The 144179-nt window shown below is 35.3% G+C and overlaps 7 protein-coding genes, 6 long non-coding RNA genes and 2 pseudogenes across 36 annotated transcripts in view; 9 read left to right on the forward strand and 6 right to left on the reverse strand.

The window, feature by feature from the left end:
* Positions 1 to 2489: 2489 nt before the first annotated feature.
* On the forward strand, positions 2490 to 53275 carry LOC147519278 (uncharacterized). Its single transcript, XM_086590929.1, has 18 exons — positions 2490 to 3632; positions 4381 to 4478; positions 4735 to 4914; positions 5168 to 5253; positions 5346 to 5699; positions 6677 to 6732; positions 6832 to 6892; positions 19914 to 20009; positions 26224 to 26274; positions 26369 to 26443; positions 26568 to 26654; positions 27004 to 27095; positions 27185 to 27317; positions 50231 to 50257; positions 50365 to 50712; positions 50787 to 50909; positions 51955 to 52051; positions 53086 to 53275. Exons 7-18 carry the CDS (start codon positions 6866 to 6868, stop codon positions 53121 to 53123), a joined length of 1194 nt encoding a protein of 397 aa, XP_086447055.1. The 5' UTR covers positions 2490 to 3632; positions 4381 to 4478; positions 4735 to 4914; positions 5168 to 5253; positions 5346 to 5699; positions 6677 to 6732; positions 6832 to 6865; the 3' UTR covers positions 53124 to 53275.
* On the forward strand, positions 7133 to 12622 carry LOC147519279 (uncharacterized). Its single transcript, XM_086595022.1, has 4 exons — positions 7133 to 7205; positions 10687 to 11277; positions 11499 to 11568; positions 12580 to 12622. The coding sequence occupies exons 2-4, from the start codon at positions 10689 to 10691 to the stop codon at positions 12620 to 12622; spliced, it is 702 nt and encodes a 233-aa protein (XP_086451148.1). The 5' UTR covers positions 7133 to 7205; positions 10687 to 10688.
* Positions 13901 to 15754, forward strand: LOC147519280 (uncharacterized). Its single transcript, XR_015214200.1, has 3 exons — positions 13901 to 15073; positions 15155 to 15322; positions 15418 to 15754. It is a non-coding gene; the product is annotated as an uncharacterized LOC147519280 (long non-coding RNA).
* On the reverse strand, positions 46028 to 48349 carry LOC147519281 (uncharacterized). The gene has a single exon (XM_086595023.1). The coding sequence runs from the start codon at positions 47411 to 47413 to the stop codon at positions 46028 to 46030; it is 1386 nt and encodes a 461-aa protein (XP_086451149.1). The 5' UTR covers positions 47414 to 48349.
* A 1698-nt stretch (positions 53276 to 54973) lies between the features above and the next one.
* On the forward strand, positions 54974 to 56047 carry LOC147519282 (uncharacterized). The gene is made up of 2 exons (XR_015214201.1): positions 54974 to 55027; positions 55790 to 56047. It is a non-coding gene; the product is annotated as an uncharacterized LOC147519282 (long non-coding RNA).
* A 5064-nt stretch (positions 56048 to 61111) lies between these two features.
* LOC147519283 (glutamate receptor 2.7-like) lies at positions 61112 to 65929 on the forward strand (annotated as a pseudogene). The gene is made up of 5 exons (XR_015212135.1): positions 61112 to 61404; positions 62020 to 63299; positions 63661 to 63991; positions 64434 to 64831; positions 65222 to 65929. The product of XR_015212135.1 is annotated as a glutamate receptor 2.7-like (transcript).
* A 4276-nt stretch (positions 65930 to 70205) lies between these two features.
* LOC147519284 (uncharacterized) lies at positions 70206 to 71342 on the reverse strand. Its single transcript, XM_086594100.1, has 2 exons — positions 70977 to 71342; positions 70206 to 70844 (listed from the first exon to the last, which is right to left on the reverse strand). Exons 1-2 carry the CDS (start codon positions 71340 to 71342, stop codon positions 70206 to 70208), a joined length of 1005 nt encoding a protein of 334 aa, XP_086450226.1.
* A 776-nt stretch (positions 71343 to 72118) lies between these two features.
* On the reverse strand, positions 72119 to 74679 carry LOC147519285 (uncharacterized). Its single transcript, XM_086594102.1, has 4 exons — positions 74388 to 74679; positions 74062 to 74295; positions 72953 to 73812; positions 72119 to 72862 (listed from the first exon to the last, which is right to left on the reverse strand). The coding sequence occupies exons 1-4, from the start codon at positions 74677 to 74679 to the stop codon at positions 72119 to 72121; spliced, it is 2130 nt and encodes a 709-aa protein (XP_086450228.1).
* A 5874-nt stretch (positions 74680 to 80553) lies between these two features.
* Positions 80554 to 83056, forward strand: LOC147519286 (uncharacterized). Its single transcript, XR_015214202.1, has 3 exons — positions 80554 to 81308; positions 81401 to 81440; positions 82597 to 83056. It is a non-coding gene; the product is annotated as an uncharacterized LOC147519286 (long non-coding RNA).
* Positions 83057 to 107281: 24225 nt separating this feature from the next.
* LOC147519287 (uncharacterized) lies at positions 107282 to 114260 on the reverse strand. Of its 21 annotated transcripts, XR_015212139.1 has the most exons (9): positions 114137 to 114260; positions 113701 to 113795; positions 113514 to 113622; positions 113103 to 113433; positions 111760 to 111859; positions 111200 to 111243; positions 109280 to 110984; positions 108058 to 108314; positions 107282 to 107897 (listed from the first exon to the last, which is right to left on the reverse strand). It is a non-coding gene; the product is annotated as an uncharacterized LOC147519287 (long non-coding RNA). The 21 variants fall into 21 exon arrangements; XR_015212138.1 differs by lacking the exon at positions 114137 to 114260 and having other exon boundaries at positions 113701 to 113850; XR_015212154.1 differs by lacking the exons at positions 113701 to 113795; positions 114137 to 114260 and having other exon boundaries at positions 109280 to 109375; positions 110037 to 110984; positions 113514 to 113673.
* Positions 114261 to 114872: 612 nt separating this feature from the next.
* Positions 114873 to 116568, forward strand: LOC147519288 (uncharacterized). The gene is made up of 2 exons (XR_015212157.1): positions 114873 to 116130; positions 116247 to 116568. It is a non-coding gene; the product is annotated as an uncharacterized LOC147519288 (long non-coding RNA).
* Positions 116569 to 117037: 469 nt separating this feature from the next.
* Positions 117038 to 121307, reverse strand: LOC147519289 (protein FAR-RED IMPAIRED RESPONSE 1-like). Its single transcript, XM_086594847.1, has 6 exons — positions 121163 to 121307; positions 118835 to 119855; positions 118478 to 118765; positions 117572 to 118123; positions 117398 to 117486; positions 117038 to 117318 (listed from the first exon to the last, which is right to left on the reverse strand). The coding sequence occupies exons 2-6, from the start codon at positions 119230 to 119232 to the stop codon at positions 117299 to 117301; spliced, it is 1347 nt and encodes a 448-aa protein (XP_086450973.1). The 5' UTR covers positions 119233 to 119855; positions 121163 to 121307; the 3' UTR covers positions 117038 to 117298.
* A 12792-nt stretch (positions 121308 to 134099) lies between these two features.
* LOC147519290 (glutamate receptor 2.7-like) lies at positions 134100 to 138080 on the forward strand. The gene is made up of 6 exons (XM_086590934.1): positions 134100 to 134416; positions 134820 to 135052; positions 135111 to 135266; positions 135604 to 135910; positions 136434 to 136828; positions 137219 to 138080. Exons 1-6 carry the CDS (start codon positions 134146 to 134148, stop codon positions 137840 to 137842), a joined length of 1986 nt encoding a protein of 661 aa, XP_086447060.1. The 5' UTR covers positions 134100 to 134145; the 3' UTR covers positions 137843 to 138080.
* Positions 138081 to 142798: 4718 nt separating this feature from the next.
* Positions 142799 to 143452, forward strand: LOC147519291 (uncharacterized; annotated as a pseudogene).
* A 433-nt stretch (positions 143453 to 143885) lies between these two features.
* Positions 143886 to 144179, reverse strand: part of LOC147519292 (uncharacterized) — a 2995-nt gene continuing 2701 nt past the window's right edge. For 2 of the 3 annotated variants that reach the window (XR_015214204.1, XR_015214203.1), the window contains one exon: positions 143886 to 144179. This exon is cut by the window's right edge. This is a non-coding gene — a long non-coding RNA (uncharacterized LOC147519292). The other variant, XR_015214205.1, reaches the window with a different exon arrangement.

Below are 144179 nucleotides of genomic sequence, written 5' to 3' on the forward strand. Positions count from 1 at the left end.
AAAATGTAACTTTTAGACCGGGACTTTAGTCTCGGGCATGAATGGTTTTAATTTAAGCCCGACCTTGTCCTCAAATTTTATTATTTCAAGCCCAACTGATGTTATACCACTGGGCCATTTTGTATGAAGGTTTGGGCCGGTCCTCGAGTCTCGACGCTATTTCCAATTGTTCAACCACATTTAAGTTATTTTATTTTATTATTTTCCAACTTCTTGTTTTTACAAATTTAATTGTTTAACAACATTTGCAGCCCTATTATGTGTTTCTATATAGGAAGTAAACAGGGTAAAATCTGTATTGACACGGACGTGGAAGTGGTCAAAGAAATATACCAACTCACAAGTGGTTTATTTCATTTCTATATATTTTATACCATAATAATTTTTAAGTAATTTTCTTTTGAAGTTGAATTATGCATGAAAAGTAATGTGTTATATCAACAATAGTTGTATGATATAAAGTAATTTTCTTTTGAAGTTGAATTATGCATGAAAAGTAATTTTCTTTTGGAGTATTTGAAGTTGTATGATAACAGGTAAAAACAATAGTTTCACCTACGAATACAATTACGACAAGGTAAGTAAAACTAAAGTTTATTCGTGCTTATATATCAAAGTTATCTACTCTCGATGCTATTGCAATAAGTGGAGTAGAGAATTCGTTCTACTCCTAATTCTTTAGAATTCAATGTCAACTACGATAATCAGTCTATCAAAGTCAATGAGAGTAACGATGAAAATAATACTACAATGGTAATTCAACTAATCAAGATACGATAATTCAACTACGGAAATACTAAATTGACAATATGATAATGAATTAGGGGAATTTGATTCCACTTTGATTCGACTTAATAAACTAACAAAGAAATGTCGTAATCCGAATTGCAATGCTTTCGTATAACAATTGGGTGTTTATAATCCCTAATTGTTCATGATAATCTTTACCAACTAACAACTAGTATGTGAAACAATCAACCCCATTCTCATGGTGAACTAATTACTTTCTATAATGGAATTGAATATTACGAACTATTTTATGCTAACAACAATTAAGTTTCATCAAGGCTTCTTCAAACCCCTCTAATGGAGGTTTTAGCCTTGAATCATTATACTATCATTTTTAAAACAAGAACAATCAAAACAAGTCATTATTGAATAACTAATTAACTTTATAAATCTAATTTAACATTAGTCTAAGATTTAAAATGGATTAAAACTGAATTTAAAACTAATTTAGAACTAAGATTATGAATACTAATTATCACTTTAAAACAACTAAATCTATGAATGAAAGATTGAATTCGAAATTCAATATTGAAATATAACTAAGTATTTTATTATAAAATTCAAAACTTGTTCTAACAACTAATAAAAATGACAACCAACTAGATTAATCTATAAAACTAATTTAATGAATTAAAACTAAGTATTTTTATCATTCACTAATTCAAAACTAACTAGAAACTAAGTTGATAAGTAAAAAACTAACTTCTAAACTTCTTTCTCTGATCTACATCTAGGTAGCTTAAGAGCTAAGTCTTTCTGTCTTCATATGGAGGCGACAAGATCCACAAATTCATGCATGAGCTGAGGAGCCATGTTTTGGGCCAGAAATCGAGCCCAAAACCTCATTATTTCAGTCCACAAAGGGTTTTTCAGTTGGAAATGAATTCAACAGCCCTTTTCATCTACTTCTGCTCCTTTGATTGGATCAAGGCTTGGACCATTGAAAAGCTCTTTCCAAGCCGGTCGTTTTGATATAAGGTAAGCCCAATTCCGAGGTTTGAGTCCGAAGATCACGACCTTCTAAGTTATCTTCGACTTTTGTCTTGTTGTTTTTCCAAATTGACTTTGACTTTTCAGCTTTGATCGGGCTTTAAAAAGGTTTTTTTTTTTTTTTTTTTTTTTTCTTGTCCTTTTATCATAGAACTTCTTAGCAACCAACCCTTGCTCCTTTATCTCGCAAAAGGAGCGCATTTCTCCACATATTCGACTCTAATACCTGAAATACATAAGAACACGATAACAGTACTAACTCTTACTTATTAATCACATAATTGGCTTAAAAGTAATATTGTTAAGGGGTTAAAACTACAGTTTTGGACTTTTATCACTGTACGCCTGTACATCTTCTTTAATTTTCTATTGGGAACTCATTTTCTATTTTATCTGCAATCCTACTATACTGCACGTATTATAAAATGGGTTAGCTAATTAACTATATAACTTAGTTATCTCTACTAGTAGTATCTCCTATAACTAACCTAGACCCTTAAATTCATCGGGGTATTTTTCTTACACATAATATCCCTAAATGAATAATTAACTCAAAACAACCAAATAATAATTAGAAGGACTACTTTGTCTTTTTTGCTTCTGTGAATTTCTGATACCAATAGTGCCCTTAAATTAAAGTAGTGCTTAGGACACTTTAAAGAGAAATAATTGGTCATTTCATGATGTGTTGGTTAATAAAAATACAAACTCCATACATCATTTGACTTGTACGTCACCATAAATACCAACTTTAATTACCCATTAATACCGAGTTTATTAATTAGGAAATCCCTTCCTCTTCCCAACCCCTAGTTTTGCATCGTTTCCATTTCGAATTGTGCTTCTTTCTATCTCCATTCTCTCTCCCTCATTGCTCTTCAAATTCTCGCTGGGGTTTTATACCCATCTTCTCACCTGCAACCAATCATCGGTCATCACCCCTACATCTCTGAATACCATAAAATTTATCAACTTAAGATTCCTCAATCAGTTTCTCTAACACACACAAATCCAACTGCAATAACACCAACACCAACAACTTCATTTCTCTTACTTTCTTCAAATTTTGAAGCGATCACACAAAATTTTTATACGGTGATGAGATTTTTTATACTATATAATTCTCTCTATTTTGTAATCTGAACGGAAGTGGCTATATTGTTTAGTATTTTGGAGATTCAAGTCTTCTGTATCCGCCAAATGATGACTATTATAAATTGCTTGAACAGGAATAAGGTGCGTGCCTTCCAAACGCTCATGTACCACAATCTTGATTTTCAGAATTCTAACTTATTAGCATTTGTTTCTGGTTCTCTTTAGCATTATTCAATATATATTGCACCTGTTTTAGTTATGGGGGTTTAAGGGCTTTGGCAATCATTTCGTCAGTGAAAGTGTTGTGTATTACGATTGATAATATACCATTACTTTCATTCTGCCTGAGTTTTATACCATCTCCTCGCTGGGTTTTATACTCATCGTCGAGCCTTCGAACTATCTGCTCGATTCCATATTTTTCCCTTTTTTTTCTCCATTTTTGTTTGATTAGGTTGCAATTTTTAATTTTGTTTTAAGTCTGGTTCAGACTCTTCAGCTGGAAGGCAACTGGAGGTCTAATCAAAGGTTTAAGCTTAGTGCCAAATAATTAGTTTATCTTTAGCCATTTTATAGCCAAATAAATTTGCTACTAATCAAACTTTTATAGTGCACGTCTTCTATAGCTTTGTCTGGAAACTAGATATGATGATCAAGGATTTTTTTTTTTTTTTTTTTTTTTTTTTTTGGGTTGGATGAAGTTTGTCGTTTGTGTGCTCAGCTTATGGAGGCTTATTTGCGTAACGGTAAATACGAAGGTATGTAGTCAATCTTTTATTCATTTTTGTATTTGATGTTTATTATTCGAATGGTATACGTACTGTTTGTGTTTCTCGCAAAGAAATTGTATTGTCAAGTGTTGGTTTGTTTTTGAGAGTTTTAGCAGACGGAGGTACATGTCTTAATATTGCTACTTTCCATACTATTTTTAGGGCATGTTAGTGGCACAAATTTGATTGAATAATAACTAAAATTGAATATGTTGCGATGGTGTTGATAAGATTATATCTGATCTAATATTCAGTAACCCTTTGTTTGATTTAATTTGTATGCAAAGAGTGGGGATGTTCTGTCAGACGGAGGCAAGTTCCATCTGAATTGCCAACCGCACCATTAGAGCATTTGATAAAATATTATGTTGATCATTTAATGATTTCATATCAGACTTTACTGGAAGCCCACTAGAATCCTCAAACTACTTCTGTACAGAACATCTCACAGACTTTTTTACTTGACCTTTTCGGGTTAGACAAGATTTTGTTGCTCAAAAATGAGATTGACAGATCTGAACTTTAGCAACATATAAATACTACATACAAGAAGCGTGAGTTCTGGTTTGTACGCCCTATGCCATGTGTTACACTTTCTATGTAAATGGCATGCTTCATGCAAAGAGGTTTATCTCTGAGAATTAAGAGTTTTTAATCAGAATATGGTTTGTGTATTTTGACGTGTTAAATTGGTTGTTTCTGACTTTCTGTAACCAATATATGAATCCAAATGCAGTAGTGATACTAAGACTTTATCCGGCCAGCAACAGTTGTCTCCAAGTTATCATTGTTATAATCTCATGATTGTCCTTGCTTTCGTCACATATATATGAGGTTAGTAATGTCAGTTTCTTTGTTTTTTTCCAATCTTTTCTATCACAAGCCGTTTCACCTATTATGCTAATCTTCTAATTATTTCAACATATGTATCTAACTATCTAAGTGCATGGAGAAAAAAATCCTTATTACTAAAATAGAAGCTTTTAACCAAAGGAATATCATGGGATTTGGCTGTGGATATGAAGTAAACAAAATTTTCTTTCACCGGGCTACATTCAATATGTTAATATCCTGAATGTAAAATCTTTAGGCAACTGCAGTGTACAAGGTTTCATCCATTGCTTCAACAAAAGGCGTACTTGTGATTGATGATGGGGGTATTGCAAACTCAGGTCACATTGTTAAAGCTTTAGTACTAGGGGCATCTACCGTAATGATGGGAAGCCTCTTAGCTAGTAGCAATGAGGCACCTGGAGTTGATCAAAGCTAGGTACGTGATCATTTTGACAATTTAATTCTATATGCTAAGGATATGTTTTGGGCGATGCATCATATCAATGGCGATGCATCATATCAATTTTACTGGTGTACCTTTTGCTCTACACTTATGTGGTTGAATGGGTAGCAATTATCACTACATATACTTGATACATCAAAACTTCCATTGCGATGATTCCTACTTGCTCAAAATAATTTCCAAATTAGTGAAATGTGCTTGACATTTTTATTTCCGGTTTTGTTAGCCAAGAAATACTCTAATGATGTGAATCAGCAATGTTGGTTTGAAACCTCACTAGTGTGGTTTATCTGGTATTCTGGTGAAAGACGGGTATGATCTTACATTCTCAGTATTCCATTCAACAGTTTTGGTAAATTGTTATTTGAACTTTTCAGTCTGAACTCTGAACATTATTTAAGCAGCCAGCTATAAAAACCCAGTCATAAACAAATTACTCCAACCGAAGCAAAACGTGAACAAGGAGTCCCTGTTTTGCTCTTATATACAATGGCTTGAGAGTAGGAACTCTTGAGTTTCTTGAAACACATGATTTGCAATGCATGTAAGATTCCAACTTGGATTAGTGAGCAGTTCACTTTCCCTAGAGACTGTTGAAGTGTTGCATGCGTTTCATGGAGAAACTCTACCTGCCAATCGCTGTGTTGAAATTTATTCCATACTCAATGCAAGCTATCAAACAAGGATTCCAGGATCTTGGTGCACCCTCTGCTGGATCAACTCAAAAGTTTTTACAGTCAAGTGTCCTACGGCTGGATGTATGTTCCATTAATTGTTTATTATTTTCTTACCTTTTTTTTGGTGGTGTCAAAATTGGTTTTATACTTTTATTTCGCATCCTACAATCTCATCGACATGGTATACCTTGATGTACTAGGTAAAATAACCTTAAATCTACTTGTATCCACAGGTCCAGTTCCTTTCCTTTTAATTGATAAGCTATTGAGAATTGATACAACAATATGCCCCTTTTTTTTGACAAACTATCTATATTAACTCTTTACGTACTTTTTAAAAAGCATCTAAAATGAATAGGCCATTCGTTTGGAATACACGGTAGGATAGAGCATAGAATATGAGACTATGGAGCACCCTTACCCTTTCTCTATATCCTACCAAGGAATATTATCTTTCTTCTTTGCAGTACTTTTTGTGGGCATGCTAGGCCGTTTGTTTGTAGAATAAATTCTATACAGGGTTAGGGAGTTTATATTAAATTGTCCTACTAGGGAAAAAAAAAAAAAAAAAAAAATGGTTGCCAATGTCTGTAATGCTGTTTCACCCCATATGAAATGAAGATTTAGTTAAGTAGTAGGATTAGGCATTTGGAGGATGGTGCATGTAGTTCACCTTCATTTTGTTGCTGACTGCATGAATCATATTACTATTGTAATAAAGCAAGGTACGGTGTGTAGCACATTTCCAGACCTTGCTGTTCCAAGTTGAACCGTTGAGAGGTATGTGGCTTGAGATAATGATCACTCCTTTCCCAGTGTAAATAGTCCGTGGTAAAAATTCGGTGTTCAAGTGTGATTTCTTCTCATTTCACAGCACACAAGAATAACATTTAGGCACAATTAAAAGCCACGAAAATGTTACATCATTTTTAATTTCTTTGTTCATGCATTCATTTGAATAATTACTGTGACATCACTTTCTTACATATATTGCACTTGCCACCCAAAAGATTTCTTTCTTCAAGGATTGATGACAATTTTACCACCACTTCCCGCAGAAGAGGAAGAGAAACCACTGCCTTATTGCTTTGGCCGCAGAAGAGGAAGAACAAGAGTCTGGTTTCATCAATGCTTTATTCAATTTGATACATATGTATACCTTTAACTGAGTGACTCTTATTTCGGATACTATTTTCGCTCTGGTTTTCTCCAGGATCTTTTGTCAATAGCCACTTTTGCCGAACAACATGAAGTATAAGAGTGCTTCATCAAATGTGAGTATCTTAGTTATGTTATATATATATATATACGGTTTGTCTAGAGTGCCACTCTTATAGTGACACTCTTATCTCACACTCCTCTTGAACCGTCGGATCCACCTCAAGATCTCATGATCTAACACTCCAAATTCTAACCAATCAAGTGGGGGTAAAAACGTCTTTTCGTTCTCATCTTCTCAAAAAAAGAAAAAAAAAACAGATCTACAAAAAAAAGAGAAGGATCGAACTATTGTTAAAACCCAATTCCATCGCCATTAACGACCACCTGAGCTCTTTTGACTTCACTCTCTCTCGAGTTCCAATTAAGGTATGCTTCCATTAACACATTCCGGTCTCCTACATTTTCGGTCTTCTTGTCTGAAATATATAACACATTTTATTCTCACTCACTTCACTCACTACTGCAAACTTGAATGCTCAAAACTCAAAATGGCAGTCTCGTAAAACTAACAACCTCATTTCCTCTCTAATTTTCAAACATCATTTTGTTTATTGATAATGTAAATGCAATAAACAACTCATTGATTTTGATTCCTTTCTTGTTAAAGTTTTTATCTGAAGAAAAACAAATGAGTTTGCACCAGTTTTTTTTATTCCTTTCTCAAGATTTACTCTTAAGTGTAAGTTACACCTTCGTTTTTATTTAATTAATGTCTTTCAATTTGATGCCATTGTAGTTGTGCGAACTGGAAACTAGATCCGGGTATTGTGATTCTGGTATATATATATATATATTAGTTTATTAACATTGTGTTATTTAATTATGCAGTTTTTTCAATTAGTCATTTGAAAGCTACTATTTAATATTATTTTTCATTTATCGATTAGAGTTCTTGTCGGTTGGCGAAAGAGGTTTCCTTCTGTGTCAAAATGTTCTGTATGTGCCTAGAAATGCTTTACTTATTGGCCTTATGTTATTATAGTCATCTAATAACTTTCTTTATCTCACATACACACACAGACATAGAAAGTATACATGCAAAGAGGTTTATGCTTAATTGTAACTATATTTTGTTTTTTTTAATCGTTTATAATATTGAATTTTGATTTAATATAGGTTGCTATGATTATAGTTATGATTGATATCCTCGTTTAAAGTCGACGACAATTTCGGTGAACTCTGTCAGAGTTTTGAATTCTGTCAAGAGTTCGGTGAACTCTGTCAGAGTTCAGTGAAGTAGCATATTCGGTGAACTCTGTCAGAGTTTTGAATTCTGTCAGAGTTCAGTGAAGTAACATATTTGGTGAACTCTGTCAGAGTTTTAACTAGCATATTCGGTGAACTCTGTCAGAGTTTTGAACTCGGTCAGAGTTCGGTGAACTCTGTCAGAGTTTGGTGAAGTAGCATATTCGGTGAACTCTGTAAGAGTTTTAAACTCTGTCAGAGTTTTAACTAGCATATTCGATGAACTCTGTCAGAGTTTTGAATTCTGTCAGAGTTCGGTGAAGTAACATATTCGGTGAACTCTGTCAGAGTTCGGTGAACTAGCATATTCGGTGAACTCTGTCAGAGTTTCGAATTCTGTCAGAGTTCGGTGAAGTAGCATATTTGGTGAACTCTGTCAGAGTTCGGTGAAGTAGCATATTCGGTGAACTCTGTCAGAGTTCGGTGAACTCTATCAGAGTTTTGAACTCTTTCAGAGTTTTGAAATCTGTCAGAGTTTGGTGAAGTAGCATATTCGGTGAACTCTGTTAGAGTTTTAACTAGCACATTCGATGAACTCTGTCAGAGTTTTGAATTCTGTCAGAGTTCGGTGAAGTAGCATATTCGGTGAACTCTGTCAGAGTTTTAACTAGCATATTCGGTGAACTCTGTCAGAGTTTCAAATTCTGTCAGAGTTTGGTGAACTAGCTAGCATATTCGGTGAACTCTGTCAGAGTTTCGAATTCTGTCAGAGTTCGGTGAAGTAGCATATTCGGTGAACTCTGTCAGAGTTTGGTGAAGTAGCATATTTGGTGAACTCTGTCAGAGTTCGGTGAACTCTATCAGAGTTTTGAACTCTTTCAGAGTTTTGAACTCTGTTAGAGTTCGGTGAAGTAGCATATTCGGTGAACTCTGTCAGAGTTCGGTGAAGTAGCATATTCAGTGAACTCTGTCAGAGTTCGGTGAAGTAGCATATTCGGTGAACTCTGTTAGAGTTTTGAATTCTATCAGAGTTCGGTAAACTCTATCAGAGTTTTGAACTCTGTCAGAGTTTTGAACTCTGTCAGAGTTCGGTGAACTCTATCAGAGTTTTGTGAACTCTATCAGAGTTTTGAACTCTTTCAGAGTTTTGAACTCTTTCAGAGTTTTGAACTCTGTCAGAGTTCGGTGAACTCTTTCAGAGTTTTGAACTCTGTCAGAGTTCGGTGACAAACACATATTCGGTGAACTCTGTCAGAGTTCGGTGAACTCTATCAGAGTTTTGAACTCTGTCAGAGTTCGGTGAAGTAGCATATTCGGTGAACTCTGTCAGAGTTCGGTGAACTCTATCAGAGTTTTGAACTCTGTCAGAGTTTTGATGTTTAAGTTATTTACACTGTTTATGTACATTGGGATTTTTGACTGTTTAAGTTATTTATATTTTTAATTTTTTCGATTTATAGAAATGGAGACAGAGACATCAATGTTATGTTTATCCAAGTTCAAAATAAATAAATCATTAAATCAAGCAATGAAGTTATGAACTCATTGTCTCTCCTGTTGATATCACTAGATTTTTATTTGAGGCCATATCGACTGGAGTACTGCTTGCTTGATTCAAAATAAATATATAGCTCTGTTTCAAGTAACTGTTCTATCTTTCTATTATTATTTTTTTTTTTTTTTTTATATAATGTTATGTTTGATTAAATTCTTTTGAATTCTAGACACCCATTTTGTACATGCAAATCATAGTAGGAGTGTGACACTTAACTAAACTAATTAAGGTCCCGACTACCTACCGTCCTACCCTGGTACTCTCGTGCATGGTCGTAAGGCTTCTTTCCAGCTAAGAATTTGCCATGAAGATCATGCAAGTACAGAAGATTAAAAGTTTTTGACATTTTAGTTTATGTTGGACATCCCAAACTAGCAAGAGAGACGCCAAAATTCATTAATGTGTATCGCCGACACTTACTTGCCTCAAACTCAATACCATGTGGCTGCATTTAACTTGCATCTATGCCGTATGCTCGAATCCAACTTAATAACTGATAGTAATTTTTCTATAATGCCTCCTACTATATATATATGTGCAAAGTAGATGCATTTGACTCTACAGTTTTCTCTGACTTCTTGATCTTGATGTGCTATGTATACAACTGTGACTTTAATAGCTTCTACACTCAGTTCATATTTATTAGTTTTTGAGTTAGAGACTTAAGATCGAGTATCGACAGTTGTTCCCCTTTGATGTTGGTCTTTCTTCGTTCCTCCACTCGTGAGATTATGGCCCTTTCATTTTCCCCATCGAGTTTCAGCTCTTATATTGTCTTTCTCTTATGCCGCGTCGACTATTTTCGTTTTACAAATGTGCTTCTTTTTTCGATGTTCATTATCTCCATGGCGGCTTTAAAGTTTTACATGAGTCGTTCTCACAAAGTTTTCCTAGTCGATTTCGCATGCTTGAATTAGATTGGGTTTTTTTTGTTAGTGTGTGGAGGGGGGATTTAATAGAGGAGTATAGTTTGCCTAGATAGCATGCACACCTTAGATATAGATTGGCATGCACACCGCCTTATTTTGTTATTTGTTTTTTCACGTTGGTATTGCAACAATTTGAATTAGTTGAATGTCTTATTTTTAACTCCTATTTATTTTGTAGCAATGCCTCGAACAAAGAATGTGAATGTGAAGAATGCAGCAAAAAGTGTTTTCACGGGTGCTAAGAAGTTGTTAGGTGGGGGGAGTAGTAGTTCGGGTCGCGATGAGGAGCTTGAGAAAAAGAGAGGAAGGAGAACAACCACTTCGGCATCAGTTCGTAGAGTGGATCGGAAAGCGGATGATCCCAGTAATGTTGTAAGTGGTGTAGAGTTAGGAAATCAAAAGAGAAGAAAGGGGACAGTTCTGAGTGATGTAGATATAGTTGTAGATGTAGATTTAGATTTAGATTTAGATGTAGATGACGATGACGTAAATATGGATCGTGGGAAGAGTGTATTTCTAAGTCATGCTGATAGTGAAGAAGAGGGTGTTGATGATGCAGAAGAGGAGACTGACGAGGAGGAAGAGGACGCGGAGGAGGAGGAGGATGACGAGGAAGTCCATGTACCTGTACCTCCAGTGAATATTGTGAGAAAGTCTAACAATGACTTGGAGTTCAAGAGAGGTGTTTATGGAGGTGGCCCTTGTGTGTCACATCCGTATGACTATGACTATGCAAAGGCACGCGGCTCGCGATGTTTGGGAGGGGCAGGTAATATTATCATATAGTGTCTATTAGTATTTAAATTTTGTATTACGAAACTTGTGCATACATTAATACTAAGTTTTTGTTGTTTTAGGCGGAGCGAGGGGTGTTGAAGTGCCATGGGCACCTAAACAAGTTGGTACAATGGGATATCATCGGAGAGTGTTCAGACTGTTCTACTTTTCACGTGGAGCTTCAAATGACCGTCTTATGTGCTATGGTCTTAGGTGTATACAGGCATCAGGATCCTGTGTTGGTCTCTGCATTTGTGGAGATGTGGCATCCAGAGACCAACACGTTTCATATGCCGTGGGGCGAGATGACAATCACGTTGGACGATGTTTCCCAACTCTTAGGAGTTTTCGATCGAGGCAAAAGCAAAGGATCGGGGACACTGATTTGACCTTAGAACAGACAAAAAGACTCCTCCACAAAGATCTTGGCATACCCATGGATAAGATAGATGCGGAGATGAAATCCAATAAATTCACTTCCAAAGTTAGGATGGATTTCTTGATGAAGCAGTTTGCTGGGAAGGTAACAGATGAAGATTTATGTGATGAACATGGGGTTGTTGTGAAGAAGGCATCAACCCAAAAAGAGGTGCAGTTTGCTGTGAGAGCTTATCTGTTATTTTTCTTTGGATGTACCGTATAACACCCCGTCTTTTAATTGCTTTTCCTATAATAATAATAATAATAATAATAATAATAAATAATGTAAATAAATAAAACAAAGATAGGATATCCAGTAGTTTTGGATAAAAGCCCGTAAGTAAGTAGATAAGTCTAAAACCCTTGTTTTCGGGGAGGTTTTAAAAAACTAGAAAAAATAGAGTTTTCTCACGAGAGTTTCTGGGGGAAAAACACAGTGAGGGTTTAAAAAAAAAAGGAGAGTTTTACTGAAAAGTTTTGAACGAGGAAGATTATCTTTTCGCGACGAGATGACGCGTCGGGCTTTCGGGGTTTAAACTTTCGAAGTTTGCTCGGTTTTAAAACGGTGAGTAGTCATAATATGTTATATTTCTTTTATTGGTTTCGATTAATCATATCAGTAATGCCGTTTTCTCTAATTGCAATATTGCCGACTCTGTTAATGGTTAGATACCATTTTGAACCACTGCAGTAGATAAACTAGGACGACTTTTGGCATTTAAACTGTCGAAGTCTGGACACCGGTGGCTAATGGCGTTGCCATCAGCAGCACCAAACCGTTCTTTGTTTTTTTTAAGTATGGTTTTTTATTTGATTTGTGGAAATGTTGAATTGTTAACTTTGAATGTTTATTGATGATGTTTGGTTGTGGTAGTGAAGAGTTGGGTATGGAATTGGTGTTTGGGTTGATTGGGTGAGGGGAAGCCTTGAAACAGCCATTAATGGCGTTCGACCAAGACCCCAAACCGTTCCGATTTTTATGTGTTGTTTGAATGTTTTGTTGTTTGGATTTTGTTGGGACATTGTTGTTGGGTTGAGGTGAATGTGTTGCGGTGGATTGGGTGCTGGAGAGGAGCTGTTGAAGCTCCAAAGGTTTGTTAATGGCGTGGGATGCGATTTCTGCAGTATGATGAAATCATGAATTGTTAGGATAGGTGTGTAGTTGTGGGGATGAAAACCGCTGGGTTTGTTTTAGATATGGATGACCGGTGGTGGCTGTAAAGCGGTGGAGGCGCTGGTGGAAGTTTTGGTGAGGAAGGAGATGAACAGTGTATCACGATTTGGGCTTGGGCCAAATCGTGATGGGCTCGTATGTTATAACCTTTAGATTTTATTTTTGGGCCTTAGACTTTGGGCCTTTGGGTTAGAAGAGTTTGTGGACTCTGACTTTGACTGTTGACCAGTGGACTCGACTTTGGATTGACCGTGAGTGGACTTTGACTTTGACTTTGACCAGGGTTGACTTTGACCAGTTGACCCGAAAATTTGACTTTTTCCTAAAATTATGATTCGGTCTATTAGGATAAGTCTAGGATTATTAGCATGTTTGACTTAGGCTAGGACCATTATAAATATACTTGTGTACGTGTATTTACTGCTTTGTGATTTTTCAGTCTTTTACGATACACAACGTTATGATACTTATACATCCATGAAATTAATAACACATAAACCAAAAATACTTGAATCAAGATATTCCTTCGTTCTCTGAAATAATATATACAATAAAGTTCAATAATGCGTAAACAAAATTTACCGCACTCTTTTAGAACTCTCCACGTCTCAAGTTTTGGAATTGAGTTTTATGACTGATGAAGTCATATGTTAGGTGGGCATTTATTGAATGTGCCATAAATGGCCCGTTAGCGTTATATAAGGGTATTCATTGAATGTGCCATGAATGACCCGGGTATTCATTGAATGTGCTATGAATGACCAGATGGTTTGGACTGCCCTAAAGAGGAACTAAGGTATTCGCCTTGCGGGTTAGTTGTATTCCTTGAGTGTACGAGAATGTAGGATTGGGTATTCCTTGAATGTGGCAGGAATGACCCAGGGCATTCATTGAATGTGCCATGAATGGCCCGTTAGTGATATGATAGGTATTCCTTGAATGTGGCGGGAATGACCTAAGGTATTCATTGAATGTGCCATGAATGACTGACGAGTTTTTGTGCCCAAAAGAGGTCGTGAAATATGTGTATGAAAGCCCAGAGATGGCTATGATATTGTGGTATTCGGTGGGAGAGAGGCACACAGGAATGTGTGATTTGGCAAATGTGTGGAGTGCAAATCGTGGAGTAGGTACTAAAGGGTGGGTGTATAAGAAAAGTAATTGATTAATTGATAAGAGAAATTGATGTGTTTATGCGAGCATGCTTGGGTTTACCTTTGAATACATATAGGATATCTACATATGTTATATATACAAGTTTTAACTTTCTTTTGCAGGAGGGTAGGACTTAATAATATTTTGTGCAGGGACGCGGTCCTACCCTAATACAGCAATGGATATTGGTAAGTATTAATCAAGTATTTAGATATTAAAACGAGTTATTAAAATGAGTTAATATAATGGAAGTTTTGCTTGGGAAGAAACTATGCCGGTTGAGATGACGGAACTACCTTTCTTCCCAGCTGAGAATGATTAGGTTATGATAGAGTTAAAGTGTTAGTTGGATAAGAAAATCTTTGAATGTTTATATGTGGTTAGTCTACTCATACCAGCAAATTCCATTTTGCTGACCCATGTTAGCTTTGTTTTGGCAACGTGGGTGTGTTCTTGGGAACATAGGTGGAAGGCAGTGGAACCGCGGCGTGTGATTGGGATTCTTGCTTGGAGCAGTCCGTTAGTTTTCTTTTAGGTCTGATTCCTATTGGAAGGATGTAATAACGTAGTTTACCTTTTTCATGGCATGAGAACATGGTAGTGAGTAAGTTTATTTATGAGAGTTTGGTTGATGTTTTATTTGGACGGATGATATCTTAATAAAGCAATGGCGGATAATTATTGGGATTAATTTTTATTTAAGTTGGTTCTTTTATGACATGGCTGTTAGGGTTTTGTATGCGTAGTATCCCCGTTATAGTCTGTTTTTTTAAACAAGTGAACCTAGTGATGTTTGAGATATTTATATTTCAAATATTCACTTTGTTATTGTTTAGAAATTCGGGCTGTGACATACCGCCTTCACCGACACGTCTGGAACTACAGTTCCCGTTTGTTATCTGAGACTGCTTTCGAAATTTGCCGAGATCAGAGACTACGCGTGGGGTGCAGCCTTACTGGCTTACTTGTACAGGGGTCTTGGGACTGCCACAAGTGCCGCGGGGTGAAGGGTGTTTCAGGCTATTTCACTCTCCTACAGGTATTAGTTTTTTTGTTTTTCTTTTCAATGTCAATTTTATCTATCTATTACAATATTAACTGGGTGTCTATATTAATGTAGGCATGGATTTATGAGTACTTCCTAGTGTTCAGGCCATACCCAAATGAGGACTATCATTTGAGCATGTCCCGTGCTCATAGGTACTCAGTTACTCAGTCTTTTTATGCTAGCACAACAGCTGCATTGAAGCATACCCGAGCCACCATTGATAATATGACTTGTACCGATGTAAACATTTTTGTATGTAAATAGTTTTATTTATTAATTGATATTATTAGTATGTGGTTATTGATTAATTTCCTCGATCATATGCTATTTGACAGGTTGAATGGTATCCCTATGTTGAAGTCCGAGCTACACGGCCGGTGGATGAAATAACATTTTTCGAGGGATTTATATGCTTTCTTGATAATGTCAAGCAGTTTGTACCCTCAGATCCCCCAAGACCAAAGACCTCGACGCGAACTACTTCCGGACGCGGGTATGATGTGAAATTTAATATTGCGTCTTCCTACTGGAGTAAATGGCAGAATCACTTGATTCAACTTGAACAACGAGGACCCATTCCGTCTTATCCATGGGAGTGTGTTAGTAGATACATGAGTTGGTACGAAAACAATGGTCATATTCGAATGATAAGCCCTGATCATCTTAGTCACTACTCCCTACAGAGTCTTCCATATCATAATCTGGTGAGTTAATATCTCACAACGTTAATTTTTGTCTTGTTTTGTTTTGGTATTTTATAAATGTAAATGTATATACTAATGTAGTTTTTCGTTTTAATTTTGACAAAGACTCGTCGTCGATGAAATTTCTCGCTTGCTCAATCAAGGCCTGCAATTGGGTGGGACTGCGATTCCAGACGATGCACAGAACGAGTTCATGGAGGCATATAATTTGACCCGGTGCAAGTTCATTGGCAGACGATATCGTGAAGGAGCATAGAATTTAGGTATGTTGAGTTTGGTTAGTTTAGGGTTTAGTGGTTAGTTTGGTTAGTTTACCTCCTTTTATCTTGTGTTGGGATAAGTGTTGGAAATGGAAATGGTTTGTTTGTCAGTTCTTAATGGTTTATCAGTTCTCAATAGTGTTTATCAGTTCTTGTATTATTTTTTTAGAGTTTTAAGTGGGGAAGTGGGAAGTGAGGGTGGTTTTGTTTTTTTGTCTGGTAGATAAAAATGCTCATGCATTATTACAATCTTCTGAGTTATTGTCAGCGACCGGAAATGAGGGGTATTGATTCCAAGATTCTTTCTTTCTTAACTCTGATTCTTCTGTCTTCTTAGTCTCGAACGGTGTGGCCACACCGTTTGGGACTAAGTCCAAACAGACACGTCATTTTTTTGATCCAAGTTCAAATCCAAACGATATGGCCGCACCGTTTGGACTTAGTCCCAAACACGTTTGGGACTAAGTCCAAATGGTGCGGCCATATCGTTTGGATTTGAACTTGCATAAAAAAATGATGTGTCTGTTTTTTTGCCCCTTGGCCACACCGGTCAAGAGGCAAAAAAACAGAAGTTTCGTGTTTTGGCAATTTATCAGTTGAGCTAAATTTTGTTGATGTTGATTGATGATCATATGAGTTGAGGTAAATTTGTTGTTGACAAACGTTGGCATTATACTGGTGGTATAGTATCTACATCAATGCATCATATCAACTTACGGAACAAAATTGCAAGTGGGCGCGCTTGTGTAACAACAATAACATTTATAATAAGCACATCAAAATGCTTTATGCAAAATATTATTGTTCTGTATTACAACATTTAAGCACATCAGAATGAATTAGCAACAAGTATAGCCCGCAAGACCTAGCTTTGGCTTGTTCAAGCCTTTCACTCCAAGTTTTAGCTCTCTTCAACTTCTCCACCTTCTTTCAACACTTCGCTTCTTCTCTCGCTCTTTTCCGACACAATTTCTCCCGTTGTAGAGCTAATAACTCAATTTTGACGACTTTCTTGAATGGTGCATAGTCAAGGTGGCGGTGATCTTGTGGCATCTTGTGGAACTGTAGAATAAATGAAACATAACCGCAGAGAATGATGAAAAGATCAAGATCGACTGATGCAAAGTCGAGGGGCTGGAAACGAATAGATGAGTAGGCAGTATTCTTCAGCGGGTCTCTCCATTTCACCATGTAGCTTCCGGTTCCATACCTGTCAATCTGTTCCCCATCAATTTTGTACTCCATCTTTGCCTTTTCTAGTTGCTCTTTAAATTAATTGAATATTGAGATCGTATAGACCTTCACGGCATGCATAAGGAGGAAAGCATCGTTAGGCACAACCCGTGAACTATGCTCGGTGCGGTAATCAGAATCTCTTTCTTTCCTAGCAAGCAAAGCCAAAGACTTCTCATTACCATGTACGAACTACATAAGAGTAGTCGTCGAATTGACAAACTGGTCATAATGAGCATTCATCGATTCACTTCGACCAGTCGTGTGCATACCAGCAAAAAAGGTGCCACTGAGATAACAAGGAACCCATTTCTCCCGCATTGAATATATCTCTGTCAACCAAGGATTTTCAGACAACTCATACTTCTCAATGATTGTACACCATCTTCTCTCAAAATCAACAATCCTATACGAAAAAAAAAATAGTGTTCTTCAACTCAGTTACTAATGTCTCAAATTTGGTAAATGACATCTCCTCTTGGAATTTCTGCATAATATGCCAAAGACAGTAACAATGACGAGTACTAGGAAACACTTTGGTAATGGTTGCAGTCATCGCTCTATCCTGGTCAGTGATGATTGCAGTTGGCGCACGACCACCCATGGCTGCAAGCCAGGCCTTAAATAGCCATATGAATGTATCTTCTGTCTCATCAAGCAACAATGCGCAACCAAACTGAATCGACTGTTAAATGATGGTTGACTCCAATAAAAGGGGCAAAAGGCATGGAATATGCATTGGTACGATATGTGGTATCAAAAGACACCACATCCCCGAAATAGTCATACCTGGCATCGAGACCTCCCATGAACCCAGAAAAAGTTCACCGCAGTCCCATTTTCATCTAAATCAATAGCGTAGTAGAACCGGGGATCCTCGGCACTCTTCTACATAAAATATTGCAGCACGGCAATTGCATCACCTTCTTTAGGCATCTTTCTGGTCAAACCATAATAATGGTTCCAACAATCTTTCTGTATAAACCCAACTTCCTCTCCATGGAAAACAGATGCCACTTTCCCAACAGATAAACTGTTATCACTAAATATCTCGGTCAAGCACTTCGCTGCTTCAGGCATATGTTTGTTAGTTTTCATGCAAATTCTCTTCGATGGGGTCACCAGACCGTGACTATGGTCATTATGAGCAACGCTAACCTCATATATCTCTTCATGCATTCTTTTCTTAATACGAATTCTAGCTTGGCAACCACACCGGATAGTTGATGTATTTCTTGATCGGACTTCATCTCTCTTGTTAACCCCTTCACGTGAGCAAACCAGTAAACAACCACTAAACAAATCCACCTGATTTTGTTGCTTTGAAGTCGTTCGAACACGAGTCTCAAATCCCTCTTGTTAACCATACTCTTTGTAATAAGTCTTTGCCTCGTCAACACTTGTAAAAGTCATTCCTATATAAGGAGCAGCTAATGTTTGCATGCCTTGAACAGGGGCTTTAGTAGACGAAGACCCAACTACGTCTTCTTCGATATTGATTGATGTCTCTATCTCTATTTCTATAAATCGAAAAAATTAAAAATATAAATAACTTAAACATCAAAACTCTGACAGAGTTCACCGAATATGCTACTTCACCGAACTCTGACAGAGTTCACCGAATATGCTAGTTCACCGAACTCTAACAGAGTTCAAAACTCTGATAGAGTTCACCGAACTTTGACAGAGTTCAAAACTCTAACAGAGTTCACCGAATATGCTACTTCACCGAACTTTGACAGAGTTCAAAACTCTGAAAGAGTTCAAAACTCTGATAGAGTTCACCGAACTCTGACAGAGTTCACCGAATATGCTAGTTCACCGAACTCTGACAGAGTTCAAAACTCTGAAAGAGTTCAAAACTCTGATAGAGTTCACCGAACTCTGATAGAGTTCAAAACTCTGACAGAGTTCACCGAATATGCTACTTCACCGAAAAACTCTGACAGAGTTCACCGAAATTGTCGCCGTCTTTAAACGAGGGTATCAATCATAACTATAATCATAGCAACCTAAATTAAATCAAAATTCAAGTTTTTATGGTATAATGACAATCCAAGTGTCAATTAAAACGTTCCAATAGGCAAGCACCATAACCAAAAGTGCACTATAGTAATTACATATCTATCAATTCAATCCACAAAGACAGTCAAAAGAAGTGTAAATTTGAATTGATGCAACTGGTAGTTGAATTGCCAAATGATACGCCCCCTTCTCCTTCTTTGTCACGGTGTAATTGAGATGTAACGACACTCCAAAAGCAAAGTCAGGTTGGTTGTTTTTGTAGATCCCTCAGATTAGTCGATCCCTCTTTTTTTTTTGTAGATCTATTTTTTTTCTTTTTTTGAGAAGATGAGAACGAAAAGACATTTTTACCCCCCACTTGATTGGTTAGAATTTGGAGTGTTAGATCATGAGATCTTGAGGTGGATCCGACGGTTCAAGAGAAGTGTGAGATAAGAGTGTCACTATAAGAGTGGCACTCTAGACAAATCAGATATATATATATATATATATATATATATATATATATATATATATATATATATATATATATATATATATATATATATATATATATATTTGATTATGGCCATCACCCTCTTACCATGTATCTGATTTTACCATATATAGGCACCTATTGTTAGTGGAAGAGAGCCTACGACTTCCGAAGATGAGAGAAAGTTAGGCATTGAGTGCTCTGGACTGCTAAGTGGAAAGGTTAATCAGGTAAGTTTCTAAGAAAGAAAATATTTACATATAATTGTTAGGAATATACAACTTAATTGTACTTACTCTTTACCAATTACCAAACTATACAAACCTTTTGTCTTGTAAGTGTCTTGTACTTCTTAATTAAATCTAAGCCTAGTGTAGATACACTAAGTCCTTAAGACAGATTTTTCTCCTCACGGTGCTTGAAGGTTGATGGGAAACTGTCTCCCAAGATAGAACGGATTTCCTTCTATAGAAAGCTAGCACTTCAATTCTATAGAATCAGCGAACACAACATAGTATTTGACTAAGAACAGAGGGAGAAGAGAAAGATCAGAACTCTGTGTGATCTGGTGTATTTTTCTCTCCAAATTCATCCACTATTTATAGGTGAGTGGTGCCTCTTCGAAACAACACAGTGACTCTTGGGAAAAAGTAAGCAACTCTTTGAAAAGTCACATGTTTCGAAAAGACACACCATTTCGGCATAAAGCACTGTTTCGAACCAGTGCCTATTTCGAAAGGTCACACCTTTTCGGCATGATAAACTGTTTCGAACCAGTGCACATTTCGAAAGGTCGCACCTTTTCGGCATAATGCACTGTTTCGAACAAGTGCATCATTTTGAAAAGGTTTTTCTCACATTACGTACTGTTTTAAGAAAAAACTCATTTCATCTCAAGTGGGGTAACTTGGGAGACAAACTACTCATTCATATTTTAATGGATTTGTGCAAATTCATTTTTTTTTTCCTAACAATCCCCCACATGAATGAAAATTTGGCTTCTTCTATCATAAACATCGGATTTCTATTCTTTTACAAATGAAAAGATACCGCATCAGGTCAAGTAGCATGGGAGGCCTTGAACTTGCCTTATAGTGAAAGACGATCGGATTTAATTGGACGATCAGTAGACTTCAATTAATGTCCTTGAACTGTCAGCCGTTTGTATAAACCTAGACAATCATCTTCACGCAATACATTCTCGAATACTGTTGGTTCTCACGTTTGTGTTCATTTTGGCCTTGAACACTTCTTGGTTTCAGATAGTGTTTTTGAGACATTTGCCTTTAAAATTCTCATAGAAGCGGCCCCACATTTCTATAAAGAGTATCCTGCAATACTCCACTTGGATAACATAACTTTTCAAGATATAGTAAATCATTAAAAGCTTGACTTATCCTGGTTCTCAGGGCAGATATGCACTGTCTTATATAGGAATGGGTTAGAGTATAATATTACTCTCCAGTGCTAACTGAGTCACAAACATAATTCAGTTGGCCCATTGAACCTAGATCTTGGGATCTCCAGTCAACTAGGTTGGTTTTTCCATTATGATGACTCTTGGTTGATTATCTCAAAGGCTTTAAGCCCATTCCCTTGATAATATTTCTACTTGCTCTCTTGTTAAACCTTTTGTAAGCGGATCCGCAATGTTATCTTTTGACCTTACATAGTCGATTGAGATAACTCCATTTGAGAGCAATTGTCTAACGGTATTATATCTACGACGTATGTGTCGAGACTTCCCGTTATACATGCTACTCTGTGCTCTACCAATAGCAGATTGGCTGTCACAGTGTATACACACTGCTGACACAGGTTGATCCCAGTTTGGAATATCCTCTAAGAAATTTCGAAGCCACTCTGCTTCTTCTCCAGCCTTGTCCAATGCTATGAGTTATGATTCCATAGTGGACCTCGCTATGCACGTTTGTTTTGAGGATTTCCAAGAAACAGCTGCACCTCCAAGTGTAAAGACATATCCACTTGTGGACTTTGAGTCTTTAGTGTCAGATATCCAATTAGCATCGCAGTACCCTTCTGGAATGGCTGGATATCTTGTATAGTGCAAACCAAAATTCTGAGTATACTTTAAGTATCCCAAAACTCTCAATATGGCAGTCCAATGATCTCTGCCAGGATTACTCGTATATCGACTTAGCTTGCTCACAGAGTATGCTATGTCAGGCCTTGTACAGTTCATGACATACATTAAACTACCAAGTATACGAGAGTATTCTAGTTGAGATATGCTATCTCCAGTATTTTTGGCTAAATGAAGATTTACGTCAACTGGTGACCTTTTTGGTGTGATGTTATATTTCTTGAACTTGTCAAGAATCGTCTCAATGTAATGAGATTGTGATAGAACAAGTCCATCCTCCATCCTAGAGATCTTAATTCCTAGGATAACATCAGCGACACCTAAATCTTTCATGTCAAACTTACTAGACAACATTTGTTTGGTAGATTTTATGACATCCATATTACTACCCAAAATTAGCATATCGTCTACATAGAGACAAACAATGACACATCCCTTTTGAGTGCTTTTGACATAGACACACTTGTCACACTCGTTTATTTTGAAACCGTTTGACAACATTGTATTGTCAAATTTCTCATGCCATTGTTTAGGTGCTTGCTTTAATCCATGTAAAGATTTAACAAGCTTGCAAACTTTTCTTTCTTGTCCAGGAGCAATAAACCCTTCGGGTTGTTCCATGTATATTTCTTCATCTAACTCACCATTCAAGAATGCCGTCTTTACATCCATTTGATGTATCTCAAATCCATGTATTGATGCTATTGCTATTAGCATCCTTATGGAAGTTATTCTTGTAACTGGAGAGTAAGTGTCAAAATAATCCAATCCTTCCTTTTGTCTAAAGCCTTTGACCACAAGTCTAGCTTTATACTTGTCGATTGATCCATCAGTCTTAAATTTCTTTGTGAATATCCACTTATATCCCAAAGTCTTGGAACCAGGTGGTAAATCCACCAATTTCCATGTATGATTTTGCATTATGGATTCAATCTCGCTATTTATTGCTTCTTTCCAATAAGTAGCTTCTGGAGATGACATTGCCTCCTTGAACGTTTGAGGATTATTTTCCAACAAGTATGTTAGAAAATTAGGTCCAAAAGACGTTGACGTCCTTGACCTTTTGCTACGTCTAGGTTCCTCCTCAATTTCGCTTTGTGTAGGATGGTTACTAGTTGTAGCATCTAAAGTTCTCTTTGTTGAACTTGACTCTATACACATGTTATACGAAAACGTCTTTTCAAAGAATGAAGCATTCCTTAACTCTATAATTGTATTAACATGTATATCTTGAATCTCTGATTTATGAACCAAAAAACGATATGCACTACTATTGTTTGCATATCCAATGAATACACAATCAATAGTCTTGGGTCCTATCTTCACCTTCTTAGGTTTAGGGACTTCCACTTTAGCAAGACACCCCCACACTTTTAAGAATTAGGGAAGTCCCATGACCTTTCCACAATTAGGTGGTGGTGTTTTAAGCGTCTTCTTGTTAGGAATATAATCTTGTTGAGAATGTAATTGGCAGAAAGCAAAGCTTCCCCCCACAAATTTTGGGGTAAACCAGAACTTTACAACATAGCGTTCATCATCTCTTTTAGAGTTCGGTTTTTGCGTTCCGCAATACCGTTTGATTGAGGTGAATAAGGAGCCATAGTTTGATGAATGATTCCATGTTTAGAAGAGAAACCTTCAAAAGGTGATTCATATTCACCTCCTCTATCACTCCTTATAGCCTTAATCTTTTTGCTTAGTTGATTTTCAACTTCATTTTTATAGTGTTTGGACACTTCAATTGCCTAATCTTTACTTCTCAACAAGTAAACATAACTATATCTAGTGCTATCGTCAATAAAAGTAATGAAATACTTTTTACCACCTCTAGTTTGCACGTACTTAAGATCACATATATCTGTGTGTATTAAGTCTAGAGGTTCAGTACTTCTTTCAATGGAATGAAAGGATGATCTGGTCAACTTGGATTCTACACAAGTTTCACATTTATGGTGTGGGTCTATTTTTTTAATTTTGGTATATAGTCCAAATTAATTAATCTACGAAAGTATCATAATTAACATGTCCTAATCTACCATGCCATACATGTGAAGACTCAATCAAGTAAAATGTAAGATTCAACTTTATTGGCTCTTTGGCCTGAATAGTAAAACAAGACATCCTAAAGATCCCATCCTCAAGATAGCCCTTTTCCCACCGAATACATCATTCTTAGTTAGTACAAATTTATCGAAACAAAGACCAACTTAAAGCCATTCTTGCTTTCGAAATGACCCGAAACCAAGTTCTTGCGAATGTCGGGCACATAGAGCACCTCATTCAGAGTTAGTTCCTTCCCGTCCAACCTCATCACTACCTTTCCTTTGCCTTCAACCTTGGGCGTAGAAGAGTTTCCCATAAAGAGTTGTTCTTCCTTTTCCACAAAGATGATAAGTGGTGAACATCGACTTGTTGGAGCATATGTGGCGAGTAGCACCAGTATCCACCCACCATTCCCTTTCATTTCCAATCATGAGACATTCAGAAACCACAGCAGATAGGTTCATGTCATTAACATTGTCAGAAAGCGTGTCCATTGTCATATTGGCTTTAGTCTTTTGCTTCTTATACTTCTTTGGCTTGCGACATTCATTTGCCTTATGTCCAGCCTTCCCACAATTGTAGCACTTGCCCTTGAACTTAGTAGGTGTACTACTCTCTTCACCTTGAGCTTTGTCTTGGTGCTTCCTCTTTCCCTTAGCATTTGATCCTTCCACAACATTGACCTTTGCCACCATGGGATCCTTGTCCTTCTTCTCAGATAGGCGGTTATCTTCCTTTATCCTTAGACGGACAATTAGTTCTTCAAGATTCATATCTTTGCGTTTATGCTTAAGATAGTTATTAAAATCCTTCCAAGATGGTGGTAATTTCTCAATCATAGAAGCCACTTGGAAAGATTCTCCTAGGGTTATTCCTTCAGCAATGACGTCATGGAGGATTACTTGAAGTTCTTGGACTTGGCTTATGACGGTCTTACTATCCGTCATTTTGAAATCAAGAAATCTGCCAACTATGAATTTCTTCATGCCAGCATCTTCACTCTTGTATTTCTTGTCCAATGAATCCCAAAGTTCCTTAGCAGTCTTGAACACACTATACACATTGTATAATGAGCCAGCTAACCCACTAAGGACATAATTTCTACACAAGAAATCAGTATGAAACCAAGCATCCTTGGCCAAAACCTTCTCTTTGTCGGTTTCATCAGGGCTTACATCAGGAGCCTTATCCTATAGAAACCTTGCCAAGTTCAGGGTAGTCAGATAGAAGAGCATCTTACGTTTGCGGTTTGAAATCGGTTCCATTGAACTTTTCGGGCTTCTCCCATGAGGAACGAGAATGAGAAACAAAGAAGTAGAAATGAATGCCGGGAGTAACTGGTGGTGTTGCCATAATCTGAAATATAACTACACTTTGTTATTTCCTTAAACCAAAAAAGAAAAGAAAACAGAAACAAATTCTGTTTGGTAAAGAAGAAGAAGAAAAGGAAATGCTTAAGTTGTTAGGAATATACAACTTAATTGTACTTACTCTTTTACAATTACCAAACTATACAAACCTTTTGTCTTGTAAGTGTCTTGTACTTCTTAATTAAATCCGAGCCTAGTGTAGATACACTATGTCCTTAAGACAGATTTTCCTCCTCCGGTGCTTGAAGGTTGATGGGAAACTGTCCCCAAGATAGAACGGATTTTCTTCTATAAAAGCTAGCACTTCAATTCTATAGAATCGTGAACACAACATAGTATTTGGCTAAGAAACGTAGGGAGAAGAAAAAAAGATCGAACTCGTGTGATATGGTGTATTTTTCTCTAAATTCATCCACTATTTATAGGTGAGTGGCGCCTCTTGAAACAACACACAAATGACTCTTGGGAAAAAGTAAGCAACTTTTGAAAAGTCACATGTTTCAAAAAGACACACCATTTCGCATAAAGCACTATTTCAACCGGTGCCTATTTCGAAGGTCACACCTTTTCGGCATGATGCATTGTTTGAACCAAAGGCACATTTCGAAAAGGTCGCGACTTTTTTCAAAGATAATGCACTATTTCAACAAAGTGCATCATTTTGAAAAGGTTTTTCTCACATTACGTACTGTTTCAAGAAAAAACCCATTTCATCTCAAGTGGGGTAACTTGGGAGACAAACTACTCATTCATATTTTAATGGATTTGTGCAAATTCATTTTTTTTTTCTAACAATAATTTTGTTCAAGATTGTGACTCTGTTAACTCGAAATTGTTATTGTTGTGAATTGTACAATATTAGTAGTTTGTAATAGGTTTACGAGGAAGAATTTTTTACCCCTTGTGACCTGTGGATATGTTTTTCAGTTTATACTTAGAAGGATGAATGCTTTGCTATCAAATCACTTACCACCAAAGGTATGTGTCTTGCTTTGCTCTTAATTTGATAGTTGAATTGTTGGTTATGAGTTTTAGACGTCATAATATTTTCTTTATGATTGTACCAAATCAGATAGTGGAAGTTGTTTGTTGCAAATTGACTCCTCTCCAGTCAAACTTGTATAACCATTTTATACATTCCAAAAATGTAAGTATTACTTTCTTTCTTTTTTTGATTTGGCTTCACCTTTTGAAATGTCTAACACTGTTCTTCAAACTGAACTTAACAGATATATGGTCAACGTCACTATTTTCTTTTTGCATCATTGTAGGTTAGACGAGTAATTGCTGAAGAGATGAAACAGTCAAAAATTTTGGCTTATATTACATCTCTTAAAAAGCTGTGCAATCATCCAAAGGTATGATGTAGTTGAGGTCGATGTTTTTTCTAGAACCTCTTTGAACTGTTTAACTATTTGCAATAGCAGTTACTTGCTTACTTTGTGGATGTGTGTAATGAGGACCTAAGATGATGTGAAAACTGAGGTTTATAGGAGAGATTCACTAAACATGTACTTGTCCAGTTGTACTGCTGACAGGATAATTTTTGGTTGTGTTTATCATGTTAGAAAACCTCAATGGTAAATCCAAAGTTAATCTGAGAACGTTTTGTAGCTGATCATTTCGTACATAAGCGTAGATTTATTTTACGCTTGCTACTTCTAGAATCTTTTATACATTCACCAGAGGTGGTATTTCTTATTGTAGCTTATATATGATACAATCAAAAGCGGTAGTCCAGGGACGTCACGGTTTGAAGATTGCATACGTTTTTTCCCGCCAGAGATGTTTTCTAGGAGGTTAGTGCGCTAGCGTGTTTATTTTTTTTTTTTTGGTTGTTCTGCTATGTGTTTCAGTTTCCAAAATGTTTCTATTATGTTTTGGTCAGATCTGGATCATGGACCGGTGGTGATGGGTTTTGGGTCGAACTGCCTGGGAAAATGCATGTTTTAGCGCAGTTGCTGGCCCACTTGCGTCGTAAAACTAATGATAGGATTGTTCTTGTGTCAAATTACACTCAGGTATGTTATTCATTTTGTAAAAAAATAATCACTACTCTACAGAATTGGTGAAATTTTTAAAGGAGGCCTTTGTGTCTGCATCTGTGTGTGTGTCAATATGCTGGCAAGATTTTCTCACCACTGATGATGTCGCACATTCTGATGTTACATTTAGGCCTAAAACAATGTTAAGTCATGAGTTATAAATGGACTTGAGCTTTGTTTGGGGACAACTTAGTGTTAACCATACTAAGCTAGCCTTGAGACCAAAATAGATAATTTGTTGAAATGGATACAGATAAGAGTTCGGATACGCTGATGTGAAAATAGTGCATTAACTGTTTCTATGTACTTTTCAAGATGTCGTGTCAGACATAAGCCACATGTATCTGTCAACTTCACTTAGATAATAATAAGTTAATAACTAGATACGTAGAGATTATAGAGGTTTTACGAGCCCATTTTTGCTGCAATTTTGCTATGCCTAGTTTGCTTCTGGCCCTATGAGAAAGCGCCACGTGCCCATAACTAAAACAGACTCCGCCCAGTTTTCCCAAAACAAAAACCCAACCAAATACAATACCAAACTAACCCCCAAAAACCATCTAATTACCAAACATACCACAAAATGATTTTAGATGAACTGTAGCTTTGTCTTCCCAAAAACACTTCCACTCCCACCCCAGTTCATTTCTTTTAGTGATTCTTCATCTTCATCCCCTCAACTTATACAATTGGGTTTTAAGAAATTAAACTTTTTTTTTTTTATCAAATGTTATATTCAACTCAAACTTTTTCGATTAAAATTCTAGAAATTGAAGAGTGGGCTGTTTTTTTTTGCCGGCGAACAAAGCCGACGAAAAAGAAAAAAAAAAAAAAAAAAAAAAAGTGGTGGTGGTGGACTGGTTGGTAGTGGTGGTGGTGGGAGAGGTGGATAATAAGGGCAAAATGGGGAGTTTATTATTACATAACAGTACCAATTTTCTGATTTAATTTTGGGTTGTTGGGCGTACACGTGTTATGTTTTGGTTGGGCTGGAAGCAAACTAAGCATTCCAAACATTGCAGCAAAAATGAATCCGAGGTTTTACATAGAAAAAAGACAAAAAGTTATTTCCAAACTGTGTTGCACCACAGGTACGGCTAAGACATGGCAAGGACACTCCGCATTTTTAGTTAAATAGGGAGTGCCCGACTCCGGTTACACGGGTACGACTTCCATTTTGAAGTACCTGTGCATTCTAGCATCTAACATCTATAGACACCAAATACTATGTTCAAAGTAATAACAAATGAAGCATGCATAGAACAAGAATTAAATGCCCAAAATCAAACTATATAGTGGTCGGTATAGATTATCGAGGATAATATTTCTATCCTCTCTTTTCATCTTTTATCTTCTTTCAAACTATTCATGTTTCTTCTATCTTCTTTCACTAATAACATGCATATATGTTGCACTTAATAAGCTTAATGATGGTTTTGGACAAGATATATATATATATATATATATATATATATATATATATATATATATATATATATATATAGTCCTCCCTCTCTTAAACATAGGTACTTAAGATAATAACTAACGTAGTAAACCTCACAAGATATTCCACGAGATTTAGTCAATCTTAAAACTAAAAAACCCCACTCGTATCTCTCTTTCCCTCCCTATTTTCTCTCTCCCATTTCGTGAATCTCTTTTTCTCTCTTTCCCTCCCTATTTTCTCTTTCCCATTCCGTGAATCTCTTCCCTTCCAACTTTTCTCTCTCACGGTTCTCTCCCTCGTTTCTCTCACGTTCAGGGGCGGACCCAGCATTTTAATTCTTTTCGGGCTAAACAACGATAACCAGTCTTAAACAAAAAAAAAAATAGACACATTCCAAAGAAACAAATGAAACACTAGAATTCATAACTAGCCAAATATATATACTAATTCATCAAAACATCTAATCAAGTTCGACTACAAATCTATTTAAAAAGCAAAACTACTTAAATGGTATTTTGCAAGTCTTGCGGGCGTCAAAATCATCTATTACCAAATCCAGATCAATATCATTAGCAAAATCTCTTTCAATGTAGATGACCATTGAATCTGCTAAAAACTCATCTTCCATCTTGTTTCGAAGCTGTGTTTTGATAAGTTTCATGGCTAAGAACGCCCTTTCTGTAGTTGCTGTAGATATGGGAAGAGTGAGTACAAGACGAACCAATCTATCAATCAAGTGGTAGGACTTCGACTTTCCAGTTTCAACTAATCTTCTACACAGCTCAGACATCGTGGACATATTATGGAAAACCAAATTACGACAAACATCAATCTCATAGTGCTGCAGCTGAGTCCTCAATATAAGTAACTCTTGATCACTGAAATCTCGAAAGTAAAATCTCTCAGCAAGACTGCAAATATCATCAATCTTAAATGATCTGAAAGCATCTTTAGGGGTCAAAGCAAAACTAAGAGTAAAAAGCTCTATTGTTTCCTCGGTGAATCTACTTTTCAACTCCATTAACTGAAAATCTATGGCACTGTTATATATATCAACACGATACCAATGCTCAAACGTTATGCAATCATGTTGCTGACAAGAACGACCCGTGCCCATCGTATAACGTGCATCCATATCAGGCATATCAATGTTATTCTTCTTGCAAAACAAGTCAACTTCACAAAAAAAAGTGCTCCAACCATCGTCTCTCAGTTTTTGAAGGAGTACTTTTGTGGTAGAGACTAAATGCATAGCGTTAATAATGTCTTGAGATTGATCTTGCAGCTTTTGCAAAGTATGTCGATGATTCCCATAGTCTTATGTAGCAAATGTAACATGAAAACAAACTCAAACGATCTAAGTGCAATAAGATTACCCTTAGCTTCCCCCCGGTTAGAATTAGTTGATCCGTTTTTTGTGTTGTTCTCAAGAACACGAGAAAGTGCACTAAATGAAACTATCAAACTCTTTACAGATCGAAAATGGGAGCTCCAACGAGTAGACCCAGCTCTCTGCAATGTCGTAATCTGATTCTCCCCCCTTCCTGTCTCCAGTTCACCATAATCAATCAATTTTTGAATTTCTTCGACTTGAACAACTAGTAACTCAGCTTGGTGAAAAAGTACGCAACACGTAATTATTTGTGTATCGTTGTTTGTGTTACGTATCTTTTGCAAATCTTACTTAGCCTAATATATATTGATTAGTATAGTGGCTAGCAAGGTATCAATCCTACTCTAAATAACTAGTTGATAGTAATAGAAATTCCTAATCTAAATTACTCTAATGGATGCAAGTAAAAGATGTGGCTAAGTAATAAGTAATATATGGTTGATTTGATTTGAGATTTAAACTATGCATAAAATAAACTAAATTAAATATATGAATATGAATCAAGAGAGAGAACATCTTGGGAGAGATGAATCCACCAAAATCATAGAATTAGTCTAATAGATCTACCTATCATGCTTAATATAAATCACCAATAGAAACTCACCATACCTACAAACCTGATGCTCATAACCATGATGATAATATGTGGATTTCAACGTGCTTTCTATCTTTCCATTAAATACTTCTTCAATCTCCAATGATATCTTCTATCTAACCAAATTGTGCTTTAAGTGGCATTCAATATACAACTCTAGGTGCCATGGAAAATCCACATGTGGCATTAACCATACAACTAATTGAGGTGCCATAAAGAATCCAATCATCACACTAGAACACTAAAAACTAGAAGAAAAGAATCTAGGGTTTGTGGTATTTGGCTCTACACAATCTTGGATTACCCTAAGACCTCCTAACCTCCACAGGAGCGTTAGATCAATGGACGAATAAGAAGAAACTCAATGAGGGATTTAAACTAAAACATGATAGAAGAAGAACTAAACTAAAACATACGAAAAAGGCTTCATCTCCCCTCCCAAGAGAAGGGAGATTAGCTCCTCATACTATGCTATTAACACAATATGAAAAGGAATAATCTTTATAACTATTAATGGTGAAAAGGTCTGAACTTTCTCTCTTAATTCTAGATCTAAGATGCAAAACACTAAATTTCCTAGATGATTCTAAACTGAGGTTTTTGTGCCTTATATATTGGCTTACATGCTCGTCTGGATAAATATCCGAATCCCATGTTTATTTGGTGTCAAACTCTCTGTAATCTTTCTAGAAGCAATCCTTATAAAGTTGGATTCGGTTGGGCCAAAGTTGGACGTGGCCCACTTTGTTCTGCAGGCTATTTCGTAAGCTGCAGCTTCTGATAGCTTTCAGTTTCCTAATTCTTGTGAAACTCTGACTTCTTTTCCATGTTAATCTCATCTTCCTATGAAGTCGAAATTAAGGCTTTGAGATCAGATTGAAGACTCTTCTAACTCAATTATTATCCTCTTTTAGAGTCCCATTAGGCTTGGCACTTATGGAGACAAATATGACATTTTTGCCCCTAGGCCTTTTAAAGTGTAATTCCCAAAGACTCCTTTTTGACTTGTTTGACTTCTTTTCCTCCATATTTCACATTTAGGTTCTTTGACCTGCAAAAACTCAAATTGCATCATATTAGAATATTTAAATATAAAATGGAGACTAACATACACATAATTGGGGTTATAAATCATTACTTTTGAGCACTTATCACAACCCCCAACTAGCATTTTGCTAGTCTCTTAGCAAATATATGTTATACTTAGAAGTGTTCAAAGCTAACAATACTAATTAAATAATAAACTAACTCACTTTCGCAGGCATCATCAGTTGCATTTACCATATGCAACAAGGCCTTAAACCTTTAAGTTACCCTTAAAGGACGAGTTATAGCCTCGTGAGGGTTTTCAGTTGATATACCCACAAAATCAATTTTACATATGAACTATGGTGAAATCTAGAGAAAACAACTTTCAGTTAAAATGTCTAAATCAAAAGGTTACTACTTATCACACCCATGATCATAAAACATTAGGTTAAGGTTCTATTCATAAAGATAGAAAAGACCCATTAATCATCCTAACTAGAGCTTATTCATTTTTAACCATTTTGATTTCTTTCTCTTTTCCAAGCAACGAATTTCTACCTTACCTTTGGATTAGTATTTTGACTTCAAATCTCACCATTTCATACACTCACAAGAAAATCTCTCTCAGATAAGTTTTCTATTTTACCTCCATATGTAGGGAAATGAGTAAAAAAAAAAAAAGAACATCCCACACATTTAGTCGAAAAGACGGAAATTTTCAAATATATAAATAAAGTCTCATGGAAAGAATGTCAATCACATTTGAAGTGTCGGTCCTTCACTTTAGCATCCTCTCACCTATTCTACACTTCATATCATACTTTAGTGATAAGTCCGGTATTAAAATGGGGCTTAGGACAAAGTTAACAAGAAAAGGGTAAAAAGGATTCAAAATTTAGAGAATATACTAAAGACTTTTTGCTTTTGACCTTCTTGGAAATTTTCTTCACTTGTAGACTGCAACACTTGACCTCTATCACTACTTTTGCTCAATTATTTATATTTCTTTTCTTTCTTTTTCTTTTTTTTTTTTTTTTTTTTTTTTTTTTTTTTTTTTTTTTTTTTTTTTTTTATTTTTTTATTGAGCAAAAGGAATGATTTTCTTCATTTGACTTTAGTAAAATTTCCTTCAAAAATCTTCTTCATTCTAGCTTTCTCTTTAGTCTTTAGAAATCCTCAGAAATATGGATAAGGCTGATAATATGGGATATACTCCTTATCTGGAGTTGGGTTTAAGATGGTTGGTTTAAGAATAAAAGGTTTAATATATAAGGCTCAAAAAGTGGTTAATATGATAATCCTACTAGGTGGGATAAAGGTTGATTGGGTTACTACTTGACTTATCAGTATGATATTCCGCTTTGAATAGACTACAAGACCTAATGGCTATCTCCCCAGTTGATGCCACCTCGTGATTGACCAAATCAAGAATAAATGAGACTATACAACTAATTTAAGCACTGAAAAATGGTTGAGTCAACTTGGACTCAGATTTACGTAAAGACTCTCCAAGGAATTAAAATTGAAAGGCTCAAGTCTCACAGTCAAGTCTCAGACTAATCATCTAGTTTGGTAGAAGTTTAAGTTGCTCTTTCATTTGAAATTCCTCTAGTGGTGTATTATATGAACTTACTTTAGACTAAGACTTTTATCGATTGAGATCTATTTCTAGTAATAGAAACTTAGTCTAAAAAGTCTTACTAATCCTGGTCATGACTTATAATTTCCTATTTCATTAGCCGGTTTAAAACGATAAAAATATACTTTTCACCTAGAATCACCATAATTCACATATAAACTTCCCAAATATTGTAATTAAAATATTGCAAAATTTTAATTCTCACCCCTAACTAAATTAGGCAATGTCCTCAATGACTAAATAAAATAACTTAAAGCTTACCATAATTGAAATAATTAGAGAAGGAGAGATATTACCTTAAATGCGTGCAAAATTACATCAGCTAAAATCTGTAGAAATTTATATCCTTAACAAAAGAAATAGGAGTAATGATTCGTGAGGATTAAAATTACTACAACGACTAAATATTTGTCATGTGCATGTCCATAGAGTTATCGTCTCTCCAAAAAAATAGATGTAGAATTTAAGAGTCACATGTACAAATGACACGACTGAAAATTTTAAACAATGAATAATAGTAATAATAATAATAATAATAATAATAATAATAACTTAAAATACGGAATACAAGATTTGTCTCTGCCTACAAGGCTACAAATAAGAGTGATAAAACCATAATAGACAATCAAGTACATGAGTGATTATATTAAGAAGTACTGGAATACATAATCTTAGATAAAGGATTCTATTTCGATTTTGGACGACCTCTCTTTTGAACGGATGTTTCAGCTTTGTTATTCTGGAGCGTAAGAATATGTTCCATCAACTCCTTATGTCACTGATACTCATCTCCTCCTTGTTTTTCTGATAATTATACAATTTGTGCATACCCCTAAAACAAGTGTTAAACCCATGTCTCGCATATTCGGATCCATCGAGCATCAAAGACACTAGTGTTTTCAAAATAAGGAGGTGGGGAATCAGGGTCGTGATGAGCTGGTGTCATACCAAAAGCTGGTTCACCCTCGTCTGTCAATAAACTAGGCTCCCAAAATCCAGGTGGCCAGTGTAAAATCTGCCTAGGAATCTGTCCTTCTCTAAGTTCTATTCCTTCCGCCTCAACTATTTCTGCACTAAACAATTCTAACTCGCACAAAAGCCTAGTGATAAAAGCTGGAAGGATGAGATGCCCATGATTTGCATTCTTCCTCTCCATAATATTCTTCATTATAGTCTTTCCCAAACAAATTTTGATATCCCTCTTCATTAGCATAAAAAGGATATGACCACCAGGTTCATAGATCGTAGAAAAATTACTCGACCCAATGACATTATCACAAATCCAACGATATGTCAAAATTTGATTCACCTGAAGGGAGCAAACTCGGACACGATTTGCAGAATCTACTTCTACTCTTTCTCCAAGAACGGCTCTATAATCACATGATTGTTTCGCCTTTGTTTGTGGTCCATAGTGTGCTGAAATTCCCATTTTTTCGACTAGAAAATCAGGAGTGATAATGGTGGGTTCAGAGTCATTATCCCAATACAATGTCATTTTCCCATTCACCTCTTCATAATCAATTCTCAGTCATCATAAAACGTCTAACAATGCCTTCATGATATTTGTCTCCATTAGAATAAAATAGACAAATCCCCAACCCCGAGTTTCACATTCTTCTTTAAAAAATCCGTTCATGGCATTGTTGTCAAACAACTCTCCATAACAGAGTTCGGCGTGAATCTTTCGTTCGGTCGTCATATTCGACTGTTTGCGAACTTATCCTAGAGCTGTCGTAATGGAGATGGCCAAACAGAGGGTAAAATAACACAACAACACTATCGAACACTACGCAAAATGGTTGCTCAAAAACCCAAAAATTCGCCCCGCATAAAAAACTTGTTTCTCTGATTTTTTTTTTTTTTTTTCAAGCCTAACTGCAGACACCCTTCCTTCTTCACAATTCAACACCCATTAATACCTTCACGTTTTTTCCCATTCTCCTCAATCAATAGCCAACAAAAAAAAGAAAACAAACTGAAAAATTAATTCAAATCGCGAATTTCAGCCACCCAGAATCGAAGCTGAGCGGTGATACATTCATCGTGGGGAATCAGGACGTCCCATTATGCTTGACCGGCGGTCGATCTTGCCGGTGAGCAAGTGTTGAACACGACTAGAAGTGCGTCTGATCGGCTGGAAGTTGCGGGTTGTGGTGGGGGCGGCTGGAAGTGTGTCTGGAGGTGTCCAACTTGTGGTGGGGGCGGCTGGAAGTGTGCAATTCGTGGTGGGTGCGGCTGTTTGTGTGTCTGGAAGAAGAAGAAAAAGTAAAAGTGTGGAAGGGTGCGGCTGGAAGAAGATGAAGTCGGTTTTTTTTTTTGGTTGTTGGGCTTTTTTTTTTTTGAGTTTTAAGGCCCAAAATCGATTTTAGAGAGTTTTTCTAGGATTGGGATTTAAAACAAAGTGGGATTCTAACTTACTGGTCAGGAATATAGATCTAGTCCGTAATGGAGAAGAATTCCACCTTACTAAAGCACAACTTAACATATATATATGTGTCGCGCATATACTTCAAAGCTCATATCAATTTCATTCTTATTCATAAAAACTAATCACTCACTCCATAAACTATTGGTATTTTAAGAAATTAAAAAAAAAAAAAAAAAAAAAAAAAACAACTAATCCCATGACAATAGAAAATAAAATTAACTTCTACGTAAATTCTTCCAAATACTATACCCTAACGAGTAAAAAAAAATTAATTATCCGTACTCTCGATACTTCAAGCTCCTTCCCGAACCTTGTCATTGCTATCAATGTGCTCAAAAATTATCTTCCAAACTTCCTTGTCGGTACAATTTTTGTAAATATCTTCATCACTCCAATAACATCTCGACAACAACTCTCTTCCGTATTTGATGTCCAATTTACCCTTATAATCCCAAGTCAAGAGTCTAGAGCGCCTAAGAGTGATGTGTAGTGCATTAACTGTTTGAATTGGGACCCAATCTTTGTAGTGATTCTCTAAGTCTGGACACAAGTAACGTACCATCTTGCAAATAAAAACGGGGAGCACTAGCTTATTGGTGTTCCTAAGAAAGACGTATACGATTTGTGTTAGCATTCTATAGAATACGTTGTAGAATTCACCGTTCTCCAAAGCCTTTAGTAAGTGTAGGCTATATTTATCAGCAGAAAAAATAGATTAGGATCACCAAGATATTGGTAGAGATCCACATCAAAGCTAAGGCACGGTTCGAGCAAAGGTGTTTATAGGGATGCGCTTGCGATCTATTACTTTCAAACCTGGTCCTAGTTGCTTCTCGTAGGTGAGAGCCCCATTCTTTGGTTCTTGGTTTAGAAAGTTTCTATTGACTCCTCGACTCATATCCTCCACCAATCCTGTTAGTTCACGCCTAATCTCTTCATCTTCTACTCCAAACATCCTTGAAATCACTTCGGGGCTTATGCAGAAGTGCATGGTTTTAAGAGATCCTACTAGGTATCCCATAGTACTGAAGGTTTGAAGACAAGAATAGAATTCACAAACCATCTGAGGAGAGTAAGTGTCTTCTGGTGTATAAAACAAACCAGTCCAGTTTCTAACTTCTAGTTTCCGAAGTAATGTCCTAAAGGGTCATTAAACAAATCTTGATAGCACTTTTCTGGTATGATCTTGGCATCTGGAGAGAGATTGATTTGGGTGAATTCAACAGTCTGGAATGTTCCTAAGTTTATGTAATTCATTGTAGCACATGGCCGGTTTATGATTTGAGAGGTATTTGCGGTGAAAGCGGTGAAATATGGAGAGTATGGGTCGATTTCTTCTGACATGTTTTGGCTATGAGATACAGAACGAAAGAGATGTAGAACGTATTGAAATAGTGAACTCAGGAGATGCTACAAAGTATAGCTTTATAGGAGAAGTTTCAGACGTGCTCCACTTCTCTCCTAGTCAGAAACGCAAAGCTACAGCTTCCTGACGCTGGGTAGATTTCTATTCCTTTTTTAACTTGAATTCTACAGACTCCTGACTCTCTCTTCTTTCTTTGCACGAAAATATTTAGTCTTTTGGGTTATGTTGGACTATCCTAAGTCCTCTAATCCTAATTAAAATGGAATTAGTATAAAGCTAACGAGAGTTGAAGTAGAAGTAGGAAAAAATCTTCTCTTATATAGATGAAGCAATGTGAGTTTAGTGAGGATTTTGCTATGAATTTTCAAAGACAAAGCTCGGTTTTTTTTTGCATGCATTTTTTTTTTTTTTTTTTTTTTTTTTTTTTAAATAATTTTTTTTCTATCTATTTAAACTACTTGGGTTGCCTCCCATAAGCTAAGTTTAATGTCGCCAAATGACATAGAGGGGAAACTTAAGTTTACCCCTCTTAACTAAATTAGGCTCATCTTCTAATGTGGTCTGATTTGCTTTCTATCCTTCGTTTTCTAGCGGCAGAAAATAAGAATTGAATGGAGCTTATTGTAACTGGTTCTCGCTAGTACAAGGATATAATCTTGCAACACCGTGGGTAGTTTATCCCATAGATTGTTTTCCTGGATCGTATATGTCTTTGTATATTGGTTATATAAGTAAAGTTTCCTCTATATCTCGTGTAGGTAGCTCTAAAAATGGTTTTAAACGGTGTGCATTTACTTTAAAACTAGTACCTCGTTTTGGATCCTCTAACTCTATTGCACCATGGTGTGTAACGTTTCTTACAAAGTAAGGACTGACCATCTAGACCAAGCATTTTTCCGGAAATAATTCTAATCTAGAGTCATAGAGTAAAACTTTTCCTGACTGAAGTAGAAATCTTTCCTTAAAATTTGTTTATCATGGGCTAGCTTTGTTCTTTTCTTATAGTTCTTTGAACTTTCATAGGCGCCACTCCGTATTTCTTCTAACTTCGTTTAGTTGTAGCTTTCTTTGTTCTCCAAACTTATCTAATTCGAAGTTCATGGCTCTAACAGCCCAATAGGCTCGGTGTTCTAGTTCGACAGGTAGGTGACAAGTCTTGCCATAGACAATACGATAAGGGGACATAGCTATAGGAGTTTTGAACGCAGTACGATAAGCCCATAAGGCATCATTAAGTCTAAAATACCAATCTTTCTTCGAAGGGTTAATTGTTTTCTCTAGAATATTTTTAATCTCCCTATTCGAAACTTCGGCTTGCCCATTTGTTTGTGGATGGTATGGAAGAGCAACTTTATGTGTTATTCCGTACTTGGACATTAGATTTCCAAATACCGATTGCAAAATGCGAGCCATTATCACTAATTATAGCTCTAGGAGTTCCGAACCTAGGTAAAATATACGCTTTAAGAAAATCTACGACCACTTTATGATCAGCGGTCCTTGTTGCTATGGCTTCAACCCATTTGGACACATAATCAACTGCCACTAGGATGTATAGAAAACCATTAGATTGAGGAAAAGGGCCCATGAAGTCTATACCCCATACGTAAAAAATTTCACATATGAGAATGGATTGTTGGGGCCATTCATTTCGTTTGGTTATTTTTCCTAAATGTTGGCATCTAGAACAGGCTTTACAATAGGTTATAGCATCTCTAAACATGGTGGGCCAATAAAATCCACATTGCAAAATCTTAGCAGCGGTTTTTCTTGAACCAAAATGCCCACCACAAGCTTGGTCATGGCAAAAAGATAGAATAGATTGTTGCTCAAATTCCGGGATGCATCTACGGATTATCTGATCTGGGCAATACTTAAATAGGTAAGGGTCATCCCAAAAATAATCTTTTACTTTGACGAAGAAAATATCCTTCTCTGGTTTGGTCCAATGAGATGGGATTTGATTTGTCACTAAATAATTCACGATGTCAGCATACCATGGTACTTGTGAAATATTATAGAGGTGTTCGTCAGGAAAGTTTTCTTGAATAGGTGGGGATTCTACAAGAGACTCACACACTAGCCTAGATAAATGGTCAGCAACTACATTTTCCTTTCCTTGTTTGTCATGGATTTCTAAGTCAAATTCTTGTAAAAGAAGGATCCAACGAATTAAACGCGTGGCTTAGCATCTTGTTTAACTAATAAGTGGTGAAGCGCGCATGATCGATTATAAACTATAACTTTAGATCCAATAAGGTACGAACGAAATTTGTCAAGGGAAAAGACGATAGCTAACAACTCTTTTTCAGTTGTGGAATAGTTTCTTTGAGCATCATTAAGTGTTTTACTTGCGTAGGATATTACATAAGGTACTTTGTCCACTTTTTGGCCTAGAACAGCTCCTACGGCATAATCGGATGCATCGCACATAATTTCAAAAGGTAATCTCCAATCGAGGTTTGATAATTGTGCGGTTGTGAGTGCATGTTTAAGTTGTTCAAATGCGGTAAGGCAATCTTCCCCAAATTCAAAATCATTATCCTTGACTAAGAGATTTGTTAAAGGCCGTGCAATTTTGCTAAAATCCTTAATGAACCTACGGTAGAAACCGGCGTGTCCTAAGAAGGCTCGAATATCTTTTACACATTTTGGGACAGGGAGTTTAGCTATTAACTCAACTTTTGCTTTATCCACTTCAATACCCACATCAGACACGGAATGACCTAAAACAATCCCTTGTTTTACCATAAAATGACATTTCTCCCAGTTAAGTACTAGGTTGGTGTCACGACATCCTTTTAAGACTACAGATAAATGGTGTAGATAATCGTCAAATGTAGATCCAAAAACAGAGAAGTCATCCATAAAGATTTCTATGAATTTTTCTACCATGTCGCTAAAAATACTCATCATACACCGTTGGAAGGTAGCAGGTGCGTTACATAAGCCAAAAGGCATACGCCTATAAGCAAATGTTCCAAAGGGACATGTAAATGTAGTCTTCTCTTGATCGTCAGGATGAATAGGGATTTGGTTATATCCAGAGTATCCATCTAAGAAACAATAAAATGCTTGGTCGGCTAATCTTTCTAGCATTTGGTCTATGAAAGGTAAAGGAAAGTGATCCTTTCTAGTAACACTATTTAGCTTTCTATAGTCAATGCATACTCTCCATCCGGTTTGCACTCTAGTAGGCACTAACTCATTGTGATCGTTGGCTACAACCGTTATACCTGATTTCTTCGGTACTACTTGTACTGGACTAACCCACTTACTATCTGATATTGGGTATATAATATCAGCATCTAGAAGTTTGATTATTTCTGCAAGTACCACTTCTTTCATGTTAGGATTTAGACGTCGTTGTGGTTGGCGAGAAGTTTTGGCATTTTCTTCTAGGTGAATTCTATGTTGGACAACTGAAGGACTTATCCCTTTTATGTCACCTATGGACCATCCTATAGCTTCTTTGTTTTCTCTTAGAGTTTCTAATAGTTTAGTTTCTTGTTTACTAGTTAAGTTTGAAGCTATCACAACGGGTAATTCCTTTGCCTCATCTAGGAACACATATTTTAAGTTTGCAGGTAAAGGTTTTAACTCACGCCTAGGTGGTTCCGTTAATATAGGTGGTTCAATTATATCCTGTGTCTTTTCTTTAAATTTATTAGATGCACCTGGAATGTTCTCATCTAGCAATGCATTAACCCCGACATCTAACACTATCCTTTTCATAATCGGAACTAATTGTGATAGGCACATTAACAATGGATCTTCCGGATAGGTTTGTTCAAATGTTTCGATGCTAATTCCTCAATCATGCACATATCATCTACCCCTTCGGTATCATCGGGGATGTTTCATAAGCTTAAAAACGTTTACTTCCACTTTTAGATTCCCAAATGTTATTGTCATGCTCCCATTCCTACAATTTATTAAAGCTTGGCAGAAGCTAAGAATGGTCTACCCAAGATGATAGGAATTTGGTTTCCATTTGTAGGTAAAGTGTCAAGAACTATAAAATCAACGGGGTAATAAAAATCGAGACCTTGATAATCACATCCTCGATTACCCCTCGTGGAATCTTAACAGATCTATCGCCTAACTTGTAGTCTAACATTTGTTGGTTTCAAGTCTTTTAACCCTAGTCGTTTATAAACTGAGTAAGGTAACAAATTCACACTAGCACCTAAATCCAATAATGCTTGATCAGTGTAGTTCTCTCCTATTCTACACATAACTGTAGGACTTCCGGGGTCCTTATGTTTTACTACAGCTTGGTTCTGTAGAAAGGATGAACAACCTTGTGCAAGGAAAACTTCTTTTGGGATATTTGTTTTCTTTTTTACTAGGTCTTTTATGAATTTGGCATAGGAAGGCATTTGTTTAATTGCGCTTAGAAAAGGAATATTGATATGTAGATTTTTAAAAATATTCATGATCTCATTATATTGTGCTTCCTTTTTGTTATCTTTTAACCTAGAGGGGAATGGTGCGGGTGGAATTTTTTTGGTTACCTGCTCTTTGGTTTTCTCGGTTTCAACCGGTTTTCCTTATCTTTTGTTATAACAACTTCATCGAATCGGGTATGTCAACTTTGTTATCTATTTTCTTTCCGGACCTAAGGGTAGATATCGAAGTTAACTCCCTCGTGGATCTTGGGATGAAGGAGTAGTTTCAACTTGATAAACATTTCTACCTTTTGGATTTTGTTCAGTTGGCTTGGTAAGGTTCCTTTGGGTCCAATGCGCTAGACTAGCTAGTATCCTGGATTGAATTGTTGGCTCATCCGTTGAGTCATAACATCAAATTTTTGGTCAATCCTTTTGAATTCATTCTCGGTCTTGGTAGCTAAAGCTTTCATGGTTTCATCTATGGTATTGGGTTGGGTTTGGTAATTAGCCATAGGATCTATGGCTAATTCTCTATTCATGTTTGTTTGTTGTTGTTGTTGTTGTTGTGGTTGTGGATAATACCGTGGAAACCTCTATTATTCATGTATTGTTGCCTATTGTTCCCTTGATTACCTTGAAAACCATATTGGTTTTGTTGTGGAGGCATATTCTGTCTCCATGAATTGTTTGAGTTATTCCTAAGATCTGGGTTATAGTTGTTGTTGTTGTTAAAATTATTTTGATAACCCTGTCTTTTGAATGTATTAAAAGCACAAACATCATCAGTACCTTGAGCAACAAACATAGAGCAAACTGAAGTGTCATGATCTGTAGTAAGGCAATTTTCACAAAATTGATTGACACTCATTGCTTGTTGAGGTTGATTATTCTTTGAAGGGTTTAAAGTGAATGAATCAAATTTCTTGTTTAAGTTTTCGATTCCTGTGGTTAAACTAGCAATGGCACCTTCAAGTTTCTCATTGAGTTCATTTTTAACCTCATACATACCTGGTTTACTAAAACTTATCCCCCCATCTACCCGTGCCATGTCCTCATGGTCACTACTATTGGCCCAATCCTTAGAACTCTCAGAAAAGTTTTGCAAAAAAGTGTATGCTTCATCAGGAGTAAGACTAGTAAATCTTCCTCCATTCATTGATTCAATTAACTGACGGTTCATAGGTGAAAGACCTTTTATAAAGTAATGTACTATATTAAGTATGTCAAAACCATGATGTGGACAACGGACAAGTAAATCATTAAATCTATCCCATGTTGTATGAAACTCTTCATTAGGTTTTCCTTTGAATGTTGAAATAGCCAATTGCATGGCCTCAGTTTTACGTAAAGGGTAATATTGTTTCATAAACTTTTGTGATAGTTGCTCCCAAGTAGTTATAGAATTAGAGGGTAGGGATCTATACCAACGTAGTGCGACATCCTCAAAAGTTAAGGGGAACAACCTTAATCTAGTTTCTTCAGGGGAAAGATGAGGTGCTTTAAAAGTACTTAATATGCTCAAGAATTTACTCAGATGATTATATGGTTCTTCATTTGTTTTGCCATAATATCTTGGCAACATATTAAGAATGGTGGGTTTAATCTCATAGTTATTGTTATTGTGCAGCATCACTATGCGGTTCGGTGGTTGAACTGCTGCGATAGGTTGAAACAAGGTGCTAAGAGTTCTTTGATCAGCCATGGCGGCTAATGGTACTCTCTCTCGGTGTATCTTCTAAGTTTACTAGTGGTGTGTGTGTATCGAATCGAATCGATCCCGAGTTTGATGGTGTGGTATTCTCCAAAATCAGAATTGGAAGATTGTTGCAAGAATTAGCTCTTCTGATTAAGCGTTTACGAGGTGAATCACGAAACCAAGTTTTCATGCACTAGATAATAAAGCTATGTAAAATAATCTAATATGCACTTAATTAACTAAATTATATTATTAAACTATATGATGCTAACTATTAATGCTAATTATGAAACCGCTAACAGGGGATTCACGGTGGAAGAGAAGCACTTACTGTTACAGCAAGCAAAACAAGTCCAAAAATTTTGAAATTTTTATAGAAGCTACCTGATACGTCCAGAAAGTAGCCTGTAAAATTTCAGAGCAATCGGAGCTTGCTAAGTTCCTCTTCTGTACTATTAAATCCTGCAGAGTCCAGTGAAGAAGTTTTCTGCACACACTGTAAACAATCGATTAAATAAATATGTAAAAGAGCGCTAAAAATCACGAAATTTTTACTGAAGTCTCCTGACGTGTCAGGGATGATCCTGTAAAAAGTTTGGATTATTTAGAATTTTATAGATTGTTCTTCTCGACTGTTCTTCCAGAGACCTTGGTCCTGAAAAGCTGCAGAAACACACTGAAAACAAGCAACTAGTTAAGTGGTCAAAACAGGTCAAAAAGTACTCAAATTTTTTCTGGAAGCTCCTGACGTGTCGAGGTTCCTCCTGTAAAAAATTTAGAATTTTTGATAATGTGTAAATAACTCTGCTCGACTGTTTTTACAGATGCTTGCGTCCTGAAAACTGAAAATGGAGTACTGCAAAGACGATGTTAGTTACTCAGGTAAGACAAGTACTAAAAATTCCATAAAATTTCAATAAATTACCGATACTGTACAGATCAACTCTGTAAAATTTCAGAATTTTTTGAAATTTATAAATATGTTTTCTGTACTATTCTTTTCTGTTAAACAAACACTAAACTTTATGCAAATACTTTCTACTATGCAAATCTAATTGAATTAAACTAAATTAATCTAATTATGCTAAATATACAATTTATACTATATGAATTCCTAAATTAAAGTAATCTAAACTAAATATTCTATCACCTAATTAATTTATCCCCGGCAGCGGCGCCATTGAAAAAGTACGCAACACGTAATTATTTGTGTATCGTTGTTTGTGTTATGTATCTTTTGCAAATCTTACTTAGCCTAATATATATTGATTAGTATAGTGGCTAGCAATGTATCAATCCTACTCTAAATAACTAGTTGATAGTAATAGAAATTCCTAATCTAAATTACTCTAATGGATGCAAGTAAAAGATGTGGCTAAGTAATAAGTAATATATGGTTGATCGATTTGATTTGAGATTTAAACTATGCATAAAATAAACTAAATTAAATATATGAATATGAATCAAGAGAGAGAATATCTTGGGAGAGATGAATCCACCAAAATCATAGAATTAGTCTAATAGATCTACCTATCATGCTTAATATAAATCACCAATAGAAACTCACCATACCTACAAACCTGATGCTCATAACCATGATGATAATATGTGGATTTCAACGTGCTTTCTATCTTTCCATTAAATACTTCTTCAATCTCCAATGATATCTTCTATCTAACCAAATTGTGCTTTAAGTGGCATTCAATATACAACTCTAGGTGCCATGGAAAATCCACATGTGGCATTAACCATACAACTAATTGAGGTGCCATAAAGAATCCAATCATCACACTAGAACACTAAAAACTAGAAGAAAAGAATCTAGGGTTTGTGGTATTTGGCTCTACACAATCTTGGATTACCCTAAGACCTCCTAACCTCCACAGGAGCGTTAGATCAATGGACGAATAAGAAGAAACTCAATGAGGGATTTAAACTAAAACATGATAGAAGAAGAACTAAACTAAAACATATGAAAAAGGCTTCATCTCCCCTCCCAAGAGAAGGGAGATTAGCTCCTCATACTATGCTATTAACACAATATGAAAAGGAATAATCTTTATAACTATTAATGGTGAAAAGGTCTGAACTTTCTCTCTTAATTCTAGATCTAAGATGCAAAACACTAAATTTCCTAGATGATTCTAAACCCAGGTTTTGTGCCTTATATATTGGCTTACATGCTCGTCCGGATAAATATCCTAATCCCATGTTTATTTGGTGTCAAACTCTCTCAGTAATCTTTCTAGAAGCAATCCTTATAAAGTTGGATTCGGTTGGGCCAAAGTTGGACGTGGCCCACTTTGTTCTCGTTGAGGCTATTTAAGTAAGTTGCGAGCCTTCGATAGCTTTCGGTTTCCTAATTCTTGTGAAACTCGACTTCTTTTTCCATGTTAATCTCATCTTCCTATGAAGTCGAAATTAAGGCTTTGAGATCAGATTGAAGACTCTTCTAACTCAATTATTATCCTCTTTTAGAGTCCCATTAGGCTTGGCACTTATGGAGACAAATATGACATTTTTGCCCCAGGCCTTTAGTTTGTAATTCCCGTGACTCCTTTTTGACTTGTTTGACTTCTTTTCCCTCCATATTTCACATTTAGGTTCTTTGACCTGCAAAAACTCAAATTGCATCATATTAGAATATTTAAATATAAAATGGAGACTAACATACACATAATTGGGGTTATAAATCATTACTTTTGAGCACTTATCACTTGGCACTTAGGAGAAGCCTTAAAATAATTGACAATTGTGCCCAACTTCGAAAAAAACAACCAAATATCTGATACATCTTTAGCAGTTGCAACCAATGCTAATTGTAAACGATGAGCGAAACAATGCACGTAATACGCACTAGAGCACTCCCTAAGAAATAAAGCTTGCAATCCATTCCAATCACCCCGCATGTTGCTAGCACCATCATACCCTTGACCCCTCATATCATCAACAAAGAGATTGTTTCGAACAAGAATATCACATATTTCATTCTTGAGGGTTTGTGAACAAGTGTCATCAACACAAACAACATCTAAAAACCGTTCACGTACAAAACCATCATAGTCAACAAATCTTAATACAATAGCCATTTGTTCTCTATTTGAAACATCTTGTGATTCATTAACAAGAATACAAAAGTTAGCATCTCTAACTTCCTCGCGAATCTTACCCCTCACATGATCACTAATAATATTCAAAATCTCTTTTTGAATATTCGGAGAAGTATATGTAGCTTTTTCAGAAGCATTATCTAAAACACGATCAATATCAGGATCCAATTCAGCTAAGAACTTAATAAATTCAAGAAAGTTTCCACGATTACTTGACTTGATTGATTCATCATGTCCTCTAAGTGCACAACCTTGTAATACAAGCCATCGGAGAGTCCGTAAAATAGTTTTCAACATAAACCTATTCTTCACTACCTCCTGTTTGTATTGGGCATTTAAAAGATTACCAATGTGCCGAGATGAATTCATTAGATCCTCACAAGCAGCTACAACAGACATATGAGCGGAACAAGGACCTCCAACATGTTGCAAAAATGCACATTTAACTCCACAATGAACTCTCTTCCAACTTCGAAATCCATTAACAACAAAATTAGAACGTCTAGAACTAAAGACAAAGCAAGGAAAACAAAAAACACTATCTTTTTCTTCAGAATATTCTAGCCAAGGAAAATCGTCAAACCAATGACTATTAAAATACCGGTTTTGTTTTCCATCAATGGTGGGTGGATATTCGTCGAGTCTAGAATGAAGTGGCCCCAATGTGACATAGGCTCGTCTGATCTCGTCACGCTGATTAATAGGATATTCACTTATTTTACGGCGTAACCCTGGGTCACGTACCAAAGAACTAGTAACACCGGTTTGACTAGATTCAATCCCTTGAGAGTTGGGACGAACTTGTTCAATGGGTTCAACTCTTTGGAACTTTGAACGGCCTTGATCATCCTTTTCAATAGTACTAGCAACATTGGATGTGTCGGCCGTTTCTTTTGGTTTAAAAAAAGAATCTATCTTTCGCACTCCCTTCGACATTGAATGTCTAAAAAAAAAAAAAAAAAAATCACACATTTATTTATAACTGTTTGATGAGAAACCTAAATGAGAACTACATGGTTTCAATACATTTGCACAAAAAGATCCTACCCAGTACCCATGGGAGAGGCAGAAATGGTTTTGCAATTTATGAAATATTTTATTCACCCAATTCTAATTCAAACAACCATAACAAGATTATACTATAATCAGACCAACTCATGCAACTGAAATCTATAAAAAACAACAACTAAACCAATGTAACAAATGAACAACAAATCTAATTACCTGCCAATGAGCCAATCTCGACAGTAATATCACCACGAATAGTTCCAGGAGCAGACTCAGAAAGGTTAGTTGCTCGTTGCTCTAATAATCTTTCGACCAGTAAGATAATTAGATAACTGTAAGAGTAACAACAACATTCAAAATTCCAACCATATATATTGTAATAATAATAATAATAATAATAATAATAATAATAATAAGCGGAACATACCTTCGAAGTTTGAACGAGTCAATGTGTAAAAAGCTTGAGGCCTTATAATTAATATCTGGAAATCATATATCTGAATAACATAATAGAATAATCCTCAAGATTCAAGAGACTGAAGAAAGAGAGAGAGCAGGGTTCGTACTTTGTAGTCGACTAGTCGTAGTCTCGTAGAGTCGGTAGAGAGAAATAAGGTAGAGGGAAAGAATGGGGTTCGTCCTTAGAAGAGTCGTAATTCGTAAAGTCGTTCGTAACTTTGGTTTTTTTTTTGTTATGTAGGTTGGCTAATGGGCTTTCAGAGTTTCAGTGATGCCTACTAATTTTTTTTTTAAGGAAACCACCCCGGGCTGAAGCCTGGTGCAGCCCTCTCCTGGGTCCGCCCCTGCTCACATTTCTCTCTCCTCCAACGAAAAAAAAAATTCATTCATATCTATCTCCATTACTTTTTCTAGAAGAAAGTTTTTCTTTACTGTTTAAAGGTATGAGTTACTACTTATGCCTCATTAATTGCATTAAATTGACATTTGTGGTTTAGTTGCTGTTGGTGGTACCATGATTGAATTACATTGAATCCTCAAATCACTTGACCGACAGAAATGTTCTCATTGTGTAGTAACTTTTTTTTTGGATAGTGAAGCATTTGTACTCTAAGGGCACAAGTGCGTAGTAACTAAGTGAATGCCAGGGAGCTCAATTACACTTTTGCGATGGCTATTGTGCGCTTGAACTGCATTGTTATTTTCCTTTACTTTTTCTTCATGCTGATTGCTGTCTCGAGGCAGATTTATTCTGATATGTCCCCGAATTGGACAGTATTATGCTTTGAGCCACTTGAGCTCATAAACTTTTCTATCGAAACCCACCTAAATAATGCATCTAACAGTCTAGTCCTAGAAACTAGAAGCAGACTTGTTAAAGATAAACTAGAAGCAGACTTGTTAAAGATAAACTTTTCTGACATCTATTGGTTAATAAATAAACTTATTAATAAACCCACATGACTTATTAGATAAACTTTAGAGAAAACCTTTATTAAATAAACTTTTCTGATATGATGCTTACTTGCAAAACTAGAAGCAGACTTGTTAAAGATATGTGGAGTACGTGCTGCTGCCATCACATTGTTAGTGAAAATTTGGAAGAATAGGAATAAGATTAACTATGATGGGAGTAAATCCAATTTCGGCTTCATTTGTTTGCAGCTCTTAAGTGCAGTTAAGAGAGCTCATAATAAGCTTTCCAGTGGTTCACGGACAACTCAGTTCAAGACCTTGCTATTCTCAATGCTTTTAGTGTCCAATGCAAACTCGGAAGAGCACCAAAAATACTAGAATGCTACTGGAGCATGCCACCACTAGTAATCACAAAAGCTAATAGGGATGGTTCTTCAAGGGGAAACCTCACACGGTCATTACTTACAAAGGTCCTTATAGCCTTAATCACTGTGCATCTCTGACAAAATTATCACTTAGCAACTGGTTTGTGATGACAATGGGTGGCAATCTCCGAAAAGGAAAAACAACTACAAAGCTAGAAACAGAAGTGATGAGAGTGAAGGGAGGAATGAAGTGATCAGTGATGGCATGTACCCAGGAACAGAAGTATGCAGAGAAATTCTGACAAGGAATACAAAAGGCAGCAGCAACAGTGATGAAGGACCTAAATTTAGGCTATTTATCACTACAACAGAAGGGCTCTTTTGCAGCGCACCCTTTTGCCACGCTAAAAATTTGTTGCTAAAACACATCTATTGCAATGCCAGCTGGCGCTGCTAAATGTCTTCCTGACTTATTTGCATTCACATATTGCAACGCCTAGACCGTGACAAATGCTTGCTTTTATTATTTTTAAGAAACAATAACAAATATTTTTTTTAGAAATTTTAGCATTGGCAACGCAGTTGTCGCTGCGACAATACATGGAATTATTTGCAACGCCGTATTCATTGCTATAATCTTTAGTCGATTTAATATTTACAGTTTCTCAATATTTGGTATATATTTGTTGCGGCGATTGTGGCGTCACAATTGGACTCTTTCAATTTTCACAGCCTTCTTCGCGGGCTTTCTTTTGGGTTTTGGCTTGAACAAAATAACAAAATACTGAAAATAGAAATAACAACAGAAAAACAAAAAAAAAAAAAAAACCCTAAAATCACTTCTTCTCTCCAACCGCCGCTCCCTCTTTAGTTTCTTCAAGAAATATTGCTATTGCTAGGTGGCTTCAATCTTCTACCCCCAATTAAAGGTAGTCTTCTTCTACATTTAAGATAATTCATATAAGCTTTCCATATTTAGCAATCTATTTTTTTTTTCGTATTACATATTAAATTTAAAAAAAGACTTTGTTTTCGGTTCTAGGATTGGGATTGGTGTTTTGATTTTAAGGTAATCTCCCACAACCAGAAAAACATTAGTTTTGATTTTGGGTTTGTTGAAAGTTTCAATTTTTTTTTTTTTTGATTAAAAGAATCTGTTGTTTCACGTACAATTAGATTCAACCGTCTCTACTGGGGCAAGGCCGGATCTGGGAACACCGAAGAATTCTCCCTTGGTCTCATTGCTGGTGGTCTCGTCGATGGCAGCATCAACATTTGGAATCCCCTCTCTCATTCGGTAGTCTATCTCTCAATGCCTTTATTATTATGATTTTTATATTACCATCAACCGATCCATCCATTGTTTTCCTGTTATATCGGGATCCATTTAGGGTTTCTTCAATAACAACTACAAAATTCATTCCTTACTTAATAATAATTAATCAACTAATAAACGTTTATCCCTGCAGTTCACAGGATGTTGACCGTTCTCTTGTTGGACGTTTTCCAAAGCATACAGGCCCTGTAAGTTTTTCATAACCCTGCCTACATCATCCTCTCTTGATTTCCTCACACTTTTACTTACCTCTGGGCTAAAGGTTCGTGGTCTCGAATTCAATACCAATTTGCCAAACCTTCTTGTATCTGGTGCTGTTGAAGGGGAAATCTGCATTTGGGACCTGGCAAATCCAGCAGAACCTACTCATTTCCCACCACTCAAGGTAACAAAACAACATTATTTCTCAATTGATGCATGCATTGTAAGATTGACAACAATTTCATCTTTGTCCGATTTTTGCCGTCTGAAGCTCAACTTATTTGACTCTTTTGTACGTAATGGAGTATCTAGTTAGTTATATATTAATGGCAGTGAGCTTTACCAGAGTGGCTTAGAGGGTTTCGTATAATTTTTCCATATCCTTATGTCTTAAACCTAGGTAGATCTTCTAATCCCGACAAACTAACTTGCAGAGCTACACTGCTTATTGGATCCAAATGTACAAAACGCCAAATTCTATCTATTATAGAATTCAAGGAGAACCAATTTAAAGCAAATTTGTAAAGAAAACGAGAATGAAATAAACAAGTAGTGAAGGAACCCCAAGAATGAAGAGAGAGGGAGAGAGAGAGAGCATTCGTTTCTGCGTTTGCACTGTTACTCATCAGCAGTCCTTTTTATTCCTTTTCACCCAAAACTTTGCTGTATATACCTTTTAAGTCCCCTCTGCCACTGACTTGCAAAGAGGAGAGTTATGTTACTGTTCACCACACCCAGAATTTGTTTGTTCCTATACCTATTAAGTCGCACCCCATTCGCTGAGACTACAAGAATGACAAATTTTCCGTATCATTCAGAAATATGGACTTTCAAATTGAATGTCATTCAAGTACAATATGGGAAATTTTCAGCTAGGCTCGGCATTTTGTTTGTCTTTTTATGTTTTGTGTTTTGTTTTTTGGGGTGCTTTTGGGAATTTTGTTTAGGCAACTAGAGTGCTTTAGGGAAACTGTAATCACCCTATCATCAGATACTATTGTTACACATAGTGCGTTTTAACTATTATTAGTTGTTCAAAGGTTTACCACTTCAGTAGTCAATGAACTAAGCTTATGAACGAACGCTACTTCTAGTAAATTTTAATGGAATCAGGTATCTTCAAGTTGAACATGCTTTGTTGTTCCAACCGAAGTTCTCGACCTCCTTTTTTTCGAAATGATTACTGTCGAGATGAAACGCTTGCGATTTGACAGTGAAATATTGTGCAGAGTGTTGGATCTGGTGCGCAAGGAGAGGTTTCATTTTTGTCATGGAATCATAAGGTCCACCATATATTAGCATCCACTTCTAATAATGGTACCACAGGTGAGAAAGGGAAGACATTATCATTTCTGTATATTGATAATTGTGTGTCAGTTTTTTTTTTTTTTTGAATTCTTACTAATGCATGTTTTCATAAATAAGAATAATGGCTGAGACATAATAGTGTACTATATCAAATAGTTCATTCCCTCATCACTGTTCATTCTTTTCCAAGTCAAATGCCACACATCTCTGCTTTCCAATCTCCCTCTTCTCTTTATTCTCCAAAAACTGGTGATGGTGGGAGAAGTTTCCAATAATTTTCTCATACATGTGAATTAGGATTGGCTAGAAATGCAGAGATGGTGAAATTTGACTTGCACTTGAAGAACATATATGATGAAAACCACAATTCTTAATAGCATGGATGCTGGTAGAATAAGAAATAATAAGAAAAGAAAGAGTGCTTAACGAGGACTAGTAATGACATCGACCGCTAAACGATTGAAAGAAGACAAGTGGCATCCGGAGCTCCCGGATTCTCGCTTCTTCTTGAAACGTACACTTTGGAGAAGAAGATACCAAGAACTCACTGCCCACGAATCGCTCGAGCTATCGAGCTGAAAGACGATCAATTACTCCATTTGGGCTGCTAGGTTCAAACCGATACTTGCTTTACGAAGTGCAGCTCACATTCGTTCTCCTTGATATCTCCCCGGCGTAGAGTCCAAGATAAAGAGCACACACTCATCCAAATTGTCCCCGATTGATTTTAAGGATATCCATAAGCCGGTTCGATACTCGGTGGGATTACAAGGTTCAACCTCCTTGATAACATGCATCATTGTTGCAAAGAGCAAGTACGAAGGGAGATAACAAAATGGACCTCGAATCAGCAATGATGCATGAAAACGTTCACACCTCTTCATAAACTCCCAATGAAGATTATTCTTCAATCCAAGCCTCCTTATTATGTGATCAAGAAATGAAAGTGGTGTAACTTGATTCATCCTCCAATGAAGAGTAGAAAGTACCAGAAGCTCCATTCTCTGAATAGTTTTGGCTTCAAACACATACTTTGTTTCTTCCACTTGCAGATCTAAGAGAAGGGGAACTTGGGTCTCTTCCACCTTAGCAGCAACAGAAAGACAAGCTACAGCAGCAAGTTGAGTCATCCATGGCTTATCTTTCTGAAAATGAAGGCTTGACATGAATCTATCAAGATAGTTAACAGCAAGAACTGCAGTGAGTGCAGAGAAACCATAGTGTGCGTCAACTTTTAACATCCACTCAACATCTTCTTTACGAGCTAAAACAAGACTTGAGTCAATATCGAAGTTACTTGTGTTAATAAGAAGATGGGGTTCTTTTTCTTTAGAAAAGAGTGATACAAGCTCTTCATCTTCCCAAAACAAGTCTTGTTCTAATAAGAAAGTAGTTGGGTTTGTTGTTTCATTAGTAACATTACTATTCTCACACTCACTCTCTTCTCCTTCTTCCAAACGTTCTTCTTCACAAGATAGTGCATCAAGAAGATAGAGATGGTGCTTTGCTTGATGATTGTTGTTGTTGTTGTTCGCTTTTTGAGGTGCCATCTTCTTCCTGGAAGAAGAGGTTTAAGGCTCTATACATTATAAGCCATACAAGGTTGAGCAGCTTACACACTCACACACATCTTCTTCTCTCACACTCACCTCACTCACACATCTTCTTCTCTCTCACACTCTCACTCTTTTCCTCCGTGGTCGGTTTAGTTTCAATGCATATTATTTATTTTTGAATATGGCTATACCGTTGGTATTTCAGTTGTTTGGGACTTAAAGCGGCAAAAGCCAATGATCGTGCAAGATACAAACTTGTGACTGGAAAATATCTTTGGCAAATTTTCATCTTATGTTCCATTGCATGATTGGTTGTGATCTTTGTGTCATTAACAACTTTGCGGATTCAAATCGAAGACGGTGCTTTCGGTTTTTTGCGTGGAATCCGGATGTTGCCACACAACTCATTGTTGCATCCGATGACGATAGCTCACCTTCTCTTATAGCACGCTTCTCTTGACATTTATCTTATCTATGACCTGGTTTTCAAGATTCTCGTACTTAGCTTGGTATGTTTCTCGATCTTTACCCACGCTTTTGGGATGTGAGGAATACAATATCACCAGTGAAGGAGTTTGTGGGCCACACAAAAGGTATGAGACATCACTGTTTCATTTTCATTATTTATTTTTTCCAATTAATTTAATTCCAGTGGCCTATTGGTAAGGACTTGGGAGGTTGGGCCCAAGGTCTAGGGTTCAATTCCCGCCTTTACTGGGGAAAAGGGAATTTAAAGGATTAGGAATAAAGTTATACTATAAAAAAAATAAGTCTTGAAAATATTGTCGTCATATTGATATGAGAGTTAACCTTGGATGGCTATATATGTATACAAAATTTCTCTTGCTTTCTTTCTCTCTTTCTTCATTTATATTTTTAAGTCAGTTAAGTTTTTATTATGTGTGTTTTCCTTGGCTGGTAAACTTGGGTGCTTTGTTTTAATCAAAATCTGAATAGCTATTTCGTGGGCAATGTCGAAGTTCTCTTCATATAATTGGATGTGTTTGTTTCAAATAAAAACATCTTGACCATATTTATCCAATTATTTTCTACACCGGATGTAATCGCAATGTCATGGTGTCCGATCGACAACTCTTTTTGCTAACCGCGCAAAAAGACAATAGGACTATTTGTGGGATACAATCTCGGAGAGGTGGGAATGTTTTGACTGGCGTTCATATTTAGTGCTACTTCTTTTTTTTGGCTCTTTGTTATTCAACCATTTGTGCTCCTAGATTCTTGTTAACATTATTGTCCGCGACTTGGCTATAGTTTTCTGATGTCGACAATATTGGCTTTATATTAAATTTAGTGCGAGATAGTATGTGAATTACCTCCACGGAACCAACTGGAATTTTGATATTCACGGTATCCAAAGATCCTGGGGTTGATATCGGCCCTCCTCTTTGATGGGAAAATTGGCATTTATAATGTTGAGGTATGGACATTCTACAATGCATGTACAACTAGTTTTTGGAGACATTGTTTGACAAGGCTTCAGCCGAGTTTTATACTTTTATTTGCATATTGCCGAAGAAAAATAACTGGATTGTTAGAATTAGACATTTTGCATGCTTGATTGAAGGTTGTAAAATAACCGGATTGTTAGAATTTTACATTTTGCATGGAAGATTGAAGGTTGTAAAATGGCTCGAAGAGACAGGAAGTCGTCCCTACTTCATATTAGCAATCGACAAGTTAGAACCTAAAAAAGAAAAGATACTAGAAATAGACAAGAGAACAAAACCTGAAAACCCACCTTTTATTTTGAGAATACAGGAAGCATCCCACGGCCGATACCTTTACATCCGACTGCCCATCCATTTGGAACTAATTTTTGTAATTGAGCTTGTTTGCTTGATTTACTTGATGTTTAGCCTTGCTTATTTTATTGTTTTATTGGTGATAACTTTATGACACAAGGTTTTTTAATGGTTTGGCATTTACATGTACAATTTAGTTCAAAATCTATTAGCTTTTGGCTATTTTTGTCTTCTTATTTGATCTGTGTCTTCATGAATGTGATCGAGTTATAACTTTGATAAGTTCTTTCTAAGTTTTTGGCCATGGGCACCAATTTACTCATATAGGAGGTGCATAGTTTCACATACATTGCCAACTTGAGTGTATTTTAGGTTTATTAATGTTTCTAATAAATTTACTTAAGTATTTTTTTTTTTTTTTTAATTTGTTGTGCAAGATTGGTCGGTCGCCAGAAGTAGTAGAATCAAGAAGAAGCTCCGAGTGGATGCTGCTCAAATTAGCATGCTATAGACATTATTTGTGGAATTTTAGTTTTGAATAATTCGTCTAAATTTAGTTGAACGTTGTTAAGATTATGTGAGATGATGTTTTTTTGCAAAAAATAGTTATGTGAATTCTTTAAGATCTTTTGTATTGAATGATTTAGCATTACAGATGTGTTATATAAAAATTGTTTTGAGCAGGATTATGTAAATGGAAATATATAGGTATATGTATGAATTGCACAATCTGTAATGTTAAATGCGTCCCAAATAAAGCGTGTGTTTTTCTGGAATTTATATCATTCGCAACAATTTTAGTGTAACTAAAAGCTTTGATTCTACCGTAACGTAGACATTTTTTGCCACACTTGGTGTGTGGCTAAATTTATAGGCGTCTTTTGCCACGCCAAATGTTCAGCTAAATATTCAAGCTTCCCGCACTGTGTAGCCAAATATTTAAATTTTTCGCAACGAAAATAGTGTAGCAAAAGGTTGCCTTTTGTGACGCCTAGTTGTGTAGCTAAATGTATCACTTTTGCAACGCCATCCTAGTTGTTACAAGCTCACTTTTGCGACGTCAAGCGTTGCAAATAGTTTGAAATTTTTTTGCAATTAATTTAATTTTCATAAATGAAGTAGCAACGGAATTAGTGTATTAGCAGCGTCCACAGGCGTCGCAACAAACTAAGAACATTTGCCATGCCACTTTTGGCGTTGCATTTGAGTATTTGAGACGCACTTTTTAGCAACGCCTTTGCAACGCCATCTGGTGCGTTGCGACAGATCTTTTGCCACGCTCAAAGGCACCTTTAGCGATGGGGTATGGCGTTGCTAAAACCATGTTCTGTTGTAGATACACCCTCATATCCATAAATGATTGATTGTGCTTGCTAGAAAATGACACTAAAGTGCATGTGCTTGTACAATCTTGAACCGAAATGAGGAAGTCTCAACAACAATATAGAATCTTGGTGGATTCGAACCACCATATCTTTGGATAACCCCAAAGTGCTCTACCATTTGAGCTAAAGATCCAATCCTTGTGAATGTGTTTATCGGCACTTTATAAAAACCAGTAAACAATGTAGGCTGCTCAACATCTCATCAATTCTCCAAATAATACTCCACATCTCATTTCTCAAAATGTATTATTTGATTACTGCTAAGCTTTTGCGACTTCTCTTCTTCGACTCATAACCAAATCGGTAAGTCACTTGTCTTTTCTACTTTGAAAACTTAAGCCGATCTTGTCACTTGAACTTTTATGTTTTTTTTGTCCTTACGTATTCCAATAGCGTAAAAACAGAGAAACACAAGAGATATTATGTTTATGTTTGTCTGCAAACCAGACTAGGCAGTGTAGTTAATACTAATTAGCCATAGTACAAGATCAAGACAATCAAATGACGTTCTTTTCCAATTGAAATTAAGTACGCCGATCCTAGATGCATTGGTGCTTGACAAACACGCCAATTACCATTAGAAAGCCAACAACAAAATGTAAAACCAAATTCAACTTCAGCTTCACTAGATCATGCCCATTGACATACCCATCACTCCTAATATTGAAATTCAAGACACCATATGCCCCAAAAAAAATTTAACTGCAAAATAAAATTACTAACAGCAAAATTTGATATGAGAAATAAGTTTCAGAAATACGAAATCGAAGTCAACATATCCATACCCTTACCTCTACTTTCAAGTTTCATCGCTGCTTCAAATAACTTCAAACAAAAAAATCTTCAAAAAAAAAAAAAAAATAGGCTGCCATATTAGAATAGATTGAGCTTTCCATGGAAGCTATTAACAAAAGATGGAAAGAGAGAGAGAAACACGAGTGAACAGAGGAAGTGAGAGAGCAATGAGAGTTTATTTTCTTTTTCATTTATTTTCTGTTCATTTCGTTGAGAGAGAGAGTTACAGTAGTAAAAAATGGGAGAGAAAATAAAAGAGAAAGAGAGATACGAGTGGGGTTTTTTAGTTTTAGAATTGACTAAATCTCGTGGGATATCTTGTGAGGTTTACTCCGTTAGTTATTATCTTAAGTACCTACGTTTAAGAGAGGGACTATATATATATATATATCAATGCAAGAATTATTCTATGGGGAAAATCTATCTCTGTCACGAAGTCAATGAGAGGTGTGACTTTCTTTCTGATTTTTTTTTTTATACTTCATTAACCTCTATCTTCGCTGTGATTATCCAACTTATATCATGTCCATCATTGTAATGAGCTATTGTGAAGGTAATAGCTAACATGCCAGTGATAAACTTTTTGTATGCTCGCTAAACCCTAAAACGATAAAGTGTTGTAAGCTTATGATGACAAACGAGCACACTACTCGTGGATGCTTTGAACTTTTTATGAGATGATGATATGTAATGAGAGAAAAATTAGAATTCCAGTCAATATTCAAATTGTTGATATTATTTATGTTATTTGCATTCCTTATTACACATGTACGAAGTCGCAATAAGTCTTGTTTTGACTCCTAATGCTCCTTTTCTAATATCAGTTGTTTAGCATTTCCTGGAGCCTTTGAACATTGCCGGTCAAGACCACTTGCGTTCGTCATCTACTGAAATCGAGCAACTATGAGCATGGACTTCATTACATGTGAGTGATCGATTGATGCTTCTAAAGGTTAAGCACATAGAGTGGGTGTTAACCACAGTGATCTACAATATTTAATATATAGAGCAATCGATGACACAGTGAAGGAAGTTCGTGTTGTTTACTCCTTTGTGTGCAACTCGGAAAATTAGCTTTCTTCAAGAAATTAACCTCCTTCTCAAGCTCCTTACCAGATCTTCATCTTTGGAATTTTGAGGCAGTAAACCAATGATTTTTAACACAATTTTATAATGCACGTACTTCAAATGTGTCACAAACACTTTGAGGACCGTATACATTCATCTTTTTTTTCCTCCCATTTTTTTCATGTACTTAGATTGTTCTGTGATTGCAGCATTGGAAATCATTTGTAAACAGAAAATGATATTTAAGCAATGATATGTGTTATGAATCTAATGTAATGGACATGATATTTAAATTGTAGTATTTGTTACACGTGCAATACAAGTGCAGTTTTGTTAGATTTTCTGAATATCATGTATGAATTAATAACAAATGAATTAGTAACAATCTGACCTAGCTCTCCTCTTAATAACTATGTTCACATTCTCTTCAATACATTTTGTGTATCGTTCATGTGCATAGCACAAGCATTTTGCTAGTATATATAATTGATTTTCAGAATTGTCAATAATTTATTACTTTTTTAGATATTGATCTTATGAAATTTCCCTTTCTTTTGGTAAACGGGACTGAGAGACAAGTTACCCCTCGGGATAGCAAAATCTACAAAACCACGACAGTCTAATAAACCAATCAATTAACATGTATATCTAGAAATTTGAAAGGAAGAGTAAAGAGTTGAAGATATATATATATATATATATATACCAGATGAGAAGAACTGAGATGGAGTGTTTGTAGCAGTAATGAATGAGTTCGCGAGAGACACCATTTCGGAGAAAACAAAGTTAGAAAAGGAGAGTGATGAGAAGACCAACAAACCAACCAAGTGTGTGTGTGTGAAGTTGGAGCAATAAGTAACAAAAACAGTCTAAAAACATATTTATTACTAGATAACTGCTAAGTAGTGGGGGCGTGAGCAGAAGGTGGAGAATAGATAGGGGGAGATGGGTTTGTGGGTGAGGAGAGAGAGAGAGAGTTAGGGTTTGGTTGAGAGGGAGAAGGAGAGGGAAAGAAGGAGGGAGAGAGAGGGATAGGTGAGGACAAATAGACAGAAACCTACCAAACTACCTTTTGTCCCACATACCCCCACCCTCCCAAAAACGTTTGCTCCACTCACTGGATTATTTTATTCTATGTTGCTCGATAATACCGATGTCTTGGAACAAATTAAAATAGAAACAAGTCTTTGAGCCCATGGGTTTTAAGTCATGCCCAACTTGTCCGGAAACTTTGAGAATCTTCTTTCATTTTCTTACTTTGTTCAAATGTATTATGCATGGGAGGGGTTCATGGGACATATCTTATCTTAAAACTTGCCAAATATAGTATCAAAAATGGTGAAACTCAAAATCGTTAGGGCATTTATAAGTTTTGGATTAGGCTAATTTTTGTGTATATGATTTCCTAACTAACATTGTCACAAATAATCAAAAAAAAAAAAGTTCTATAAACTTTGCCAAATATAGTATCAAAAAGATGGTGAAAAAATGAAAAATAAAAGTCCGGTCTACAATTAGCCAAATTTTGTAAATTGTTAACTACATTTGACAAGTTTGGAATTTTTGATTTTTTTATTATTATTAATGTGATTCAATGTTTTCCCAATGCAATAGTTAGGATATCATATCTACAAAAAAATAATGCCTAATTTCCAAAAACCGAGATAGTGGCTTATAAATGCCTTTAGGATGGAATAACGATTTTGATTTTTCGATGTTTCAGACAATGTTTCATTCCGCTTAGAATGAAATCTAACATCCCGTCCGAGATTAATATTCACCTTTGCATTGGGTAGCTTCAAAAAACAGTGGATGTCCATAGAAATGCTCTTAGTACCTTCCTTTTACCACCCCCATTAACTGTATACTTGCTTTTTCTAATTTGGTCAAATAGATGTGTTTGGGTCTAAACTTAATAAGCCCAATGAAATATCTGTTTTTACAATCTATCCAAACCTTACTATCCAAAAAAAGCCCAGCAGAAATTGTTGACTTGAAACTTAAATGCAATTAGTCTACCAAAATTTTGCCCCACTTTCATGTATTTCAATGCAATTAGTCTACCAAAATTTTGCTTTTGTCTTTTGTCTCCAGTAACTTGGGTGCCATACTGCACTTTCGTAGAATGTTCCATCATCTCATGTAAACCATGTCCAACTAGAAAAATTGACATTGATAATTAATGAATGTTTTGTACATGCCGACTGAGTCCCATAGGGCATATTAAATATGTAGATTCTTATATCACGACGTAAATCTTGTTATATAATAGGATGAGTTTTGTCATGAATTCATGTTACGTTGAAAACTTGAAATGTGCAGGAAATACTGATTTCTTAATGTATATGTATGACGAGCAGTAAATAACCAAGAAATTCACTCTAAAGTCTAAGGACTAAATGTCAAATTTCAAGTGTTCAACTAACCAAATTAAATTAAAATGTACCGAAAAGAAGACTTTTAACTTATTAGTAATCTTATTTAAGCTACTAAAATGTCTACTAATGTTTTCAAACTTCTCTCATAATCTCTCCATGTATACTCCTGCTATAACCACTCCCTCTACCTTTTGTTCCTGATCAGTTTCTTCACGTTTCTATTCCATGCAGTCCCATTTATTTCAGCACAAGATGATATCACAAACATTGGAGTCATCATTGATGTCAGTTCTCGTATTGGTAAAGAAGAGAAAGTATCCATTGAAATTGCAATTCAAACCATTAATAATGCGTCGAGCAACAAGCACAAGTTAGTGCTCCATGTACGTGATACGGGTGTAAATCCTCTCCAAGCATATATGGCAGGTAATATATTTTTACTGAGGAAAACAAAGTCCATATCAAGTTTTCATGCTTGAAAACTAAATAATAAAAATGGTTAATTACACTAAACCCCCAAAGTAAAGTATGTACTCGTTTAGATTAAACCCTTTATTGTGATGGATTGTATTGTGGAATCAAATTGGAGTTGGGCCATTGGGAAGGACGAGTAATCAAGGAAGATGGAAATGTCAAATATAATAAATATAATAAAGGTAGTTTTGGAAGTAAGTGAAATAACGACCATAATAGGGTATTAAAGTCTAATGATTTAAACTGTGGTATTTTAAATGAGATAAGTTAGAAATTAAATGTACACTTGTTAGTGTTGTTTTTCTTCTCCTCAAAGTACTTAGTCTCCTTCAACGTCTACAACCGTTATATACACCGATCCAGGGACATCTTCAACCGTTATAAAATTAAAGGAAGTAAGAGTATTTATTTTGGGATTGTTTTTCTTACCCTTTGTGCTTCCCATTTGCACCTCCTTTATTCCTTGGCGACCTTACAAAAAGGAAAGATAATTTATGAAGTATTTGTGCTGGAGTGATATGTGTCATATCATAATATCATAATCTGATTACTCAGTTTTGGTTGCAGCTGAAGACCTTATCAAAAAGACGAAAGTTAACGCAATTATCGGCATGGAGACATGGCAGGAGGCAGTATTAGTTGCTGAACTTGCAAATCAAGCACAAGTCCCCATCCTTTCCTTCGCTGCACCTTCAATCACCCCTCCATTAACATCCATGAGATGGCTTTTCTTGGTGAGGTTGACCAACAATGATACCCTACAAATGCAATGTGTTGCATCCATTGTGGGATCTTACGGATGGCGTAGAGTCATTGGAATCTATGAGGACGACGGTTATGGTACTACTTGTTCAGGAACCCTGACACTTCTTTCAGATGCATTGAAAGCTGTAGGCGCAGAGATTGAGCACTCGGCAGCTTTCCCACCTTTATCTTCTCTGTCTGATCCAAAATCTTTCATCCGAGAAGAACTTGAGAAACTATATGACAAGCAATCAAGGGTCTTCATCATTGTTGGGTCTTCGTTAGAACTAGCCACCCAGATAATTACACAAGCAAAAGAAAGCGGTCTCATGAGAAGAGATTCAGTCTGGATCACAGAAGACTCGATCACAAACCAATTTGACACAGTTAACTCATCAGTTATGTTCTCCATGGAAGGCCTTATAGGAATCAGAACCCCTTTCTCTGAAACTAACCCATCAATACAAAACTTCTCTAGAAAATTTCAGAATCTTTTTTGATCAATGTACCCTCAGGAAGACAACTATGAACCTCAAATATATGCTCTCCGTTCATATGATACACTTTCCACTCTTGCATTTGCCTTAGAGAAATCAAGCAATAGGACTACCTTGCTAGAGAACATCTTATCTAGCAACTTCAGTGGCTTAAGTGGACAAATCAAATTCACAAATGGTGAACTATCTCGCTCCACGACTTATGAGGTTGTAAACGTGCTGGGGAAGAAGTACATTGTGCTAAAATCTTGGTCCGCGGAGTATGAATTTTCAGATAATGTTATTGACAAAATGGTTCAAGTGAAGAGCACAGTTGGTGCGGTCATGCAAGTATTGGGTAATCGAGTTTATTGGCCAGGGGGCCTATTATCAAGGCCGCCTCTTGGATGGGTGATGCCAAGTGATGCAAATCCAATGGTTATTGGTATACCCTCAAAGACTACATTTGAGAAATTTGTGCAGGTGAATAAAGATGGAGAAGATCCCACAGGTTTCTGTATCGATGTGTTCAATAAGGCCAGAGAACGTCTCTACTATGGTCTACCACACAGTTTTAAGCCCATTGATGGGAAGTACGATGAACTAATTGAAATGGTCTATAATAAGGTAATTACTAATAATCTTTGATCTCCTTACATGAATTAGCAAGTAGCAATCAATTCGTATTTTTATCGCCTAAATAGTGACAGACTTACAGTTAATCCAAAGCCATCAAAATAGAATGAACAATGTTGGTCATCTTCTGATTCCAAATTTCGCTCCTGAAACCCTCGAGTTTCTAAGGCGTTTAGGTCACTGTATCTTCATGTGCCTTTAATAACGTTCCGTTTGCTGAACAATGATCCACTTTTTGGTCCCACTGGAGACTCTTGAAGTTTGTCTCTATTGTAATTGTTTTTGTCATGCATTTCATTTCTCTTGCAATTTGAATCTGATAATTAAGGTACTTGTCAACATCTGACTGTAGTCCAAAACGGTTTATTATTGCAAGTCCGTGGATGCAGTGGTTGGTGATTTTACAATCTTGGCAAATCGATCTAACTATGTGGACTTTACTCAGCCTTACGCGGAATCCGCGCTAACAATGGTAGTCCCTGTGAAATCCAAAGAGAAAGTATGGTTGTTTACGAAGCCATTCAACTCGACAATGTGGCTTGCAATCAGCTTTGTCTTTATTTACACAATGTTCGTGTTATGGTTTTTGGAACGTAGATCAAATCCAGACTTTACAGGTCCATGGAAGAATCAACTTAGCACTGCATTGTGGTTTACATTCTCCACTTTATGCTTTGCACACAGTAAGTTCATCTACATGTGGTCGGATATCGTCATTGGCCTGGTTATGATTTGTGTTTGTCAGGACTAGGCATCAAAGACATTTAGCATTTTTCTTTTATGCTAATGAACTGGATATCATGTTTTTCTAATGCTAAATAAACTCGGCGTCAAAATTTTAATAGCTGTTTCTTTCTTTGCCAAATGGATCTGGGAGCGGAAACTAGTGAAAATGTGAAATCCTTAATTATAATATACACTAATTTTCAACACGTAAGTTACAACCTTTGCAAAGCATGGAACCGCCTGATAAGAAATTTTGTTTGGCGTCAGTGTCTCCCCCACCATTTGGTGATCCATACAGATGATGTAATTTATCACAAAAAGTTTCCATGTCCTCCAGGTCTTTGAGCACTTGAGATAGCGCCTCCCCAAGGATATATGGTTTATTGATTTATTTTACAGGAGAGGATTTGCGTAACAACTTTGCTCGAGTTGTGATGGTAGTCTGGCTTTTCGTAGTCTTTGTGGTGACAGCTAGCTATACAGCCAGTCTCACATCCATGCTCACAGCGCAACATCTTGAACCAACGATATCAGACATTGCAACATTAAGGCGGAGTAACTCACCAGTTGGCTGTGATGGTGATTCATTCGTACGAAAATATGCAGTAGATGTTCTTGGTTTTCATCCAAACAACATCATAAATGTCATGAACGAATTTGATTATCCAGATGAGTTCAAAAGTGGAAAAATCAAAGCTGCCTTACTTGAGCTTCCGTATGAAAGAGTCTTCATTTCAAGGTACGGCAAGGAATATCAGGTTACGGATGACGCACACAGATTTGGAGGCTTGGACTTTGTAAGTAATCTCTAAAGCTATCATATTATAAATTATACTCACCTGAATAATCAAGAAGACTGAATAGTGCCACCTTTAGCTGGAATTCCCATACTTAGGGACGTTTAGTTTTTTTTATTTCAGCTGGAGTAGCTTATCACCATTTTAGTGTTGTTTACGCAGATCAGATTTCCATTGTAATTGTCACTTGATAAATCTAAAACTTTATAGTTCTAATTAATCGAAAGCTAATTTGAACTCCATCAATAAGGTTTTTTGTCCGAAAAAATATTACAGTAAGAAAAACACTTAAACCTTTTTCTAAACATGCAGTCCTATGATTGATACTATTGTTATTGGTCTTGATTCGTTATTGACTACTAAATTTTTTGCCTTTTGAATATTTTTCAGGCTTTTCCAAAAGGCTCTCCCATGGCCAAACACTTTTCTGAACCCTTTCTAAAATTGTCTGAAGACGGGACATTAAACAAATTGGACAACTTTTGGTTCAAGTCATCTAGCTCTCAAGCCTCTCAGTGTAAGGATTGCGACACAACGACACAAGCACAGATAACCAAAGCTTGGGTCTTGATAACTTTTGGGTTCTCTTTCTGGTCACCGTACTTGCTTGTACAATTATGGTTATACTTTACATTGTTCGTCCATTAAGAAAACTTCGAAGCCATTCTGTTCCTCAAATTGGAACAACATTGCATGTGGACACCAGTTTTTGGAATAGGATTAAGACTCTTGGTTCCTATTTCAATACTGTTCATCCATCGCATAAAGATCCAAAATCGGGCGAAGCAAGGGATATTGCGGTACTGGTATCTTTAAATGGGGAGTTTAGAACTGATACTTCAGAGCATCCACAAACGGTTCGGGTAACAGAAATTGAACTGTCAGCTGAAACTTTTACTGGGAAATCAGATACTCAAACAAGAGTATTGAGATTGATTAATTCATTCCCTGGTTGGGATAGGCGCCACGGTTTTAACAATGGAAATCCTGATATCTATCTAATAAGATAGGGTTTTTTTTCCCGCTACAGGACAAAATTATAATAAAGGACGGTCCAGATCATTTCTAGCATGATCTAACAGTCGATATGTGCGCTAATTTTAATTGTTAGAATCGGGACACTGACAGGAACAACTCCTACTTGGTTTTTCTGGGATTTGTTTCCATCAGGTCATGAGTTCGACTCACCATATCAATTGATCTCCGAAGAAACACAAATCTTCTGATTTTACATTCTCATCAGTTCAATCGATAACGGGAACAACTCCCACTTGGTGTTATTGGGTTTTTGTTCACGTCAGGTCGCGGGTTCAACTCACCGTATCGCGATTTTTATATTTTTATTTTTTTTGGAAATTAACTCTACCAGCTCAACCAATTACCTTTCCTAAAAACCCTAACCTTCGTCACTTCTAAAGAAACAGTTTTAAACCATCAGTTCTTCCCAAATTGGCGCTGCCCCAAATCTCATCTCTTGAAAATTAAACCATATAATCTCATCTCTCTCGAAAATCAAAAGGAAAGCACTTGAAACTATTATTTTAATTTTGATTTTAACCTTGGTCAGATTCAAATTGTTTCAAGTTGAATATGCAATTGAAGCAATCAAGGTATATATAACGCACTTTATTTTCATTGTTTAAGAAATGGGGTTGTGTCAAATTATGATTTGTATGTGTCTTTTGTGTAGTTGGGTTCCATTGCAATTGGTTTGAAGAAGGTGTTGTGCTTGCTGTCGAAAAACGCATTATTTCGCCATTACTGGTAAAGTTAATTCATTGGAATGGTTTTCCTTCCTTATTGAGCTATAGGTTAAATTATATAATTTTAAGTGAGATTGGGGATCTCTGTGTATGTATGATATGGTTATGGACTAATAAGTTTGGAAAGTTTTTGAGTATAAAAATAAGTTGATTGTTTCATTCAAAAAGCACGAAGATTGAATTTGTTTAATCAGTCTGGTCTTATGGGAATCCCCATGATTCTAGGAGGTACTGTTGTTTGCCACACCCTTTAATAGTGAAGAAATAGTCGAGTCCTACCACACCTAGGACTCACTGATCTTATAAGCTTTAAGCTTTATGTGATTTAACCATGGGTTGGGAGATTGCAGTCCAAATTTTATTTTGCTGAGATTTCCATTAAAATTTATGATGAAACATCACTTTTATTATTTGTGTAAGTTGATTTATAGTCTTCTTCATATCATTGGTGTTGAATATATATTGTATTTTATCCCAAGCGCTAACATAAGTTGATTTATATTATTGGTGTTGAATATATTGTGTTGATTATATTGAGTTTTATCCCAAGTGATTGATGTCATTGAATGTTTTCTTTTCTACCTTTTCGGTAAACTTGAGAGTGATGTATTGAGAGAATGTATCACCCAGATCGTGACTGCTTTAAAGGAAAAAAAAATGAAAATTTGTGGAAACAGTTGAACTTCAGATTGGACTGAAGAACTATAACCCACAGAAAGACAAGCGTTTCAGTGGTTCTGTAAGCTTCCCCATATCCCTCGGCGTAAGATGAAGGTCTGCATGCTTGGTGATGCTCAACATGTTGAAGAAGTAAGTATTGGTGTACTTGAACAGATAATTTTTTATACAGAAGTAAATTGCTCATGTGTGTGTTATGACTTATGACAAATTGTTTGAGATGCGGTTCCATTAATTATATGTTCGAGACAATTTTATTTTTTTTGTTTTTTTTTTAAGGACAACTGCTCTAAGGTGAAATTTTTGTGTAGAACTAGAATTGTGCCAATATATGTTCTATGGATATATGCTATGCACACATTTCTATCGCATAAATCACATTTGTTGTAGTTTTGGTTTGGCAATGACGGTACTGGGTTAGGTATGTTAAAGAGGATGTGAAGCCTCATTTTATTTTTGGTTTGTGATTGAGGTTGAACTAAATAAGGCATGGGAAGCTCACATGTAATATGCAGAAAATTTAGAATTTTGTTAAAGTTATTTGACTTGGGGCCACGTATACTTTTGATTCACAAAATGGGTTGGATATGAAGGTGGAGAAGTCAAGAATGCAATTGAAGGAGAGGAAGAGCAGGGCTAAGGAGCTGTGGAGTTATTGTAATTTAAAATATGTGGTTGTACAAGACTCCCTATTTCACCTTTGGCATAATTCTTATGTCTTTTCCTGTTTTGTTGACCAAGGCTGAGGATGCTGCCAAGAAGAAGTAAAGGGGATGATCAAGATGTGTCTATGGCCCCTGTTTTTGTTGCATTTGGTTTCATTTTCTTTATGAATAGGAAAGACACGAAATTATAGTTTTGGTAGTAGATCCCATCTGTTAATTCTTAATTTTAAGGTTTTGCATAACCATACCATCTCAATATTTCCAAGTAAGTTTACTCTTTTGAATTCCATTTTGAATCGCATTATTTTTTAACTTCAATAAGAATTCAGTTATGTTTGTTTTAATTCACAGGGTTTGATTGATTGAAATTTGTACGTAATTGATTGGAGATGAGGTTTTGTTTGAAGGTGTAGTAGAGATCGTGTACAATGAATATAAGTAAATGAAATGCTCATGGAAGCTACATTTGAAAACCTGATTACATATTTGCATATTACTATAATTTTTCCTATTGTTGTCAGGTTTCAAGTGAAACCTAAATTGAGGTCTAAAACTAGAGTTTCTTTTTGTTGTCAGGTTTCTTCTGATTGCAACTCAAGAGTGTAGTGTTATCGTCTAATGTAGATATTAGATACCCAGTCAGGGTTGGATATAGTAGGCTTGCATGAGATGGAAACTGGTCTAAGCCTACGTGACATTCTAAAAGACATGATTAATATCAACCTGATGAAACCTGATGGACTAGATTGTACGTTCACAAGACCTATGCGCCACAATTTGGCTCCTGCTTTAATCTTGAGCTGCCAATACCTTATAATTGGAAGGTGCATTAAAGCGAACGACAATGCTCATAATGCATTTTAGGAAAAAAATTATATTTGTACATTTATTTGACACGTACTTACTATATATCCTCACTTTATCATACAACAAATGCAACTACTGGACAATGCAATTGCATAAAAATGTGTCGAACTGTTAACCACTTAACATAATACAGCACTCCCTATACTAAAATCGACCATAAGGGAGAAAATTAATTAGTTTTATTGGAGCTTAAAACCGAAAGAAACCCTACTCAATATACATATGATTTAGTGAAAAAACCATAACAACCATGCGATCCAAGCTTGATAGGATCTACTATTTCATTGAAATTGGGTCCCGGCAATCCTTCAAGTGCGAAATCCATTGTCAAAATTAAGAATTGGGATATTTTCCTTTTGAGAACTATCCCTTTTGTAAACAAAATGCTAAAGGTACTAAGTCTGGAAAAATCATATTTATGTGGTTTGCTTTCATGTACCAAGTTAAATTGCTAAAAGTTTTCAACAACATGTTAGGAAGTTCGTATAGTCATTGTTATGTGTTATGTGGCGCATTTATCCATAGGGGAGGACAATAGTGTGCAATCATATGAAGTTGTTCTAGGACTTCCATATCAATATCAAGTTAGTATCAAATGAGACGCATGAAATGATTATGAAATATAAAACTACTAGAAATGGTTATACCATTGATCCATTGCTACATGGAGATAGTCTTTTGAAGAGTTATTTAAACGCAATGTATCTTGAGTGCCGACTGTCACGGGCATCAACTAGTCCCAAATAACACTGGATTTTAGGCGACTCAATCAGATGTACATTATTTTGGTTTTAAGGGAGTTGGCACTTGGCAGTAGAAGTATACAGCAACAAACCTTGATGATATGGTGCTGCACAACCTTATCATCGCGTTATCATGTCTATTTTGTAAATGTTCATGGAGTAAATTTGGCCCGAGGGATCGATCGCATTGTACATGTACCAATGTACCATCTTATATTTTCGAAGTTAATATATATATAGGGTTCAATATTCTTCTTTTTTCACCAACAGTTAAAGTTTTTTGCATTGCACAACTGCGTAACCAATTCCTTTATAAACTGCTTTCTTATTTTTATAACCCCATCCTTAAATCTCTGTCTCTCACTCGCAATAATTGATGAACCCCCTCAGGATCTCTTCAGTCTCAAATTAGTGAAATTACGCAGACCGTTTTATTTAGGACAAAATGCGATGACCTCGGGTAATATGGTATATCCCTTCAAAACTTTATGACACGTTTCTCAATCCGGATGGCCTAGATCACCACAATCCACCGGATATCATCTGGGCTATCAATTTCATCAACCCAATCCACATGCCATTTCTCTTCTTTTCGTTTATCCTTTTTTTTTTTTTTTTTTTTTTTTTTTGCAATACTACTTAGATTATATATAATCACCTAAAGGTGAACTGGAACACAACCCGCGTCAACCATACACTTCGGAAGATCATACCTACCCAGCTGATGGTTAGCCCATTTAGCTAGTAAGTTTGCATCCCCATTTGAAATCCTACTAATCCAATTAAAGTTACATGAGCTAAACTTCAAAACAATTGAGAAAATAGAAGTTTTCAGCATTTCCAGGGTCCAAGGACAGTCAGCCCCTTGAAGCACCTTTATCACTTCCAAATTGTCACCCTCCAAAACGTAACTGTTATATCCAAGCTGTTTGGCCAACAAAGCTGCCACTTCAGCTGCACCCATCTCTACTTCCCCTACCTCCTGATCCCTGAATCTCCTGACTGTTGCTCCAGCTATATCCCCTTCACTATTGCTTGCTATTGCTCCTGCTCCAGCCCACCTTGTGTTCCTGTTGAATGATGTATCAAATCTAATCACAATACAATCATTTGGTATTTCAGGAAACATATTATCCATAGAGTCATGAAAAGAGTTAATAGAATCTTGAGGGTTTAAGGAAGCTTCTCTGAATGCATCAAAGCACTTGTCTGCCAACCCTTTGCTCTGTCTGATGATACGGTCCCTATTTGCCTTCCTGTTTTCAAATTTGACCTCATTTCTAGCTCTCCATATGTGCTAGAGCAGGTACATGATGTGAGTCCCAGCCAAAGATAATTCACTGTTCTTACTATGGCACCAAGACAGGAACAAGTCTAGTCTCTCCCTCAAGCTTTGGTACTGCTGGTAGTGATTGATTCGCAGTCTCACTTGTGAGCTAAACCATACTGCTCTAGTCCAGTCACAGGTGAAGAATAAGTGCTCAGCTGTTTCAAGATCTCTATTGCAAAAAGGGCATGTGAAGTCCCCTTTCATTTTCTTTTCAGCCAGCCTGTCTCCTAGGGGCAGCATATACATATAAACTTTCCAGATAAACATCTGTATATAGGAAGGCAAAGGGGTTGCCCAAAGCTGCTTTATAGCCTTGTAGTTTACACTGGAACGTTGCCCCATGTCACTGTTCTTTTTTCCCAGAAAATCAAATGCTGACTTAATAGTAAGTTTCCCGAACCTTTCCATAGCCCATATCATTTTGTCAGCTGAGGCAGACTCAGGTCTAACAACTATTTCCTGCATCAGCTGACTTATGAAAGGGTGGAAGTATTGGTTGAGTTTGGCTGAATCCCAGCCACTTCCATCTGGCAAAAAAGGTCTGACACATGGAGATTGGACAGAGAGTCATCCATCACCCCCAATTCTTCCAGAGTCATAGACTTATTAAGACACTTAAGCCATGGATCCTTCAGAATGGAAATGGTGGTTCCCTTTCCTATTATCCATATCAGACCCCCACTAATGGAATTGAAAGTTTTATGTATGCCTTTCTAGAAATAAGAAGCTTGGTCAGGTGGTTTTTCCTCATCTCCTATCCATTTCTTGCCATAAATGCCGAACATGGTTCTAGTCCACAGAGAGTGGATATCTGTGGCTGCTTTCCAAGGTAAGTTAGCTAACATAGCCACATTCATATCTCTTGTTTTCCTGAGACTCAAACATCCTTCATGTTTGCTCTTGCAAATATGTTCCCACCCTATGGTGTGAACACTTTTTGATTGTTCTATACCATTCCACCAGAAATCCCTACATGCTTTGTCTATCTTATTACATGTTGCTACTGACAACAAGTAGGTAGACATAATATATAGGGTGGCTTGGATCACAGCTTGGATGAGAGTGGTTCTCCCTGCTTGAGACAACACCCTAGCTTTCCACCCTTTGACTTTCCTGTGGATTCTATCCACCAGAAAGTCAAAGTCCTTAGCCTTTTTCCTAGAAAGCATGATGGGAACACCTAGATACTTTTCTTTTGGATCAAAGTTCCTCATCTTCCAGAAACATTTGAGTTTTATTTTCTATCTATAGTTGACATTTCTACTAAAGAACACACTAGATTTATCAAAATTAATCTTCTGCCCATAAGCATTGCAATAATCATCTAGAATCTTCTTAAGATGCCCACTTTCAGCAAGATTTGCTTTGATGAATAAAATTAAGTCATCAGCATAAAGCAAATGTGTAAGGGCAGGAGAATTTCTCCTTATCTTAACACCATGCAACTCATTCTTGAGCTCAGCTCTAGCAATCATCCTAGAGAGGACCTCAGAGACCAAAATGAAGAGATATGGGGATAGAGGATCCCCTTGTTTCAGCCCTCTCTCAGGAAAAAACCTCTCCAGAGGAGAGCCATTAAGCATGACTTGGAAGGAAATTGTGGATAAACATTGGTGAATCATGCTCCTCCACTTATTGGTAAACCCAAGTTGTTCAAAAATGTTATCCACAAAGGCCCATTCCACCCTATCATAGGCCTTAGCCATATCCATTTTAAGTGCACACCAGCCCTCATTCTTTGTCTTCATGTTTTTCATGTTATGAAACACCTCACAGGCAAGACCTACATTGTCCCCAATGCTTCTTCCTTTGATGAATGCCCCTTGAAAAGGAGACACAGTCCTGTTCAAAAGACCTTTCAGCCTATTTGTAAGAACTTTTGATATAATCTTGTACCCAAACTTGCATAAGCTGATAGGGCGGAATTTAGAAGCATGGTCAGGATTCACCACCTTGGGTATCAAAGCAATGTAGGTCTTATTGAACTAAGGGTTGAGGTAACCATTTGTAAAGAAATCCTGCACAAAGGAAACCACAGAGGGTCCAACAATGTCCCATCATTTCTTATAAAACACTCCTTGAAACTCATCAGGACCAGGGGATTTTAGACTGCCCATCTTATTTACCACCTTCCAAATATCCTCCTTGTTAGGGATACTGGTGAGAAGCTCATTCTCCCTCTCACTCACAATACTTTGAAACAGATTCATAATCTGATCATCCCTTTCAGGTTTATCAGAAGTGAATATCTCAGTAAAGTAGTGGTTAAGATAAGTGCCCACAGCAGTTCTTCCTTCTTTCCAATTACCATCTTCATTTTTTATCTTATCTATTTTATTTTTCCTCCTTCTATATATAGTGGAAAGATGATAGAACTTGGTGTTTTTTCCCCCATCTTTGATCCAATCAGTGGAGGATTTTTGTTTCCAAAACTCCTCCTCCTTATCATACCAACCTAGCAAAGTATCTTTCAACTTTTTTGCTTTATTATAATTCTCAATGGAGAAAGGTTTATCCAAGACTCTATCCAATTCCTTGTGAGTAGCCTTAATGTTAGTGAAGATGTTACCAAACAAAAATTTATTCCATAAAGAAAGATCATTCCTGGTTTTATTGAGCTTATGGATAAGATTACTATCAGGGAGATCATGTGTTATGGCATTCCAAGCATTCTCAATCACAGGTCTACACGTATCATTAGTAAGCCACATATTAAAAAACTTGAAAGGTCTAAGATTATTCTCCTCCTTATTGTCCAGATTTATAATAAGAGAAATATGATCAGAGGAGGCATTATCAACAGTTTGGACAAGGGCACGGGGGAACAGAGCTAACCACTCAGGAGAGGCCAGAGCTCTGTCCAACCTTTCTAGCACATGATCACCTGATATCCGATTATTGCTCCATGTGAACTTTGGGCCTTTAAAACCCAAGTCTACCAAGCCAAGATAATTTATCATGCTATTAAACTCATGCATACTCTTGGTAATGATACTTCTCCCTCCAATCTTCTTATTCAAATGAGTTATAGCATTAAAGTCACCAAACAAAACCCAAGGTCCAGGAATCAGAGGGGCTAGTCCCCTCAATTCATCCCAAACTTTATTCTAATTATGGGCAGCTGGTTTAGCATACACAAAAGAAAAGAACCAATCCTCAGAACTGAAATAATTTGAAATTTTACCTGTGACTTGATTGCGGGAATCCCCAAGAATCTCCAAGTCCACTGCTTCTTTCCAAAGCATTGCCAGACCTCCACTTAGACCATGAGCTAGAACCGCAAAATGCCCACTGAGCTTGAGCTTCTTACTGAGACTACCAATACTTTCCTTACTAGCTTTTGTTTCTGCTAAACAAACTATATCTACATTATATCTACCCGTCAGGTCCTTTAGTTGCTGAACTACCGTGGTGGTACCTATCCCCCGACAATTTCAGGCGTGAATCGTCATGGGTACCAAGGCAGCTGTGATGGGACATTCGTCGCGAACCCTGGAGGAGAAGATAGACCTCCACTGTAAGGAACCCCCATGTTATACTCTTCATCAAGCCTCTGTTGCAACTCTGGATTACTTTGCCCAACATACTTCTGTTCCCTCTGTCCTTCTTTTTGACCTTGAAGAGTGCTCCGGTCCATAGTAGAATCATCCATGGCCAATGGTGTTGGTTGGTATATCGGATTTTCCTCATCTGTTTCATATCCCATTATGTCATTTTGATTATGATTTCCCAACTCCTTTTCCAGTTCCTCTTCATTGTCCGAGTAGTATATCTCCATTGGTGCTTGATATTCACCATTCATTTCTTCCGAGACTCTAGATTCATTAGATGTTGTATCATTTGTACCTTCTGATTCTATTGGGGTTGGATCAGTAGTGGTATCTATCTCAATGTGCTCCTCTGAAGAAGTGGATGTTGCTAAATCACTCGAGAGATGCACTATTTGGGCATTCGGTGGTATCAGTAGGTCCCTTTCCCTTGACTTCTCATATCAGCTGCCACTTGCTTGGCTTTCTTTGAGCGTTGTTCAACTACCCATTTGCTTCTTTTGACCCAACCATCTCCCCCATTCATCACCATTTCCCCTTCCTTTTCATAACTGAGATCAAGTTTCCTTTTTTCCTTTCTTTGAGACTTCTCTCCTTGCTCCCTTTTTTCACTTTCCAGTCTTGCTTTGACCTCAGATCTAGAACCCTTCTCTTGCCCACCTCGGGAAGCCATGATTTTAAACCCTCTACCATGTGTAGCCTTATTGTGGAAGAGATGTTTATGATCTGCTTGGTTCTCTCGCTTTTCTGTCTGTTGAACTGGTTCAGAACTTGTGTGGCTCGAGACACCATTCTTGGAACCTGATATTGCTTTTGTGGTTGATGGATAAACACGGTCACAACTACTAGCTTCATCTGACCTACTAAGAAAACACTTGTCAACCATCCCCTCTACCTAATTAGATTTGTTAGGGATGCCCGAAAACTTTGTTGGACTAGCCTGATAGGCCTCCATCTCATTGTCCCAAGTCTTGCCAAACACTACTAATTAAGCCCAACTTCTCCCTGGTGTCCACCATAACAAGGTCTAGGCCCATTTGATTAACCGTTGGGCTTTGGTGCGCCTCCCGTCCAAGTAGGCCTTCTTGCCCTAGCCCCTGTGCCTCTGCTTCTGATCTCTGGGCCTGAGGCCTAGTGTCTTGTTCAACATTTGGACTAGGCTCTGCTGTCACAGTGACCGTTTGAAAACTTACCGTTGGAGTAGCCGTTGCATCTGTTATTGTGAGCCCTGCTTCAGACCCCACCTCTGTGTCCTTTTTTTTTGTCTTTGCCATCCCCTGTATCCTATGATGTGGACCCGACCCATTTGTCCTGTTTGGTTCGTGCAAAAGTTTTCCGACCACCATAAACCCAGTTCGCTCTTTCCGACGCCAAAGTTTCTTCAAACCTAAGCTTTGAAGGGGTGCCAGCTATAGTAAGGGATTGTTTGCCAGAAAAAACAACCCCATTGTAGAACTTATTTGCTTTCATCTGGCTAGTGAAATTTGGTTTGATATCCTTAAGAGTTCCTCCACATTTTATTAGCTCATATCGGTGCTGGTTGCGTATTCTGCATGTAAGTTGGTCATGACCAATGACACCGCAGAAGTAGCAGAACACCTCCAACTTTTCATACTTGAGTCTAACCACTAACTCTTCTCCTGTCTCAAGTTTGATCTGTTGGTCCTTCTGCAACCTCTCCTTAACATCCATTTCTACTCGAACTCAAGCCACCGGTTGATTAAATTCAAGTGGACAAGATATATCCGCTTCCATGACCTTCCCTAATTCAGCTCCAATCTTCCATACATTTGCTTTGTTAATCCTTTCCTTTGGGAGATCCCATATCTGAACCCAGAACTTAACTAATTCAAATTGGTAGTCTTCCAACCTCCTACCTCTAAGCCATTCCTTTACAGAGAAAATATGGCCTTCTAGCATCCAAGGTCCATTATTAAGCACATGTTGACATTCCTGTGTTTTTTCAAATATGATCTTGACATGGTCTCTGTCTGGACGTTCAAGCATTATTTTGCCTTTTGTCTGCCAGATTCTATGTACATCTCCTCCAACTTCCTCCAGCTGTAGAGGATATCCACCATATAGCTTCCCGACCAGAGTGAGCTCCTCATTGACAGTTTCTTCTATGTTAATACATTTTATCTCTATTACCTGGTCCTTCTTTCCAAAGAACAGGTTTTTCATGTTCTGTTGAAGAGCCTCAATCTGGCTAGTATTGCTATTGGCTTCAAAATGAGCTATCTCTATATCTGTGGAGTTTCTCATATCTCCTATCTCAGCTGTATGAACAGCGACCCAAAAGAACCAGGGAACCTACGACCACCAAAACCTGATAGTTGATCAAAAACATAACTTAAAAGATGAAGGGGATGTAGATGGGGGGGGGGGGGGGGGGGTTGTTATGCCCAACTAGATTGTCTACCAAAGAAAAAGGAGAAAGTTAGATGGGAAGCGCTGCTATCACCCACAGGAGATGAGAGCTGAATAGTCATTTAGGTAGACTAATAGTTCTTTTCGTTTATCCTTCACTTCCTCTTCTTTTTCTTTTTTGAATATTAGTCATGGTCCAATCCTTAAGGTGTATCTCATAAAGATGACCTTCTTTTGAAAGTGACAGAAAAAAGGAAGCAAATGAGAAGTACGGATTAATGGGTTATTAATAAAATAGCTAAACAAGAGTATCAGAGATTGTGCAGTTTAAACGGCTAAGTGCTAATCGGGAACAAATAGCTCCAAGAGGTTATAGCGATTAATCGGATTAATCGAAATTAATCGCCTTAGTTAACTTATAATATATATGTCACATATAAGTGATATAACAACCTAAAACAAAATAAAGTAAAAAAACTACAAGCCTAAGTGGTGGAGTTTTAGCTGGCCTAAGAGTTTTCTTTGGTGATTTTTCATTTTTTATGGTTTTGATTATTTTTTCTCGGTGAAGTGAAACGTTTTCAATATATAGATTTGTGGGTTTTTTTTTTTTTTTTGGGCTTTTTGTTGGACTTGATTTTTTTTTAAAAAAAACAAAACAAAACCTGTAAACCTACTAATCGGCGCTTTTTTTTATACCGATTTTCCGATTAATCGGCGATTAAGCGGAAGAAATTTCCCGTTTTATTGCACCCGCTCAGACCTCTTAATTTTTTCTTGATCGGATCGGTCGAGGGGCGCATAGCGCTGATGCGCCGATTAAGCAGCGATTAATAGGCGCTTAAACTACCCAGATCAGATACTGAGAGTGACTGAGTGAGTGATGAGCTAGTGTGCTTAAAATTAGCCCAAAATGTAACCTCTAGACATGGACTTCAGTCTATGACATGAATGGTTTTAATTTAAGCCCGACCTTGTCCTCAAATTTTATTATTTCACGCCCAACGAACTGATGTTATGCCATTGGGCCATTTTGTATGAAGGTTTGGGCTGGCCCTTGAGTCACGAGGCTATGTGTTGAGATAATTCGACATTTCAACCTAGGGGTGACTTCGGATCGGATGAAGGGCTTTCGGGAAAATTTCCAAATATTTTCAGATGGCAATATCCTTTCCAAATCCGATCCAATTATTTTTCAGATGACGATTTTTTTTTCAAATTCGGAAAGTTCGGAAAATTGGAAAATTTTCAGAAATTTCGGAATCCGCAAAATACAGAAGCAAATCAAAATTTGAATTATATAATCGGATTCTCTTTTAGAATAACTATTTTTTATCCAGTTAATACATTCATTTAGCAATCATTTTGAAATGTATTAATTTAGTAAACAAGTTAGACCTTTTAATACATTCATTTAGCAAGTTTTTTTCTTCATGACATGTTAATGCATTAATTCAGTAAATAGGAAGATGGGAGAAATTGAGAGATGTACTAGAATGACAATATTGATTTTTTGAAATTGTGAGAGAGACAATGTTCTACTTCTCTAGGGGTTTTATTTGGTTTGTAAACTATCTGTAGTTATAATTTAGTAACTATATGAAATAGACCGCTATATTTTAAAAATTTGGAAATTAATCGGAAATCAGATCGGATCGGATTTTGAAAACACATCCAATTCCGATCCAATTATTTTTCGAAAAAATCGGATATCGGAATTTTGGATATCGGAACACAAATATCATGGCCAAATTCGGAAAAATATCGTATCGGAATTCGGAAAAATTGGATTTTCAGAAAAAAGAGGCACCCCTATTTCAACCTCATGTTCTCCTCTAATTGTTTACGCGAGTAAGTTTTTATTATTTTTATTATTATTATTTTCCAACTTCTTGTCAAATCCCTATTATGTTATTATGTGTTTCTATAGGAAATAAACAGGGTAAAATTTGTATTGACACATACGTGGAAGTGGTCAAAGAAATATACCAACTCACAAATGGTTTATGTGAAATTGAATTATGCATGAAGAGTAATGTGTTAGGTTGGTCGGGTTTGGAGTATTTAAAGTTATACGCCTATACATCTTCTTTAGTTTTCTATTGGAAACTCATATACTTACATAGCTAGTAGTGGATAACCAATGTGGGACTATCTTTTACACACAATAGTGTAGAGAACATTCTATGTTCTTCTCCTACACTTTGCACACACACACACACACTAGTAATTTGAAATACAATAGAGATTCCAACATCTCCAATGAAAAGTGTGTTTCAAAAGCGGGAAAATGCTTTTAGGAGAAACTAATCCGACTAAATTACAATTATAATATATGTTACCAACAAGGGTAACTAGACAACAAAATGATCACAAATGATCAAGAGAAGAAACTTGTTTAAATGCAAACTAACAAATAATCTAAATCTATTATTGCACAGTGGGCGAAAATGCTCATATGGTTTTCAGGAGGCCACATCACAATTTTTAAGTAAGGACACAAAGTTAATTACAAAGCAGTACAATATTTTGATTTATTACAAATTGATCCTTGCTCTAAATTTCATTGGACGTAGGATGGTTCTCGAGATTGTTTAGATGTTCTCGAGATGCATATATTAAGAACAAACCAATTACACACCAACTCTTTAAACCAATTCACGATATAACCACAAATCATACAAACAGAAAATTTGATTGAAAAACAAAAAAACCTGCAGACTCCAAACTACGAATCCTATAAAAACAAAGACTCTTAATTCACCAAAACTCTCTTTTCTCCAAATATATCACCTCCTCTCCTCAAAATTAATCATCTTTTCTTCCTTGAAGATACTCATCTTTTTTCCTTTTTTAATTTAAACCCATTGACAACTTATAATCAAGTTTTTTTTTTACTGATTTTTCACATATAGATGATCGTGTCCTTCTTAGAGATTTTTCATATATAGATTATCACATCCTTCTCAGACCATTCACCGTCCTTTTCTCAAAATTAATCATCTTAACCAATTGGAAACCCAAACGTCTTGGTGTTCTTAGCAAGCTTTTCAAGGGATCTCCAGTTCCATCATTATTTTCGAAGGTAAGTTTGGTTTTTACAATTTGGGCATTGCGCAATAAGCTTAAATTTGAAGATAAGTTGAGATTTTCAGTTCGTTTTGTTCGAATTTTATTGAAATTTACGTTGTTCTGTTACATTGATGTTGGGTCCTTGAATTATTGCATTTTCAGTGTATGTTTGTTGTACTATTTGTGTAAATTAGATTTTTGGTTTGATTCAGGTGGTGAGTGCCCTGTAGAATAGTTGGAGAATAGGATAATAAGGAATTGGTCAACAAGTATTTCTCTTTGTCTCTCCTTCTTCGTCCTCTTGCGTTAATTAATGTTATATTATTTTGTGATTCATTACAGTTAGTATGGTCTATGGTAAGTTCTCACCACTTTGCTTTGTATTAGTGATTCGTAGTGAGCAAGTTGGTTTTTACTTGGACAATCTACATTAAGGTACTTCATAATTTATATAAGTAATTTTTTAGGCTTTGAGCTAAAATCAATGTCAAATATACTACGCATTTAGATTAGCTTTGGCCTGCAATTTTTTAGTAAATGGAAAGAATTTAGGGCTTTTTAGACTTTGGTCCTACGCATAATTAGTTTATTAGACTTTGATCCAGAAAAAGCTTGAATATTAGACTTTAGTCCTAGTTCTGTTTGTTCACCGTTAGTCAACTCAGTTGTATGTAAGCAGATTGACCAACGGTGAACAAACAGAACTAGGACTAAAGTCTAATATTCAAGATTTTCTGGACCAAAGTCTAATAAACCAACTATGCGTAGGACCAAAGTCTAAAAAACCCAAGAATTTAAGAACATAGATTACTCATAATAAACATATGACATGATTAACCAACTCAACAACTCCGACGACCTTCGTTAGATGAAGTACTTTATGCAACTCAGTGTCATTGCAACTAAAGTATACATGCCAATATGCCACACACAAATAGAATATAATACAATTGAGTGTTAAATCACCTCGATCTTTTCCCCCATTTAGTCTTCTCTTCCTAGCGTAAGATGTGGCCTCTTTTATGAGAGTTGTAGAATTAGTTCTTTGAGAAAGTCCACCTTCTTCTATGAGTGTTGAGTCAGGTAAATTCTAGTAGTAGCTTAATATTCCGATAGGCGATTTAGTTCTTGCGGGCAGACCCTAATTGTTAAGAACAATATTGTCTCTAACATCATAGTTATTACTTTTAGAGACTCTAAACATAATTAATTAACTCTTGGTCATTTGGGAGTTGGATTCGTGTATTATTATTTTGTTGGCACCTTAGTTATACATGTATGCTACATAATATAATCATATATATATATGCATGCATCATTTGCAAGATCGGGAACGATACGTGTACTAAAGAGCATGAACATTATATGCCTGATGAGGTGTTGGGATAGGCGATAACGAACTCACACAAACCTCACTGGAAAGAAAGCTAGAGGAATTAAGGTATTGAGAAACTTGAAATGATATAATGGAAAAAGAAAATACAGTTAGCGTTGTTGCTAATGCTGATGAGACTATCTTAAAACCTATTGCAGGTGCCCATATGACCAGAGCCTGTAACCTGCATGTGTCTTGGTACGTATTCTCTGTGTCCTTGAATCTCTACGCATGTGTATTAAATCTTTTTACAAAGGTGTAATAACATTATATGAAAGCTTTGCAATATTTCCTTGACGCCGAATCTGATACAACATTCTATCACCTTTTGATACTATTCCTTTATGTCCATATTACGAGATTGAGGAAAATCTAAAATTTATATATCTTGATTCTCATTTCTGACATTTTTATTATTTTTATTTTTTTAGCACTGGATCTGTAGCTATCAAACTCTATTTAAGAATGTTTGCAGATGTGTGTTTGGTCTCTCTTCAATATATTATTTGGTTGAATTTCAAGCAAGTGCTTACTACCTACCTCCTTCTTTTTTTTTTTTTTTTTTTTGAGTTGTGCTTTTTGCAATTTCTGCTTATACGATGAACAAAAACCTATATAAAGTGTTACTACTCGATTATTTGGTCACAAAGCACTTTTATGCACTGTAGACAAGGTTGTTGACATTTATGAACGTGTGGTTCAGTCAATGACCTACTGTGTTGAACTGTGGATTGATTACTGTAGCTTTTCCATGCTGTTATTTTAAGATCCTAGAATAATGTTAGAAGGTAACTATGTGCTAGAGGCATATGAAATTTATTTTACCTCTATAGGAAATCGGATTTCTTAAAATTAGTCAAGAAAAATGGCATTTGGTTATGAACTATGTTGACAATCTGTAAAAACTAACAAGTATCCTTACAAATATTTATGTAATAATTAGATATACCCAAGTACCCAATATAGGTAATCAGGTATGCATAGTCAATCAAATCCGTTGGGTTTCATTGTTTATTTGGCATAAGCACTACAAGTACTTTGCATGCCAAGTTTAGAATAGGAGTTGTACAGTAAAACTTATCCATTATTATTGCTGAAAAATGTTAGTAGTATTTTTGTTTGACACGTGAAGTCTTTGCAGTTTTGTCATTTCTAATAAGGTCTTTTCAGCTTTCTACTATTTTAAAAAAAAATGCATTTATTGTAGACAATATCATGTTGCAATTCCTATTTACCATTATCTGTTCTCAATTATAGATTCAACTCCATCGAGGAATTTATTGATTGTGTGTAGTAGTAAAGCAATAGAGCATTGTACAAAAATTGATGATTCCTTTTTAACTTTTTCGGATAGGTTATTTGAAAGAGGAATATCATTTGTCGAAAAGGACTATCGGTGCTATCTTTTATGAGGGAAATATATTGAATTTGAGTATCCTCAGGAAAAATGGAGTTTTGTAGCTCATGTTTACATCTGGACTCTGAAACATCTAAGGAAAAAGCTATATAGCTATTGTGATAGGTATGTCTCTAATCTATCTAAGAACATCTTATTTTGTTATTTAAAATGTATGACAATAGGGATATCTCTTTTGTAATTAAGTGCCTCCTTGATCCCCCAATTATCTTGCGTAGCCACAGTGCATTGCAAAAATATTTATCTACTGGATAATTGTTCTTTCATAATGCAAGTGATTTGGATGCAAAGATATGTTTGTTTCAGACTCGCTTAAGGAGGCCGTATTTCCATGTAAAGCCACCTGATGTCACTCAAATAGAAATTTGGCATCAATATATTGACTTTGTTGAGATGCAAGAAGTCAATATATTGCTATCATGTAATCCTTATTCTTTATAATTAATCAATTACCTTTAACAACAAAAAAAAAAAAAAAAGAGATGCAAGAAGATTTCGACTAGGTAAATTTGATTTTTCTATTCTGGTGGTTAAAGGTGTCTTTATTTCCTCCATCTTATTTGCCTACCATTCACAAGACTTTAGGAGAGAAATACAATGAGAGAGTCTTGCCCTCGATAATCTATGAAACATTGAAAGTTGTCGTAGCACAATATGTATATGATATTACTCTTTTGTATTTAGTATTTCTTATGACTTCTTTAGTGACTACTGTGCCTGTACTCCATCTCAATGGCTTTTGTATACGTCGTTTTTCAGCTCTCTTAACTGATCTTGATTTACATTTTTCTACAAGCTTTTAACATAGACTGCCTTCACCTGTATGAGAAAACCTAACAGTTACCGTACCTAACCCAAAATTGGAATTATCTATACCCACCCGATCATGGAACAAAGCAATGATAAGTGAAAAACTTGCTTATAAATTCCCAAACTTTGCATATATAAGATATTAACCTTTGAGTGTCTCAAGGGAGTATTCTTTTGAATTTGGCATTAATCTTTTGATAGGGGTACAAATAGCGGAGCATCTGCAACCTTATGTAAAAAACATTATGAATGACTTCTAGATGCAATTTACAACAGGTTTGTGTCAAAATGCTATGCAAGCAGAGCGTAAATTAAGGAGAAGAATTAGCATCAGTTTAGCTAAATGGGCTAATAGATATGCTGGAAGTTGCCCGTCCCCTTGCTGGGTATATAACTCTCTACCATCTATGTTTAATTTAAGTTTTAAGGTATAAATGCAAAGTTCGGGATTTCATATACAGTGAAGTCTACATGTGCTTAGCAAGGTTGCCCATCCAATTGCATCAGGTTGAAAAGGCATTCGTCTTGGTGGGCCTCGAAAGTCATCATTGATCCGATGCTCGAGTATCTAGATAACCACTCCAATCACGATAAAAAATGCTTCAGTTATGCACCATATTTACACTGTAAATAGCTTGAGGAATACCCAAGCACTCCACTTGCTTTGATGGAGATGGTATTTTTCCGATTGAATATGCTCTTTTCCAGCCACTTTCTTCAATCAAACAGATCGTCGATCTGAACACTGTCTTCCATTACTCCGACATGTTTGATGCGATGGTTGATGCCGCTTATTACTCCATGGTAGCACTCAATTTTTCTGGGATTCCTGTTGTTGTGACAGAATCAGGATGGCCTTGGTTTGGTGGAACCAATGAGCCTGCTGCCACTATAGAAAATGCAGAAGCCTACAACAATAATCGACTTTGGGTGCTCAATAATTCAGGCCCCCCTAGCCAGCCATCAATACCTGTCAGCACTTACATTTATGAGTTGTTCAATGAAGAAAGTCAGCCAGGTCCCGTATCTAAGAAGAACTGGGCATGTTGTAACAAATGGAACTGTAGTGTACCTTTTTCATTTGAATTATTCAGATATAATTTCTAGGAACTCATCAAAGGGTGTGTGCCATTTGTGCCCCCAAAAACAAAAGAAATGCACTTTTTTAGATTTGGCACTGTTTCCAGTTTTTGACCAGATCAGGAACCTCCCAAACTTTGAAGTCAACTTGACTAAAGCCTCAATTTTCGCTGGAATCAAATTCATATTAATCAGATTCGAATCATTATCCATCACTCATAGATACAAAACTCCAATATCTCTACGGTTTTCTCTGCTCTTATATATATCATGATAGATGCACATTGAGAGATTAAACAATATAATTCATTTATCAAGCCCATCCTCTTGGATGAAACAATCCCGGCTATGGGCCGGGCAAAATGCTAGTCTTTAGATATATATTATAGCTATACCCTCTTGGCTTTATTTTTCAAGACTTCACAGAGTCTCCAATTTTTTGTAAACTCTAATACTAATTATGAAAAAAAAAATCAAAATCCTTAGATATATATTATAGCTATACCTTCACCCATTTATTTTTTGGAGCACTGACAAAGACTCAAGTTTTTTCTAAACTCTATTACTAATTACGAAAAAGTAGGATATAAATAAAGAAATAATCTCATCTAGAGTTTTACAGAGTCTCCAACTTTTCCTAAACAATATAGCTAATTACGGGAAAAAAACAAAGACAAAAAACTAAATTGCTAAAAACAATAGTTTCAATCAAAAATGATTTTCCTACAATCCTTATGCCACAAAGAATAGTTTTCACACTAATCTCAGGTGAAGTTTAACATAACAAAGTTTCTTTCTAGAAATTGACAATGAAACTTTGAAAGAACTTAAAGGAAAAAATGAATTGAGTTGCTTTAACATTTGTTAACCACACATGTGACTGGGAAAAAAAGAAAAAAAGTAAACTAATCATAAAATAAGTAGCAGTGTACACCCAAAACAAATAAAATCGTATTGTATGCACTATATATATGGGCCTAACAAATAAAGTTGGATCAATTTGATGTGTCATCCACTGTGGGATTTAGACATTTAGTCATAGTTAAGGATTTCAAAAATCATAATTATGGCCACAATAATTACGACATATTCCAATTAAATTTCTGACTTTTATAATTTCCAATTTTAGCGGAATAACGAGATTCAGTTAAAGCGAACATTGGCTTAAATAAATTATATAACTATTGATTTAACAAAGTGGCTTAAATAAATTATATAAAACTAAAAAAAACAAATTTTAGTTAAATTGGAAAAAATAACATAAAAATATATAATATAAAATTAAAAAATTGGTAAATAAAAAAAATACATATATAAAATTAAATTATATAATATATATATATATGAAACTAACGTCAAAGAACAATTAACGGGAAACAAAAAACTAGATGCAAATGCATCGAACTAACCTCAAATAATATTTAACGGGAAATCGAAATTGGATGCACATGCAAGCATTAAACTAATCTTAAAAAATAATTAATGGACAATCGGAATATGGATACAACTGCATTAAACTAACCTCAAAGAATAATTAACGGGAAATCAAAACTTGGATGCAAATACAACGAACTAACATCAAAAAATAATTGTCGGGAAATCGGAAATTGGATGCAAATGCATTAAACTAACCCTCAAAGATTAAATTAACAGGAAATCGGAAACTAGATGCAAATGTATTGAATAATTAACCTAAAAAAAATTAACTATAAATTAGAAACAGGATGCAAATGCGTGAAACTAATGTTAAAAAATAATTAACGGAAAATCGGAAACCAGATGCAACTACACTTAACTAATTTCAAAAAATAAATTGGATGCAAATGCATTGAACTAACCTCAAGAAATAATTAACAAAAAATCGGAAACTGGATGCAAATTCATTGAACTAACCTCAAACAATAATTAACGGAAAATTAGAAACTAGATGCAAATGCAACCTCATCAAATAATAAACGAGAAATCGGAAACTAGATACAAATGTATTAAACTAATATCAAACAATGATTAACAGAAAATCGGAAATTGGATGCAAATGCATTGAACTGACCTTGAAGAACAATTAATAGGAAATTGGATGCAAATGCATTGAACTAATTGCAAAGAATAATTAACAAGAAATCTAAAACTGGATACAACTGCATTGAACTAACCTCAAAAAATAAATAACAGAAAATCAGAAACTGGATGCAAATACATTGAACTAACCCCAAAATATAGTTGTGTTATATGTTGTGAGAATATCTCGATAAGTATAGTTTTGCATTTAAAACGGTGTTTATCTTATCTTTTTTCATATGATTGGAAACACTTTTGTAACGCCCGTATTTAAAATACGTATTTATCTATTGATTAATTAATTAATTTAATTTATTTATTTAAAAATCGGCTGGATTGGATTTGGGATACGCGGGCCTGATTTATGGGCCCGAGTCTGTGTTGGGCTTGGGTTTCATACCCAAGTATATAATCACATTGTTCTAGAGAATAGGGTTTTTGGAGAATAAAAATAATAAAAATGGAGGCGGCCGGGTTTGCTTTCGGCGTTGGGCCATGACGCCCCTGGACTATGATGAATTCGTAGGAGTTGTTAATACAGGTGAGTAGTTACGTTTTTTTCTTTTTATACCGAAACTAGAGTTTTACTAGTGAACAAAAACCTTTACTGCCGAGTGTTTTCGATCAGTTTTCTACTTATGTATTTTCTCGATACCTTTTAGTTTTATTGAAAACCGTGGGAATCTGTAATTAAACCGCCGAGGCTTATTGGGTTGTTCTTGGCTAAAGCCCCAGAGTAATGAATCCTCCGGCTGTCCGGTATCGTTCTTGTGCATCGCGTGTACCGGGGTATGGATATATCGTTTGGAACAGTATCAATGGCGGCGCAAGCCCCACAGAGATTTCGGCCTGTGTTTGGGTTAAACTCTTTTTGTATTTCGGTTTTGAACTCTACTCTTGTTGTGGTTTTGGTGGAATGGTGTTTGGTTGTAGTGGGGGGTGTGGGAGTACTGATTGGACGAGACTGTTAAAGCTTGAAAGTGAGTTAATGGCGGCGCAAGTTAGAAATCGTTAAATCTACTAATCGAAATTTGCAGGGGTCATAATCTAGGTGTTTGGGGTTGAACCAACAGTTAGGAGTAGTGGGTGTGTGTGAGTATTGATGAGAGGGGCTGTTGGGAGTTTGAATGAGGCGTTAATGGAGGCGCGATTTGGCCGAAATTCATGCTGGCGCTGGTGGAGGTGAGGGGAACTCGAGTTTGAGGGTAGCAAAAGATGGGGTTTTTCGGGGGGGGGGGGGGGGTACAAAACCGAGCTAGTTCGGTTTGGTTTGGAGCGCCGGTGGGTGGTGGCTGGAAGTGGTGGAGGAGAGAGCTGCTGGAGGGAGAAGATGACCTGTTGGGTCAGTTGGGCCTGGGTCGGTTTCCCTTGGGCCTTGATTAGTTTTCTTTGGGCCGGCTATTTTGGTTTAGTTTGGGCCCAACTTAGGTTAAGTTGTTTGGGCCAAAACTAATTAGTTTTCTTTGGGCCGGTTTCAGTTCAATTTTTAGGCCGAACCCATTTGTGTTTCGGGCCAGTTCAGTTGAAGTTTTTGGGCCTAAACACTAGTTAGTTATTGGGCCGGATTAATCCTTTGTTTCGGACCAGTTTAGTTTAAGTTGTGGACTAGTTTTAGTTTAAGTGTTGGGCCGGTTTCAGTTAAATTCTCCGGGCCGAACCCATTGGTGTTTTGAGCCAGTTTCTAATTTTGGTTTTTGGGCTGGTCATATAACTTAAAATATATCTAATTGGGTCTTTAAATGTTTAAACTTTTGGGGCCGAGTTTTTAGGTTTGGGCTTGGCCAGTTGGGTCCGAACCATTTTCTTAGTCATGAGCCCTTGAGCTATGCACCTTTGCCCTTAGCCATGAACCATGGCTATGACTCTGAACCTGTCGAACATGGAAACGACAGTTTGACTTTGACAATGATGTGTTGACTTCGACCATGATGTGTTGACTTCGACAATGATGTGTTGACTTCGACTTTTACTTTGACCGTTGACCGTGGAATGTTGACTTTTTACAGTTTTTCATATATTTAAGAATATGGACAAATGTAGTAATAAAATATTGTCGAAAAGGGTATAATTTGGTGGTCATTATCGAATTAAGATTTGACATTGATATTGTGACATTATATAATATGTTGGGATATATATATTAAATGTAATAGTTGTAGAGAAATAAATGTATAGACACTCCATTATTTTATCTGTGAGATGCTAGTAGAGTATTTGTAGATATTTCCCACGGGATTGTGGCGTAGTGCAATAATATATTGGCACGTAAAAGGATGAAAGTAGTTATGAGATATAATTGAGATGTTTCTAAATATTGTGGCTTAGTGCAATAAGGTATTTGACCTGCACGTGATATAGTGGAATTATTATGAGTCATAAATGTATGACACCTGAATAAATTACGTAACGAAAATCCTAGACCCTGACTACCACAACTCATGTGATTTTCCCTGTGTGGGCGTATGTGATATGATTGGCCCTTGTGTAGGGTGTATATATATGAGATGTTGATTGGCCCATGTGTTGGGCAATCGTGGCCGAATAGTGGCTTGATTATTCCGTTCACAAAATTAGAACGAGACGCGCGATATTTTATGCCGAATAGTGGCAGTACTTACATAATGGCTTTCGTGTGAGGGTTACCTGGTGTGCGGCATCCCGCTCAGGGTAGTTACGCACGAAGTGGTTCATTATGTAAGGGGAGGCATGTGGATGTACATGTTCAGCGTTGGGAAGCGATTGTGGTAGCCAGGGAAACTAGGTAAGACATAGATACGACGTAATTTTAGGGACACGCAAAGAAAGCCTTAAATAATATAATTATGGTAATATGTGGTTTATTGATGTATCTTTAGATAGATGATTGATTGTATATGGTTTTGCAGAAGTGTGGGTCAAACTAATTACTTGGGCAGAGACGACCCACTCTGTAATTGAGCATGAAATGCGGTACGTATATAATATGCTTGGTTGGTTATTTGTTAGATGTTAGAACCTAAGGCGCCTCGATTGAGGAACTACATACCTTATTTATTATGCGTATAGTTTGTTGTAATAGTTGTTAGAAGTTAAGGCACCTCAGTGGAGGAACTACCTGCCTTACCTATTATAGTTAAGAATGTCGTATTAGTTGTTGGGAGTTAAGGCGCCTCGGTGGAGGAACTAATTGCCTTATGAGTTGTGTTTGTATATGTATAAATATGTGTTGTATTTTAGAGCTACTCACACCAGCATTTTATAATGCTGACCCGATTTGCATGTTTGCTTATCGGGTGTGTTCATTAAATGAACATAGTTGATAAGTCTTGACAGGTTTCATGTTGAAGAAGATTGGTTGCTGCTTGTGGTTTGCGTTAGCATCGCAATTCAAGATAGCCTTTGTTTTCCTTTGAGGTGATATAGATTTTCAGTTGAGATAAGGTTATTTGCATTTTCATTTGTTAATTTTTGTAATGAAGAGGACTTTTGTTTAAGTTAAAATTTTTAATTGGTTTTTAATTATCCGCATATTTAAACTGTTTATGGGTTTTTGGAAGTGGAGAGTGCGTCACACCTCGGAGATCAAAGAGTCAGGAACAAATAATGTTTTTCCGAATTCTGTCGAAATTCGGGGTGTGACAACCTTGCTATTCAAGTAGCTTTAATATGAACTTAGTCTTATTAGACAATCTCACAAAACTTTAATCAAACTTCCATTATTAAACAACAAAATAAAGTTGAAGGGTTTTATCAATGGATAAGTGATCAATATAATATCTGTATATAATAATTATACATATATAGTTGTATATATTTTTCAGAATAATTAATATGATAGGATTCGTTCGTAGATAATCTTTGAAGATCTCACATAGTGAGTCATGTATAATTTAAAGAATAATTAATGGGAAATCGGGAACTGGATAATCTTTGATGATCCCATATAGTAAATAAAGCATAATTTATTTTTATGTCATGTTTGCAAGGACACTACAGATGGATCAGTAAAAAGTTGGTATTACACACCACATTGGATAATTAAAAAGAAATAAAAAATTGCATTCAAATATATTGAACTGAGCTCAAAGAGTAATTAACGGGAAATCGGAAACTGGATGCAACTGCATTAAACTAACGTCAGAGAATAACTAACGGGATATTAGAAATTGGATGCAAATCTTTGAAAAATATTTAACGGGAAATCGGAAACGGTATGCAAAAATGCATCAAACAAACCTCAAATAATAATTAACAGGAAATCAAAAACCGAATGCAATTGCATTGAACTAACCTCATAGAATAATTGGCGGAAAATCAGAAACTATATGCAAATGCATTAAAATAACTTCAAAGAATAGTTAACGGGAAATCAGAAACTGGATGAAATTTCATCGAACTAACCTCAAAGCATAAATAATCAGAAATCATAAACTAGATGCAGATGTATTGAACTAACTTCAAAGAGTTATTAATGAGAAATCGGAAACTAGATGCAAATGCAATGAACTTTTCTAAAAACTAATTAACGAAACATCGAAAAATAGATGCAACTGCACTGAACTAACCTCAATGAATAATTAACGGAAAATCATAAATTTGATGCAACTGCATTTTTGAACAAATCTCAAAAAATAATTAAAGGAAAATCGAAAATTTGCTGCAAATGCATTGAACTAACCTCAGAACAATTAACGGGAAATCGGAAATTAGATATAACTGCATTGAACTAACCTCAAAGAATAATTAACGGAAAATCAGAAACTAGATGCAACTGCATTAAACTAAAATCATTGATTAACTATAGTCTGGGAAATCATAAATTGGATGCAATATCCTTGATGAATATTTAACGAGAAATCGGAAACTGGATGCAAATGCAATATTGAAATAACCTCAAAGAATAGTTAACTGGAAATCGGAAATCAGATGTAACTGCATCGAACTACCCTCAAAGCATATATAACTGGAAATTGGAAGCTAGATACGAACTAACCTCGAAAAATAACTAATGGAAAATCAAAAACTGGATGCAGATGTATTGAACTAACCTCAAAGAGTAATTAATGGAAAATTTGAACATAGATGCAAATGCAATGAACTAATCTCAAAGAGTAATTAACGAAACATTGAAATCTAGATACAACTGCACTGAATTAACCTTAATGAATAAGTATCGGGAAATCGTAAACTTGGTGCAACTGCACTGAACTAACATCAAAGAATAATTAATGGGAAATCAGAAATTTGATATAACTACATTGAATTAACCTCAAAAAATAATTAATATGAAATCTGAAACTAGATGCAACTACATTGAACTAGCATCAAAGAATAATTAACGTAAAATCAGAAACTTGATGCAAATGCATTGGACTAACCCCGAAACATAGTTGTATTATATGTAGGGAGAATATACTGTCTCGACAAGTATAGTTTTGCATTTTAAGTAGTGTTTATTATAATTCTTTTATTATGATTGGAAATGTCTTATTATTTAAGTAGCTTCAATATCATCTTCGCTACATTGGACATTCTCACAAAATTTCAATCAAACTTCTATTATTGAAGGGTCTCATTATTAAACTTAACAACAAAAATAAGTCGATGGTTTTATCAAGATTTGGTGCATTCTTTTTTATAGAGAGTGGTGCAAGAAATTTGAATGAGTGATTAATATAATTTCCATATCTCATAGCTCTACATAGTTGATAATATTTTTTTAGAATAATTTAATATAACGACACCCGTTCGTAGGACGGGTTCGAAAGCTAGTGATTACTAATAGTGAAAGAAAGAATTGTTTAATTCATTCGATGATTAGAAATGTGATTATTACACTCCCTATTTATATGTTGCTTATTGCAACATCCCCATTAATGTTTAACTCATACATTAATGCAACTTATTACCTCTCATGAACCATATAGTCTTTGACCACGTTACCATGCACAAATGAACCGGGGCATCATCACTAAAAGAATTTGGCTTAATAATTACTTCTAATAACAATATAAATGCACTATTCACGTATGCCTGGGCGCTAGTAGGAGATTGGTTTGGACTATATAGCGCTAAAAAGAGACGATCATACTAATCACATATGATTTGCATACAAAAGCAGGTTGGAACTTCATTGACCCCTGACAAAGAAAATGCTCAATTCTGGTCCGCTTGTGCGGTCTGGATTTATCATGTAGAACGCTTCTCAATCTTTTGATCCAACCACTCTTTCGAATCGATCCCTTATATATATGTAAGCTCTCCATCCATCGATTCTTTCTGTCCATCAGATGGACAGGGAAGAACTCCAGCTCCCATTGAAACTCCACGTAAAAGTTGTATGACATGAAGCTCATCTTCAGCTGTTTGTTTTCTCCTAATCGAGTAACCACTTTTATGTCCATTATAATATACAGAGCGAACATACTCTTCTAATAGTTTTTTCTTACAAGTTTTTCTTAGAACATAAACCAAATTTTGGCTCATCTACTTCGTATTAACTTAAACTCAATAATATGTCTGTCAATAAATGGCTTGATAAAGTTACTACGAGTTTCTTTCTTTTCTACAATGATTAAGAAAGGGTGCTTACCATCTTAAGTTTTTTTTATACCTCTGCATTCAGTTTGTAAGGCTGTAATGGTGTTGAACACACAATATTGAAGTGAAGCTTTATCATGTGACAACTAGGTGACTTTACAACGAAAAAGAAATGCTTTCCATTTTGGGTGAAAAGCTTCTTTTTCGTTTTTTTTGGGTTGAAACAAATGTACACAATCTAGCTACTTAATAAAATAGTGTCTAAACAAGCTACTTTAAGGAGTAGGAGATGTTTATAAAAAAAAAATCCCCTTTAGTTCTTCTCCTGCTCAAGTTCTGATGTGGTTGTTTTTTCCGTTGCAGGTGAAAGTGTAGTTGTCGTTACTCATGGGGGTGTATTAAGAGCACTCTACAAGCGAGCTTTCCCGAAGGAAAAATCTGTAGGCAAAGTGCTTAATACATCTGTGAATGTATTTCACTTATCTGATGAAGAGGATTGGACATCGAAATGTGGGGTGATGTGAGTCATCTTAGTGATAGTGTGATACCATGTTTCTGAAGAATGGTTTTGGAGGTGACAAGAATTCGGGTTAGTTCATATGGGGAATACCAGAATCGGACGTCAAATTAGCGAGCATACCAGTTTTGGGCGTTGAAAATATTGACCACTAATTTATTCCACTGTAGGACGTCGGACTCACTTGCTGATGTCAACCAAAAAACATAAATTTACTGTGATGCCCTTTTGCCTTTCTGTTGATAATACCGTTTTACTCTTTTTACCAACAGGTATAATTACCCGATGAACCTTTTCTTATTAAGACTTCATCTTCTTCTTTCTCTAGCCATCATCTTCTATACTTGGTTAGAAAAGAGGACTTCATCTTCATCTCCCTCTTCCACGCATTCCAATCCAATGAAGTTCATTTCAGTTCCCTCTCTTTTCCCTATAGTTCATGCCAAATTGTCTCTATATTTATCTCCCTTATCTCTAATTATTTTCCCACACATCTATTCTTGGAGAATCAGAAAGTTACCCCATCTTTTCCCCGCCAATTCCCTACAGTGCCTTCTGTTTCTTTCCCACAAAAATGTTGTTGGAGCAGGGTAAAGAGAATCATTTGAAGGAGAAACAATTTCTTTGTGTTCCTGGTAATTTTCAATCATTTGAAGGTGTTGATAACAAGTTTTAAGTTTTCAATTTGATAATGAAGTTTGAGTAAATAATATTTTTGGTTTTGATTATCATGTTTGGCCCCCAATCATGTTTTAGATATGGATGTGTGAGAAGACCAGTACATGTTTTCGTATATCACTTAATAAATCTCATACTTTTGGTATTAGACATCACCTGATCTCTCCTACTGATGTACTCAGAGGTGTGGTATGCAAAAAAAAAGAAAAGATTTGTTAGCATATATAGGTTTCACAATCCTTGGCACAGTTCTTGTAACATCCTCATTGTTGTGCACAGTGTATATAGGTTTTCACAATCTTTGATGGTGTCATTATCAGCTTATATAATGTTGTGCACAAGCTGCTTACAAACAAGTTAATTAATAATTGTAAATTAAAAAGTTGTTCCATGTAAAATAGATATGTAGATGTTGTTGGACTGTACTATTTAGTGTCTAAAATAGGTTGTATAATATAGTCTCCTATTGTCAGTGTTCATGAGACTGTTCAATTCAGTTTCGTTGTATGGCTTATGTGATATCTAATAATGGAAGTATAGTGTAGTACTGATTGATCGATTGTTTCTTTTTATTCGGTACCAATGATTTGATTTATCTCGGATTTGTGTGCAGAATTTGATGATTTTCGCAAAGAGAAGAGTTCTGTGAGGGATTTTTATAAAAGGGAGAAGGCGAACAAGTGGTGGAGATGGAATGTAGAGTGTGGAACTTTTGATGAATATTGGCTAGTAGGCAAGAGTTCTGTGGCGCTAGTGGCTTATGTGAATAGTCATAGTTTTAAGCATTTCTTGAAATGGCATCCCCAGTCACTAAAGTGCCGAGATATAGATACTTTGGCTCATTTGTGGGAGATTTTCATTGTGACGATGAATAAGTTGTACAACTTCAAGCTAGATATGAAGGCAGTGGTTACTAAAGAATTCTACAAGCTGGTTGTGGAGATAGATTTGTTGAGGTCCTGGGGATTTGATGTGAATTTCATGGCGAAATATCTGTGGGAAATGATATGCGATTGTGAGGAAGTTTTTGATGGGTACATTTTTTTGTATAGAGAGGAACCTTCGGAGCCTAAATGTACCTTCTTTTGAGTTTGTTGTTTGGTCTGGCAAGATTGAAAGTAAGCACAAGTCTCTGACATTAGAGAAGTTGCGGTGCCTACAAGTTTTAACAGTGTCTGTTGGGTAGATGTCATGTCGGTCGTTTTGGATCAGAAGCTGATTCTGTTAGATTTGAGTTATCTTGTGTGGCCCGAAATGTCAGAATGGCATTGACAATGGAGTTTCTTCGTTCCCCAGATTTTGTTTCGGCGTTTGAATTTCTTGGTGATTTCTATAGTCTAGAAGAATTTTCATTCTCTGCACCCTGTCCAGAGCGTATACCACAACCATATCTCCCACCACCCCCTGCTGGAAGGATGGTAATTTCTATGCCCTTGTGACATTACGGAGTCGCGTCGTATAGGTTCAATATTATGTGTTGTTGTAATTTGCACTTGGTTGTAATTGTTATAAATTATTGTTAACTCTTGCAGTCAATGAAAAGAAAATATTGTGAGACTGATTCAGAGATGAGTATTGCCGAGGAGATTGAATTTGATACTTTTTTGCTTTCGAAAAGGTCAAGACTAGGAAGTGTGCAAGGCGTTTGGTATCCTGCGAAGCCAAAAGAGACGTGCATAAGTTATGTTCTCCCCTGTGGAATAGTGGAAGTGGAGTTGTACGATGAGTTTGAAGTTTAAAAAGATGATTGACGTCGTAAGCGAAGTTTAAGCTTAATGTTTTGGTAATCCGTGTGTTGTAATGTAATTATTGTCATTATATAATCAGAATGCTAGTATAGTGTCGTGGGTTATCTATTTAATGTCATACTAGTAAACATTGTTGAATTATGTGCATATGACAACCTAGTTTTGTGTTGTTGAAAGGACCAATTTTGATCAGAGCGTTCAGGTTTAAACAACAATTTAATGTTGAAAGCACTGCTTGTTGTTTTTTGTTTTGTACTCCAATTTTTGAATTTGCAAATTAATACATATCGAGGATATTGTTCCATTGAAGAAAGAAGAAACAGGAACCACAAATTACTACGTAGCAATTTTAAAAGAGAAAACGGAAAACAAACAATTGATCTATACCTTTAATGAAACTTTAATGAGTTGATGTAGAAGAGGTCCGATAATCTTCGATTTCCTCAGCTGAATTGAGTGAAAATTTTCGAATAAACTCATCGTCACTGCCACTGTCACTGCCAAAACAACAACAATTGTCACTGTCACCCTCGTGGAGTGAATCAGAGTATGTCGATTCTGGTGAAACAAACAAATAGAAACCAAATTTCGGATTGCAGGAAAGATTGCAGTTACGTACTCATATTGGGGGAATGACATTTGAACCGAAGAGCTCGAGCTCCATGTGTTGGATGGTTTGTACACAAGACACCCCAAATGAATTTTCATTTGTTTCTTTTGCAGGTATATACCGATACCGGTACCAGCCCCCTTTTAAATGGACCCGGCTCTTAAACGGATTAGTCCGTTTACGTACATGAGTCTTGAACAGCTTATATAGTGTCTTTACAACCTTCTGTAATTTATACTTATTAAATTTATAATTTATGCTTATATATGACACTATGTAAGCTCTGAATGACATAATATAAGCTAAGAACGACACTATAGAACATGTTCGTAAATAGACGTCCGTTTAAGAGCCGGGCTATTAAACTAATATAAGTTCGGATTGAGAATGGGCCTTCCCTGTGTAAATGGGCCATCCTATAATTATTAGGGCTCCGTTGTTTTTAAGCCAATCTCAGACCATATAAAACCAACCTCAGACCTAACATTGCCTTCCCCTCACAACCTCAGATCTCATTTACTAAACTTGGGTGTAGATTCATACAGTAGGGTGAGAAGAATTCGGTAAGAGAATAAGAGGTTGCTACTGATTACGGCAACGGCTATTTAGGAGAACAACGTGTCCAGATCTCATTATTTCGGTAAAAATTTCGCTTTTTATGGCAAGCTAAAATTTATTGATTTCTTACCACTTTTCCAAACGTATTACCAATTTTGTAGCCAGAAATTTAGTCCAAAAGATTTTGTAAATAATATTTGAAGTGACTGTCCACATTTTGTTGAAAGTTTAACTTAATAACTGACTTCCCCGTTCAAGAAATGCAGAAAACAAAGTATGATACATATAATGGAATGTATATGACACAATTGATGTTCTTGACTTCGCTACTGGCATATACTTATATAGCGATTTACTAGGCTTGTATAATGTATTGTTGATTCATATTGTTATCCACATGGCACAAGAATGATATGACACCATTGCACATTTTTCTTACAACGCTAGTTTATAACATTGCAATGATAGACAACAAACCAGTGAGTGAATGTATTGTTGATTCATATTTGTACTTTTCAATATTATTTTGTTTAATTATTATTATTATTAGAGCAGTGAGTGAATGTCCTATGACGCGTCACTGTCACCCAACTAAATAAAATCCTTCATACTTGAATTTCATTTTGCACTACTTTTTCAGTAGCATTACATTCCATTTCTCTAAATCTCATGGCAAAGTTATGCTACGTGGTCATTAGAGGGTTGCAACCAGGTATATACAGGCACTGGAGTAGCTGTAGGGACCAGGTAACTGAAATTCTCTCCCTCTAATGTTTTTCGAACCGGATTCTCATAATTTTGTTTACTTTCTAAATCCCTTAGTACACGGGAATGTGAACCATTTTCATGAACAGGTACACAAGTTTCCTGGCCAAGACTACATTGGATGTAATTCTATTGAAGAGGCGGAGTTCCTGCTTAGAAAGAAAGGAATCAACAATTACTACAATGAGTTCAATCAGACATTAGAACAGACAACCGTACGAGCCGCAACCGTACAACCCATACCCACGGTCAGCACTACTACAGGGGAGACTTGTATGGCTCTCGTACCGAGCACAACTACCGAGCATAACAGCCAATCGGTTTTACTTAGGAACATGGCTCTCGTCATTATTGGCCTACTTGTTGTTCTTATTGCTCTAATAGTTAGGTTGATTTTCCTGTTGTAGGTGCAAAAACGATGTATATGGATATTTTTCTTATGTTGTTCTTATTGTATATGAATATTTTTGCTTATGTATATGGTTAGGCTGTTCTTATTCGCCATGTATGTACGTACTAGGTTGATTTGCATGTTGCGCTATGTACTTGGCTGTGTTATGTACTTGGCTATTTTGCCGACACCTTTCTCTAACTGCACTGTTGTGTAAGTGTGCTTCAAATATACTGCAACAGAAGATATGGGCTAAAAAATAGGCTTTCTCTTAAACTGACTTTCAGTTTACGAACATGTTATAAAGTGTCTTACACAGCTTATGTAGTGTCTTACACAGCTTATATATATATATAAGCTGGCCACAAACAAGCTAATAAGCGTAAATTAAAAAGTTGTACAAGATATTATATAAGCTGTTCAAGGCATCTGTCAAATTGAAAATTAAAGCGTATCAAGGCTTAGTCTGACAATATAACCATTTTTAGACACGTAACGTGAAAATATGACACACTTATAAAAACAAAACGTGAAGATATAGCACATACCATGAAGATATGTAATACAGATGAAGATATGTTATATAGTGTCTTTACGAAGCTATATAGTGTTTTTCATAGCTTATAAAATGTCTTGTGTAAGGCCATGTAATAAGCGTAAATGAAAAAGTTATTCAAGACACTATATATGTTGTTCGATACACTAAATAAGTTGTCCAAGATACCATGTTTGTTAACGGATAATCCATTTAAGAGAAGGCCTGAGAAAATGCTTACACTGACAATAGAACATAAAATAATTAAATAGTGTGTGGAATGGTTAATATGTGGACATGATTGATAACATAAAGACTGAGAACATTCAATAAGTCTGGAATGTTCAATATAAATACATAATTAGATAAAGACTGGGAACAAAATAAAATATATAGTAATTTGGTAGTACTGGTTGTAGACTTTTAACAAGTTTCCATCCCTGGTTAGTTGAAAATTCCTCCATACGATGAAGTCTGACATTATGGGTAGGATTGTGTTGCTGCCTGATTTTTTTATTTTTTCGACCGACACAACTTTATTAGTACATAAGTTGTACCACACTAGCCAGGAGTCGTACTTGAAGAGCGCAACATTGATGGAGAAAAGGTCAACAAATTCTGGGTGAGGAAATGTCTGATACAAGTGATCCAAGAGAAACTCCAGCGGTCAACTCCACACCCTAGCGTTGTAGTCTTACAATATGTGGAGTTCGATTTGTCTAGCACGAATTGGACAATTCTAGAAGGTGTACATGATAGCAATAGTGCCCTGGAATTGAAAGAGCTTGTACGTAACCATTTGGGGTGGAGGTCGTGAGGGGAAGCGCCACCTTTGTCCACTCTTCAGCACCAATATGGAATGCCAAAATTCCAACTTCCCAAAGAGACCAATGTAGATGTCCCTTTGCTAAAACTCTAGGCTACATCTGAATGTGTTCAGTGTTGAAGGACAAATATAGGTTTTCCAACCTTCTCCACTTCAAAATGTTTTTATTGTCTCGGCTTCGAACTGCAGTATAATGGTTTGGTTTAGACAATCGGACTATGGTGAATTGTAAAGGTTCGATAGAATGCACCGACATGCTCATACACTCTGTCCATAATTTAATCTTAGGCCTACGCAACATACGCAATTGATGAGTTGTGGGTTTGCATACATAAAATTTGGTGTCTCTAAAATGCTCTTCACACAGACAAATAATACCTTGACTAGAAGATGTCATGATCTGAACACCGTTTGGGCAGAAATCCAAATTTGGAGTAGGAATTGGTGGAATGGGAGAAATGTTTTAATGGAAGGAAGTATAGAGTTCGAAAAAGTGGTTGGTCTGAATCATGTAGCCCAGAAATGCTTTGTTCTTCAGAACAAAATCGGTTATGAATGAACTCTCATAACCGAGCGACTCTCAATCATTAGATACAAATTTGGATTTCTGAAGCAATTGGAGTGGACCATGTGCAAGTATCTTTTGGCATAATTCAGGGGGGATGTAGAGGCTTTGGTTGGCGTCTTCTTCTTCAGGAGGTAGTGCCATTGTGTGAGAAAAAAGTTTCTGGCTATGAAGCCATTGTGTAATGCATGTATTTGCTTACTTTTGAATGGAAAGGACGCATCTTTTCAAATAGGATTTACATATTCGTTTTTCAGTTATTTGATCAGTTTTTTAAAAAGTTGTAACTAAAAAGGTTTTTGATAGAAATTCAAATTCAAGAGTTTTTTAAAACAGACATATTGATTGAAAACTATCTAATACCTAAATTATAAATTTTCCCTCCAAGATATTCTACGTTGTGGCAACCTATAATGTATTCTTCTGAAATTTCAAAACATAAAACACAATTGGAACAATCAATACTATGGACAGTTCTGTCTGGCTCAAAGAGGCTATTAACAAAACTAAATGTGAAATGGGAGAAAATGCAAAAAAGAAAAGCAAATTATAGCTAGATGCCTTAAGCCCGCACAGTTAGCTCAGGCGCAAACCATGGTTTGAGTAACATAGCCCAAACACATCTAATATATATAACGTGTTAAGATGATGAACCTTTATGCCGTTATAATTTCTATGCTCAGAAACATAAATAACTTCCAACGCGCCGTTCAATCTTGCACGTAGCATGTCTGAAGGCTTGTAGGTAGAATCATGTGTTCTTTGTGATTCACAACTTTTCAAGCTTTTTCCCCCAACCACCATGTTTCCCAAGTGGTTTATGAAGAATACATATAGCAACCGACACCTTTATAATAGGCAGATAACTGTCAAAGAATCGATATTTGAAAAGATTTACACGAACATGAAGTCAAAGTATCATCTTCACTAATTAGGTACAGTTTATTGTATGCAACTTTCCCCCAGCCACCACGTTTCCCAAGTGGTTTATGAAGAATACATATAGCAACCGACACCTTTATAATAGGCAGATAACTGTCAAAGAATCGATATTTGAAAAGATTTACACGAACATGAAGTCAAAGTATCATCTTCACTAATTAGGTACAATTTATTGTATGCAACTTTTGATATAATGCTAATTTTGGCGTTGCAATGTGATAAGTTACTTAATTGAAGCTACCTTTGAGACGGGTTTTTCCCTGTTGATTGTTCTTTGCTCTTCTCTTTTTTTTGGTTGCCAAGATTCTAGTTTTGTATTTAGCATCAACAAACCCCTGGCATTTTAGGACATGGCCAACCAAAAGAAGGGGAACAACTCCAAATTGCCAAAAAAAAACCCATCATTATCCCAGGAAGCTAGCTCACATGCAAAACCATTGGTTGAGTACCATAGAAGTAGATTTATTATGCTAAGATGGCGGCCCTCCATGCTGGATCAGAAGTTGTAGTTCTATACTTAGAAACATAAGAAGCTATGCAATCTTGCAACATGTCCGAAAGCTTGTCGGTAGCATCATGCGTGTACGTGCTTTATGCTCCATACTTTTCCAGCAGTAACATGACAATACAGATTCCCTATATCCAAAGACTCTAGCTAGCTCCTTACCTGTGAAATACTAAATCAAAGACAACTCATTAAAAGCTTCAAAGTTCCCAACACTTTACATATAATGCCTTAGTCATCGCCCTACCCTTTTCATATTTTAAAAAAAAAAAAAAAAAAAAAAAAAAAAGATCCTTATAAGACATTACAATAGATATGAAAAGTGCAATGCTAATGTCAACTATGAAATTTAATGGAATGGTATAAAAATTTACCACATAATGCTTAAACCTAACACTACAATGGGCTATAGAAACCACATTAGAAAGATGAAGATTCCAAACAGTTCAAATCCCAAAGTGGAAGCTTAAAATGCTACAAACCAGTGAATATTTCATTTATAACGTCAATGAATGTTAGACATACTCTTGCTCGGTAAGAAACCAACTAATATGTGATTAAACCATGACTTAGCCATCATGTATTTACATTTAAAATATAATAGTAGTCTAATTATTTATCATATTTGTAACAAAATTCCGTGCTCAAGCATGCAGGGACTTCCAATGTTAATACTTATTAGTAGTGGGATTTGGTCTTATTGTTAATTCATTATTAGTTGTAAACTATTAATCTTTTTTTTTTGCATTTCAGTGAAGGGAGTCATCTAAATTAAAGGATTACTGGGCATCAAAACTCAGTCCACTTACAAATTCTGCGCAACAAAGGAGGTCCTTTTTCTCGGTGACCATATTAAATCGATGACACAACACAACTTAATTAATGAATGCATGTGATAAAATACTCGAACAATATTAAAATTAGCTCAATTGATATCATTTTGCATACCAGCACATGAAACAAAATTTAAGATGGTAAAAGGAGTCGTACATCCTTTAAAAGTTTAGTTTCAATGTTGACGTCCAGCCTTCATTCGCAGCAGCCAATGTCAAAGAGTGAAATATCTGCAAGACATATACCAACGTACACTTAGTAAAGAAAAAGTCAAGTTAAGTTTCAATGAGATGAGTACAGTAATGAATAGTTAGATTGTTATATCAACTAAACCATCTTAAAACCCTGCAATAAGAAACTCCCTTTTCTCTTACAAAGTTCTTTCGGTGCAAGTCTGAGACATTCAAATCATCATTCATTATTTACATTCCTTGTAGGTCATCAGTAAGTTTTAGTAGTACCCTAGCATTAAAATGAATTAACATACTGTCAAAGAACCACCTCAAATTATCACAAAAAAAGTGAGAACCTTTCCAATTCTAAGTGAATGCATCACTACAAATGTAATATATAAATACCTCAGTATCAAAATATCTGTAATGACTTAGATTTTCAACAAAGGGTAATCTAGTCATTTTTTATTTTGTTTCAAACATAATAACACGTTCGACTTGTATTGTTATAATTGATTTTGATGTGGACTTGTGTAGTTGAATTTGGCACAAATAAATTGTTAAGTGTTTTACACAATTAATTGATGTGTGGTATTATTTAGTGTGAATTTATTGTTTATACCATTAATTGGAATCCGGTTGGCGGAGGTTTAATGTTTATATTTGGCGGAGTTGGTATGGGCTATGGATGTGAATAGTTGGTTAAATTGGGCTTGATTGTGTGGACTTGAGTAGAAATATCAAGGTGCATGTCTTTTTATATTCTATTAATATTTGACTTGTTATATTATTGGGCCGTCTTAAAATTTCCTTGTATGTTTTATTATTACGGGCCTAAGCTATTCTATTATTTGGTCTGGCTTTTCTATTAAATTGAGTCTACAAGGAAAATGGCCCATTTATCATTAATACACAAGTTGGGTTTTTGTCTTGCATGCATAAGTAAGGTCTGTGAGAATGAGACACCACCTGCTTAGACCAACCGTAGGTGGCTAGAAGGGGATTGGGATTGACTTTTATTGCTTGCTGGAAAAGAGGGAAAAAGGGGAGGAAGGGGGACCTGGTTCATTTTTTTTTCTTTTCTAGACTGGAGGGGGTGAGCGGTTAGTGAATAGTGAGGAGGAGGAGTGAGGAGTGAGGAGTAAATAGAGAGGCGTAGATGAGGAGGTGTCCGGGGGATGAGCGGTTGTAGCAGGAGTACACATGGAGAGATTATAATAGAAGTTTGAAAACATTAGTAGACATTTTAGTAGTTTAAATAAAATTACTAACTAGGTTTTTGGACCCGTTCAACGAACGGGGATCATCTTTATATAATTTTTTTTCATTTTATTATTATGTATTAAAAATCTTACTTTTAAACTATATTGAAATTCAGAAAGTAAATTAATTGTTCAAAGTTTCCAGCGCCAATAATTTGTTAGACTAAAATGCTTTTCTTTTTTATCAATGGGCCTTATAGTGTATTTAGATATCCAAATTTTGGGTTGTCTTTTAATTTTCATTTTTTTAATGAGTTTTATGATAAATGTTAGCTTAATTCTTAGCTCATTAGTATCTTTAACACGTAGTCTCACTTTCACCACTTGTATCTCTAATTTCCACACGTGTATTCTCACTCTCATTTTTTTAAGAAAGCAAATGCCTATCTCTTAAGTATCTATCTTCAGTTGACTTTAGCGAAGAAGTAAATTCAGTCGCTCTTAAAGGTACTTTATTTTTCCCAATATCCCTTGAACTCGCTCTCATTTTTTATAGTTTCCTAATTTTCTATCGTTAGTTCATTGTCAAGTTCATGATAAGCTTACTGATGTACATGTAATGTGTAAAATAAGGTTTTTCATCTGTCACATAATAGAAATCAAATGTTGAAATTTATAGATTGTTGGTGAGTAAATTTATAGGTTTTTCATCTCTTGATTGATTTCTAAAGCATTTGCGCTAAGAATGGCTACGCAAAGAGTTAAATCTGTCAAAGTATTGACGTATTCTGAGGGGTTTCTTGAGTGGTTGTTTATTTTTCTACTAATCATTAATGATGTGTTCTCATACTTGAACGGATGCCGTTAAATGAATATTTTTTTTTTGTTAAAAGACTTGTACCTATTTGTAATTAAATGAATAACATTAGTTATGTAGATGTTTGAAAATTGGTGTGTCAATTCTATATGCGTGTTCCAAGTGATTTGTTACTGTGTCAAATTGTAGCAGCTCTAAGAATGATCTTTTTTCTTTTCTTTATGGCTTGGATAGCTCTCTAAGAGTATGAATCTATATTCATTGCTAAGACAAATCTTCACCCCTTTTAGATTCCAAGTATTTCTACTATATCCCTGAGCAGTACAACAATTGATGCTGCATTATGTAACAAATTTTGCGATACAAAAGAAGCCTCCTATCCAAAAAACTGTCGATTCACAATTCATAATAAATTAACATCTTAAGCTTTTTATTTATAGGGTCCTCTTTCATTCAATTCCTATTCTATTCCCATAATTAAAGATTTGGAACTTCTGAAACACATATTATTCAACCAAGAGGAAGCATGCCTTCAACACAAAATATCTTGATATCTTGGTTTCAATGAAATATATAAAAGTTTCAATGAAATACGCACGTGATAAAGCAGTACTTGATATCTTGGTTGGCTCACTTAGCATAAAGAAGGAAAAAAAATAGATTAAGAAAAAATTATACGGACTTATAGTTCATGACTTCAAGTATCCACATGCATTTAACCTCTTCCAACAAAATCAATATCATTACAACTGCCTTCGATACAACATAATGGACTACAATATATACTACACTACTATAATATTTAATTTTACAATTCCAACTTGAATTCTAATTAGCGGCCCAGCCCCCTCATTTAAAAAAATAATAATTATGCACCATATCAACTGCTTTATTATCTCTATGATCACCATCTCTATTGATTCTTAATCCTTTAAGCGTACTTGGTGTCGTCTTAAGTCTACTCGCTCATGTTCCTTCCATGTATTCCCTTCAAAACCTCTTGCATCAAAAAAAGAATTTGTTGGTGTGTAAACCAACTCATAGTTAAAACAACATAGATTTTAGTGAAGCTTTTTTGAAACTGAAAAATAATACAAAGCTTTTTCCATCACCCGAGTTAAGCTTAAATAAGCACAACAATACCAATGACCAACAAAACTAATAGTGATGATGTTTTTCCTTTTTTTCTTCTTGCACCAACGTAAATAATCCAACAAACAACTGAGTCCTTAACATCAATCACTTAGACTGGCCAGTAAATTTCTTCACCATTCACATACTTATTTTCATCATGTTGAAAATAACTCAGTTCAACAAATTCAGAAAATAAGAACCCCCATATATTATCAAAAAATAAATAAAATTATTTAAACAAAACAGATAAGAAAACAATGAACATTTCGTGTAAAAAAGTTTATCAACCATGAAGAGATAAGAAGACAATAAAGACATCTTACTTGATAGAATAGAAAGACATGATAGGTTGATGATTTGCATGAATACTGGTGACGAAGAAGAGGCTGAGCTTCCCAGAAAAATCAGACCAAGAAAACCCACCTCTTGAACGAATTGATTACTGTATAATAATCCCTTTTTCTACAAAAACCAAAATAAAAAATCACTAAAACAACACAAAAAATGAAAATCATGATCATGAGATATCATCGATTTCAGTCATCATATCATTACAAAATCTCGAATCAAGGCTATCAATAGTCCAAACTATTTTTGAATACAATGAGATTTCACACCTGGCGAATCTTTCCTCTTGTTAATTCTTAAAGTTGTGATCAAGAGAGAAGATAGTTGTTGTTAGTTGAAACTCAGAACTGAAGTAAATCAAGTGAAGGAGATTTAAAAAAAAAAACCCCCCATAAATATTCGACAAAAAGTGAAAGAGATTAGCTTGAGAATGGAGACCGAGGGATTGAAAAGAATGGCTTCGTTGTTTGTTTTTGGTTGGCAAATGGAGGTTTTGTGGGTTTTGGTTGTAGAGCATGAGAAAGAAAACTCTTTTTTCAAAGAGAAGAAATATGGATTTAGTGATTTTTTATTTTTTTTTTGTGCCCGTAAGATTTGGTAGGTTTAAGTACTAAAACTTCATTTCTAAATGAAATCTATTTCTAAAAGAATACAATGTACAAATGAATAGCCTGCATATAAGCAATTGATGGTATGATTATGCAAAAAAAATCCACAAAAAGTATTATTGTAGTATATGAGCATTTGAAATATATATTAGAATATCAAACAAATCAAATGGCCAAAATTTATCAGTTTGACAAAATTCCAAGCAACTTTATTTCAATTCCATGTTCAACCCAGTAGATATATTGGATATGGATGCAAGCAATCCTTAATGCACAATGTCCCCCTAATAACAACACTTGAACGCGTTATCCAACATATTTGCATCTTGGGAATAATATAATCAACGACCAAACATTGACACGCTCTCAATAGAATAAAAAGTAGGCAAATAACAAAAGTAAGAACTAAAAAGAGGGCTCAAATTGAATGAAACAAATTGTTTGAATACAAAATTTATCTATTTCACTAAGGTAACCTAGCATGTTTTTGTCTTTGAAACTTTGCAAATTAGTATTGTACCTCATATACTAAATGTGCACAGTTTCCCATATTTATAAAATAAGATACAATAAGTTAGTATTTTTTTCTGGGTGGAGTATCATTACAGTTTGTAACTTAGATTAACGACAATCTCTACAGATATATTTGCTTCCCTCCAAATGTGGGTAATGCAAATAGTTTGCATCTTTTGTTGGATAAAATTCCATCTGCCCTGTAGTTTCCAAGGTACTGATTGTGTTTTGAAAGCGCTGGATCGCGTGGCAAAGATCGGGCTCCACCCATAAGTGTAGCCGTCCATGAGTCACTCACTGCATGTTCAACACTTTCTAAAATAGCAACACATTCCGCCCGGTGATTTGTTGCAAATTTCCATAGCCTAGTCCTTTCCCTGCAACCATAAGTATTTATCTTTACTTGTTGGGTTGTGGAAGGTAGCCAAGTTCCCTGAAAAGGTGGTTTGGGCTGAGCATATCTAGAACTAATGCCCCAAGAACTGAGATCTCATCTTCATGCCTGCATCGGTAGGAAATAGCTTCAGAGAGTTTTCCTGCTGCGAATACATTTTGTTTAATGGTGCCAACAACAGCTGCTCCCAAAGTTAGTGGTCAGCTTCACTGGGAGAGCTTAAGAGCATATCTCAACATGTGGAAATCAAGTCTGAACTTGAACTTACCTGCCAACCAGTTCGAAATAGACCTTGTGAATCTGCCCTCCCAAAGAAGGTGGTGCAAGTTTTCTTCGTTTTCACCACACACAACAAACTTAGATGCCAGCAGCCAGCCTAAGACCCTTCTCTTGATCATGTAATCTGTTGCGGTACATCCATGTTATTGTTTATGGGATATAGCCGATACCTTAGGGTGTATGTAGTAATGTAGTATGTACTTGCACCAAATGGCTATGTGCCAGCTGATTTTGGGCTTCTTCATTCTGATTAATTTGATAAAAAGATTAATTAGTGAAAGAAACTTATCATAATGGAACCTAATAAAACATAACAAAACATTGGGATTCAATTGATTAGAACTAAAATGAAAAAGAAAAACACCAAAACATGTCTATTAAAAATAAGTTGTAGTTGGTTTGTCTTATGGTACTATGGTATAAATAAAAATGTATGCTAGTGTCCCCTAAATACCATGAGCTGCAGCAGCATCTACTGAAAAGAGCTTCCTCATTCCTAAAATACCCTCCTTAAATGAAGTCCCCTAAATACCCGACTCACTGAAATTTTGAGCTGGAAGAAGATGAACTTCTCCTTAAACGATATAAACACTTTGAAAGATCAGCAGGGTTGTCAATTTATCATAAATAAGTAAGGGTTAGATAGACCCTGTGATATAATATGTTCCATCTTTGTTGGTTTTTGGTCCTCTTCTAGATAGTGAGCTCGATGTACTGATAGAGGATGCAATTGGGACTCAATATGTAAAATTATCTTAATGAATACAGGTAGGGGTCTATCTAACCCTTGCTTATTTCTTAAAAAAAGAGGTATGCTGCATGATAGTTTACGACCCAGCCCAAGAAACCATGAGTCGTTATCTTGGGAGGTCTGAAAGTTTCAGATGCTAAATACACTTTTTAAAATGAAAGAGTTGGAAGAACAAAATGAAGTAAGAGTATACTGAGATCCCCACCTACAATACATGACATGAGATATCTGTTAAGGGTAAAAGTTCATCAATGCCGAGAAAAAGACAAATTTCAACCAGTTGAGAAGAACTCAATAATCGGTAAAGCTTATGTTTCCAAATAACAAATTCGTCTTTCTCACTTCGCGAGTTCACAATCTCTTTAATTCAGTCAAGAATTTACAATCTCTTTAATTCAACCCCAGAACTCATATACATATATAAGTACAAACTGCATTACTACAAAAGAAGAATGCATACCTGGTCTCTAATCTCTTCCCCGACTTTGCGAATAAAAAGCGCCTCAGATTCAAGTACAAGGAAATCAACCTCTTCAAATCCGAGCAATCGAGAAACCTTAATTAACAAACAAATAAAATTCATCAATATATGCTAATGGAGTGGATTTCATATCATGTACCCCTACTGTGTATAAACTTAAACTATGAAGCCATGATGATATACAGGAAGAGGAATCTAGAAATTGGGATCCCCCCGCCTCCTTGAGAATGGAATCAAAATGTTCCTATATGCTTAAGAGTATTAGCACATATGCAACTGGCTTGGTAAGATTTTTTCTTCGTCCAAGGTTGGCTCCTCAGTTGATTATCTAATTTATTCAGATTCATCATGTATAGTCTAATCAGAAAGATTTTTCTGGATCACTCTATTCCAATTCTAGTTCATGGTGCAGAAGATGGACAGTTGAACAACAAAACTCATGTCAGTTTCCTAAAGTTCCACATTTTACCCTTAAAATCTTAGCTATTACAACTCGCATTTTTCCTAACGTATTTCCCTTAATATAGGCAATATTATGATATTAATTTGTGTGACTACAAACAGGTCCATGATGCTGGTCACATGGTCCAAATGGGCCAGCCCGAGGCTGCCTTGGAGACGCTGGAAAAGGTTGACTTCATGAAAACTTACTACAGATGCTGCTGACTCAAAATATTTTGTTGGATATGTATAGGGATTCAAGTACATCGCTCTGTTTCATCATCTGTTTTGTCACCTTGATATATGGTTTGAAACTCCATATTTTTCCTTTTCTTGCATCAGTTGGGAAATGGAAAGTCACATTCTTCTTACAATTAAGAAAGCTGTTTTACCTTCACTAAAAAAAAAGAAAAAGAAAATGACAGTGAACCAAATTATCAAAAATGCTTAACTCAATAGAGTAAAATTTACTAAAGGATCTTTTTTGGAATGACAACCCCACGGGACATTCTCTTGTGGACATATCGTCACCATTTTGAAATCATTACACGTGAATTAAAGCATGAAGTTCAGAGAACAGTGAATAGTTAGGCACTAAGAGAAACAAATTTCCATTGGCCAAGAGTCCTTCCTGATCCAACTTAAGAAATTGGGGGATTCACGTTTTCGTTTTCTGTGATCGAAACTCTCACTATTCCTTGCTCGCAAGTATTGCAAATCCTCAGGTTTTCTATAAACTTGAGGTCTCTTATGGGAATAGTCTTGGAATACATGGTTAGAAGGATCAAACACTGGATATTCAGTGTTAGATACTTTATTTACTTTCAAGTAACTGAAGCACTAAACTATGATAATAACAATTACAAATGATAATATATTTTTTAAAACAAAAAAAAAAAAAAAATAGAAAAAAGAAGCACCTATTCTTAGACCTTTGACCCAATAATTTCATTATGCAAACAATGTGGAAAAAGAAAATTTGTTACTACTTTAAAATAAATTCTAGTTTCCCATGTTTTATTGGGACTCTTTCAACTTGCTCCTTTAACAAACGACTTAAAACTTCAAGGTGAAAAAGAGTCGACCTACATATTTCTGCTTTAACATCTATAGAGACATAGATTGAACAATTATATTGCAATGTTACTAAAGAACATTCACTATATTTATTGGCTTGAATACAAATACCAAACCTTTTTTTAAATATTGTATGATCCAAATTTTGGTCTAGTCCACATGCTTCCTACTAAGTGCAAAAAATCATCATAATTTCACACTGTAAGGTACTCCTAGTAAGTCTTACTAAATAGAAGAACAAACATTCTTACTCGTTAGCAAGTAATTGCTTGCAAACCTAAGTTTGGGTGGTCGATGATATCATGGTTAAATTGTTCTTAAAAGTGTGAGCTATATGATTTGATAAACAGACAGACTAAATTAGAGTAGTAGAATTAATACCCCGATATTGTTGTGCTCCCATAGCTTATGAACACCATAATCCACTGCATGCACAACCCAACCAAAAAAACAAAATAAACAAATTATTTAATTAATTAATCATTTCTAGTTCACACCATTATTGTCACTGATTTTATTTAAAACAATATGGATCTAATAGATCGAGTGAAGAAATAGATCGAATAAAGAGTGTACTTGTTCATCAAAGAAAGCGCATATTGTACTATTGGTACCCAAGACTAATAGATTGTATTTTTGAAATTCTTTATTCATATTAGTACAATCTCATGCTAAAGACTACCCAAGACTAATAGATTGTATTTTTGAAATTCTTAGTTCATATTAGTACAATCTCATGCTAAAGACTACCAAAAGTGCCTAAAATAGCGTACAACTCATAAACCTCCACTTCCTCCAAATTACTAATTAAATTGCTTGGATCCGAAAAGTTCAGTTAGTAATTTTTTTGTTGGTTAGTAAGTATCACACCGGCTTGATAAAAGTTTAATGAAATTATTAGATAGAGGGAAGATGGAGGATAGAGAGGATGTGTAAGTTACCTATCAGTGCTATGAGCTTTATGTGAGGTGCACTAAACTGGCTATTGGTGGAGAAGAGTCTTTCAATCTGGAGACAGACACTCTAGATCTTGAAAAAGAACTACAAAATAAGTGCTTTCAAGCTCGATAATTATATCATATATACTACTCTTACTGACTTATTAGAAATAGTAGAAACTACAAACCTGCAAACAATTACATATGCTACAAAATAGTACGAAGCAATATATATATATATGGGAAGACGTCGCTATAGTAATTAATTATATGACCAAAAGGGCTTTATAGCCGAATCAACAACACATCAAGTCGAAATCAACAACACTTAAAAGGCCATGAAAGTAAAAATCAAGGGATTACAAAATTACCACTGAACCCTTACATATCTATAAAACTAAAATTTCTTTCAAACCAATTACTCGGGATGCAGTTTTGGTACTCGCTTCCCCACCATTATTGAAAAACAAATACCCAACTTTAATGAAAGTCACATCCTCTTGGAATACTTTCTAATACTTTCCAATAAGAGATAGTGATGAATGATAAATATCTCACATTTCTTGCAGTCAGTTTCAGCAAAAGCTTGTAGATTTTTTTTTCTTTTAAAAAAGCCCCCCTATACTCATACTTGGTAAAACTAACTCTTTCTATTTTACTCTTTGTACTCATATTTGCCTAAAATGCAAAGAAAAAAAAAATTGTGAAAGCTTGATATGAATAACAACATGAACGACCTCACAAAACACAAAATGAAGTCAATACCATATACCTGCATAAATTTGTATTGCCATTTCACCTTCTTTATCTCTCACGAAGGAAACAAAACCCAAATCTTAGAGGTAGACATATCCATAATGCTCTTTAGCAAAACACATAAGCTGATGAATACAAATTTTGCATGATAGTGTATGCTAAACATCAATTTCTAACAAAATTATTTACCTAATTTAACTGTCGTTTGGCATATGCCCACCAATCAGCTTGGGCAAAAATGAATTTTACAATGATTATCCTTGTTAGAATGTGATCCTCTTGATATAATGTTATCAAATCAACGAAAGTTGTCAAACATGAAAAATCTATTAAAACTTGGCATAATCATAGTAAGTAGTGTTAATGGGAAAAAAATCAAAGAAAAAAAACTATACAAATATTAAATCTTAAAATAATCTCAATGATGATAAAATTCTACAGTGATCAGTACATACATGCTAATTACAAGTTCTAGATTGGAATGACCATAATACAGTAACTATTCCTGTTTATCAAAGCAAGGGAAAAAAAAATCATATAGCAAAATTATGTCGATATCAAATGCAAATATACCAACCTTAAATAATTACCTTACTCTGGAAGATGCATGTCCACGCTAGAAAAGAAGTCTGCGAAGAAATTTTGCGGTCGGTTCATCAAACTATATCCTCTTGCCATGTCCAATTGGCATGCATCATCTAACTATATCCCCTTAATTATCGAACAAAATAAGAATTCCACCATTGGGTCCAAGATTGAACTCTTTCATTACTTCTTTATAGCGAACAGTGTCTCTTATGTCAATGTTGGAACCAAATGGAAGGGTCATAACCGCCGGGTCGAGATTAACCACATATCCCCGAATGTTTGAAGCTTGCGTATGACATACCAACCTATGAGGAAAAGTTGTTTTTCCACAACCTAAAAGAAACACACAAAGTTACAACTACAAAGTTATAAGACATAAGTAAACACACTATAATATAAGGCTGTTAACACACCTGCCATTCCAACGACAATAATAATCACATGTTTTTTCTTAAACTAAGACGCCTCCCCTATATGTAGATTTTCCATTGACGTAGCAAGATCTCCTTCCTTATCTTTAGACTACAAAAAAACCAAAGTAAATATACTAACAAAAAAAAAACGAAAAAAAATAAGGAAAAAAAATGTATGTATGTATACCTGGGTGTTTGAGGATTATGGCAAGTCCATTTGCATAACGACAGGTTCTTTGACAGTTGAATTGTAAGTATCCAGATCAATATCCATCATAAAAACTATATCACAACATTCAAACAAACACAAATAATAATAATAAACAAAAGGGACATAAACACCCCAAGTCAATCAGACCAAACCATAATATCAAGATATTTGTAATAATTTACCCCAATAAATTCTAATAAAGTGACGTAGTAGTAATAAGAAAACAAAACTTATTGATAACGATTGATTATTTGATTGAAAGAGTAGTGGACGTTTTTTGGTTCACTTACACTTTTCAAACTCATACAGTAAACTCCGCCCCTTAATTGCCATGGTCCAAATGAGAAAATACTAAGATAAAAGGTTCTTAAGGAATATGAGCAAAAGATAAATAGGAATAGAAATAACTTACATTTTCGTTCGCCTAATTGGTGAAAGTATGTTTGCTTTTGTAGAACTGTTTTATTTGCTTGTTAGGATTTTTAATTTTTTTTTTCCTACATAATGAAAAAGGGTTTGGAGTGGCGGAGGAGAAGAAGTGAATGAGGAGAAATCAACCCTTTTTTCCAGCGGTAAGAGTTTAGTCGGAATTTTCGTTAAGAGTTTATGTAAAAACAAATTAGTTTTAGGGAAATTTCCACTTTTAACCACGTTGGAGGAAGTGATTATAATTTGAGAATAGATGAGGGAGATTTAAACAAATCTGGGGAGGTGTTTTTAATTATTAGCACCTCCTCTTTTTTAGGAGCCACTAATATTGTTCGAGGTGCAAAATAGAGCAATTTGGTGAGGAGAGAGAATGTGCGCGAGCTTTTATATATATATATATACAGTCCCGATCTTAAAAGTACGTACTTAAGTTAGTAATTAACGGACTAAACCTTACAGGATATCCACGAGATTTAGTAATCCTGAAACACATAAAAACCCCACCGTAATCTCTCTCTCTCTTTTATTTCTCTCTCCAAAATTTCCTTCGTACTTTTCTCTCTCCCGTAACTATTCTTCTCTCTAAACCAAATTAAATAAACAAAAAAAAAATGTCTCGTTACCCTCTCTCACTTCAATTCGTCTTGTTCCTCTTTACCTCACTTGTGTTTTTTTTCTCTCTCTCTCTCCTTGAAGCAGTGATGAAAATAGAGGTAAATGTAAGGTTGACTTCGATTTTGTGTTTCTATAACTTTTTTCTCGTAGAATTTTTTTGTTATTAGTAATTTTATTTGGAGTTAATATTTTTTGCGCATACGACGTCTAGGTTGAATTTCAATACCATAAGGGATGGGTGTGTCAGGGTGCATGCGTGATGTAGTGAAGTTGAACTTCATTCGTTTCTAAGATTTTTTCTTTGTTGATTTAAGGTCATGGTCCATATGCTAATAAATCTTCTCTAAACTAAAATTTGGTGGTTCACCCTGGTAAATTATTTTCTAGAGATCTTTAGAAGAATATTCAATCACATATATGGCAAGGATACCACCCTATTAGCCCAAAGACTTTTAGTTAGAAACAGGGACACTATATTAAATTGGTTCTTCCAAAAACAAGTGAGGAACAACTTCTTTAACACAGGAGAGGTTGGAAAGAGTTGGGTATAGGTCTGCATAATGTGGAGAAACTGACTTCAGGGGATCTAGGGGTACTGATTGTTAATCTTCGTATTATACTATGAGATGTTGATTTAAGTTTGTTGAATTTATATCATGATTTTGCTTGTGAGCTTTGCTTCATGTCCTAGTCTGAAACATTTGCATCCAAATTTGAGTTCCACATTCCAACCAAAAATCTAAGTCCAGAGTCATACCTTTGTTAGTAAGGAATTATCTCGATATGCAAATGTTTCATATATCTATCTAGGTACAACAATTAGAACGTGAACCAAAGTTTTCACTATATCTAATTGTATTCTACATATTATAAATTCTACTGACTCCATTGTTCACTGCATTGGCGTCATTATACTTTTAACATGGAACAACACTGTCAAACAGGAGTTCTGCTATGATAGTATGTTAAGGCAACTTAGAAGTGTGATTACATGTAATTGCTCATAGTTTCAGTTCCCGCTTCTATTAATTTGGCGCCCTATTTTTTCTGTAGTATTACTCCTACTAATTATCAAGTCTAACTATTTTTTAATTCTAACAAGGTGGATCTTTAGCTCAAATGGCAGAGCACTTTGGAGGTATACAAAGATGATGGTGGTTCAAACCCACCAAAATCCTTTATTATTTTAACTGTTAATCAGTAGCTTTGTTTTAAGAATGCTTCAATACTAAGGTAAATTTGTGAGAAGGTCCTTGAAACATGTATATGGAGCTATATTTATGGTGGTAATACGGTGCCAACGTAAGACGGTGACAATCTGATTTATTCATACTTCTCTAATTCTCTCACTGCAGGAAAAAGGTATAGTTTGAACTAAAAAAATAAGTAAATAAGTGTATCAATGTATCATTGACGCAAGTGGTAATCCCTGACATAATTGATCATTTCTAATTCATGCTTTTATCTGTGGTGTCTAGAGATGAAGTAGGTAATCCATGGCAGAATTTGCGGAGAAGGATGTTGCATATTCAGCAGGCGAGATAAATATTGGTTGTCGAGGTGCCTATTGTCAAAGCTCTGGGAATTGGTTGGTTAAATGTGATGCAGCTGAAGTTATATTAAAGTTTTAAAGCCTTCATGCTAACTGAATTGGAGTTCAGATAAAAAAAGAAATTCTTGATAAACTTCATTTGTGCAACAGTTGTTTATTTATAAGTACTCCTAGAATTTGTAGTAGCCTACCTCAGAACTTAGCTAAATGGTCGCGGCATAATGGGCCAATGAAAATATGTTACCATTCGGCTACTATTGTAAGTTCATTTTGCTTAGACTAATATAATTTTGTCATAGACCATTATCATAAAAAAGTAAAAAGAAAGTAATAGCAGTATATGTTCCATCACAACCCCCAATTGTTATTGTTCATTTCCAACCTCTTGGCTTGCCGACCTTGCCTCTTTATAGATTTTGGGCCATTTCGGTGGTTGGCTGTTAAGCACTTAAGTAGTTGGAGTTTAAGTTCGGCCATTTATAACTTAGCTTTGGGGGCAATGAATTGAACGTATGTGAGTACGTAAGTTGCCTTATGTGCACCTTTGCACACCTTTGCATCATGCATTTATCTTCCAGAACCAGTGTCATGTCCCAATAGAAGAATGCTTAGTTTCAAAAAATCAGTAGACCCTCGCGAAGATCACACTCTCATTGTTGATAATTTTGACAATAGTGAGAAATCTGATCACTTGGTAAGCGACTGCAAATCATCTACTTAGTTTGAATGTTGGATTGTCGTTCAATGTAACAGTTACAATCCTTGACTTTAATGAAATAAATGTACGAGACTAGTTACATTGGCTTCTCAAAATAAAATTGCAGATGTTGCAATCATCCAAAACGAAAAAAAGAATAACAATATCTATTACGATTAGCGCGGTTTTCTTGAAATCTGCTACTAATATCTGGTGTCATTAAAGTTCCTCGTATGAAATCTCTACCACCACCAGCTGCCATCGTGAGTACTTCATGCATATCAATGCAAAGCTCTATCACCTAATATCAAGCAAAAATTCAACAGCTAAGATATACAACACTAAAAGGTAAAAAAACAATTCAAAAAATTAGTGTTTACCCGAGCCAGAATAAGAACCATCGTCACTATTAGAATTTGTATCAGTTTCATCCTCATTGTCACATGAAGAAGTTTGCGAAGTTTTTTCACTACAAGGCAATTAACATTACAAAGAATATGTGAAATGCACTTTTAGGATTAAAAATAAAAGAAAAATAAAGTGGCATTACTTACCCATTATTAAGCATTGGACAATTCCTTTTGTCATGAGACATTCCAACCTTATTACAACCATTGCACCGCCTACCTTTGTTCTGTTTCCCCTTCCTAAGTGCTTTCTCTTTTCCCCTCTTAATCCTTTTTCCGCACCCTTTTGCCCTTGCTTGACTCGGTTCCTTGTAATTGTTTTCCAAATTCAAACTCTTATTTTCATAAATAGTACATTTATCGCGTGTTGCTGCTACACTTGTGCCACAATCAACTAACTTCTTAATCTCTTCAAGTGCACCATCTAAAGCATCAGTATACACTTTAATTGCTTCTTTACTTCTAAGAGCTTTATCAACTACAACGGTAGACATTTGAATAAGTTCATTCCTCTTCATGAGGTATAGTTTATCATCTTGTATCTCCATTCCACCATCATCAATGACTGTCTCTAATTTTCCAACTTTACACCATCTCTTTAAAATGTATTGGTTCGGCAATTTATCAAAATCATGCATTTTGTTCAAGTATCCCAATACGTGTCTACAAATGACCCCTGAGCTTTCAAACATCTTGCAACTGCATGAAACAAAATCCAAATCTTTTTTATAACAAATTTCCCGCACTCTATACTTTTCCACCATTTTCTTCCCCAAGATTTTCCTTTCAACTTTATAAATACAACAACTGTCATTGTCACCAAGAAGCTCAAATCTATAATTCAAGCTCTCCCACAACTCATCTTGAAATTTAAAAAATATCTCAAGTGTATAAACATCAGCCATGTGTACCAAAAAATTATGGGGCATTTTCAATTTAGGCTTCTCAATCATATCTTTGTTATATGCCATTAATTCTTCATGGCGTTGGTGCATAAGTCCCCTACCAAACTGAATCATAAAATCTACTAAAGAATTTTCCTTGGAAACATACCTCTTGTAGAATGAATGAGCACTTTCCGCTCGTTGGCTACTTGACATACCAGCAGAGAAAATATGATTCACATATGCAGGCACCCATTGTGAACGAATATCGTACAATGACTGTAACCATTTATTTTCATGTAAACCACTCCTCTCAACAAGATCAGTCCATTTGGAGTCAAACTCGTCCTTTGTCTCACATCTCCATATGCAACTTGAGAACTCACTGTAGTACTCAATATACTTAATTGTATCTAATCTCTCCGAGAATTTTGTCAATATGTGCCAACTGCAGTACCTGTGACACAATACCCATATTTAATATGCCAAAAGAAAGAAAAATAAAACAAAACAAAAATTGCAATACCTGTGATAAGTATTTGGAAGAGCTAGAGAAATGGCTTTTGTCATTGCTGGATCCTGATCTGTTATAATCATCTTCGGCGCGTCACTCGGCATAGCTTTTAAAAATTGGTCGAATAACCAACCAAACGTAACTGCAGTCTCATCACATAAAAATGCACAAGCAAATAAAACGGTCTGGCCATGATTATTAACCCCATATAATGGTGCGAAAATCAATCCATATCGATTGGTTTTATACGTAGTATCAAAAATAACCACGTCTCCAAAAAACTTGTATGCTCGCCTAGAGGTTGCATCTGTCCAAAAACAATGAGTAATCCTTTGTTCAACATCTGCCTCAATTTTAAAAGTGAAAGAAGGATTCTTTGCTTGTTCCAATTTTAAGTACTCGTGAAACATATCTCCATCGTGGCCCTTCACCGCATTACGCTTGTTCCTTTTCTGGTTATATAAATCCCTCTCAGATAAAACCAATGTTTTCTATCCCACTGACTGCACACCAAGCAAGTTGAATTGTTGAGCTTTGTGGTATATTAACCATGGCAAGTTGTTGCGTTAAACATTTTTTTGGCAGAAAAAGCCACGGTGAGATCTTAGAAAGTGTACTCTACTCGGTGTTGACAATGAGTGAGTATGCCCCTCAATAAATACACTAACTACAAATGCACCAGATTTTGTCTTCGTTCGCTATTTTTTTGCTTACAATCTTCTTTTGTATTACCCCGACGCCTTTTTTCCCAACATCTGCTACTAGTGAACTTTTTTTCTTGTTTATAACAAACATATTCCTTTCTTATTACTGCACCATCCTTCTTCCTGCTTTGAGACCAACTACGTACACTAAATCCAAATTATTTTTGCATATTCATTGTAAAAGTTGTAAACATCATCCAATGATTCAAACTCCTGACCTACTTTTGGCTTCACATCGTTTAATACTTGAGGAGTGTAAATCTCAATATTTTCAGCACCTAAGCTCCCACTCTCTACATCGACTTCCGGATTCTCCATTTCACTATAACCTGACACAAAAATAAATTAAACTCATTACCAAAAAGCACTATATATGCAATAATAATTAATTATTATTTTAGCACGTACAGTAGCTACTAATAAGTACAATAAACAAATGGAGATAATGCATAAATAGTGTAGTGTGTGCAGTTATTTTAGCACGTAAAGTATTGTTTATCATCCTGACCGATATATTAGGTCTGGAAGATCACTTGGGTGATATGGACTTTAAAATTGCTGGCACACGGAGAGGAGTAACTGCAATTCAGTTGGATATAAAACCTGCTGGAATTCCACTGGACATTATCTGTGAATCTTTAGAGCATGCATTGAAAGGCCGCCTTCAAATTCTTGATCACATGGAGCGACATATAAATGCTCCCCGTACACAAGATGAAAGGAACTCGCCACGTTTAGCTTCATTGAAGTACAGCAATGAGTCCCTTAGGTGCTTGATAGGACCACAAGGTGTTTTGAAGAGAAAAATTGAACTTGCAACAGGTGTGAGGATGTCTGCAAGTAAGGACAAGTCCCCTCTCCCATCTCTATAGAACAAGGTTAAGGATGTGTTTTTTCCTATTATTAGATCTCCATATATATAATTTAAAGCTTCCTTCTATTTAAAGCTTCCTTCTAAGGTGGAATCTAAGAGCACATCTTGTCAACTGATGGCCCGCTTGAAGACCATTTGAATGCCAATAAGCTTACTAAGATTGCTTGACTCGTGAATATGGCATGTCCCTAACCGACATCTGCATATAAGCTTCCAGATCTCTCACAACCTTGTTCACCACGTGATCACTAGTTTCACTGCATTATTACTATAACACAACCAAGCATTTTTATTTTTTGTTTGCACGGTCACCCAACTATAGTGCTCACACATATAGACAATTTCAATATGCATGACTGTTGCCAATTATTCTGTAGCAATGGTCTTTTGCGGCACTGTGGTACTATGGTAGTATGTGATAATTGAAAAATGAAAAATCAAAGAGTGCGACATTTATTTTTTATTTTAATTTTAGTAGTTACGAAACAACACCAACGCCAAAGTAGTACCAATTTATTTTTGAACTATACATTGTAATTCTTTGACCTATACACCGTAAGTAATAAACACTTCAACTCCAAACCACTCCCTTAAATTTAAAATTATTTAAAACCAATAGAATGTTAAACTGAAGCATAAGTCATACTACAACTACTAGAAATACAATATATTCCATCGGGAAAAAAAAATAGACTATATGCAAAATATTCTAGTTCTACTTCAATATTATACTGTTAAAGAAACATAAGTAGCACCAAATACCTTCAAACAATAGTGAAATTGTCTTTGTTTACCGAAGAAAAAGTAATAGAAGGAGAATATGAATGACTTCTTTTTTTTTTTTTTTTTTTTTTTGCTGGAAGAGAGAGAAATGAAAAAGATTTAAGTCGTGAGAAAAGAGAGCGAACTGTGAGGGAGAGGGAGAGAGAGAGTCACGTAATGAGGGAGAGAAAATAGGGAGGGAAATAGAGAAAATAATAGAGATTACGGTGGGGTTTTTTCAATGTTTTTAGATTACTAAATCTCGTGGATATTATGTAAGGTTTAGTCCGTTAATTACTAACTTAAGTACGTACTTCTAAGATCGGGACTGATATATATATATATATATATATATATATATATATATATATATATATATATATATATATATATATATATATATATATATATATATAAGTTAAAAGTCTTTTTTTCCGGTACATTTTAATTTAATTATATTTGGTTAGTTGGGAATTTTTTGGCTATTTACTAGTCGTCATATATATACATTAAGAAGTCAATACTTCCTGCACATTTCAAGTTTTCAACGTATCATGAATTCATTATCAATGTCAATTTTTCTAGTTGGACATGGTTTAAGTGCAGTATGGTACCATACCCAAGTTACTGTAGACAAAAGCATACACGAAAGTGGGACAAAATTTTGGTAGACTAATTGCATTGAAATACACACGTAGTCTCAATCCAAACCAATAGAATGAAGGAGGCTCAAAAGGCACTTACTGGTGTTTACTGAAAGAGGATGAGAAAGGAAGATTGATGGAAGTTTCTTCTTGAAAAGGAAATTTGTGGGAAATGTCTTATCTATTTTGCTGAAAGAGAGAAGAGTCGGGAGACAGAGTATGCAGATGTATGGTTTTCATCGAGGACAGATGTATGGTTTTCATCGAGAACAAATGTATGGTTTTCATCGAAAAATTTGGGTCAGGCATGTTAACCCAAAATTTTCGTTCTCTTCTCCTCGATGAAAACCATACATCTGTCCTCGATGAAAATCATACATCTGCATATTCTCTCTCTCTTGACTCTTCTCTCTTTTAGCAAAATAGATAAGACATTTTCCGCAAATTTCCTTTTCAATAAGAAACTTCCATCAATCTTCCTTTCTCAGCCTCTTTCAGTAAACACCAGTAAGTCTCTTTTGAGCCTCTTTCACTCTATTGGTTTGGATTGAGACTACCTGTGTATTTCAATGCAATTAGTCTACTAAAATTTTGTCCCACTTTTATGTTCGCTTTTGTCTCTAGTAACTTGGGTACCATACTGCACTTTCCTAGAATGTTCCATCATCTCTTGTAAACTATGTCTAACTAGAAAAATTGACATTGATAATGAATGTTTTGTACATGCCGATTGAGTTCCATAGGCGATTGCCATGAATTCGTAATACGTTGAAAACTTGAAATGTGCAGAAAGTATTGACTTCGTAATGTATATATATGATAACCAGTAAATAGCCAAGAAATTCACTCTAAATGCTAAGGACTAAATGTCAAATTTCAAGTGTTCAACTAACCAAATATAATTAAATTAAGGACTATTTAGCTTTTGGGCCACTTTTTAATTGAATAATTTGCAGTTGGTCACCAATTGATCGTTTATTTGCATTTGGGCAAAAATTGACAGTTGCCCATCCATATATTTTTATATATTGACACATTTACCCTTATGACCAAACTCTAATTTACAGTTAAAGTTTGGGGGCCAAACCCTAATTTTGAGATAAGACTTGGGCATTTAAATAAAATGCCTAAATTTGTTCTAATTCCGATTGTATGCTCTAATTATGATGCATCTTTAATGTAATTGGTAGTTGACCCTAATTAAATACAATAACCAACTCTAAATTGGCATCAAATTAGTTTTGATTAGGGTGTACAATTTTATGTTCTTGGTACTATTAAACAATAACTTTAGAGTGTTAATATTCTCCTCTTGTTACGTCTATAAACTCACCTTTAAAAAAATTATATTATATATTATACCCCTCTATTCTTTTACCTCTCCCATTAGTATAAGCTCACCACCGTCTCCTTAAAAGGTAAAACTCTCTAATTGGATAAATTGGCCACTCAAATATTCACTCAATCTCTTTTACAAATATTTATTATATTATAGTTTAATTTATACCTAATGATAGCAATTGAATCAATAATAGATTGTTCAACCCCATGACTAACACTGGTAATAAATCATACGAGGTATTCTGCAATCAGTCATCTTTATATAGATGTAAGAATCTTGTTCAAATTTAGGCTTGAGATAGTCCAATTTGAATAATATCTTACAATTATTTTAGTATAAAAGCTAATGAAAAACAAACACCTTATAACCTCTAAGTATATATAACAATTGAATTATGACAACTCCAAACGTGTTCATAATAATATTCGTGAAGTTTTGTTTTGCTCCTACTACAAAAAAATCTGTATAATGATCGAGACTATTTAATTCGTACAATTATGCAAAATTTAATAATATGCATTTTGTTTTGCTTCCACCCATCACTTTTGGGTCGTATGTATTTGCGTGTATATGTTAATTAACTTGGCTTAGATTCATGATGTAAGTTGGTTAAGTTGTAGTCACAAAAAGATTCTTATATGACCATTGAATCAAATCTTAGATTTTGTCAAGTGTTTGACTATTATTTAGAATTTTTAGTATTTGGTCATACTGTTAATAGTAATATTTGTGTTTAATCCACAAGTAAGTCACGTGTATGGCATGCACATGGCACTTTAGCCATTTCTAAGAAATTATAGATGGAACAAGACGGTCAACTCAAAGTCAACACAGTCAACCATCAATTTTGACCCAAACACAAATAAACGATAAATTAGTGACCAACTGCAAATTATCCAATTAAAAAGTGGCCCAAAAACTAAATAGCCCTTCAATTAAAATGTACCGGAAAGAAGAGTTTTAAATTATTAGTAGGGGTCAGTTCTAGGGACTCAAAAAAATTTGGACTCAAAGTTTACTCAATTTTTTGACGGCTAGATTAACATCATCTAACGGTTTCTGTTGGTTGACATAATGTGGGACTCACCAATTTTACTTCAATTTGTATTGTTTGTTTGACTTGTTCCACGTAACTGTTGTGAACTCCATACACTTCTTCCTATTGTCTCGCACCTTCATTCTATTTGCCTTGTGTTGTTCGCTAGCTCCTTAGCACCTGACTTCCACACATCTTGCCTTGAGACACCCCAATGCTCACTCATGACGTGGACCAATTCCACATCCAGACTACTTCAACTGTAACAAATTACGTGAATGAGGTTCATAAAAAAAATGATTGGGTACGAGGTATCAAGCCCCTAAAACCAGTAAAAGTCATTATTTAATATTCAAAGGCTAAAAGCCTAAAATGAAGTCTCAATACAAAGGGATAAACAATATATAATCAAATCTTAACACCAAAGAAAGAAAGTAATCGTGATTCTCTCTGTTGGCCGGGTTTTTTTTTTTTTTTTTTGTTATTCTCCATTAATAGTGATACTGAAAGGGTAAGGTGTTGTGACAGAAAGAAAAGTGGGAGTGGTTGGTTGGTTGTGTGGTGCTGCAATGGTAATGGGAGCGGAGTGAACACGAGAGAGAAGGAGAAGAACTTTGTTGCAAACTTGCAACCAATTAAGTGTGACGTGTAAATATGTAAATAAGTGATAGAAAAGAAAATGAGTAAATATATAAAGAAAAATAAATTAGAAAATTGGGTATAGGTACACAGCCGCAAATTTCTTAAGTTAAGAGGAAATAGCAAAAAAAAAAAAATTGTTTTTCCTCCATAAAAACTGAAATTTGACATCTGTTTCAAATTTCAGATTGAATTTTACACTTTTAACCTCTTTTATTACTCCCAACTAAAGAAGCAACTACCAACAAAAAAAAACTACGAACTAAATCATTTACCAAAAGAGTAGTGGATTAATCAAAATAACTAAAATTCATTCGAAATCTACAAAATTCCAATTAAAAGTAAGATGAATTTCTGAGAGACCAAAACAATATGGAAAATATCAACTTCAAAAATAGAAAAAATGTATGTTGATTACAACTAATTTCAATACAGCTTTAGCAATTTAAAATACATCTCTGATAATTTTGAATAACATGTTTAAGTTTTGTTTGATGTAATTCAAATTGTGAAAATGTGAAAGGACAAATAGTTTTTTTTTTTTATAAGACAATTGTATTATTTGATTGCAATACATCTTGGAGCAATACACACGCACCCTTGCCTGATGAGTGGCCTCAATTGACGCACACATCTACAGCCTGCACACAGTAGATTTTCGTATTATTTATTTGTGGAAGAAATTGGCAGTTACAAATGAAAGGGAAAAAAGGAAAATAAAAAGTTTTAAAAGTAGATAATACACCCAAAAAGTGACGTTTTGTTAAAATTGGAATAGAATCAAAAGATAATATTAGTCTTTCACGCTAAAGAAAGTGTCTGGATCCCAATTTCTTGAAAAATAAATTGAATGAGTCCCACATGACATCATCAAGAGAGAGAATAGAATTGTTTTACCTATGTTATGTAATTGAGACATTAGATGATATTAATCGGGCGGTCAAAACATTAAGTAAATTTTGAGTCAAAGAAACTTGAGTCCCTAGAACCGGACTAATAATGCGTCAATAATGCGCGTGTAATTATGCGGTATTTAATTAATACGCGTTTTAAACGTTTGGTTGCAAAAATTCGGAAGTCAAAAATTCGTGATATTATGTTAGTAAATATTAATAATAGTTGTCATTCTTTACAACATAACAAACATGTCTAAACAATTTAGCAACAAAAACACTGAAACCAATTGAATGGTCCACATAGGTACCTTCATTTATTTGTTCTTAGATTGAAATTACCGTTCAAATTTTAAAATACACACACACCATAACATAACAATTTAAATATTGCCCAAAAAGTATAAAAACAAAGCTTTTGGATTAATTTATCACTAAAAATATAAGAGTGAGGGACTTAAAGTAAGAGTGATGACATAAAGTACATAAAAAATAACAAAAACGCAACTGAATTTTTATTAATTTTTTTTTTTTTGGAGCCGAATTTTTGAAAAATTCGCCAAAAATTCGTTTTATTCATTTCAAAGCAAAAAATCGCGAATTATTGCAAATCTTTCAAACATTCGGAAGTATTATATGTTTTGCCCTTCAAAAATTCGATTCGCGAATAATTCGGCAAATTACTAACAAGGCTCCACACCCTATTATATTTCAACGTCTAAAACACTTTCATTCACTTTTCACCATTCACTCTTACTCTCTTCAACGCCACCGTACTTGCAACTCCACCAACTTCCACTGTTATCTCTCTCCAAAAACCAAAGCAAGCAAGTTTTTCTCTTTCATGATAATTCATTATATATTGGGTTACAAAATTGACGGGTCGATATGTCACTTTAAGTGACATACTTTGGCAAGGTAAAAACTCCAATCGTTGACATCTCACTGCATATGTTATAATAAATAGCATACTTCCACAATGTCATTTCTAGTTGCATATATTTGCCTTTGTCTCAACAATATCAAATTAGTCAACCAAATCTTAAACAAAAAACATCATATTAATCGATTCACTCAACAAAATCAACTAAAAAAAAAAATGAAGTCACTAAGAAACTTTAGAAAAAGTTTTCTCATTCTCTCACAAAGAAAAATATATTTTTTTCTCTTGATAATCTCTTCTATATTGGTTTACAAAACTGACGGGTTGATATGTTATTTTAAGTGACACATTTTGGCAGAGTAAAAACTCCAGTGTTGACATCTCACTACATATATTACAATGAATGTCATACTTCCATAATGTCATTTCTAGTTGCATATCTTTGTCTATGCCTCAACAATATCAAATTAAGAGTAACCAACCAAATCTAAACCAAAAAACACCAAATTAATCGATTAACTCTTTTTGGAGTTTCTTAAACACCAAATCTTAAACAAAAAACATCAAATTAGTGACGATGAATTTCTACTCCATTTTTCAATCGAGAGTTTCTACTCTTTTTGGATCTCTCTTCTTTATGTAGTTTTATGCTCTTTTTGTGAACAGTTAACACACCCCATAACAAACGGGGTGTGTGATTCTTTGAAAACGGAGTGTGGAGAGAGAGTATTGCATGGGGTGTGGAGAGAGAGTATCGGTGTGTAACGAGTATTACTCAAGTTAAAACAAACGAACATGTAGCAAAAAGTCATCACTACATATGCATTGGACTCAACACTTTGGGCTTGACCTGATCGGCTGATCCTCAAAAGTGTAATGCTCCAAGCCTGTCATTCTTATAATCTCATTAGTACCTTCCTTTTACCACCCTCACTAATACTTGTACATCAACGTCATAAGGTTAACTGCACATAAATTTATTGTTGCTCTTGCTTTTACTAATTTGGTCAAATAGATGTGTTTGGGTCTAAAAAGCTTAATAAGCCCAGTGAAATGTCTGTTTTTTTTTTGTTAATGAGCCCATGTCAAGTAAAGTTAAGACAATCTTTTGGGCCTACCATTGTTGCCGACCCATACGTTTTTTTTTCAAGATATTTGGGGTAAGATAGACCAAAGTAGGGGTGTCAAAATGGCCTTCAAACCCTCAGCCCCGGCTTCGGTCCATGGGCTGAAAAATCCCTCAAAATGAGGCCCTCACACATTCGTGGGCTGGGCCTACCCGGCCCTCCAGCCTTTGAGGGGAGGGTAAGAGCCTAGACTTTGAAACTTAAGCCCTCCCTTAAGTCCGACTCTCATTAGGCCCTCAACATTTATTACATATATTTTAATAAATTCTTTTACAATATATTTCATTTTAGTATTAATATGCTAAAAATCACTTAAAAAAATGTTTATCTATTAAGTTTGCCAATTTTATAATTTCATTATAATATTTTATAAAATGAATTTAACTGATCTTAATTGACTAATACAACTTTAACAAGTTTTTTTAGTAGTTTGAAGGTTCAATTGTGAAGTGCATTTGATTTTATCATTTTTAACTAATCTTTCTAAATTTATTTTGTAAATCAAATGCATAACATATATAGTATCCGACACTCATGTTTGGCCCTCAAGCCCGGCCCTTCAAGCCCTCTCGAGAGGGTTGAGGGGCGGGTAAAAGCTTAGAAATTTAAGCATTGGCCCAACCCGACCCGCCCTTGAGGTAAATGAGGATAGGGCTGGCCCGGCCCTCAAAACATGAGAGTTTTATTGTTTGAGGGCCGGGCTGGCATTTGACACCAATAGACCAAAGGCCCATAATATCGCCAAGATATCTGAGATATCGTCGATATATCTCGTTTTTTGGGTACACTGAGATAGAAATATCCGATATATCTTAACCGAATATTGAATCTATTTTTTTTCGATATATTTCACAATTTTTGATATAACGATATATATCGACCGATATATATGATATATCCGATATAAATAGTTGATTTTGACCAATATTGTTGACTTTGACTGATATATTTCCAATATAATCGACGATATTTCCGATACACCGATATACAAAACAAAATTTTGACTTGTCAACAAAAAAATAGATATCTTCGATATTTTTGATATATTTCGGTTTTTTAGTACATCGAGATATTCACCGAATTCGATATTTTAAAAGAGAGAAGAGTTGAGAGACAGAGTATGGTAGACATTTCATGGATGTTAACAAGAAGCCAAAACCCAAAAATTTTGTTCTCTTCTCCTCGAAGAAAACCATAAATCTACATACTCTGTCTCCCGACTCTTCTCTCTTTCAGAAAAATAGAGAAGACATTTTCCGCAAATTTCCTTTTCAAGAAGAAACATCTACTAATCTTCCTTTCTCAGCCTCTTTCAATAAACACCAATAAATCTCTTTTGAGCCTCCTTCACTCTATTGGTTTGGTTTGGTGACATGTGTCATTTCCTTCCTCACTCTTTTGTATATGTAATAATCATTGAAATAAAAGCAAATATTGTTAGTGTACGATATTTGGCCACCACACAGACTATGTGTATCCTTAGATATATATTATAGCTATACCCTCTTGGCTCTATTTTTCAAGGCTTCATAGAGTCTCCAATTTGTTGTAAACTCTAATACTAATTACGAAAAAAAAAAATCCAAATCCTTAGATATATATTATAGTTATACTCTCACCAATCTATTTTTTGGAACACTCACATAGACTCCAGTTTTTTTTTTTTTAAACTCTATTGTTAATTACGAACAAGTAGGATATAAATAAAGAACCAATCCCATCTAGAGTTTCCCAGAGTGTCCAGCTTTTCCTAAACAATATAGCTAATTACGGGAAAAAAAAGAGACAAAAAATTAAATTGCTAAAAACAATAGTTTTAACCAAAAACGAATTTCTTAAAACTCTTAAGCCACAAATAATAGTTTTCACACTAATCTCATGTGAAGTTTAACATAATAAAAAAAAAATCTAGAAAATAACAATGAAACTATGAAAGAACAAAGGAAAAAATAAATGGAGTTGCTTGAACATTTACTTTATGCATTTGTTAATCACACATGTGAATGAGAAAAAAGGAAAAAAAATTAAACTAATCATAAAATAAGTAACAGTACAGGTGTACACCCAAAACAAATAAAATTGTATTATATGCACTATATATATGAGCCTAACAAATAAAGTTGGATCAATTTGATGAATCATCCACGGTGGGATTTAGACATTTAGTCATAGTTAAGGATTTCAAAAACTACAATTCCAGCAACAGTAATTACGACATATTCCAATTAAATTTCTGAATTTTATAATTTCCAATTTTAGCATAATAACGAGATTCAATTAAAGCGGACGTTGCCTTAAATAAATTATATAACTATTGATTTACTTAAAGTGGACGTTGGGCTTAAATAAATTATATACCAAACCAAACTAAAACAAATTACATGTGGAAAACTAAATTATACAAAAAATCATCACAAAATATATAATAGAAAATAAAAAAAAAAATAATGGCAAACCAATAATGACAAATATTTTAAATTATATATAATACTACATGAAACTAACGTCAAAGAACAATTAACGGAAAATAGAAAACTAGATATAAATGCATCGAACTAACCTCAAATAATATTTAACGGGAAATCAGAAATTGGATGCACATGCAAGTATTAAACTAATCTTAAAAAGTAATTAATAGACAATCAGAATATGAATACAACTACATTAAACTAACATCAAAGAATAATTAATGGGAAATCAAAACTTAGATGTAAATACATCGAACTAACATCAAAAAATAATTGTCAGGAAATCAGAAACTGGATGCAAATGCATTGAATTACCCCCTCAAAGATTAAATTAATGGGAAATCGGAAAATGGATGCAACTGTATTGAACTAATGTAAAAAAAATTAACTATAAATTGGAAACAGGATGCAAATGTATGAAACTAATTTTAAAAAATAATTAACGGGAAATCGAAAACCAGATGCAACTACATTAAACTAATTTCAAAAAATAAATTGGATGCAAATGCATTGAACTAACCTCAAGAAATAATTAACGACAAATCAGAAACTGGATATGATGCAAATTCATTGAACTAACCTCAAACAATAATTAACGGGAAATCAGAAAGTAGATGCAAATGCAATCTCATCGAATAATAAACGAGAAATCGGAAACTGGATGCAAATGTATTAAACTAATCTCAAAGAATGATTAATGGGAAATCAAAAACTGGATACAAATGCATTGAACTGACCTCAAAGAAAAATTAACAGAAAATTGGAAATTTGATATAAATGCGTTGAACTAACTGCAAATAATAATTAACAAGAAATCGAAAACTGGATGCAACTGCATTGAACTAGCTAATCTCAAAAAATAAATAACAGAAAATCAGAAACTGGATGCAAATACATTGAACTAACCTCAAAATATAGTTGTGTTATATGTTGTGGGAATGTCTCGATAAGTATATATAGTTTTGTATTTAAAACGGTATTTATCTTATCGTTTTTCTTATGATTGGGAACACCTTGCTATTCGAGTAGCTTCAATATGAACTTCATCTTATTAGACAATCTCACAAATCTTCAATCAAACTTCTATTATTAAATAACAAAATGAAGTTGAAAGGTTTTATCAATGGCGAGTTTTTTTTTTTAGAAAGTACGTGGGGTTTCATGTTATAATACATTTGGAAGAGTGATCAATACAATATTTGTATATAATAGTTCTACATATATAGTTGCATATATTTTTCAGAATAATTAATGTGACAGGACCCGTTCGTAGATACTCTTTGAAGATCCCACATAGTGAGTCAGGTGTAATTTAAAGAATAATTAACGGAAAATCGATAACTGGATAATTTTTGATGATCCCATATAGTAAATCAAGCATAATTTATTTTTATGTCATGTTTGCAAAGACACTACAGATGGATTAGTAGAAAGTTGGTATTATACACCACATTGGATAGTTAAAGGAAATTGAAAACTGGATTCAAATATATTGAACTGAGCTCAAAGAATAATTAACGGAAAATCGAAAACTTTATGCAAATACAATAAACTAAACTTAAAAAGTAATTAATTAGAAACCGGAAACTGACTGCAACTGCATTAAACTAACGTCAGAGAATAACTAACGGAAAATTAGAAATTGGATGCAAATTCTTAAAAAATATTTAACGGAAAATCAGAAACAGTATGCAAAAATGCATCAAATAAACCTCAAATAATAATTAACAGGGAATCAGAAACTGGATGCAAATTTATTGAATTAACCTCAAAAAATAATTAACAGGAAATCAAAAACCGAATGCAACTGCATTGAACTAACCTCATAGAATAATTTGCGGGAAATCAGAAACTAGATACAAATGCATTGAAATAATCTCAAAGAATAGTTAATGAGAAATTAGAAACCGAGATGAAATTACATCGAACTAACCTCAAAGCATAAATAATAAGAAATTATAAACTAGATGTAGATGTATTGAACTAACCTCAAAGAGTTATTAATGAGAAATTGGAAACTAGATACAAATGTAATAAACTAATCTAAAGACTAATTAACGAAACATCGAAAAATAGATGCAACTACACTGAACTAACCTCAATGAATAATTAACGGGAAATCATAAATTTGATACAATTGCATTGAACAAATAAACCTCAAAAAACTAATTAACGGGAAATCGAAAACTTGCTGCAAATGCATTGAACTAACCTCAAAGAACAATTAACGGAAAATCGAAAAATTGGATGCAACTGCATTGAACTAACCTCAAAGAATAATTAACGGAAAATCGAAAACTGGATGCAACTGCATTAAACTAAAATCATAGATTAACTAATAAGCCGAGAAATCAGAAATTGGATACAATATCCTTGATGAATATTTAACGAAAAATCGGGAACTGGATGCAAATGTATTGAAATAACCTCAAAGAATAGTTAATTAGAAATTGGAAACCGGATATAACTACATCGTACTACCCTCAAAGCATAAATAACCAGAAATTGGAAGCTAGATGAGAACTAACCTCGAGAAATAATTAATGGAAAATCAGAAACTGGTTGTAGATGTATTAAACTAACCTCAAAGAGTAATTAACGAAACATTGAAAACTAGATGCAACTGCACTGAATTAACCTTAATGAATAATTAACGAAAAATCAGAAACTTAATACAACTACATTGAATTAACCTCAAAGAGTATGTAATTAACGAAACAATGAAAACTAGATGCAACTGCACTGAATTAACCTTAATTAATAATTAACGGGAAATCAAAAACTTGATACAATTACATTGAATTAACCTCAAAGAATAATTAATGGGAAATCGAAAACTAGATGCAACTACATTGAACTGGCATCAAAAAATAATTAACGTAAAATCGAAAACTTGATGCAAATGTATCGAAACATAATTGTATTATATGTAGGGAAAATATAATGTCTCGATAAGTATAGTTTTACATTTTAAGTAGTGTTTATTACAATTCTTTTATTATGATTGGGAATGTCTTGCTATTCAAGTAGCTTCAATATCATCTTCGTCACATTGGGCATTCTTACAAAATTTCAATAAAACTTCTATTATTAAATAGCCTAATAACAAAAATATGTCAATGAGTTTTATCAAGGTTTGGTAATTTTTTTTTATGGAGAGTGGCGCAAGAAAATTGAATGAGTGATTAATATAATTTTCACATCTCATAGCTGTGCATAGTTGCTAATATTATTTAGAATAATTTAATATAACGACATCCGTTCGTAGGACGGGTTCGAAAGCTAGTAATATTTAATGCAATTAGTCTCCCAGAATTTTGTCCCACTTTGATGTACACTTTTGTCTCCATTAAACTTGGGTACCATACTGCAGTTTCATAGAATATTCCATCATCTCATGTAAACCGTGTCCAACTTGAAAAATTGACATTGATAGTGAATGTTTTGTACATGCCGACTGAGTCCCATAGGCGATTGTTTTTCTAAAGATGTAAATTCTTATATCATGACATAAAGCTTGTTATACGTTGAAAACTTGAAATGTACAGGAAATACTGACTTCTTAATGTACACTAGTATGAAGCATGTGCTGACGCACATGTTGTTTTTATCCACAAATCAAAAGATTAAGACAATGAAAATAATATTGTAAATATAGAAAAATAACATGGGCAAAACAGTTCTAAAAAATGTAACCAGAGTTACAAATCACAAAATAAACAAATACTATAAAACTGTTGGGGACTGTTCAGGGTCAGAATTTTTAAATTAGTAAAAGATACGATGAGCAGTAAATTACCAAGAAATTCACTCTAAATTCTAAGGACAAAAAGTCAAATTTGTTAAACTAACCAAATTAAATTAGAATGGACCGAAAAGAACTTATTAGAAATCTTATTTAAGCTACTAAAATGTCTACTATTGTTTTCAAACTTCCCTCATAATCTCTCCATGTATACTCCCGCTACAATCACTCCACTCTACCTTTTGTTCCTGATCAGTTTCTTCACGTTTCTATTCCATGCAGTCTCATTTATTTCAGCACAAGATGATATCGCAAACATTGGAGCCATCATTGATGTCAGTTCTCGTATTGGTAAGGAAGAGAAAGTATCCATGGAAATTGCAATTCAAACCATCTATAATGCGTCGAGCAACAAGCACAAGTTAGTGCTCCATGTACGCGATACGGGTGGAAATCCTCTCCAAGCTTATATGGCAGGTAATATATTCCTACTAAGGGAAACAGGGTCCATATCAAGTTTTCATGCCTGAAAAGTAAGTGGTAAAAATGATTGTAACTATGGTATTTTTATATGAGATAAGTTAGAAATGTGCATGCATTTGTTAGTGTTGTTTTTCTTCTCCTCGAAGTACTTACTCTCGTAGCTTCAACGTCTACAACCTGTATAAAAACCGATCCAGGGACGCCTTTTGTATAAAATTAAAGGAGCGCTAAGAGTATTCATTTTGGGATTGGTTTTCTTACCTTTTGTGCTTCCCATTTACGTTCCTTCCTTGGTGACCTTACGAAAAAAGAAAGAGAACTTATGAAGTATGTATCTGTGCTGGAGTGATATGCCATATCATAATATCATAATCTGATTACTCAGTTTTGGTTGCAGCTGAAGACCTTATCGAAAAGAAGAAAGTTCACGTTGATGCAAAGCCAATGGTTATTGGTATACCCTCAAACGCTACATGGGCGAAATTTGTGCAGGTGAATAAAGATGGAGAAGATCCCACAGGTTTCTGTATCGATGTGTTCAATAACGCTAGAAAACGTCTCTACTATGGTCTACCACACAGTTTTAAGCCCGGGAAGTACGATGAACTAACTGAAATGGTCTATAATAAGGTAATTACTAATTGAAATTGGTATACCTGCAATGGTTTCATTTGAGAAGTTTGTGCAGGTGAATAAAAATGGAAAAGATCCCACAGGTTTCTGTATCGACGTGTTCAATCATGCCAAAGTACTTATCTACAATGGTCTTGGTCTCCGTCTACCATACCGTTTTAAACCAATTCAAGGGAATTACGATGAACTAATTGAAATGGTCTATAATAAGGTAATTACTAATAATCTTTGATCTCCTTACTTGAACTAGCAAGTAGCAATCAATTCGTATCAAAATAGAATGAACAATGTTGGTCATCTTCTGATTCGAAATTTCTGCTGAAACCCTCGAATTTCTAAGGCATTTAGGTCACCGTATCTTCATGTGCCTTTAATAACGTTCCGCTTGCTGAACAATGATCCACTTTTTGGTCCCACTCGAGACTCTTGAAGCTTGTCTCTATTGTAATTGTTTTTGTCATGCATTTCATTTCTCTTGCAATTTGAATCTGATAATTAAGGTACTTGTCAACATCTGACTGTAGTCCAAAACTGTTTATTATTGCAAGTCCGTGGATGCAGTGGTTGGTGATTTTACAATCTTGGCAAATCGATCCAACTATGTGGACTTTACTCAGCCTTACGCGGAATCCGCGCTAACAATGATAGTCCCTGCCAAATCCAAAGAGAAATTATGGTTGTTTACGAAGCCGTTCAACTCGACAGTGTGGCTTGCAATCAGCTTTGTCTTTATTTACACAATGTTGGTGTTATGGTTTTTGGAACGCAGATCAAATCCAGACTTTACAGGTCCATGGAAGAATCAACTTAGCACTGCATTGTGGTTTACATTCTCCACTTTATTCTTTGCACACAGTAAGTTCATCTGCAAACACAAACATAGTGTAAGTAGCTCACTGGTCGGATATTGTCATTGGCCTGGTTATGATTTGTGCTTGGCAGGACTAGGCATCAGAGACATTTATTAGCATTTTTCTTTCATGCTAATGAACTGGATATCATGTTTTTCTAATGCTAAATAAACTTGGCGTCAAAATTTTAATAGCTGTTTCTTTCTTTGCCAAATGGATCTGGCAGCGGAAACTAGTGAAAATGTGAAATCCTTAATTATAATATACACTAATTTTCAACACGTAAGTTCCAATTTTTGCAAAGCATGGAACCGCCTGATAAGAAATTTTGTTTGGCGTCAGTGTCTCACCCACCAGGTCCTCCAGGTTCCATATAGATGATGTAATTTATCACAAAAAGTTTCCATGTCCTCCAGGTCTTTGAGCACTTGAGCTAGCGCCTCCCCAAGGATATATGTTTTATGTTAATTTGGCATACGCAGTTACGCACCCTAATATAACTTATTGTTTATTGATTTATTTTACAGGAGAGGATTTGCGTAACAACTTTGCTCGAGTTGTGATGGTAGTCTGGCTTTTCGTAGTCTTTGTGGTGACAGCTAGCTATACAGCCAGTCTCACATCCATGCTCACAGTGCAACGTCTTGAACCAACCATAGACATTGCAACATTAAATCGGAGTAACTCATCAGTTGGCTGTGATGGTGATGGATTCGTAATAAAATATGCAATAGATGTTCTTGGTTTTCATCCAAACAACATCATAAATTTCGCGAACGAATTTGATTATCCAGATGCGTTCAAAAGTGGAAAAATCAAAGCTGCCTTACTTGAGCTTCCATATGAAAGAGTCTTCATTTCAAGGTACGGCAAGGAATATCAGGTTACGGATGGCGCACACAGATTTGGAGGCTTGGGCTTTGTAAGTAATCTCTAAAGCTATCATATTATAAATTATACTCATCACCTAGTCCTCAAGAAGACTGAATGAATAGTGCCACCTCTAGCTGGAATTCCCATACTTAGGGACGTTTAGTTTTTTTTATTTCAGCTGATGGGGTAGTGTTGTTTACGCAAATCAGATTTCCATTGTAATTGTCACTTGATAAATCTAAAACTTTATAGTTCGAATTAATCAAAAGCTAATTTGAACTCCATCGCTTTTTGTTATTATTTTTTGTCGGAACAATTATTTCAGTAAGAAAAACACTTGAACCTTTTTCTAAACATGCAGTCTTATGATTGATACTATTGTTATTAGTCTTGATTCGTTATTGACTACTAAATTTTTTGCCTTTTGAATATTTTTCAGGCTTTTCCAAAAGGCTCTCCCATGGTTAAACACTTTTCTGAAGCCTTTCTAAATATGTCTGAAGACGGGACCTTAAACAAATTGGACAACTTTTGGTTCAAGTCATCTAACTCTCAAGCCTCTCAGTGTAAGGATTGCGACACAAGCACAGATAACCAAAGGTTGGGTCTTGATAACTTTTCGGGTCTCTTTCTGGTCACCGTACTTACTTCTACAATTATGGTTATACTTAACATTGTTCGTCCATTAAGAAAACTTCGACGCCATTCTGTTCCTCAACTTGGAACAACATTGCATGTGGACACCAGTTTTTGGAATAGGATTAAGACTCTTAGTTCCTACTTCAATACTGTTCCTGTTCGTCCATCGCATAAAGATCCAAAATCGGGCGAAGCAAGGGATATTGCAGTACTGGTATCTTCAAATGGGGAGTTTAGAACTGATACTTCAGAGCATCCACAAACGATTCCGGTAACAGAAATTGAACTGTCAGCTGAAACTTTCACTGGGAAATCAGATACTCAAACAAAAGTATTGAGATTGATTAATTCATTCCCTGGTTGGGATAGGCGTCACGGTTTTAACAATGGAAATCCTGATATCCCAAATAACACTGGATTTTAGGCGACTCAATCAGATGTACATTATTTTGGTTTTAAGGGAGTTGGCACTTGGCAGTAGAAGTATACAGCAATAAACCTTGATGATATGGTGCTGCACAACCTTATCATCGCGTTATCATGTCTATTTTGTAAATGTTTATGGAGTAAATTTAGCCCGAGGGCTCGATCGCATTGTACATGTACCATCTTATATTTTCGAAGTTAATATATATATAGGGTTCAATCTTTTTCTTTTTTCACCTGAAAGTCTTTTGCATTGCACAACTGCATAACCAAACCCTTTATAAACTGTTTTCTTATTTTTACTAGCATTTTGGGCACGCTCTATGAGCGTGAAATTCAGAGCAGTCCAATTAACCAAACCATGAAAGTAAGCCCACCAAAAGCCCAGTCCATGTGGCAATGTTGATTTAAAAAAAATTGCAACCGTATCCCAGTCAAAATAAGCCCAACCAAATTGCAACTGATGCGCCTGTTTTTTTTGCACTTATTTTATGTTACCTATCCAAAACCGAAATCAATCGGGTTAATAAAAAAACCCCGATTCCAAAATTCAAATTTGAATCGATTATAAAAATTTAAATTCTCGACCCGATTTGTTGCTCTACATGTAAAGAGGTCCTACTAAACCACTAATTTATACTAAATGTGTTAAATTTGTCGGGATAAAAAAAATGAAATAATTTCCGAATTTTAAAATATATTGGAATTATAGCCGGAATTTTTAATGGAATTGTCGAAATTTAATTGTCTTCTGGCACGTGCAATGCACCTGTTTTTTTAACACTTATTTTATACTACTTGTCCGAAACCGAAATCAATCGGGATAATAAAAAACTCCGATTCCAAAATTCAAATTTGAATCGAACATAAAAATCTAAATTCCCAACCAGATTTGTTGCTCTAGATGTAAAGAGGTCCCACTAACCCATTAATTTAGACTAAATGTGTTAAATTTGTCGGGATAAAAAAATAATAATAATAATTTATAAATTTTAAAGTATATTGAAATTTTGTCCGAAATTTATGATAGAATTGTCGAAATTTCAAATTAGAGAGAGAAAGAGATGAGATGAGATATTAAGGAGAGAAAGATATATGAGATATTGAGGAGAAATAGTGAAGAAAAGAGATGTGATAATAATGAAAGAGAAAGAGAGAGAGAAATGAGATATTGATAAGAAATAGAAAAGAGATGAGATGATGTGAGATGAGATATAGTATGTTTACGTTTTAACCCTTCCATACTATCCATTATTACATCATTTTGTTTTAAGAACAATTGAAATAATCGAAAATTGTTAGGGGTAAAATGGGAATGAAAAAATCCAGTCGACCCAAAAAAATATTGTTGCTTGAGGAGTTTTCTTTACAGAGTAAAGATAACCACATCCTAAAATCTCTCACTCGCAATAATTGATGAACCCCTCTGGGCTCTCTTCATCCGGGAATACACTTGAGATCTTTAAGATATTTTGTTTTTAAGTAAAAAACTTTATTTTTTGTTCACAAATTTTTCATACTATTTTGGAAATTTTCAGGTAAATATTAAACCAATTAATTATGATAAAATGTCAAAATATTGCCTTAATCTTGATTACTTACCATCCATAGCAAAAAAATCTCCTATAAGCTACCTCGAAATTCATCACTATTGTCTGACCTATCGTCTAATAATCAATTTTTCATTTTCATTTGCTTCATTCCCCCTTCATCGTTTACTCTATTCATGTACATAGTAAGCCTCAATACTAAGAGCATCTCTAGGTGGTAATATCACCTCCCAATTTCTCTAATTTGCTTCCAAAACTTAGAATTTCACGGAAATCCAACTCTAGGTGGAAGTAAATTTGGTCGTATCACCTGTCTAGCCGCATCCGTGGAAGCAAATTTGGGATTTCGGATGCGGATGCGGTACTACCACTGTCGCGCGCCATTACAAATGTCACCCCAAATTTTTTGTTGACTTTGACCAGCACACCGCGCCATTACTAATGTTGCGTGAGTTTTTTTTTTTTTTTTTTTTTTTTTTTTTTTTTTTTGTCGCGGGGGGTTTTTTATTTTCAACTTGGGGCGACAGTGATAATATCGCACGATAGTATCAATGTCGCATGGTAGACTCTACTCCAAATTTGCGACTGATATTTGCGACCACCTAGAGTTGGTCAAAATTTGCGTCTAATTTCTTCAAATTTTGCCTTCAAATTTGGAAGTGATACTACCACCACCTAGAGATGCTCTAAAGAAGCTGCTTATATTGCACTCAGGGCCGGCTCTGGGGCAAGGCCAACTAGGCGACTGCCTAGGGCCCCCATTTGTTGCCAAAAAAAAAGGCCCCTAATTCTCCACCCACTATCTAATACAGCCTATATCCAAACATTAGATTGACCCAACTGATTTAAAGAAATAAAATCCCAAACATTATATTGACCCAACTGATTTAATCCCAGCCAACAAAAAACAAAACCAATTGACCCAACTGATTTAAGCCCAGCCAACAAAAAACAAAACCAATTGACCCAACTGATTTAAACAGTACGATTCTATTCGGTCTCCTGGAGGTTTTCTATTTCCGTATTTTCTATTTCAAAAAAATCTAAGGGTTTAAGGTTAGTTTAAAAGAAACAGAGAAACTAAAAAAAAAATAGAAGAGAGAACCTAGTCTTTGAGGAGTTACAAACAAGACTGCTACACTACCAGAGGTGCTCCCAATATACATGCTTTGTATGTTCCCTTAACCCTTCTCAATTCTCAATTTATTGTTTTTCTTTTTAAATTGGATGAATTTGATTGAATTTTTAGTAGCAATAATCTTATATGAATTTGATTGAATTTTTCGTTTTATGTATGCTATATTTTGAATGACTCAAAAGTTTGAAAAGTGTTCTAAGCTAGTTGTCTGACTTGCTAGTCTTTGTTGTTCAGAAATTCTGTTGAGTGGTTAGTATCATGAGTAGCGCTAGAAAATATCCATCGGGTAGTGCTAAAAGAAAAAAGAAGCAAAAACAAGAAGAACTCGCTCAATCTCAGGCGGAAAGTATTCTTAAATTTCTTTCTACTAGTGGACAAATAGAGACTTCTAATGTAGATGTTGCGCATAAGGAGCTTGAAAATATAGTGAATATGGAACATGACAAGAGGGGGAATGATGAATTTGAAGATAGATCAAATGTTGAAGCTGAAGAGGAGATGAATAATGTTGAATTAGAAAAGAGAGTAAATGCTGAAGATGAAGAGACAATGAATATTAAAAGTCAAGAAGAACTTAATGAAGCTATGAATGAGAATGGAGAATATGGACCGACAAACTATTTTGATCCAGCAAATTGGGATAAGATTGATCAGAAATATAAGGATTTCTTGGTCGAAAAAGGTCCAATAAGAGACAATGTTACTGATTTTCCTAGAGATGATGAAGGTAGACATTTTTCAACCTTCCACTACGTGCGACGTATGGATAATGGTTTGAAGCAGGATCGAAAGTGGCTTGTTTATTCTCATTCGGTGGACAGGGTATTTTGTTTTTGTTGTAAGTTGTTCAAGCAACGAGGAATGCTTTCTCAATTGGATAGTGAAGGATATTTAAATTGGAAAAATCTTGGTGAAAAGCTTCAAAAACATGAACAAAGTGCTTAGCACAAAAGACACTTGAATAGTTGGTGTGAGTTAGAAAATAGGTTAGGAAAGAATGAAACAATCGATAAGAGTGTGCAGCAACAAATCAATCGAGAAAAAAAAAACATTGGAGACAACTATTATTGAGGATACTTTCTCTTGTAAAAGTTCTTGCTAAAAATACTTTGACATTTCGCGGGGACAATGAGAAGATTAAGGAAGAAAACAATGGTATTTTTTTTAGCATGATTTAAATGATTGCAGAATTTGATCCAATATTGCAAGAGCACATCCGACGTATTGAAAGTCATGAAATTCACTATCATTATCTTGGCCACAACATTCAGAATGAACTAATTCAGATGTTAGCAGTTGACGTTATTAATGCATTTTCTTTTTGGTAGATAATCCGTGAGATTCTATTACTATAAGAGTTATCATAATTTTTTTTGCAGGTGAGGTGAAAAATGCAATTCTTAAGAAAATTCAAGCGGCTAAGTATTTTTTAGTTATTCTTGATTGCACTCTAGATGTAAGCCATGAAGAACAAATGTCGCTGGTGATACGATGTGTGGATGTCTCAACAAATCCAGTTAAGATTGAAGAGTTCTTTTTAGAATTTATGAAGGTGGGCGATACATCGGGTTTGGGACTCTTTAATGAGCTGAAAGTTGTATTGAGCACTCTTCAACTTGATATTAATGATGTAAGGGGACAAGGCTATGACAATGGATCTAATATGAAAGGAAAACACAAAGGCGTACAAAAAAGATTGCTCGAAATAAATCCTAGAGCTTTTTATACGCCATGTGGTTGCCATAGTCTAAATCTTACATTGTGTGATACGGCTAACTCTTGCTCTAAAGCTGTGTCCTTTTTCGGAGTGGCGGTGCAACGTGTATATACATTGTTTTCTTCTTCTACAAAATGGTGGGAAGTTTTCAAAGAACATGTGAAAAGAGATCCCAATCTTACTTTGAAGGCATTGTCACAAACACGTTGAGAAAGTCGTGTGGAAAGTGTTAAAGCGATTAGAAGTCAAGCTCCACAGATAAGAGATGCTTTAGTTGAATCAATGGATACTAGTGATAATCCGAAGACTAAGAGTGAAGCTGAGTCCCTAGCCACACATGATATTGAGAATTTTGAGTTCTTGATTGGTATGATTGTTTGGCACACGATATTAAATGGTGTTAATGTTGTTAGCAAACTCTTACAAACTGAAGATATGCAGATTGATGTCGTTATTAGTGAACTGCAAAGGTTGATTTCCTTTTTTGAAAAGTATAGAGAAACCGGATTTGAAGAAGCAATGATAGAAGCTAAAGAAGTTGCAAGTGCTATGCAAATTGAGCCTATTTTTCATGAAAAACGTATCATTCGTAGAAAGAGACAATTTGATGAAAACGCAGATAAAGAGGTGCCACAGTCAGCTGAAGAATCATTTAGAGTCAACTACTTCATTTTTATTGTTGACCAAGCTATTTCTTCTCTTAAGAGTAGGTTTGAACAGTTTCAAGTATATGAGACACATTTTGGGTTCTTGTTTAATTTGGAGAAGTTGAAGTCTATTGACAGAGATAGTTTAAAGGCTTCTTGTGGCAACTTAGAAGAGTTTCTGAAACATGACAACATTTCTGATGTTGATGGGACAGAGTTATTTTTGGAATTGCAACTCTTGAAAGAAGTTTTACCAGATGACGCAAAGAAGGCAATTGAAGTGCTAAACCATTTGAACTTAAGGGCTAGTTGCTTTCCAAATGCGTGGATTGCTTATAGAATATTATTAACTATACCCGTTACAGTTGCTTCTGTGGAGAGGAGTTTTTCAAAGTTGAAGATGATTAAGTCTTAACTTCGATCGACCATGTCGCAAGATAGATTAAATGGATTAGCTATGCTATCTATTGAAAAAGCTTTGGCAGAGGAGCTTGACTATGCAAATGTAATAACTGATTTTGCAGCTAAAACTATGAGACGGGGAAATTTTCGATGATATTTTACTTGATGTAATTAGTTTGTGACTTGGTGGGGTTAGATTTCATTTACCCTACTTTCAAAATAAATAACAAAATTTTTTTTTTTTGCCTATATAATTTTCTTCTTTCTTTCTTTTGTTAAAGCTTAAGGCCCCGCTTTGAGAGCTCGCCTAGGGAATCTTAAATCTCAGGGCCGGCCCTAATTGCACTTTATGCATAATTCGCTGAATTTCGGCCTCTTTGTGCTCACATAATCAAGTTCCTGCCGTCCCATATCTCTATCATTAGAAATATGACGATGTAACCTCTAAGTTTGATATGTTCTTCTTTCTTACCTACCCAAGGAACGAATTAAATTTCTTAAAAATTATAAATTTACAAATTAGGAAATTCTTTTTTTTTTGTTTGGTAAAGATAATAAAACATTGAAAGTTAAACAGGTAGATTTAATGTCTCCAAAAGCTCCTTGTCTAATAATCGTTAAAAACTCAAAATCATCAATCAATAAATAAATAAATAAAAACTCTTTTTTCTTCTGCTCCAAATCCTTGATGAGATTGATGTTTTTCCTTGGGGACATCTGAAGAACCATTGTAAAGAAACAGTCTATAAATTAAGCTGAGAGATTCAATCTACAATGTTTTCACTTAAAACAAAAATTCAGACATGAGTCAAATTCATGTGTACCTGACAGCATCCCTCTGAGATCCAGCACACATGAATTTGTCATACGTTGTATTTAAC

The sequence above is a fragment of the Coptis chinensis genome, chromosome 2 (genome assembly GCF_015680905.1).
Source record: "Coptis chinensis isolate HL-2020 chromosome 2, ASM1568090v1, whole genome shotgun sequence".
NCBI lineage: Eukaryota > Viridiplantae > Streptophyta > Magnoliopsida > Ranunculales > Ranunculaceae > Coptis > Coptis chinensis.

Coding starts and splice junctions, on each gene's coding strand:
- LOC147519281 (XM_086595023.1), bottom strand. CDS start 47,413: ATGTGTGATTTTTTTTTTTTTTTTTTTAGACATTCAATGTCGAAGGGA.
- LOC147519290 (XM_086590934.1), top strand. CDS start 134,146: ATGTATACTCCCGCTACAATCACTCCACTCTACCTTTTGTTCCTGATC. Junction 135,053..135,110: donor CTGAAATGGTCTATAATAAG/GTAATTACTAAT, acceptor AAGTTTGTGCAG/GTGAATAAAAATGGAAAAGA. Junction 135,267..135,603: donor TTGAAATGGTCTATAATAAG/GTAATTACTAAT, acceptor TATTATTGCAAG/TCCGTGGATGCAGTGGTTGG.
- LOC147519289 (XM_086594847.1), bottom strand. CDS start 119,232: ATGTTTCACGAGTACTTAAAATTGGAACAAGCAAAGAATCCTTCTTTC. Junction 118,124..118,477: donor GCTCATTCATTCTACAAGAG/GTATGTTTCCAA, acceptor TGTTTCATGCAG/TTGCAAGATGTTTGAAAGCT. Junction 117,319..117,397: donor TGGTTCTTATTCTGGCTCGG/GTAAACACTAAT, acceptor GCTTGATATTAG/GTGATAGAGCTTTGCATTGA.
- LOC147519279 (XM_086595022.1), top strand. CDS start 10,689: ATGCCTCGAACAAAGAATGTGAATGTGAAGAATGCAGCAAAAAGTGTT. Junction 11,278..11,498: donor GCGATGTTTGGGAGGGGCAG/GTAATATTATCA, acceptor CTATGGTCTTAG/GTGTATACAGGCATCAGGAT. Junction 11,569..12,579: donor TGGCATCCAGAGACCAACAC/GTTTCATATGCC, acceptor TGGTTGTGGTAG/TGAAGAGTTGGGTATGGAAT.
- LOC147519284 (XM_086594100.1), bottom strand. CDS start 71,342: ATGCAGGAAATAGTTGTTAGACCTGAGTCTGCCTCAGCTGACAAAATG. Junction 70,845..70,976: donor CAGTATGGTTTAGCTCACAA/GTGAGACTGCGA, acceptor TACCTGCTCTAG/CACATATGGAGAGCTAGAAA.
- LOC147519285 (XM_086594102.1), bottom strand. CDS start 74,679: ATGAATGGTGAATATCAAGCACCAATGGAGATATACTACTCGGACAAT. Junction 74,296..74,387: donor GGGGGTTCCTTACAGTGGAG/GTCTATCTTCTC, acceptor GTCGGGGGATAG/GTACCACCACGGTAGTTCAG. Junction 73,813..74,061: donor TTCCCGCAATCAAGTCACAG/GTAAAATTTCAA, acceptor TTGGCTTGGTAG/ACTTGGGTTTTAAAGGCCCA.
- LOC147519278 (XM_086590929.1), top strand. CDS start 6,866: ATGAAGTATAAGAGTGCTTCATCAAAT. Junction 26,444..26,567: donor ATTTTATACATTCCAAAAAT/GTAAGTATTACT, acceptor GCATCATTGTAG/GTTAGACGAGTAATTGCTGA. Junction 27,096..27,184: donor CCAGAGATGTTTTCTAGGAG/GTTAGTGCGCTA, acceptor TGTTTTGGTCAG/ATCTGGATCATGGACCGGTG.